This window comes from Pseudopipra pipra, chromosome 1 (assembly GCF_036250125.1).
Source record: "Pseudopipra pipra isolate bDixPip1 chromosome 1, bDixPip1.hap1, whole genome shotgun sequence".
NCBI classification, from domain to species: domain Eukaryota; kingdom Metazoa; phylum Chordata; class Aves; order Passeriformes; family Pipridae; genus Pseudopipra; species Pseudopipra pipra.
Window position 1 is genome coordinate 129,574,665 of NC_087549.1, and position 144,179 is coordinate 129,718,843.

Here is a 144,179-nt window from a genome sequence, read left to right on the forward strand (position 1 = left end):
GGACATGGAATATAGATAGAATTAAAATAGTTGGTGTTTCACAAGCTGTATTCTACTATATTAGCTACTGCCTTCCAATCTAATCAATCAAAAGTGTCACACAATTAACTATATCCCTTGTACTCTTTTTGATTATATAAGAAACACTCATAATGGTCTTGCACACTTCAGGTTACTACACTTACTCTATAATTCCAAAACTGTCCACAGTTATCCTTATCCCTTGGTAGCACAGGAACCAGTCGATAGTCCCAGTGAGAAACTGTATTCTCGGAAAATGCTTCTATTCATGGGCTGTTAGCGAGACTTTGTTTGCACTAGCACCATGTGACGCAGTCGCCGCGGTTATGTTACAGAAAGGGTTGGAATAATACACCCCACATCCACATGAACATGTGCTCAGTCAACAAAGCCACTCGTATAAATTAATTTTAAGAAAAATCAGCAGCCGTGTATTTTTCCATTAGTCCGGTCTTTTTGTTTTCTGTTAGCACGAGACGATTTTTTTTTTATAACTGGGCTGTAGAGACTTTTTCCCTCAAGTATTTTACACTGTGCTTAATCACAGCTATGAAGTGCATCTAGTTTTTCTGCTTCAATGCACTGGGATCAAAATGGCTGGAAAGCATTCACCTGTAGTAGCCATCTGCCCACACTGACATCAGTGGTGTTTTAAACAGTAAGCACATTTTCCTCTGTCTGTAACTTTGTCAGCTAACATTGCTGAGACAGTAATGTCTTATAGACCAAAAATCGTTCGGTGTCAGCTGAGAGAGAAGGTGCATCTTTGACTAAGACAATAGCTGATATGTTCCAGCTATTGCCGGTGCTTAGGGTCACATCAGAATAAAATAAAGATAAACTAGTATAACTCTTGAATTTATCTGTTTAGAAACTGTTTTACAATGCCTAAATTTTGCAGTTTCCATCATGTTCTTGCCCATCAAACAAGCAAGGTATTTGAGCATGAAGAACAGATGCATAAAGACAAGGTAAATGTCTGACACAAAGAAAAGCCCCAAAACAAGAACACATATACACCCCACCACACCACAGCCTTACAGTTCAAACTGAACCAACATTTTGCCTGCCTTCAAAGCAACTGGAGAAGAAAAGATCAACTGAGACTGCTTCCAGTCAAATGGTTACCAGGCACATCAACAGCTGTACAGGGGAGACTTTGCTCCCCAAAAGTTATTTCCGTCCTCATTCCTTCTTAACTAGAGTTAGCATACATAGTGTAACAGCACAGTGCCATGTGCCCAGGAAACAGTGCTTTCAGAAAAGACGAAGAAAGTATTCTTACTTGTTTTAAAGTGGAATACCAACTGCTGAATTTTTCAGTATGTTTTTCATCTAGGTTTCAGAGTACTTCCCTTAGGGAATACCATTGCTCTGTAATATTCAGAAGATATTACAGGGAAAGCGAAGCAAAAACTGAGCTCCCATCAGAGTCTTCATATCTTTCAGAAACCCATGTTTATTTTAAATACCCTGAGACAACTTTTCAAAAGCCATATAAAAGGCATCTCTTGCTTTTCTTTTCCATTTTAAGAAACTACCTTGTCATCTGGTATGTGCTTCAGGGAGTTTATACTGGAGGTAACGGGTATTTCTGAATCTTAAATCCTTCTGGGAGACACAGAAATCGTTAACAAAGCTTCTGGGAGAGGCATCCTGAGAACAGTGGAAATTATACATCACAGCAAGAGCATGAGAGCCAGGGAGTGAACTTAGGGAGTGGGGCAGTGACAGGCAAGTGTGAATCAAAGCTACACACATCTCTTCTACTATTATCAATTGATAATAAGCTCACCTCCCAAGGTCAGAAACAGGTTTATTTGAGTGCCATGAGCCATGGAAACCGAGAAGTTTCAAGCAGTCACTAGACACTGCGCAATCCTAATCCTTATTTTATTCCTACTTCAAGGTTTTAGAGAGGAAAAACTCTTAAAATCTGGACATAGCTTTTGTTTTTAGGCATTTACCAGGTCATAAGGCCATCAGTGCTCTGCTCCCAGTGTATCTACTTGCTTATTTCATTATTTTTATTCCTCTCTTATCTCCCTCTATGTTTTCTTTGCTGCCCTTTACCTACTCCACTTAGAATCAAGTCCTTTGTGACCATCTCTGAAGTATTCACACAGCACCTGAACAAAAATAGTAATGAGAAAGACTGCATTGATCTTCACATATGTTCAAATCTATTCCCTGTGTTTCACTTATTTGCAATAAATATTCAATTGGGAATATTATATTTGGGAAGAGAGAAATAACAAGAAGTACTTACATCACTGTAATATTCTGAAGGAGATGATGACCAGAAAGCATTATCTGTAGCCAAAGACTAGAATAACCCCAAATGACCCAAGGTGCAACTCTTAAATGATAAAACTGAGGCTAAAACAGGCTTGCCTCTGTGGACTTGCAGCATCCCTAGGCAGGAATGGGAACATCACCTGTAGTAAGGGCCCCTGTGAGAAATGCTCCTGCTATCTGGAGCTGAATAACTCTGCTGAAGCAAGAGTGACATGTTTTCCTAGAAAATACCTGTCTCAAGCTGTGGAGGTGTTGGTTTAGTTTTTGTCCTCTTTTGCCTTTAAACAAAGTTCTAGCTAGAATAACCCAGGAATGGGAAATATATATATATATATGGATGGAATTATTTTTACTACAAGGTTTCACTGCCTTCATTATCCCCACTCCATCTCGTCACAGCTCCCAAATGATGCATGGCACAGATATGACCTACTGAGATCAGCCGACCACTCTCTATCCCCAGGCCTCTTGGGATTTGCCTTGTAGTTGGGCCCTCAAATTCTCCAGGGCTGCTGATACAATGTCATTATCTCCACTGCTGGCTTTGTTGACACTCGCCAGGGAAGAGACTTCCAACTCATGATGACTTACAAGTCTCTACATGCTCAAGTTATCATCCAACAATAAAAGGAAACCCACTACTGAGGACTTACCTTAACATTGCTGGTCATCCAATTTAGGGCCAAACATGTGGTCAAGTGTTAGATTTCCTTTCCTTGTGTCTTTGTTTTCCTGGATATGGGGAAAAGGGATTAAGTAAAGGGCTGTTAAACCTATGGTCCATCAGTATTTATACTAGGTCAAATTTAGTATTTAGGAATACTCACAAACTGGAAAATTTCAGAATTAAATTTAGCATCGAATTTCAGTCAGAAGGTATTATAGTACTGTCTTTTTAGTCAAATGCTATTGTTACTGTATTTCATTCAGTGCATAGGATTGTCACTGTGAGTAAGGACTGCATAATGAACAATCCAGGAAACTACAGAATAAAATCCGTAAGATTGAATACCTTTTTGGATAATTATCTTTTATTTCCTATCTGTCAGAAGCCCTTTTGTGATATTGAATAACTCACTTAAAGCAGAATCTGCCCATTAACATTACCTTTGTTATAACAAAGTCTTATCTCATCTGGAATCAGACCTACTGCTACATCCTCTTCTTCAGGAAAATAGGCCAACCACTTGGGACTTTTGAAGTATGTATTCCTTAGGCATCTGCTCTAACATAAAGGCAAACATTCAACTCACAGCTAAAATCACCAAACCTTTCCAGGCTCTGCATTCAGTCTCGAGTTTTTCTTTCTATTCATTGGTACAGGTGATTCCATTCAACACTTCCCTTTAGCTAGCAAGTTAACCATGTCAGACTGTACCCTGTGACAAGCTGAGTTTTCTCCAGCTAGCAGCACTGCCCTACATTACTACTTTGAGTTTGGCTACTTGACTTAATCACCATCTCCACCTCCCTTCCCCAGTTCATCATCTGGAAAAATTCAAATTGGTACAGCTGGGACTAAGCCCAACTTCTTTCACAGGAGAAGCTGAGGGGTTTTGCAGGTTTGTTTTCCCTTTTTTCCATTTTTAGGCAATTGGTACAAGAACACTTGTGGACAAGTATGTGTGGTTGCTATACACCAAAGTGAAGCTGACTGAAAGAGTGTAAAATGGTCAATATTCCAATAACCTGCCATGTCAAGCGTAATGGACACTTTTAGCATTTCTTTACCTTAATTTCTGTTGCCAGTCTCTTACCTGTAAAATATCAATAATAATAGCAAAATAATGCAACACGTCATGTTGCACAGACATAATAAAAATAATTCTTCCTAAAACCGCTCTCAAGCTATATCATAGAACCATCTGTGAGGAAACAAATTATGTTTTCAAAGTATCTTAGGTACTTTATATTATGTACAGCAATAATACCTTGAATGGAAAAAGTAGAAACAGGAAGCAAATACCGGTAGCAATTTGAATATATTTATATTGTTATATCTATTACCAATCATACCAATATAATGAAAGAAAGGAAAAGCACCATTTCATGCAAGCAGTTACCTTGCTAAGGATGTTAGGAAAGAACAAATGTACTGTATAGTACTTTGATTTATATGATATTTAACTTTTTAAATGAGCAGCATCCCCTTAACAAGATAGATTTGAAGGCATTATGATCCATTAAAACAGTTATAAGTGTCTGATAGTACAGTCCCTGACATCTTTCTACTAAGATTTCTTGATTTGGTCTGTATCTGGTTTTGTGTTGTTCTTTTTGAACTGCGTTAGGCATGAATGCCCCTGCCACACCAGTGCCCTAGCTGTCAGGTTTGTGCTGGTGTTAATAAGGGTACATTTCACCAATTCTGATTTGAAAAGCAAATCTGAGGGTTCGGGAACTTCAACCTTCATTTTAGAGAGTCCTTTTCTGGGTTGCTTCTACCTCTCTTTTTATCCTACGTCACTATTTCTCACAAATAAAGCCTTGTTCACTACAACCTTTCCTTCTAGGCACAACAAACAGCACTATACTTTATTTGGAGCTTATCATCACTGTTCCTTTACCAGCCAAATGGGATGCTGTTGAGTGATGTGGTAGACTCCACAGCTACTACTGGAAGATAAACATGCTGTCTCTGAATCTTCAAAGCAGGAGAATATTCTCTTGTTAAATAGATATTGCAGCCTGGTAAGAAGAATAAGAATCAAATGCATTAGAGACCTACATTACTTTAAGAATTTTAGGGTATGCTACTCTGTAAGCAATGTTCTATTCTGTACATACAACAGGTCCAGAGCAGAGTCACAGCACTGAGTCAAAAGGCTGGAAATAATTATTATTTCCAGGTAGGTAATATATTTGCCTGGAGAACAAATATTTATTTGTAAATGTGTTTTGTTGGTGTGACAGCTATAAAACAGGCTTTAAGAGTTTGACTAATGCTAATTTACATACAATAAAAGTGCATTTACTTAACTGTAAGGAACAAACCTGTAAAAACAAGGAAGCGTGCAGTTAGATTAAAAGTGTACCATTGAGGTGGCACAGTATTTAAGTGAAATATATGATGCATTTCTGTTCTAACTGCATGTTTCCTTGGATTTGTGAGTCCATGGCACAGCTTTAATTGTATTTAAAAGCAAGTTTGGGGATGTGAATTTCCTTTGTTGCTTTTACATCCCAAACTAAAATAGAATGCAAAACTTAGGCATCATTAAAAAAAAAGAGAAAGGAAAGGGAACTGCTAGTACGTCTCAGAAGCTGGGATAATCTCCCATGGGGAGAGGTGGAAACCTTATTCCATGAGTCATGTAATACCAAATAAACAAAGCACTGGAGAATAAATTGTAAGACATTATTTTTTTTGTTGTTCATTGATAGAGGGAGGGCTACTTGACTTAATGGAGCTTTTCCTTTTTTTACGTTCTATAGTAGTAGAAAGCATGTACAGTGTTATGGATATAGTTTATTTATCATTGTCATTTTGATTCTTGCTGTAATTGTAGTAGAGTTAAGGCATGAGTAACTTTAGCCCCTGGACTGTGAAGTAAAACTTTATTTGCAAGATCAAGCCCTCAAGAGTTGCTGAAATTCAGGATCCTCTTAGGTAGTAACTACACTGATGTAGTTACATAATGGCTTAATTACAGTTCCATAAAGGGTTTTGCACACCCGACTATCACAGGTCCTGCTATTAAATCCAATACTTTAGTGACAAAACCCTGAGGAAGGCAGCTGAGTAAGCTGTGTATGCTGGCATGGCATGCTCTTGGTCTCCAGTGGAATCCAGGAGACTGATAGAAGGCAACAAATAACTCCCTTGCATTGGCACAGGTCCTGTCTGTAATCAAACATAATTATGGAATCACTACCAGTCAGAGCTGTTATAGTCTTGCCTGTAATCAAGAACAGCATTATTGCAACAGTCTCAAAAGTAATCTGAGATTTATGGATCCTTGGAAAGAAAAGCATTGTTTGGCATCTATAAGTGTTACTTGCCCATAAAGAAAGTTCTTTCTCTGAGAGATCAGAGCAGTTCCAATGAACCATATCTTTTGGATAATTTCTTCATAGTCTTAAATGACAAAAAGCACACATATTACTTGAAGAAATTAAAACTTGGATTTGCCAGCCAGGTAGATGTAGTCACACATTATTTCCATGAGAAATAATGTAACCACTACTGGTGGAGATAGAACTACTACAAATACACAGTGGGAATCAGTGTGATCATACAGAAACTGAACTCTGATGTAATTGTTCAATTATTATAAGCCCAGGATGAAAAGTTTCAAGGGGAACACCTTCTCCTATAGTACTGAGTTATGGCTTTGACTCTATGTACCTGTCTTATTTGAGAGGTAATGTTAACCAGAAAAATGTATTTGGAAAAATGATGATATGTGAAATAACTCATTATAAGACATCAAGAGAAAGGGAATAAGAAGTGCAGTTGATCATGCAATGGTAGAAGAAGCTGTATCTCTTAATTTTGGAAAGAAAAGGGGAAAAGAAGAATTTTTTTGTGACTACTTAGCTCACAAAGAGACAGAAGAGAGCTGGATGTAGGAGGGAAAGCAATGGGTGAAGAAAAAGCTTGTTACATTAAAAATGTTACCTCAAAAGGTTTGGAAATCCATTAATAAAACCACCTCAAAGCTCCCCAAGGAAATTGGGTGTTTTCTTCTACTACTTACATAGGTGATCTGTAGAGTTGATCTGGAGGGCACAGGAGCTGATGCAGACTACTCCTCATACCAAGCCTCTGAGGTTAGGAGTGTCAGCTCCTGTTTGTGTATATGGCGACAGTTCTGCCAAATACTTTTCAGATATAACAACTTTATCAGTGAGAAAGATCTGGGCTGCCATGCAAACATAATCCTCCCAGTGGTGTGTCAGGCTCAAAGAAGGGAAGAAGGGTGTGATTATCATTCCAGAGGAGCGTAATATGAACCTATGCCTCCCATTCAGTCAGGTGATGGTTAGATCAAGGAGGCTTCTGCTCTTTACTCACTTCCTTTCTTTCTTTCTTTTCTTCTCTTTCTTTCCTTTTTTATTTTTCTTCCAGCAAACAACTTATCTTCATATTAACTTCTTTTATTATATACATTTAAGATGTCCAAAGCATGAACCAATGTCTCAAGGCACAGTGGTCCTTGGAAATGGATCTCCAACTAGACCATCAGCAGAGTATTAGGTGGATGGGAGTTTCTTGTCTTGGGATGTTGGATATTTTCTGTCTCTGATTAGCATTTTACCAAGATAAATTTCACTGAAAACAGTCTAATGGAGTCTGTCACCGTACTTTCAGCTCTGCTAAGCCTAGTGCCTCAAGATTTCACTAGCAGCTATGGTCTGGGACACACAAGCCTCCAGTCCCCATATAAGGGTGACCCACACGTTTGATTGAACAAGTCTTAAAGGCGAATGTTGTCTGTTCTGTCACTTTAAGGAAGCAGGCCCTCACCTAGTGAAATCAGATGTGTGATCTCCCAGGTCTCCTCAACTCCTGTATATCCATTTGTTGTTTGGGTTTTTTTTTTCTCACAGGAAGGACAAACCCATCAAAGAGCAGATGGGAGAATGGCCATCCTCTAACCACATTGGGTAGTGCTTATTCATGGGTCATAATCCAGAAACAAATTGTCTCTGTGTGTTTGGGGTTTTGTTCTGGTCTTGTAGGTCCAGTAGTAATGATGGAAGCCTGGAATTTAATACACAAAAAAATACAGAAAAGTAAGGCTGGCAAAACTCAAGATTAAACAAGTAACTACGGCATGACAACAGCAAGATCTTGATCTTTAAAACCAGACAAATTTCTGGGCCAAAGTGCTTTTCCTCATTGTAGGCTGCATAAAGGAAGGAGTGAAGGCAGCTGCAACCACCTCAGTTTCAGAGATGGGGTTCCCAGTAGTCAGTCCTGCAAGAAAACACCTGGCTGGCCTTAACGAATGTTATTTTCTAGAATGTTCCCTGAGCTCTGCTGGCAGGGAAATATACCTGCCTTGTAAGGAAGAACATAAAGAGACAGTTCTCAAACAGCACAAGGTTTGACTTATAAAAGCTTTCCTTAAGGGCAGAATTAATTTTATATCATAAAGATCTATTATATATTCTGTTTATACAAGTATAAAGCATTATGGTTAATTAGTTGTGGTACAGACTCCTGAAGCAGAATCTGGTTAGAGAATAAACAAAACACTCAGTCAGCTGCGACTGTGGTTAACAACTTGCACTTTCATATCACCTTTCAGACTTAACTCCCTTGAAGTGATTTATATGTTATGCAATCCAGTGGGCTTGAGCTTTGTGTTTTTGCTGGTTATTAGGTCTATATAAAATTATAATATGCTGATCAGAAATGGTCGAAGATTCTCACACCTTTAAGAGATTAAATTAAAAATATTCTCTAACCAACTTTAATTCAACTGTTTTCTCACTTATTGGTTAATCATGATCCTATTATGTCTGGCACTGTATATACACAGAACATAAGTACTTCTCCATCCCCTTTTCCTGTCCTGATATTGACAGTTCTAACTGGAAGCAGTGGGAATCTCTATCTACGTCATTATCCTAAAAATAGGGGTGAAATCCTGAGTGTGAAAAGATGTTGGTAGAAGTGTGCAATACTATATAGGTTTTGTTTTCAAACTATATTCTTATAATATGTAAATCCTATGAAATGAGCTAACATGCCACAATATTAATGTCTCAAATCATCTGACGTCTTTGAACTTGATTACTTTTTTTTGCCATCACATCACTTAGCACTGAGTCTTATTGTCATGTATATGCTGCAACAGGTGTCTGGGCAGAGTAAGTGTTTTTGGAAATCTCATCAGTGTCATGTGAGTAGAGCTAAAGAAAAAATGAAATTAGTATTATTTGTTGTGTCATGGGATACTGTACTGGTTATTGTGCATGCCCAAAAAGGCACTTCTTAAAGCAAAAATAGCTTGCAGTATTTATAAGAGAAACTGAAGGGAAAAAAAGCAAGAAGAAGGAAGCAAGAATATGTATTTAGTATAAACTAGATATCCATACTGTAAAATGTAGCACACAGTAGATTTAAAAATCTACAAATACATTAAAATGAGCACTCCCCGCTGAAAATGTTACAGCCAGATATTATTTCTGTTTCCTGAATGCATCGTAAAAGTAGTGAGATTTAAGATAACTTTGAAGGAAGGCTTTGTAGTTTTTTTTAACTGTTTATTTTGTGGTTAGTTGTCTAGAAGAAAACCTGAAAGGCTTATATGAAAGAACTTCTGAGAGACAGAGATGTATGGGCAACTGAAAATATCATTGTCAGCTTGGAACAACAAAATGCACTTTAAGATACGAGACAAAATTATTGATGAGTGCCCAGTGGATGCTCCTAACTTATATTCAAAATGGCACTGAAGGGGAATGCCAGAAAAGGATACAGAGACAGGCTGATAAAATCATAGAGAGAAATCAGGAAGGTTATCTTGACTTCAGTGTTTTAGGCTCAAGTGGAAACCAAGTATGGGTAATGAAAAGTTGAGAACTTGCATTGTAGAGATGACAGTTGCATTGATGCAATCATAAGAAATCACCTAAGACAACACAAGAGTAGAATAATAAGAGGTAAAAAAAAAGAGCCTGATGAGATATCTCTTGAAAGTTAGGATGGAGATCTGTCCCAGCTGAAAGTAAAATTAAGGAATTGACAGTCATTTGAAAAAGCAAACAAGAAAAGATGGAGACTCAAGATAGGACAGGATTTCAGAGTCACAGTATGATCAATAACATCACAGGCCATGGAAATGGAAGGAGTCCTGAGATTTGGTCACACCACTAATAATGACCTCAAAAGATCTGAGTGGAGTGTACACAGCTGAAATTAAAGACGACTTGGGAAAAGGTGAAATTGGCAAAAAGCCATCTGAGGTCACAGTTTCAGGCTATGTATCATTTTATTTCAAAAATTATAGACAGGGGGAAAACTCAGCAGAAATATGAGGGCAAATTAGGTCAAAAGTAGAATTTTAAAAAACATGGATGAGATAGATATCATTCTATGTGTGTTGGCATGTCTGTGAAGAGTTAAGACAAACAAAGAACAAGGGAAAAAAACAAAACAAATAGAAAATTAAAAGATTACTGGTAAAGGAGGAGGGCTAAAATGAAAATCTTACAGGAATTGTCAGAAAAAGGGATTGGGAGTGAGAGAAAACAGTGTGAGAGTGAATGAAAGGCAAAAGAACATGGATTTGTTGATTAGATCTTCTCTTGAAAATGAAAGAACTGATAACATGGATAAGAAGAGGCAGAGGTGTGTGAAGATGATTTCAGGAGAGCATTATTTAAATTAAGTGTTTGTATTTACAGATTAAATATCTTTTTGGCTTATAAACATGGAGAACCCATTACATAATTTGAATCAATGTCACAGATTGTAAAAATTTAAAAACTTCTTCCAGTCTCATGCCTGAAGGGTAAATAATACCAAGATCCTTGGACAGTGACAAAAAAATTAAATATTATCTTGAATTTGTGTGGGAACTGATTATTTTTCAAGCAAGTATCAGAGAGTCAATTTTTGTCTTCTGCCACTCAGGAAACAGGTGTAGATGTGTAGATGAAAACAAGAAGACATTTTCAAAATTGTTACTCCCCAGTAGTCTCTTTCAAGCGACAAACTTTCCAAAGAAGAGTTCTCATTTACAAACTCTGCTCAAACATTTCATTACATTTAAATTTCTGTATTTTGTTGCTATTTAGCATATATAGCTATAGCATATATTTAGCGTATATAGCATAGCATATATTTCACTATGCTAAATAACACTAAAAATATCCCACTTTAATATATGCAAATAAAGAATTTTAATTGGCATTAGTTTCATAGAAACATTCAACAACTTGAATAGGTGAACAGGAGGGATGAGCCATCATGTAAAGTATAACTGTAAAGTTATTCACACCAGTGTGATCACTTTGATCCTTTGATCCACACATTGGATTTGATGCATGGAATGGACATAGCTGTGACATCTGAGCACCATGTTAATGCACTCCTCTCACTTTCAAACATTTATAGTAGGCAGGTAGGCTCTTGGTATTGGTGTATTGGCTTTAAGTGTGCCCATCGTCCAACACCATTTTTATGAGGATGTCTTAGTGTTTGGAAAATCCCCAATTTTCCCAGAGCTAGCACAGCCCTTGGCAGCCCAGCTGTGTCCCCCAGCTTGCGTGGGCTCTTGGAGCCGCTGGCATGCAGCTCCACAGCCACAGAAATAAAATATAACTTTGCTTCCCTCCCACTGCCTTTCTACTTTGGTGCAGGGGGAAGGGAAGATATTTATTATTGAAACTAGAGGGAGTTCAGGTAATAATAGCATTTTAGGAATAAATTATGAAGATACACATATTTCAGGCAGTTCCAACCTGCTCCTAAATTACAGCCTGTAGTGCATCACTCCCCTACACACTTAGTAGAAAAGTACTGGGCTGAGCCTATGTATAAACTAAAATGTAACATGTTCAAAGAGTAGCATAAATTAAAAGTACAGAACAAGCTGTTAAAGCCATTTAAGTTTAACTTGAAACCACCATTTTCTTTCACGATGTGCAGCATACTCACAAGCATGAAGCAGCAGCTCCAAAAAACATCATTCTCCAACATTCCAGCGTTTATGGGTGTGCCTTAATAAAAAAGATTCTGCAGAAAAAGGAAACCTGAATCTTTAGGAGAAAAGCATTGATTATATAAGGACACTATTCCAAATTCATACAGATTCAGAAAGAAAGGGAGTTGCTTATTGTAATTACATGACAGACTTTGAAGAAAATCAAGGAAGTTATTTGATATGCCAAATTCTGTTATATATCAGCAGTTTGGAAAGAGAAACCTTGATTTCAATCAACTGTTATCCTATCTCTAAATATTAATGATACATCAAAAGTCTGATATAGTCCATGGTTTATTTGAGGAACAAACTTCTACAAGAAATGAATTAGATGATGAGAGTCAGAATTTTGAGTTAAGTTTTATATTCACATTTCTTATTTTCATCCTGAGTTACTTGAGCATATGACATACACAGAGAAAATGTGTAACTATTTGCACCAATAAAACATGCCAATGGATTTCTACAAGATGTTTTTTCATGCTTTCCCAAATCAATCCTAAATGGCTCAAATACTATATGATTTCTTAGAACATGTCTTTCATACTGGTTACAGCACATTTACTCTGGAAAGGCAAACAAGCCCTATCTAAGGCAGTTCTGCCCTTTGAAGTGTTTATTTGTGAGTATCCTTTTTGCTAATAGTACATACATCAATCCTTTTGCCAGTTTTTCTTCTGAACAGATATTTCCTGTCACTCCTATACCACTTGTCCTGGAATAGTGTTTCAGTCTTGAAATAAAACACTTTGCGCAAAATTATTTGCTTACAACACACATGACATATGGGGGTTGACACACTTGGAGCCACAGCTGCAGGATGAGATTAGACCTCATTGCATGGAAACTATCAAGGTTGATTTCAAAGGAGTGTTGCTAGAGGCAAAAGTTTGCTTTTCTGGTATAGGAAAATAGAACAAAATTCATCTTTACAGTGGGGCTTACTCCATAAACACTTGTTAAAATTGAGATGGCCTTTTTCTAAGGAATTTCTTGATGAAGTTGCATCTCCTCTTCACAATTAAGTGTCTCTCAAATAAGTTGGTAAGATCATAAATACAGAATCCATACATTGTAAGAGACAAAATAATCTATGACACTACCTGAATAACAGTGAAGCTGAAGGATTAACCTGCTCCTTGGTTTTGGTAAATGCATCATGGGTGTGAAATTCAAGCACAGCATGAGCCCTTTGCACAGCACATAACACACAGTGGTCCAGCTCACTGCTCGATCGTCAGGATGGATTCCTGGAGGACAGGCATAGGAATCAAGTGCTTGTGCTTCTCCCTCTCCCTACTGGAGAATTTGGTTCCCCCTCACCAACTAAAGAACTGTCTGGGCTGGCACATAAGGGCAGACTGCAATGGAAAGGACTGTTTCTGGAAAGAGGAGGAAGCCAGAAAGGATTCCTCCGAGCAGTACAGCTCACCCAGCCAATGCAGTGCCAATCTGCCACCTTTTGCAATGGGATTCAACCCAAAAATTCTTTCCTACCTCTCTGGCAGTACCTTTTACCTGAGAAGAGCAGCTGCATATCACCTGTTATCAAGAGAGTTGTTGCTGGCCAGGAGATGTGTTACTCCTTTCTGGTTTTCAGTTTTAATTTTCACCTGCTGTAGAGAGATAAAATGAATTCCAGTTTAGCTTGACAATCCTGCCTGCACAGGTGTGCCGTAAGAATACCACTGTGGTGTTCAGCTGGGTGAATGTTTTAGATGACTACAGTAATTATCAAAAGTACCGGGTTTAGTTTCCCCCCACTTTAATCTGCATCAGATTTGCCAAATAGTTTCAGCTGGTTTTTTTCCCCCCTAGATAACTAAAGCTGGAGGAGGAACCAAAAAGGCTCATTTGATGCAATACCTGGTACTTGAATGATGCAGAACATGGGAGCTGTACAGCCAAGACCTTCCTTTTCATGAGATTATTTGAACTGAAATTTTTAATTTCCTATCTAAACTAGTCCTCTAACTACCATGTTATATTCCTTTTCTACATGAGGTCCTCAGTACTTGCTCCTGATACTGATGTATTTTGTGTATGTAAGTAAATATCCAGTGTGGAGCAGGGCAGGGTGAAGGCCATCACCTCGAAGGTGTCCATCTGCACACTTCTCTGTCCTCCTCACCAGGGAAGGGAGGCAAGAGCCAGTGCCTCTCCTTCTCTGTCATCCTTCTTTCCATCCCTTTGTTCCTTTGGCAGAGAAAAAAAAACACGTGAGGACCAGAAGTACGGAGTTTGTGTCTTACAAGGTTGGGCTCTGACTGACTCACTCATGCATTTTATGTAGAGGGAGGATGGAAGAGTTGCAGCAAGGGAGACTGAGAGAGATTCAGCTCTAAATATCCCGTCTTCTGAGACTGGAGGATCCCTCCAAATTTAACCCAGGTTCTCGCATCTCAGTGGGTGAAGTAGCATGACCATGCAGCTGTTTAGCAGGGGGAACACCCAGCTCCAGATTTCTGTGAGCTGAGTCCTTTGATTCCTCTTGTTCTAGCTACTTCTAAATAAAATAAGCAATTTCTTGTCAAAAGGAACAACTTATTCAAATTGAGATTTCTCCAGTTTTTCTTTTCATCACAAAAAAAGAGAAAAGGAAATATTTTGGGTCAGTCTAAACAAATTTAATTTACTTTTTCTGTTTGGCAACTGATAAAAAAAATTGCACAGTTCTAGTTCCACTGATATCACTCAACAAGTTTTATAAATATAGCATTTAATTTGAACTCTAGAAAGCATTAGCACAGAAAAAAAATCCCTAAGATACAAAAGTATGCCTAGATGTTTTCTCTCTGTTAGTACCAGCTGTGTCAGTCAAATTAGGCCTTCTGTAATGTCCTTGTAACCTACAATTTCTAAATTCCCATCCAGCTACACCTACGCCACTCCTTTGTTTCCAGTAGCATTAGATAGGATTAGATGAAGAAGGAATCAAGTCTTCAAAGTTAATTAAAATATTGTTGATGATGACTAGGAAGGCATACTTTGAAACTATAGGTAAAGAGATTTAGGTGCTCAGTGTGGGCCAGTGGTGCTCTGGCTTTTAAGCTCCTGACCTATGGAAGAAAAATGCCTTGGGTTTCTCATGGCAGTGAACCTGTGAGCTAAACACAGAGTGAAGTATGGCTGCTTCAGCTTCCCCTGGAGGCTCTCAGCCTCTTTTTTCTCTGGAGGCCCCATCTTCTCAGTCTGGTGCTGTTACATCTTTAATAAGATCAATAATCTTTCTCAGCTTTAGCAGCTTCATGAATTCTGATTAAGCCCTGGGACAGTGGCTGTGTATTAAGAATAATAGGCAAGAAGAAGACACTAGTGTCTCAGTCCATGAGACATGATAGTTTCTTCTTTAGGCAAACTGTTATTGATGTGATCTTGGGTTTTCTCAGCATGGCCTCTGTAAATAAAGTGCTAGCACACAGTACACTTACTGTTTGGCTCCTTTTCCCTGCAGACCAATTTTTTCTGTGGAAGATTTACTCTAATTGTTCCATGACTACTAATGTGTTTAATTAAGGCTCACGTGGTTAAGTCTTCAATGAGAAAATTAGACGTGCTTACAAGAATTAATATAGTAAGAAATCACAAAGCTACAGTCAGGAACAAAAAATTGGAATGGTCTCTAGCACTGCTTTTCAACCATAAAACCAGTGTGTGAGCTTCTGCATGTAATTAAAATTCAATTAAGTATTTTGGGGAAAAAAGCCTGGCACTGACAGGATACGTCATCTGACCACAGGAAGCTGTGCTGACAAAAATTCATAAAGTGGAAATTGGAAACCCATACTCTGAAGCTTTCCTATATTAACAGTTTAGTGTCCAACTATATAATATATAATTTATGAGAATTCTCTATTGTGATCTAGACTTCCATATTTTGCAATTTATTATTCTTATTTCAGAAGAAGTGAAGACCAAACTATTCTCTGATTTCTGAAGCCATTTTTTATAATTTTTAATATATACATCTCGTGGTAATTTTCCAAAAACCCCACTTTGCAAAACCCAATTTTCAGTTCTCACTAGTGGGTTCACTTGGGCTCAATTCTTGGCCACAGTTTTCCTTTTGAAGATAGAGAAATTTTCAGGGAATTAGGCATTTGGGGTGGGGAATGATGCAATTGTGCAGAAAAGTAGATAGAATTATATTGTTGCTTCACTGTTTTTTGAGAAACCGTCATCTAACTGCAGTTCTGGAATGATTCCTATTGTCAACTTTTGAGATTTTATGTAGTCAAAAACATCCACAAATCTTGTTTCCATATGCCGAATGTTTTGTTTTCTACAGCATTGTATATACTTTGTGTCCTTCTGTGACTACAGTAGTACCTAAGCATCTTGGTTTAACAACTTTATGGGGTTTGTGTATTTAAACGCTTTAATTTCTGCTACTTTTTCTGAAATGGGCTAAGTGGAAGAATATTCTTTGTAAATCCCGCTTTTGTTTTCTAATATCTACAACTAGCTGTAAGTATCCTCTCCACTAGGAGCCTTGAGAGATATAATACATGCCCAAAATACTATATTTGGGAGTAAACCTATGATGGAACAAGAATAAAAAAAAAAAAAATCTTTATTTGGGTAGGAATCTGTGCCTTTTAAGAAATAGAAAGGGAGGAGAGTGGCCAGAGAGTATTAAAACATTGACTAGGCTAACAGGCAGTACCTTACTGTTTGAAAATATGCAGGAATGCAAGGAGAAGGGGCAGCCAGTGAGCCCTCTGGTAGCTGCCATGGAGAAGGTGACCGTGTCCTTCAAAGCAGTTACTTCTACAGTTAGATTGGAAAGCAGATATCCACAGCCTTGGGGAATAGCTTGCAGCAGGATAAATATTCCACAGAGATGAAGCTAGGGGAAATTGAATTCAGAATCAGGGAAACTAAAAGTAGATGGAAAAGAGTCTGATAAGGAAAGGTGAAAGAATAATCAGTGTGTAGTGACTAATAGAGATATTTGTTTTCAAGTTATTTCAATCAAGATGCAAAACCTTCCTCCATTAATTTCTGTTTGCATTTTAAAGTAGTTAGGCAGCTTGGACTCCAGGTATCTGGAAGAGGACTAACCTGCTTCTGGTCAGTTCAAGGGTGACATAGAAGGGTATTCAAAACACGTTTGTTAAAAAAGTAAACTCCACGGAAACTTACTTTAAACTTTCCTACACTGTTTTTCCAAGAACTGTCTGAGTTTTCTGTAACTGAAAAATAGAGGTGATGGTGTGGGAAAGCTGAATTTTTTTATGTAAGTGTTTTTATGTTGCCTTTTTTTTTCTTTTAATAATAACAATAACACTCCTATTGATTGTCTGGGTCTTTCATACAGCAAGAAGAAAAAAAAATGTTTAAAAACTTCACTGTACAAGCCTGAGTACTTACCACTACTTTAAAGTCACATTAGAAGAGAATGACTCTTGAGCTGGTGGTATTCTTACAGATCCCAGTATGACAGCAGGGGAGAAGTGCCAGAAAGGTCTATAACAACACCAAGGACAAAGATGAGGACCTAAATCTGACCAGCACACCGTTAACTTCAGTGGACTCTTACCTCTCACTTGCAAGAATTCAGTTTATGGTGTTTGAGCACAACTGCTTTTTTCTCACCAGTTCCACACACAGAGACAAAAAAGCTTTGCCAATGGTGGAAAATAAAGGAAATTTCCCTCTTTGTCCTTTGTAAAGATTCCTGTTTCCAGCTTAATTTAGCTTATGCTGCTTTACATGTGCAACAAGGTTTAATTACATAGAAGCCAAGATGAAACAAGGAGCCTGGTAACCATGGAGATTAGAGATCAATAATATAATACAATACTATTTGTTTATAAATTATCCATAGCCTGCATATGCTTTTGTAAAAGGGGAATAGGGAAGTGAGATCCAGGCAGCATACTCAATTTATTATTTTTTTCTAAAATGAAATGTGATTATGCTTTCAGGGGTTGACCACCTTCCCATTAATAATGTTATTTTCAAATTGTTCGATACAGTATGGATTAGGGGAGATGACTGTTTAGAGGAGAAATATAAAGCTCCTCAATGTAGAAGCCATATAAATATATGAGTCATACAAAGCTACATATATCAACACAGGACTCTTATAAGGCTACATCTGAAGGCTGTATAGTGAAAAGTGCTTCTTCTTTGGACCTTGGTACGCACTATCAGGCTGTGTTATGTCTCATGGTGTGATTAGGGAAAAGTTATGAAAGCATGTGTACAAGATACAAAACACAACTCACAGTCCTAATTCTTTTCTCATCTTGAAGCTCACAAATGGTGGCAGTCATAATTTAAAGGCTATCTCAGATAGTGATGGTGAAGAACCTGGAGGAGATTTCAAAACTTTATAGTAACTTTTCCATTTGGATAGCTAAGACATTTTTTGACTAAATATTGTTTATCTTCCTCCTTGCTTTAAATGAAGCAACTAATCAGTTTTACTGAGAATAGTTGTCAAAATTTAAACTCTTCACATGCTTTACTATTCTGGTAACTTTCAACTTGTAGGGAAAAAATTGTTTGTCATTAAAATAGCTTTCAGTGTTTTGTTGTAGTTTGTTTTCAAAATTACTTTGCCAAAAATGAATATTAAAAGTGGAAAAGACATTTTACATTATTTTACAGTTTTAAGTAATGCAAGCCCAGAAGTGTTTCACTCCATGTTGAGTTTGTTTTCTTTCAATTTGGAATAGTAATTGTAAAAAATCTTCCAAAAATGCAACATCTCTCTCCACAACATTTATATGTATAAAAGGCAAAGTCTGGAGAAATAAGAGCAATTTCAGAATAATTTATTTTAGTGTTTCAGTATACCCAGAGAGCAAATGAATGTAGGAAACTAGATAATTCTTGAATAGAAGTATTGTTATCTGATCTGCATCAAGAAGCTAAGAGGATAACTGATTTTATGACAAATCCCACTTTTGTAGCAATTATATAATTATTATGTAATTGCTATAACAAATCCCTGGTTTATGATTTCACAAGATCATTCAGTATCTCCTCATCTCGAGTCTGTGCTTGCTGTGCTCTTGCAGTGAAGTCCTATTTAGACACAAGGGGAACATGTTAGCATTTCAGCTCAGGACTCTGCCTCTAGAAGATTCCAACTTACCGTGTTTCCATTGGAATCACAAAGCCATCTCAGAGCATGCAAGCTGGTTTCCCGTTGAAGGAAACTAAACCAGAGTACGTGCTGTGGAATTCAAGGGACACTCAGCCTGTAGGGTTAGAGCAACAGCAGTCTTAAGTAGAAATGCATGTAAGAGCAAGTGTTAAGCCTTCAGCCTTGCTATTTTTTCACTCTACAGATCCACTTCACTTGGCAGCATTACTTGCTGTAGTGTGGACATGGCTAATTAGAAGCATTACTACTCTTACGTATGAACAAAGCATAGTGTTATATGACCCTGAGCGTCATCTTAAACTGATGTCCATTTAAGAGGGTGGATAACGCTCAGGATTTTCTGAAAACCTCCCACCCTCCAAAGATGCAACCATCCTATGTGAATTTCAAACCCAGCTATTCCATTGCTCGCTGCTCCCTCTGCATGCTTGCTCACCACGTTAAGAAACTGCCATTACACTATGTCCACCCTGAGACAGCTTACATGCTCCCTTAGTAAGCAGCAGATTGATTTTAAGTTGGCTCTACTGGATATCAAAGTGCCTAAAGGCACTGGTCCTGGTGGGATGTGAATGTTTGCCGAAGGACCTCCAGCCAAGGAAAGGTACTTCCACCACGTACAGGGATTGCACTGCTCTGCCTGAGGCGTGGAGGGAACTGCAGTGTTGCTGTGGTGAACCCAAGCGTGTAGAACTTGTTTGCCCATGCCATCAGGCTTATTTCATCCTTCACTCTGAGCCAACACCTGGAAACTTGTTTTCCGATGGTATTTGATGATGAACAGACTGTACTCGAATGATCTTTCTCAGTGTTTTTTTTCTTAAAACCTTCAGTTCATTATAACCAGCCTCTAAAGGTAGAATACGTACTCTTCTGCTTCAAACAGAGGAGGAAGGCAAGGATTTAAGCCTGAGTATGAAGATCTTTCATTGAAAGCCATCAGACTTCTGCTGAATGTGAACTTTGGGAAGAGATGCTCTGGGATGCAGAAAGCTGTATCCTGAAGGCATGGACCTCTGATGGTCCAGGTGGGGATTTACTGAAATGCAGCACAGCTCCTCCTCTACCTGGCCAAATTCTTTTCAATTGAAGGCGAAATGGGGTAAAAAACAGCAGATGCCTTATCTTGATGTGCACTCAGGATACAATTTGAGTGTGTATTGGAGGCAGGAAGTAAGTCTTTCTGACCCCTGAATTAGCTGTATAATTTCTAGCAACTGCAAGGTAGGAGTCTGTGTCCATGAGAAGCAGAGTTCAGATCCGGCAGGAGCTTGGAAATGGGAGCAACAACCAGTCATGGGAGCAAAGTTTTGCCTTCATAATCAAAAAAAGTTCCTGCCTCCCTGTTGATCTCCTTGCTTCTACTGAGATCAGTGATCACTCTGTCTCCAGGATCAGCAGGGGAACCCAGTGAGGGGTTGCAGGCTCCTGTGGCAGTGAAGCAGGCAGCTGGTGAAACATGCTGGCCTACAAAGCACAGCTCTTACATTGGCTGCCTTTTAGGAACAGCCACTTTGCTGAGCTTCTGGAAATACTCCAGGTGTAGACTATTCCCCCTCAAAGCAGCAGAACTCCCATGCTATGCTTAGCATTGCGATCTTAATCCTCTTTTAGATTAGAATGAAATGGCTTTAATTGTCTAGATTTAAAAAAGACAACATGAATCCGGCTCTTGCCCCAAAATGCATTATGTCAGGTTGAACTGCAGCCCCACCTGGGCTATCAACAGCACAGGGGTTCAGCTGCCCCAGCATTCTGATAGTTGAAACCATTGTGAAAAAGGTGTAGATGATTGTACCAGCATAATTCTCAGATATTTGCTAAGAGCAGAGAAAAGGTGAGACAGAGTTGCCCAAAAGTGGAGATGAGATACAGTTGCAGGGCGTGCACTGTTGACTGGAACACACAAGATGCAGACGGACTCTTTGGCAGGCATTGCACACATAAACAGCACATTTTTAAGAAGCATGGAAGGCAGCCACATTTTAATAGACTTTCTCCCTGTCCTTTTTTAAATCCCACTTCAAAGAAGAGGTCAGCACAATTCCTTTTGCCTGAGCCTTGTTCTTGGAAATATCTAAGTCATTTAGACTAAAAAAAAAAGTAGGAAAATGTAGACTACAAAGAAAGACCTGGACGTGATCCCCTACTAAGAGAGATCACTGTTTTTGACTAGATTTTGCCAGCAATTTCATTATGAGAATTTTCTCCTCATTTGACACTTGAAGTCAGTCACAGGCAGAGGGATAGAGAAGGGGAGTGAAGAAAAGACAGTGATCAAAATAATAAAAAATTTGGTGCCACCAGTGCCTCTCTTAAATGACAAGAAAAAGATAGTAATGTGTTTTCACACTAAGTCAGTACTGACATTTTAAAAAAGCTTTAAAACATACAATCAGGTTTTGTAGTTAAGATGGGAAAACATTTTAAATTGGAAATGTGAATTTAATCCCCTCAATTAAATATAAAATATTTAAATACTTAACCTGATTGCTGCCAACTGCAATTTCCTATAAGAAATTATGAGGATAAAGAACAGTTCTTAAAGGCACATGCTTCACCTGAAACCAGCAAAGATTCAGGTCTGGAAACTGCAGCTTTGTTAGTGTATATAGCCTCTTCCTCCCTTCACACAAATTACAACTGGGAAAAGTTCAAGTACTATTTTTTTTACATGGCATTAAAAAACAAAACCAAAACCAACCTCCTTTTTTTTTTAAATTCATGTGGACTGTCTGGTAGCTATATTATTAACAGCAGATATGGCAAAATGACAGAGATTTTCAGCCAGTAGTCATATGAAGCATCTGACATTTGAATTAAAGTACATGAGAAAATTCTTCTGCTGAAGACCAATCTCACTCAATGTAGAATTCACTCTTTGTGAATAATTACCTTATATATCTATCTATATCTACACATATACACACATATATAATATACATCCATATTCCCTGTCTATGTACCTTTTACATTAATTTTGGTATAATATTTAGGACAAATCCTGTTCTTAGTTGTGGTGGTGTAAAATATAACTTTGCTGAAATACGAGTTCATGCAAACATCTCTTTTTCCTTTCACAACTGCTTTTCTTGTCTGTGCATAAAATATCTCTGTGCTGCGGACAAGATGTAGGCACCAACTGGCAACTGAGCAGTTATGTGAACTCAGAAGTCTGTTTTCTCACACATTTGGAGAAAGCAGCAGATTGAAAGGCTCTGGTTGCTGGCCTACAACTAAGCACTATATTCTGAATTCCACCTCAATCCATTTGAGGATATCTGGTCGTTATAAATTACCTTCCTCTACATCTCTCTTCTGTGAACTGCAGTTCAATTCATGAGTAAAACTGTATTGACAGAATTAAGTTTTATTTTTATCTGACTTTTTCCTTAAATGCTGCATATTCTAATTTCCTCCTCCTCCCTCCTCCATGGCTGGCAACAGACCAGCTCTTTCATTATATTTGGAGCAAAGAAACAGCCCACTGAATCTTCCCCAGATCACATCATCAGGTCTTAAACACTTTAAACAAATCAAAATACTTATTGAAAAATAAATGAATTCCCATTTGTAATACAGCTTTCCACTGCTAATGACAGGTCTGATCTCTGCAGACTGAATTCATCGGGAGAGAAGAAGGACAATAAAGCTGAGATAGATAACTTTGGCCTGTTCCAGACATTGCTGGAGCTGTCTCTGGCAGCAGCTGGCTCCCTGCATAGACAGCCAAAGAAAGAGAGGACAAACCAGAGGGTTATTCTCATCTTAATATTGGACAAAGAGCTCCTCTTTCCCTTCTCTCCTCCCAGCAGATGGAAACTAGGATGACTGGGATTGTAATTAAGCACATCAGCATGGAGGAAACAGAGAAGAGAGATTTGTGTCTGAGAAATTCCCCACTCAGACTTTCTGGCTTGAGCCAGCATACCATCAGGCACTTAGGAAAGGCACCTATGAGGCCAGATTGGATGTATCTGGGACAAAAGGCCCAAGGTAGGAAATCCTCAGATAAGAATCATCCCTCTTCTCCGTTTACCTCAAATTTCATCATCTTAATAATGTAATAAACACTGTGGAAGAGGCTTTCTCTAGGTCAGAGGAGTTTAAGATCAATAGATATATATAAGGGGAAAAGGTAAACAGGGCAAGCCAAGTGTTGCTGAATTACTGTGCTCTCAAAAACATTTCTCTCAGCTATTGCAAAGTAGACCCTCAGTATTTTTAAAAATAAGAGCAGAGTGCCAAACTGCCACCTTTTTTTTTCCTGATGAAAAGCATAGGACATTTCCAAAAGCATAAACATTTTCAATGTCACCAGTGCTCTATATTAAATCTCACTGTGGGCATGCCTTCTCTCATTTTCTATTGCTCTGGCAATGCCAACACTGATCTAGTTTGCTGAGATAGTTTTGCACAGATCACCTGTTCTGATACCAGATTCGGAGTAAGTTCTACAAGAGAGTGCACTGTTCTCTTGGAGACTGACAAATTACTGGGTCATGATCTCCAGACTAGAGTGATATATCAGAAATGGATGGTGTTTCAAAGGATAACTTTTTCAGTGTTATCTTCATAGTTTGTTTCTTTGGGGAAGCAAATATTAGTTTGTGTATGAGCCAAAATAACTCTTTGAAGCAAGATGAGGCAGTAGGTGCCAGAAAAGCCTTGTTCACTTAATTGCAATTTATCTAAAAACAAAATAACCTATTTGCAAATTTCCAAGTAAGATTTTATCCTTTGCTTGAATTAGCTCATCTGTTTAAGAAGGGTGGCTTTTATTCTTCCTAACAATTATTTTTATATTGGAGAAAATAATCTTTGTACAGCTAAATTGCTGTTGCCAAGGACACAGTGGGAACACTTTTCCTGCTCTGTGCCATGAAGACAAGACTATATAAACCAAACTAATACCAAAAAGAGACACTGTGCATGTATTCTTATAAATAGCCAGAGACTTCCATTGCTACAAGAGATCCTTGCAGAGCAAGTCTTATCTGATCTCATTTCTTTTTGATGTCTGTGGTGAACAAATCAGTCTTGGGATGACTTCTTCTTCTACAAAGTAACCTTTAGCATCATGTCTGAAATCTCCCCTTTTGGTTTAGCAGGGTGAAATGGCACAGGCAACCTCCTAATACTGGCAGATCACCAGAAGATGAATTTGCTCAGATTAAAAAAAGGCAAGTTTTTTCCCAAGAAGACAGAGCAGGACTTCAGCACCACCTTGCATGCTTAGAGGAGCTGTGTCAGGTATTTGTCATCATGTGGCTGGTCATGTAGAGATAGGAGTGGAAGTCGGTCAAGTCTGCATTGTTTTTACCCACAGGGTATCTATTTACAACATCCTTTTTTTTAAGGACTACCACCCTGGAGATGCTCGTCTACCAGGATATGCCCCATGCCAGAAACCATCTGTCCAGTCCCAGCTGGATGGAGCAGAGTATCTCCCAGGAGGCAATGAACTGATGTTTCTAAAATAGGACCCAGCTTTCATCTGAAGAAGAGGCAGCCATTGGAGGTGGCGGTGAAGAGGGCTAGTTTGAAGAATCAGAAGTCTTAAATATGAAGGTGAACAGTTTTGGACAAACATGGTATCACGGAAAATGGCTTTTTCTTAGAATTTCTCTCAGATTTGTACAAATCAATAGCTAGAACAACAGTCTGCTACACAAAATTTCTTATGGAATTAACTGTAATATGCAATAACTTATCTAGCTGCCCTCTAAGTAAACAAAACTACATCAACCATCTTTGTTCATTCGCTCACTCTATTTTTTAGAGCTGTCCTAAGATTTAAAATTTGCCTTCAATTTAATTTATGGCATTAAGATTCAAGATGAATTGAATCTTGAAGATTTAAGATGAAAATACTGATGAATCTTAATACTGATTTCTACCTTAAAGTATTTGAGAGATCTACAGCAAAACACTACATTTCCATTTCTCAATCAACAGCCTCTTATTTGATGCCATTTAAAAACCTGACGGCAACTTCTAGCTTTGGAGCAGTTACTTTAACTTGATCACTGTGTGGATGCATATATTGCAAACTACATGTGGTAAAAAGGAAGTGTATATAAAAAGGAAGTAATTTTGAATCCCTCTATTAATTAAATATCAGTTGCCAATAGGACAACTTCCTACTTTGTCTACCCCCAAAACACAAGTTAAATTACAACATGAGTTGAACTACATAAAAAATAGAGAACATTAACCCTGTGTGTCCAATTTTAGCCATAATTATACCATGACTGATATGTAATATCTGGAAGTACTGTAATGCTACTTGAAATAAAATTTGACAGTCCTTTCTGGCAAAAATTTAATTCACATTCTGTTCCACCCTATCAAGTAGAGGGAGAAGTGTAAATGTTTTTCATTTGAGAAACAACTGAAGGAGAACTAGCCAAACTACAGAAGACATAAAAGTCAAATAATAACAAGATGATACTTTGAATCAATTGGTAAGATAAATATTAAGTCTTTGACACAATCCCTATTTAAAGATAACATAGACAAAATTGGAGTTGCAGTAATCTAAAAATATCTTTAAGAGCAGAATAAGCCAAGCAGATGCACCAGTAGTTTCTAAAAACAGCTGAGAAAGGAAATTACGCTACAGTTCTCAAAACATCATGCGTTACTTCATTTCTTAAGGAAAATTAGTTAATAGCAGAATGCTTCATAAAAAGGCTGACACATCGATCAGATTGAAGTTCTAACAAGTATCAGTTGCTTTAAATAAGTAATTCCCTTCACACTGTGATGGGCTATTTCACCTGAGGCTTTGTTTTCTGAGTCCATTTGCTTCTTCTTCAGTGAGATTTAGATGGATGCCCAAAGCTGACCTCCCAGAACAGTTACATGAACATTCGGATGCACGTGGCTACTCTAACCATAATGCTGATAGCCACAAAGAGTTGGATGAAGGATGTATATAATCAAGGCTCTTTTTTTTTTTGTTTGCTTGTGAGCAGTTTCTTTCATGTTCTGTTATTGAAGTACATGTGTCAACTGACAAGAGGATAGCCTTGTAAATTAGATCTTTGATCTCAAGAGTTTATTTTATCTTTGCAGCAAGGAAAAGTGAATTGAATTGGCTGACAGAACTAAGCCCTCTCTTCTCTCTGGTCTACAGCTGCTGCATCCTTCTGGGGTCATCATAACTTCCACTTCCATCACTAGATATTCTCTTTTGCTACAGAATTAAAAAAAGGCTTCTTCAATATCTCATCATAACCTGCTGAAAGCTTTACAACTTCTGGTTTATTTTATGAACCATGCAGCTGGCTCAGACTTTTGCTTCTGCAGAAGGGATGCATTTGACAAAACACCGAGCAGTGATACAGCAAAGCTCTTCAAGCTACTCTGTCAGAAAATAAACTTTAATGAAATATTCACTGACTGGTTTTTGGAGTAGAACACTGTTTAGAAAGGCTACTACATGGAAAGCTGCAGACTAAAAAGTAGTATTTTCTCTGAAATGTTGAAAAGAGTATGTGATCTATCATTACTCTCCCATTACTTTTGTTAATGAACAGAGGCTTTAAGCATTAGGGACCACTGTGCTGTCTACTACATGTACACAAAACAGACTAAGGGGCATAATACTGATTTACGTCCAGGATTAGTCAAGGTCTATTGCAATCCCCAAAAATGTAGAAAAACTCTCCATTAATATGCTTCAAAAAACAAAGTTTAAAGCATTTGTTTTTTAGGAGTTCTTAATGCTTAAAAATATTTATACATGGAGGAAAAAAATTCTCCGCACAGAGGTCAAAGTAGTGCTTTGGATCTTACTCCTTCTTAGATCATTCAGCCAGCCCAGCAGCACATGCTGGAGAATTGGACCAGTCTTACTCATTAGCATCAGGTAGTGTCAAGAAAAACTTCATGTACCTGTATGTAGAATCTCAAATGTGTGCTCCAGAACTAAACAGACAGCGAGATGTCATGCCTAGAAGATCAAGTTTACTTCTTACACTCTTGGCATCTGAAATTACTGAAATTATGAATTGACTGAAATCTCAGTTTCTTTCTATGGGCAGTACTGCTTCCAAGTTAACTGACTGTCAACACAACAGGAACAAGGGAGTGATTTTTCTCTCCTTCCAGTAAGCATGAATACTTACACTTCTTCTTCTGGATAGCTGTGATTCAGACAGAAGGAGAGGTAAGAAACTGTCTGTGGAAACTCATCTCAGAAGAAGGATGCTGAAAAGAAAGAGGTAGTTCTCTAGGAGACTCAAAGAACATAAATATCTATCTCTGGTAGAGAAAGAACATGGTCTCAGTGGAGCATACAGGCAAATCAATAATTTTGCTTAGTTTAAGGAATTTGCCATATTGATGGGAAGAAATCAGGCCTAACATACTTGCTTTCTAACTTTGCAAGCTTGTTACAGAACACCAAGCTTAATGCTGGATGAAGAGTTGCAGCATAGCAGGTGGCCTGAATGAACTTGGCTACTAAACCTTTGTCTTCTACAACACCAAACAGGAGTGTACCTTTGGAATTTTAGGAGGATACTCTGCCTCTTTCTTGCTGTACAGAAAGTCTCTGGCTTTGAAAATGAATCTGGTTAATCTGGAATTGCCCTGTCATCCGCAGAAGAGTTGCAGTTATTTACCCCTAGGAGTTGCATTTCTGGTTCCTCTCCATACTCACTAGGCTGAGCAGAGAAAACACAAAGCAAGATGAATTATTGTGTCATAAGAAAAGGGTGGTTGTGGGGATGAGGACAGTTTCTCAAGCTCAAGTTTTATGCTATTGTTCAGAACAACTTGCTCATCTTGCCCAAGAGGCTGCTATAGTGCTTTTGTGAACATAACAGGTTCTCCAGCTAAATATGCAAAAACCTGTGTGTTATTTTGAGATACTGTAATTGCTGTGGTGAATGTGCTCTTTGCCTTTTTCCTTTAGTTGCTTTAGGTCAAAACCTTTCCTCTGTGACCGCACAAGTGTATATTTGCTGACTGTCATATCAGGGTTTGGATCATACTTTAGAGAAAAGAGCAGAAACTGGATATGTAATCACTGCCTGACCTGCCAGACACGGCATTGTCTGGTTCCATGGCTCCATTTGTCACTGGGGAGTTCTCTGTAGGGACCAGCTCCCACTAAGCCTTCTGTCAGGCTGTTCTGGATGCAATTATTCTTTGATTTACCTTTGAACATGTGAGCTTCACTCCCCTTTTTCTACATTTCAAATTACACTTTTCCAGAGCCTGTATTTACAACTTTTCCAGAGAAAATAATAAGAATCTTTTTAGGTTTGACTTATTAAAAAGTTCAGTAAGAAAACTATCACACAACACAGAGTACACCTTTTGCAAGGAAAATGTAGAGAATGGCTAATGAAGCTCAAATTCTCCCATGAACTAAAGTAACTCTAAATATTTAACAAAGGAGGCACAGGAACACACCTCAATCTTTCATTATTAGTCCTAGAGTTGGCAGTCTGTTGTAATTCTGATGTTAATGACATTAGCTATTAAATTTCTTTCTGTTCTGTCAAAAAAATTTACATATATATGCATAACACAAAGCAAACAGTTCTATTCATGTTCTGATTATTATATACAGAACATACAGAAAGGAGAGCCAAGGTGGTTTACTGTTTTGATACTGATTTTATTAATAGTTTTAAATTATTTTTTTTAAATTAACTATATTCCTTCATCCGTAGTCAAAGGTTTGAATAACAATACATAGAACCATCCAGTATTTGTTGGTAGTGACAGACACACATACATTCACACATATGCTATGCAATAATCAGCGTATGATGTCAAACATATCCTACACAAGCAGTTCACATCTTTTGTGAACTGAGACTCTTCGAAATCTTTAATGTTTTGAAGATTTTGTGCCATCTTCATGTTATTAGTGGACAAATAGTAGTAGTCATAAATCTTACTAATTTATAACAGTTTAAATGTATTCTTTTTCTTCTCCCAGTGGGAAGAAATTCACCTTCACTGTCTGGATGCAATAAGACTTCAATTGACTTTTAGGGATGATCTCAGGCAAGAGAGGTGTTTGAGCCTTAGCTCTTGCTAAAGAGCAGTCAGAAGACACATTCCCAGTACCCTTGGCCATTACTAGTACCCTTGCTACTCTTATCCTTTATGGAAGATGATTAAGGGTGAAGGCCAAGTTTTAATCTACCACCCACATTTCTCCTCCTGCTGAATACAACCTCCTCCCTACTCTCCTTTGTCTCTCTTTTTCTTTTGAAGGGGTACTTGTGAGTGTAACAGAGCTCAAATCTGACAAGTTGTAATTATTTAGATAAATCATCTAACTTTAGGCAAAAAAATGAATGCAAAAAATTACATGCCAAGTCAGCTAGCAAAGAAAGAACAAGTATTGTGAGTTTGTTTGGTCTTCAACAGTGCTTTACAATTCTGCTTCTAGACTAGCTGAGCTGCATAAACATTTCAGATTCGAAATAGATAACTTGAATGGAAACATACTATTTGCAAATGAGCCATTTTTTAACTATTAGATATAAAATAATAATTAAAATTAAAATTAGTGCTTCAGGTATGCATTAACTAGAAAATTCAGCACACAAGACAGTTCTGAACAACTTTGTAAATTAATTGTTCCTTCTAAGAGGCCTTAGTACTTCCCAGCTCCCAGCCACACTATCCTCAAAGCAGTATCAGGGACGCCTCCTAAGCCATCACAAGTCACCAGCACAGCACACAGAATCCACCAGATGAAAGTGTGATATAATTTATTAGAAGGACCCCAATTTTTAAATGACACTGAAAAGATTTTCAAGAATTTTCAAGTTCAAGTTCCCATGAAAGCTGAACGGTCATGGCTGTAGTAAACAATACAGATGAAACCACATGGTAACTCTCACACATAAAAAATAACTCACTATTTTTTAGCATCTTTTTATTGTAGTGCAGCACAGACACGCTCCCTAAAACAATATCTTCAAAACATTTAAGAACATAGCTGTCAAAAATATTAAATACATACATTAAAAAAAATCTAAACCATGAATATTTAACAACCTAAGATATATTCACAATATAATTTCTACATCATTTACAGTACTTATCTCAAATACTGTAAGAGGATGCAAGTCTGAAAATATATGTATTTTAAGCTACCACAGAGCATAGAAAATATAAGAAAATATCCACTAACATTTGGCACAATATAAATATTGCACCCCAAGAGAGAAAACCAGTGTAGTCTTTTGTGTGCCACAGATCATTCTTCATCACAAACTGTGACGTTACATCAGAGAGCTGTTGCTCGTGAAACAGCAACTCTGGTGTTAGTCAGGAAAAACATGCTCAAAGCTTGCGAGCAGGGACACAGTGGTCTGTGAGAATGCATGTTTAGGTACTTAGCAGTTTAATTTAGTTGGATAAGAAACAATGTAATGTTTTCCTGTTGTTAAACATTGCCATCTGTATCTCTGGCACACAAATTAAAAAAAGAAGGGTGTGACCATTAAAAGTACGTGTCCTGAGATTTCCTTCTTCAGGGGGCAAAGAGGTTAAAATGGAAAAGCTGATCTGTATATAAATCAGGAACACATGTGGTAATGAGAACAAACAGCAGCCAACAGGCAGGCGGGGAGGACTTCTCCGGGCAGGCACAAAATGAGACGGACAAAATACCATCTACTGGAAAAGGGAAGGAAGCAACTGATTTTCATTTTAAAATTGGTAAGTTTAACCAATTTTAACTAATTTTTAAGTTTAATCTATTAAGTCTTCAAGATTATTTAAGGACTCGTAACTAACTCTGAGTTTTAAAACTCGGTTTCACAGAAAAGTTGTCTGTCCAGTACTGCAGAGCAGCATTGCTTTAGTGTTAATATTGGTTTCTATCTGTACAAAATCAGAGCTGATCTCAACACATGTAACAGGATCTATGTGTTTGGTAACTGAGTGAAGTAACAAAACAGTGCTAGCCTTCCTCTAAAGTTATGAAATGTTTGTGCCTGCAGCCTACATATTGGAAGTAGATACCAATAGCCAGTCTCCTACTCAGGCTGAAACAGTTGCTTGATTTCTTTGAGGATAAATAGAATATTTAACATATTAAGTTACAGATCATTTAAAGCTAAGAAATATATCACAGTTGTGAATAACAATCCATTTGACACACCAGTGGCAGGCCCTCAAAATATAAAGTCGATCCAAATAAGTCTTCATCTTCCCTTTAAGACTTATTCCTCGACAGAGGCAGAGAAAATAAAGAAAACATTATGGATCACAAAGCACTGAATTTTCAAGGGTAAAGTCATACCAAAATCTTGATAAATTATCATTGATGTCGTAGGTGAGCAATCGGTCAGGAACGTCACTCTGGGTGCCCTGCACTGCTAACACGTGTGGTGCTAGGGCAAAGGGTACGTCGCTCAGCAGGTCTGACATGAAAGGGCTGCTTTCCAAATTTTGACTCCTTTGATTTCCCACCTCTGCACTTGGTACAGTCAACTGCGATCTCTGAAGGGAACAGAAGAACAGACATTTAGACACCACCAATCAGGCAACTACGGCTTTGTACTTAGAACCACAATGACCTACAATAAAGGGAAACAAAACAAACAAAAAATAAATAAAAGCACATTCAGAGTTCAGTTCAGGTAGATCTAAAATAGCAGTTCTCAATACACATTGATATAATTCTTTGGCTCAGGTTGGCCTGAATTAAGGCTAAACCAACAATAGATCTTTTGGACTGATTACTGAGGTATCTCCACCTAATGTTACTCTGCATTTATGAAACCCATATGGCCGGTGGACTTTTTGTCATTATGTTCAGTCTGGTTTAGGGGAAATTACTTCATATAATTCATTTCATAACTGATGAAGCTCCATCTTTTGTTCCCCCTGTGCCTTTTCAGAAGTTGTCCAACAAAGGCATGACTTTCATGATAAAAACACTCCTATCTCGGTTATTTCAAAATATTAATGACGTTGCTTTCCGATTTGAAATAGAATTGCACAATTGGCTGTCCATTGTATGGCAATGCATTGCCAAGTATGTTCTTTACAGAAAAACACAGCTGAAACTTCAAAAAAAGCCAACAGCAACCCCTGAACCAAAAAACAACAATGAAATAAAGAAACTCTGCCATACAGAAGAAGTCAACACAATTTAGAGAAAATTGGAGCTGATCAGATGCTGGACCCAATAGACTTGTAAGCTTTGATACTGACCTGCCAATAGGACCATATTATGTGTTTATCCTAAAACTTTTACCATTTTAAAAACACAGAAAAGACTGTTTACTCTGCCTGTGGAAATCAAATCCAACTTGTTTTACTATTTATAGCAATAAAATGCTAAACAAAGTCATAGCTCTCACATCAGGTACCTATAATGACATTCCTGACCAATAACAAGCTCTGAGCAACCTGATCTAGTGAAAGGAGTCCCTGCCCACAGCAGGGGGGCTGGAACTAGATGATCTTTAAGATGCCTTCCAACCCAAACCATTCTATGATTCTTTGATCTCTAGGAGTAAGATGTTTGTTATAAGAATTTATACTTTATATCAGCAAACATACAGAAATATTTAGTAATTTGTTCAAAAGTGCTTAACAAGTCATGTCAGAGGCACAAACATAGAAATTAATTTCTGATTGCAGTCCCGTTTTCTTCCTTTCAACCCACCACACTAAACACACAGAAAAATCCAAAGCTTATACTGTTATTAGGGAAGGAAGAGCACCGAAAGCTTTAAACACTAATGTGGTGTTCAGCAGATCATAAGAGTTAAACGGATCTAGTTGTATGGAGATGGATTTAATCCTAAATTATTCCATGATTTTTAGGGGAGTTGTGCTGCTCAACATCTGATCTATGCTGGAGTTGAACATCACAGATCGTGGCTGTTGCAGAGAACAGGTTGTTGCTGTTTGACAGAAGGACAGTTTGGGTGGTGGGATGGCAGTGGGTACTTTGTTTTCTAGCCTGGAGTATGTAACACAGCTAAGCATTTAGCCAGGGAAAAGACACTCCATCTCCTTCCCAAAGGAAGAACTGGATTTGACTTGAACATAACCTGAGTACTAGTAATTCCTTACACAACCCAAGATTTCATCTAGTAGGACAGATAAACCAGTGCTAAACCTTCTATTAACGTGCCAACAGTGAAACAGATACTCTTGCCAATCTAAGCCTGTTCAGAGCCAGTACTTATCTTGGGTGTTGGAGGAAGCACACTCCTCCACAAGCTGGTGGGACAGAAGGGGTTAGTGGTGCTGCACACTCTGAACTCATTTGGAAGCTTTTGTTCATACTTGCAATGATTTGAAACCTAAAGCATATGATAAACTTCCCAAGATCTGTCACTATCATATCACAGGATAATAATGTAAATTTTCTGAAGGTTAAGAAGTTTATTAAAAGGAATGACTGCTACATGACTGCTACTAACCTTACTGGTTATGATCCAAGACAAAAGAGGAGCGATATTCTCTAAAGCTACTTTAATTCCAGCATGTCTGTACTACATAATTCCTACAGCTATAGTTTACAGATGTTTCTTCATGTTCTTTATTTCCCCTTGCTTTCCTTTTCTCAGTTCTCTGTTCTTAGGAGTAGCTAACAGCTCTTCATAAAGCTACATGCAACAGCAGAGGCAAGAGTTGATAAAGTTGAAAAGTTTTGGCTTTCCTTACTGATTTTGGGCAGGGAAAATAGGAAAGCTAGCAGGGAAGTCAGGAAGATGGCCTGCGTAGTTCTACTACCACAGCTTTCAAAGCTTGGAGCGAAAAAACCATGGGCAATAGCACCATAAGTCTGTAAGTTCAGGAAAAACCCTAAAATCTCTTGAACTTTTCTAATGAGCCAAGTTATCTCCAAGATGAAGATGAGCAGCTCTTGAATTAAAAGAGATACTAGCTTCTCTAGCTGCTCACTGATAACACTTACAGGGAAGTCTTCCTTCTTGTCAGGGCCAAATAGGCTCAAGGTATGCAACATAACAAAATTCACAAACATCTTCCACTGTAGACATATTCTATTGCAAAAAGCACTGCCAAACACACAGAACGTTTATTGATGTTAATGATATTTATCTGAAAGAACACCCCACGACACTTCAAAGAAGTACTTAAATTTGTAGCTACTGTAAACTTAAATACTTCCCTTAATTTCTACTGTGCATGAATTAATCTGAGGGGCAGCCAGAAAGCCCCAAAGGAAAAACAGGGTTACATCGAGGAATCAATTAAACAAGATCTTCAAAGACCCTTCAGCCTCCCTCCGTTCCTGCATTCCAGGCAAACATGATCCCTCACTCACTGTCCTCTCTATTCCCACCGCTCAGATGATAATCAGAAATCCCTAGAATCTAATGTTTATTTTGATTGGCAAATTATACTTTTATGAACACCTGTTTATATCTTAATTGTCTCACAAGCCAGATGAACGTGATTTACAATAAGAATTAAGACTATCATGGGTTAAAACTAACTTGAAAAAGAGAAAAAAAAAATCAGAGAGAGAGCAAAGCATCTTGGATCTTCTTTTTTTTTCCAGAAACCTTACTTTTGTTAGAATAGTGCTAAAGGGGCAGCCCTAGAAATTAAAATCCTTTCTGTACACAGCAGATACATGTACTGACAGTGACAGAGCAAGAACTAGCTTTTCTTGTTCCCAAGTCCCACTCCATATTTGAAAGCAAGACTGCAGTAAGGAAGGATGAATTATGTTAGAATTATTTTACTGTTCAAGTATCATTTTACCATACTCCATCTCTGCTTACTATCAGTGAGGTTCTTAATAGTCTACTATTTGAATACTATCATAAACAAAGCCTGAAATGGCTGAGAGCAACATTGTACAGATAAGTCAAGAACAAAGAAAAGTGTCAGGTCAGTATAACAAATGCCACAATCTGATCTTAGATCCAATGGTCTTTGGGTCTCACTTTACCCAACTCCTCATGAGAAGGTTTTGGACCCAATATGACAAGATCAGTTTACTGCATAAATAGAAAAGGTGTCAAGATTTCCTATTTTAGTCTCACACATAAACCACTACTGTCTCTCCCATGAAAAATGCTATTTTTCATTACCTAAAAAAGTTCAAATTCACTTTTTAATTTTTAACAAGTCACATTTTATATTACTTTCATTGGACTGATATCCCAACAAGTTATGCAATGGGAAAAATACAAAACCTAGGGAAGATGATCTGTTAGTCCAGTATGAAAAACTCAAACCTGGGTTAACCAAAGTTAACCTGGAAAGTTAACTGAAAATAGGCTGCTGCAGACTTGTTGCATTTACAATTTAATTCCTTGTATATTGTGGAGCCCATCCCTTTATCTAGTACACAGTGTGTCATATGTGTTATGGCATATATTATATTATCTATTAGGTATCTATATACAAAGAAAAGAGTTTCATTCCTGAAGAATTCAGGTTTCAAGAAGTAATTTTTCAGTTCTGCCTAGTGTAGTCATTACAGGCAGTAATGACTCTTTAGCCCTTGGCTATGCAGGGCTATTTGTGAGCACTCCTGCACTGATATCTAGATATTGGCTTCATGTGCAAGATTCTACCAAACAAGACATATTTTTGTGCTTCCAAACCATAAAGATATTCTTTAAATGAGCTAAGACATATTTCATTTATATGCTGGAGAAGCCACACGAGTGAAAAGACCTCGATGAAGCAGGCTTTCATAGCACCTGTGGTAATGTAACGAAGAACTGGACACTCCAAGAGAGAACATCAGTCACCCCTTGGTGCCGAGGTCACCCAAGCTGCTTCCAGTGCAAACACCAGCACAAAGCAATGTGATGCAACCAAAGTCAAGGTTATGAAATGGCTTATGCTTTCACACATGCATTCTTCAAGCATATATAGAACTGCAAGACCTAGAGAATTTGATATCCCACATTAGTCACACTGGTTTCTACTTAAATGTCTAACTTACTTATCCAGAATACAATCCATTCAGAGCATATTATCTGGACATTAGCTAAACTAAGCACTGCCAAATGGTATGACACACAATCCTGTTATGAGAAATATTAATTGAATGGACTGAGAAGATCCACCAGTTTACGTTTCACCAAACAGCAGGGAGTTAAAAGAATCAGTTAAAATTACATAAGGTATGGCAATAAAATTTAATTCAAATAAGCAAGGTGTCTTCTTCATTCCTGGTTTACAATCCAAATGAACAGGGATAAAAGAAACACAATGTAAATATATATGGTAGCTGGCCACCAGATACTAATTGCAGTCTGGCAGCAAGGGTGTTAGATGCTATTTTGAAATTAACAAAGTATAAAATTATCCTCTAAAGGAAGTTATTCCTTTTTGCTCTTTTTTTAAAAGATGTTTCTCAGCTTCCTTTAAAAAAACATCTAATCTGCTGCATGTCTTTGTATTAACCATAAAGTCTGCCAAGAGTCTCATAAAGATGAAAAAACGCATAGTTTACAATGTACTGAGAAGCTGGATTTATAGTGCTCTGAAGGAGAATCAAAGATCAGTGCTAGCATTATTATCATCCAAACCATTGAACAAGGTTTTCTATCAAAAAGTGATTAATTAAAAAAAAAATTGTACTTTCTGTAAGAAAGGGTGGTCTTTTTACCACAAACAGACCCATTTTTCTTTAAAAAAGAGCCTTGAGAAACAAACAGTACCTTCAGTCTTCCAGAATATTTAGTAAATATCCAGCAATATCATAATTATGACAGAGATCTGCCATGCCACTGGTGACATACAAGAATTATCCTTATTTCAGGCAATTTCATGGTATTACAGGAAATATTGTATCATAAGATATTTCAGAATTTATTTAGCATTCTGCAGTAATTTTTTGATGTATCTAGAAATGGAAATTGCCTTATAGGATTGTTCTTCCAATTGTGTTTCAGTTCATGCTTTTTAGGGTATTCAATGGACCTTCTTAGAAAATCTGTAGGAATTCCAGAGTTAGTATCTCCATTGATGACAATGATTCACTTTTCAAATAAGAACGGTAATGGCAAAGATGAAGAGAGGGGAAAAGAAAAATGACTCACAAGGTTTGTATCCAAAAATTTAAGCTGAGAGAAGAGAATCACAGAATCATTTAGGTTGTAAAAGACCTCCAAGATCATTGAGTCCAACCTTTGACTGTTCACCACATTGTCAACTAGACCATGGCACTAAGTGCCATGTCCAATCATTTCCTCAAAACTTCCAGGGACGGTGACTCCACTACCTCCCTGGGCCATCCATTCCAATGTCTAATCACCCCTTCCATGAAAAAATTCCTTCTGATGTCCAAGTAGGATCAATAAAACCTTGCTGGAGGTGGTGAAAGTGCATGACATGACATGTTTTATACGCCACAAAAAACCCCAGACCAAAACATTAGCAGTAAAACACCCCAAGACACCAATAAGTATGTGACCTACATCCTTACCAAACTGTAAGAAGGGAACAAAACCACCTTGACAAGCACAATACAGATGCCTCTGAGATGGTTCAGAAAACAACATGTGAATAACAAGAGCACCTCTTCCTTTGAGGCTCATTCAAAAGTTTAGTCAGCATCTCCTCCAGAGACTCAAGAAAAAAGTTACTCCTCGCTGGGAGAGCAAAATTAGATGTAAGAAGTGCTGGAGATCTTGCAGTAGATTGTTGCTATATCCAAACACCCTCTGGTCACTTGCCTTCTTAACAGAAATGCAATGGCTGGGATTGTTATACTGGCCAAAGACTGGTGTTGTCAGGGATTGCAATAGAGCACACCTACAGGCTGAAAGCTTCAGGCTAAGACTGAGACCTTCGAGAGGCTTTCAGAAGCAAAGAATGGTTATCAATGGCAATCAGCTTTCCCATTTGCTTTGGGCTCTTGTTTCCAAGCTTCTTATGCCTCTCATTCTGTAATACAGCAGTGATTTGTCTTTCTTAAAGAGCTCCTGCTACCTGTACAAATTTATTTTATTGCTGTTCAGAGCAAAACAGAATCAGATTTTTAAATAAGCATTTAAGAATATTTTTACTGATTTGGGACACATATTTTAGACATTTTTCTTTCTCCTCTAAAACATGCTTTTCAGCTCTTTGTTAGATTAGAATGGAATCCAGGTCAGGTTAATGTCACTAAAATCTTAAAGAAAAAATTCTAAAGAAATGATGAAAAGTATTTCTGACATTCTACAGTTTTTTGTTATTACAGCAAAGCTCCTGATGGAGTATCCTGGCCTGCAAAGAACAGTAAATCTTTGCTAAACCACACTTTAAGTATCAATAACGATGTATATTTGTACATCCTCACTGACATTAAAGCAATTAAAAAAGTGTAATTATAGGAACAATTCTATCATTTGAATGTAGAATAAACTTGCTGTAATTACTATGTGGTTCTTGCCCTCTCAATCAGCTATAAAACTGTTACTCTCTGCAGAGGGTAAGAACTGCAAGGTTGTCATTTGAACTCTGGATACTCTGAGTGTTCCACAGTTAAAGTGTGTTAGTTAAATTATCCTAGTAAATACTAGAGATGCTTGTGAGCTTTATTTATGAACTTACAGAATGTAATTCTACCCTGAAAAGTATTCTTAAGTACGACAAAAGACTTCATATCTAATGTCTAAACCAACTACCTCATTTGTTCATCCTAGAAGAAAAACACTGGGATTTTTTTGATAACAATTTTGTAATCTCAAGCCAGTACAAGATGAAGGTTCTATTTTTACTCAATCCCCTATAAGAACAATTTGGCATAGAAAATATTTGGGGGGGGGGGGGGGCTAGTGATAAATCTAGCAGATATATTGAACTTAATATAACCAAAACTGTATAATGATATTTTTATTTCAAATTCCTACTTTTACTCCTTTATTCCTAACTCCTATTATTTATTTCATTCAATAATTGTTTGAAGACAGAGAACCAGAACATCTCAAATGTGGGCATCTATAATGAGAAGCTATAAAATTGTAAACAAAAAGGGATAAGATGCAACATGAAAAGAAGACTGCAAACCTAAGAGAAAGCAGAAATAAGAAGAAAGCAGAAAAGGATTCTAAATCTTTATTAAAAATGCTAAATCTTAATTTCTCACCATTAACTAAAGTAATTATGCTCTTATCTTTCCTTCTATCCCAACCAATTTCAGCACTTTTGAGTATGATAATTGAAAAGCTGTATCAGCATTTATGCTCCCTTAGTAACAGGGTTCCTCTTCTTGCTGCCTCCCTGTCCCTCTCTGGAGGCCCCTGAGCTTTACAGGTGAATTTTGGACAACATTCCCCCCTGCAACATGAATATTGTGATAAGAATTATTTCAGAAGAAAGAAAGAGGTGTGGGTTCAGTAAGGAACAGTTTAGTTCCTCTGTTCCTTCAAAGTACTACGCAAGCTATTCATAGCAAAGATCTCATACATTATAATAAGTAACATGAACAATATTCAGCACATTGTGCTTCTGCCAGTGCCAGGAAATGGTACTAAGCTAGGCCAGATTTCTTTTTCTGTTTTTTTTTTTTTTTGTAGCATGTACGCTGGCAGATTAAAAAGTTCATGAAAATTACTATAGCAAGTGAACTGCAAGCCAGAAGAATTGTAATTGAAAATGCAGGCAGCTCTAGCTATCCAGAAGTGCATTCCACACCATCAAAAATGAGAAGCGAAGGACAAGTCAATATATTGCAAAATGAACAGACAAGTCTGATAAATGCTGAGAATGGATTTGTTTTGTAACATCACTGTCATCCAGAAACAAAAAGTACTTACATTTATTTTACTGCTGCCTTCATGATGTACTACAGAACTCAGATAACTGAGTTTCAATATAACCAGAGAATATACTAGGAAATTAATTTAATATAGAGCTTTAATTGCTTATTGAAATAAACAGTATTTAAATAATCTGTTTTAATTTAGCAGCTACATTTGGTTGATGTAGTTAGTGACAGCAAGATTTGAGATTGTCTCTACTGCTTCAAGCAAAAAATATCCTGAAGACTTTTTGGGAAGCTGATGTCCTGAATAGCAGGAGCTTAGACAAACTGGGTCTCAGCATCCATGTCTCTCTACCTCTTGTTCCCAACCCCTGCTACTCTAGAAGCTCCAACAGGGTAACCTGCTATGGCAGGACAAAGATGACAGCTTCTCTGAGATGGTAGATGCCCATGAAGCAGAAGCTCTAAAATGAGTGTTAATATTGCATTGTCTCGTTATTCTACTATGTGTATGAAAATCCAAGGATTTGAACGTGAAAGAAAGCTGTCTACCAAAAAAAAAGAACTTAGACAATTAAACATAAAATAGTAAGAAAATATTTAATAAACATGGTTTCACACGAAAAGAGAATCAATAAATTTTTCAGCAAATTAGAACAATTAGCAAAAATATAAACTAGAATTGTTTTTTTAGAAGAAAAGGAAATCTGGAAATCTCTCCTTGAGTAACTGAGGGAGTCAGCAACATCCGTGAAATGTCTCCCTAGAATGTCAATATCAATGACAGGAAAAAGACAGAGGAATAACAATTTCCATCAGAGGAAAGGAAAAGGAAAGTATCTTGGATTTGGTTTTCAGAAAAGAAGACAAGCAGAGTGAACAAAAAAGAATTACTAGTCTGAACCCAGGTGAAGCTGCCTAGAGCAATACCTGGGAACAACATCCTCAGCCATTTCAGGAGCTTTGTTAAGTAATTAAACCCTTGGATCTTCCTAACAGTCTCTCTCCTCAGTCTCGAAGAATATAAATGGACTAACACAGACATGTGAATAAAAATTGCTGTACTAAATGAAATGTTCTGAGATTTTTACTGTGTTGCTTAAATGGCAACCATGTGGCAAGACTAGCAGTATGTTCAGTTTACAAATTTAAAATATTCTAATCCCAGAAAAGTGAATTAGGCAAGTATCTCCTAACACAACTTTCCACCTGCCCTCTCCATAGAGATTTGAGTCAGTAAGGAAAAGGAAGGATGGATATTTGACTTTCATTTATTCCATACACAGTCTGTAGCTGGAGCACTTGTCAACACCACCTTCAGTAAACAGGTTACCAGGAGCCAGAGTTTGTAAAGCTTCAGTCTGCAAACAGCAACAAGACTGAGTTGTCCTTAGCACTTACTGCTCAGGCTTTTGAGATTCAGGAATAAAAGTGTGAGGACTCTTAAAGCACTAAAGGGCAAAATAATTAATTAAATAAATAAAAGGAAACAAATATTGGTCATTTCTTTCAAATAAGGTGGCCTCTTTGACCCTCCTGGTTCTCTATGGCTGGAAAATAATTGGACCACAATGAAGAGGAAGAAGGGTGCTTTTTGTTTTTTTAACATAGATCTGTTTTTATCAAGCAGGACTACTAATCGCATTACAACACCAGAAACATATTCTTAACGTTTGTAACACTGTGGGAGCAAAGAAAAGAAAATTGCAAATAATAAACTTACATTTTATCTTGTCTTTTTAAAAAGTGCTTTAGAACAAAATTTGACAATGTGCTTCCCTATGCACAGTCTTTCACAGGGAGGACAAGAATTGTGAAGTTCTGGTTTGGTATTTTTAAGGCAAAAATTACATCACTAGTCCATTGTGGTGACAGGATCAAACCACACTGATGGAAAGTACAGAGAAACATATTCCTGTCTTATCAATACTAGCATTCTGGCCTGAAATGGGGCAGTTTTCATGTCATGCTTCCTTTCCATTAAAATGGACTGCCCACTGCTGTTTGTGGTGAGTTTTGTGTTTGGTTATTCTTTTTCCCCTGGAAGTGGCAGTGCAACTAACCTAAAGACCTTGTTATTTTCCTTACTTGGTTTTTAGAGTAATTATTAATAAGCTATCCTATACTACAGTCTTTCACCCACCGTTTTATGCTAATGCATCACATTGTAAATATCACTGTACCATCAGGCTATATTCGCACACAATCTCATCAAGTGATGCATGATCTACACTGCATTGTAGATCAATTTTAATATTTGGAAAGCCCAGAAGGGTTGCTCTGAGAGGCAGGATCAATTTGTTGACAGCAGCAAAGTGAACCAGCATTACTGGCTTTTAGTCTAACCACATGTATTTGGGCAAGAGACACACGATAATCAGTTCTTTTATCTGGGGATTAAGCTATTCAGAAGATCCCGAAATTAGAGAAAGGCTAAAAAACGTGATGGGAACATCTGGGCACCCAGTTTGAGCATCTCCTGCTACAAATAACCAACCAGTGTAACTGAATAAGCACATAATTAACTCAGGCATATAGTGAGTGCCTGCCCAAGCTAAACAGGGAGGTATGCAAACTGTGCTTCTGGATGCATATGCCTTCATCACCATTTGGTGTGTAAGTTACTTTACTAAAGCCTAGCTCTCAGTGTAAAAAGGCTGCAAATCAGCCCAATTATACTACTTTATGAATTTATTACCTGTGGGTATATACATTGCTATTTATAGACACTAAGTTATGAAAATATACCACACTTGTGTGTCTGTCATTCTTTCCCCAGAGGATGTGATTTTTGTCTTCTGTTGCTCAAACCTCACAAATTGTACAAACTGGCCTCAGCGCTGACTCCAGACTCCACAGGCAGGGCTGTGGGAGGAATGGATGCTCCAATCCCTTTATTGTGTTTACATGTATTTGGTGGCCAGACAGAACATTCATATTCCACTTTAAAAGACTCTAAGGCTTCAGCAATTCTTATAATGATCTCTCAACTGAAGTTAAACAAAGGGTTAAGAGTATTTCGCACTTGCAAAGTGCTATAGAAAAGTGCTTTGTAAGACAGCACTGCACTACTTTTTTGAAAATGAATTAAGTTCAGAGAGGAAGTTGGTGACAACCAGGTCAATTCACCTCTCCCAATTCTCACTCAAGTTCCCTATATCTAAAAATATAGTTTTCCTTTAAGAGAAAGACAATGGACATTGCATCTTGATGGTATTGTCATTGCTAAGTATCTGAAATAATCCCAGCTGTGTGTCATGTTACACAGATAACAAGCCTAACTATTCACTTCAGAATTGAGAAAAACCCTACAAGATTATAGTCTTACAAGACGCCCCCAGGTGTTGATCCTGGGTCAATAGATAGTACAAATCAGAGTTTATAAAATGCTGTTTGTGAGGCCGCTGCAACTAATCCTTTGTGACATGAGAAGGAGACTTTCTCATGGATGATCATATTGCTTAAATTTTACATATGTATGTACATATACCTAATATTTTTATACATAGTATATACATAAACCCTGCCCTTCCCCCTGCCTTGCCCAACTGCTGAGGGCAGACAGAAGTCCACCGGTCCGTATGTTCTGGAGATCTTCCTATTATGAAAAAGCCTCTTAAATATTTCGGTCAATTATCAAACAGATAGCAATATGAACATTACAGTATAATGAAGCTTCACAAACTAAACATGCTATTGCATAGTGATAGTTGTAATATGTAATAGTTGTTCTTTTTTTTAGCTGAATGGGCTATTTACCTTCATTCTCAATAAGATCACAACCATATACTGTGCCCTTCTTGTCATATGGCAGCTCTACTTCATACATAATTTCCATCTGTGGTTGCACATGGATCCTCTCAAAAAACTGCCAGCTATTTACTATACGTGCAAAGGATGAAGGAAGCTAAGAAAGATCATGTCCACTGCAGCTGCCTACACTAAACACAAGTCATCCTTCTTCGAAGTAATGTTAAAACTTCACTTCTTATAGCTTATGATCATGCATGTTAGTTGAGTAAAACACAATATCTTTCTTCTGATGGTACCAGCATTCAGACAAAAGTACATGCTTGATGACTTGCTGCAGACAGTCTTATTCCAGTCCCTTTTAAGAGTGCATTATTTCATTAAGTGATTACTGCTTTACATACGCAATTAAGAAGAGAGAAAATATGGACCAACATGCTTTAAGAACTTTATCTGTAAAAAAGAAGGTCTTAGAGTTAATATGACATATGACAAGCAATTAATCTAACCAGGCCATGACTAGAATTCTACATTATGAGACCGTTAAAAAAAAAAAGCTGAGCTAAGCAGCAACATTTTTGATAGACACTGGGTTTTGTCAAAAAAGAGCAAACTAATCACAAACGATGTGGTCACAATAATTTTGAAATACAAATACTTCCTCTGAAGTAAACGTAGGGAATTTAAATTGATGCAACAAATCTAGCCCAGAACACCCCTCTTGAGAGTTTAAATATGACACTCCCTGAACCACAACCTAAGAGTTGGGTGACTGAACAGAGACACGATCAGTAATATCTCCTTTTCCAGTAATTTGTAAAAATAATCCAGACACCCAAGGTTTAGTTAAAACCAGGTAATAATAGCTCAGGTAGAATCAACTAATTTTAATAATAATAATAATAATAATAATAATAATAATAATAATAATAATAATAATAATAATAATAATAATAATAATAAATTAAAAACAAGATAACATTAATATATTCATGCTCTGAATTATACCATCAGGTCTGCTCTAAAGGATATCTTAAAAGACTATCAAATTCAGCAACACTTGTTAATTTCACTAGAAAGGTAAAAAAAAATTAAATTATTTTTCCCCTATTCTGTACATTCACAACTCTCATTATCTCTTCCTTGGTATTTTATATCTCATAGTATTTCTGTCTTTTCAATTGACTCATATGTCCCCTGACCAGATGTCTAGGAAAATATTATTTACCTCCATTTAGAATCCTCACATAGCAGCTTTACAAAGGATGACTTTAATGAGGAGGATATCTGCCAGGTCAGACATAAAAATATTTTTTCTTATTTATTTAGATTCTTGCCCCAAATGGTGCACACCATTATTGATATGCAGAAAACCATAGATAATTTTAAACTTCATTCAGGAAACACGGGCTTTCTATCTGCTATGTTCTCAGCTTTCAGTAGCAAATTATGAAAAGAAAGGGCACAAGAACCGTAACGCAACTAATACAATTCATAAAGAAAACGAAGTCCTAAGATGATAAGTATCACAGCAAGGTATATAATTAAGAGTGGCTATAACAACAACATATAAATTAGATAATTATGGATTAAGCAATCCCTTGGGGGATTCTCTCTTGCCCTAGAAAACGTATAACAAGCTCCTTAGATAGAAGGCAATGGCTTTTAAGTATCTGAGGGAGAATTAGGACCACAAAGAAAAACAAAAAAAAAGAACATGCAGCAAGATAAAAATCTTAATTTACAATCTAAAGATGGCTCTTGTTTTTGGTAGTTTATTTTAATACATTTATTGGTACAGTTTTCACCCATTAAATCTGCTGACATCTGTTGGCTAAAGAGCACATGTCAGATTATCAAGAAGTGCAATATCAAATGAACATGAGCTGCTTCTTAAGGTGACAGTAGGGAGATACAAAACACTGCAGTGATTACCAGAAATGTAATTTTTTTTGTTGTTGTGTCTTACATCAATGTAATAATCCCAGGTGTCCTGGACACCAGACATACAATAATCTTCATAAATCCTAATTCACAGCCATACCATCTGTCAAAAATATTTTTTATGTCTCCTAATAGATATGCTACATAATTGTATTCACAGTAGGGCAAAAATACACGGTCGCACTAATTTGCTTTACCAGTGGAATAGCTCCTTCTCAAAAATGATTGGATAATCAAAAATGGGGTTTCTAGCACTCTTCATACATCAAAACTAACCCTTCCATTCTGTCATTTTCTATAACCTTTTCAGTGAAAGCAGATAAAGATTGAATTATCTGAAAATTGTATTAAAATAATGGAAAAATCACAAACATAAAAAATAAAAACAGAGTATCTCTTTCCATTATGATGGTGTTGCAGTTAAAATTAGAAGCTTTGTATTTCGCAGTCACAAAGAGACTAATTTAAGCTCTTGGCCCTGCAGAGCACTAACCCTTTTGGACCCAATCCAGAAAAGCACTTAAATATGTGTATGACTTTTAGTTCATGAGCCTGAAGCAACTTCAGTGGGATCAGACATGCTTGATTAGGCCCAGAGCACTCATTATCCTGCTGGACAACATGTCCCTCTAGGACTGACTCGGCATCGGGAGATGACCCTCCCAAACCTCTGTCCCTACTCGCAGAGATGGAGATGCCATGAGCTTCTGTTCCTACTGTCTGAAGCAGAAGATGAAATGTTCAGGCTAAAGTTGGCCTTTGAGAACACCCTTCCTCCAACAAGTTTCTAAATATCTGCAGTTCCTCTAACATGAATGCAATACTGAAACATCTAAAAATAACGCTGACTGCAGGTATGGCAATTGTTACAAGAGATTCTGTAACAAGTTCCTAGTTCCAGCAAGATGATTTTGGTGTGAATATTTATTTGTACATTAGTTTAAATTATCTGTACAAGATTATACATAAATATGTACCTGAAAATTCAGTAATTGTACAGTGAACAAATACAATAGTACTTAAGTAAATGGGAAATTCCAAAGATGATGGCAGTTATCGAAAAATGCTCCAGAAAATACTTTCTTCAAAAAATCAAATTCAACCTTCATTTCCCCTTTGAATAAGGAAGTGATCCATGAACAAAGTATTATTTCATCCTTCTTTAAATCACACTTCCAAAAGCACTTTCCATGTTCCACAAAGTTTATATTTAATAAGTTGTTAAATAGTTTATATTTAAAAATAAAAGCAAATTTCCAGCAATTGAAACATGCAGTTGATGAACTAAACATGCTGTTGTTCAGTTCTGCACTACAAATATCTGATGCTACTTTGCAGTCTAACAAGTATCTTATAACATACTGTTCTATGTTTATCAAGTATTCGTGTTTTAATGCTAACAAAGTTATTATTTAAATTGATGTTCTATGTCTCAGTGATACATTGAATATGTAATACAATGTTTTTCCAGTTTCTCTAAATTGGTACAGTTCTCCCACAAATTTATAAAAATATACTCACCACTGAAAATAGGAATATTCCTTTCCTAAGGGCCAGAATTATCCATTTAATTGCTATGATCCTTAGTTACTCAATTTGAGAACTTGAGAATTCCTTTGACTAAATGTGAAGTCCAAAAACTATCTAGACTGGAATGAATAGCATAGATACTACCAAGTGCTGTATCTTAATTTAACTGATGCTGATGCAAGCCAGTTCATACAAGTAGTTTTGTGACATATAAGTCTTTTAATAGAAAGGTGAAAACAAATTTTTATTTTCACTGTAATATCTACTATTTTACTTTGAAGACTTTTCTTCTTCCCTTTAACCGATACAGCTCAGAATCTATACAAGTTCCTCTATTCCTAAAATTCTACAGAATTGAACAAACCACCAATGCTGCAATAACTGGCAGTTCACCATACCCAGCAAGAACATCACATCAAAGGAAACTATGTCTGTACAGTAGGTAACTACAACACCTATTTGTTATACTGCCCAAATTGACAGGACTTCAGCTGCAAAACACCCTGGCTCAGATGTGCATGGATCCAAAAGTCAGATTAAAAACTTTGTGATTAATTGGAACTTATTCATACTTCCACAAAACCACTCATTACTTACAATGAATTAAAGATTTTGGTATAGAACACAGGTTTTAATTTTAAATTAAAAAAGACTACAGATCTCACATACATATTGACCACTCTTGAAGGTGCAACATTGTCACACACATCTCTGATATACTTAGCAATAATAGATATTGAAATAGCACTGAAAAGAGACAGACTGACAAACACTGTTAGTTCAAAGGCTAGATACAGAAAAGACAGACAGCATAGGTTAAGCAAAAAAATGAACCACCACAAAAGCACAAAAACTCCAAGCCAAATGTCTCTCAGTTATTTTGAAAATATCTAAAACTATATGGCAATGGAAAACAGGCTCATACCTAGTGCAAAAATATTTTCAGAGGAGGAGGAGGAAAAAGTACGTGTACATCATATGCAGAAATATTCTGAAAAATATTTATTCAGTAAACATGTATCAAATATTTAATAAATGAAAGAAACAGAAGTCCAGATTTACAGCCACATATAGTGAAACAGAAAAGAAACATACAATAAGGACAGTCTAATTATACTCACACATTTACAACACCTTACTTATAATGGTAGTTGTGGAAATAAATGACTTACGTAAATGTGTGACATTTTCCATCACTACTCACCACACTAATGCTTCTATGCAATTCATTAACATTCTAGATACAGTTTCATGCTTGCACAACCCAAGTATAAAAATAAGATACTCAGCAATACCATACAGCCCAGCCTTCTACTATTTCTTTTTCAAATCGATAGTGGTGAGCTTGATATTTATTGCCGTCTAACCAGTAGCAGTGCTGCTTTTATGATAGATGACAAGGAAGGCTGAGTAGTCACTCAGCCTATGATGGAAGATGAGAATATGGTGACACCATCTCCTGCAGGACATTCACGCTTCTTAAATGAGCTGCTACGGAAGTTTTATCATGTATACGAAAGGAAATAGTCCCCTACCTGTGGAGGTTGGTTATATGTTGGTCTGGTCTCCGGAAATGAAGTTTTATCCTTTGACTCTCTACTTTGATCATCAACTGTGTCACCTAGAGAAGTAAAAAAAAAACCTATTAAATCACTGAAATCATTCATCTTTTACACAGAATAAGAAAAAATCATCAGTCTTCCTAAAATCAAATTATATGATTCCCTGAGAAACGGAGAACTCTGTTACCACATCTGTATTTTACAAATTTGAATGCAAGTAAAGAGAAAAAAATTGAGAAGTGGTCTGCAAAACCTGGGAACAAATCTGTGTCAATTATTTAAATTACTTAACTCCTTAAACAGACTGGCAACAACAATTCTAAATGAAAGGGTTCGAGTTACTGTAGTTTAACTTCTTTGTTGGTTTTGGCTGTCCTGTTCCATTTTGTCCAGAGGTTTAGTCAGAGCCAATGCACCTGGCAGAAGCCTTTGGCAAAAGCAGCCAGCTTCTGCCCATGCCCAGTTAGCCTGGAAAGCCAATGACACCCAAGGTCCATGCATGTTTGCTCCACACTGTCATCAGTCCCCCAGGTCTGACTGGTCACATCCCCCAAGTACAACGCGATATTTGGAAAAGCTTTTTATGAAAACAAGCCGTAATATCTGGTCATCGTGCCTGCTTTTTAATACCCCAGTATTATTCCTAAAGCACGCAGGATCACCCTTGAGGAGAAAAGGCAACGCAGAAAGAATCGTGCCTTGCAGAATTTACCACCTAAGGAGTCTTTCTGCTGTGCCTTTTGCAATCGGACATGCCTGTCTCATATTGGCCTTTTTAGCCACCAGTGTGCTTGTGACAAACGTGGGTAGAGACCCTTCCCAAATCTTCATTCGCGAAGCCCAGCCATGATTATTCCTAACAGTGTATGCTGAGAATCATCATCATCATCTTTGTCACAGGTCTTTAATGCCTATTAATTCCATTAATGTCTACACTTTCCAAGACCTTTTCTGGAGCTGAAAAATGCTTCTCAGGAAACTAGTAATTCTCTGCATAACATTCCAAAGCACTTGAACTCATAACAGCTCTTAAAAAAGGAAAGGGGGAGGAGAGGAACCAAAGGAGGTGGGGCATCAGTCATTCTTCAATTCCACCCTCACTATTCGAAAAAAACACAATTTTTAAGCACCTGTAGACAATAAGATAAATAACAACCATGAAAAGAAATAATGTCAAACCATTAGTTTATGTTTGCAATGAAGTAGAGTCCTACAAATAAAAATTATTACGGGCCTTGTAAATACACCCAGCCTCGGGCAGGTGTACAAATGGTTAACAGATGATATGAAGAGGACAGTAAGCCATATTTTTGATACATTTGCTGTGGATGAGAGTGCAAACAAGTTTATATTGTACCAGATTTAGGCTAGACCAGTTTCTCCAGGAGTAAGGCTACTTAAGCACTTTGAACAACCTAAGGAAGTAGTTTCTCTAAACAGTGGTCCATCTCCAAAGGATTTCAGAGGTAGGCTGAAGAAACATCTGTCATGAATGGTTTCAATCCTGGCAAGACAAAAAAGATGAATGACCTTTTTGTGTTCTGTTCTAGTCCTACATTCCATGAACGATGCAGGAGGAAAGACTCCACAGGATACCCTTCCCTGAAATCAAGATTTATCACGGGAACTTATGCTGGCTGCCTGGAGACTTGTGAGGATGTAAGTAGACTGCAGTGAGTTGGACAACAACCCCCCAAATGTGCAGGGGCAGAGCTGCGTAGCCAGTCAGTAGCAAAGGGACATACTGAGTAAAGCTGGGTGTATGTATAAACATACTAAAATAGTTACACCAGAGATTTAAGAAACAAAGGAACCAACACCATTCCTGAAAAAGCACTCAGAAGTTTTTATGTGAAAAAACCAGTAACAAAAAAATGTCATGTGTGTTAATGCTATCCAGAATATACCTTTTCCCTGTGACTAGTTTTCCTAAAGATGAAAAGACATCTTGGTTTGAAATCAGGACCAAAGGTCAAAAATGTTTACAGGAAAGGAAGAATAGGAACAGCTCAATCGGCGAGAAATGACTTTTTTTTACTTAGAACTTTGACATCCAATTCCCAGAGTTCATAAGCTCTTAAGAAGGCTAAAATATAGCGATACCTATAGTGCTTCACAATTCAAATTGCCTTTAAACACGCTGAGAAAAATAAACACAAACAAACACAAACAATTCCTCTTACACAATCTTGATGTAAATAGGTATATAATTACAGTTTTGCCAAACTAAGCAACTGAAATCTCACTCTGGAAAAAGATCACAAATACACGACCTTAGTAAGAAGTGCTACCAGATATCTGCCAACGCTCCCCCAAAATGTCTTTCATCAGAGCTGAACTGATTCATATATATTCAAATATATTCATAGATAAGGCCAGAGGGACCACCATAATCATCTAGCCTAACCTCCTGTAAAAATATAGGCCATAAGATTTCTTGAATTAATTTGTTTGAACTAGAGCAAGTTTAAAGCTGTATTTTAATCAAGAGATAAAACACAAAATTATTCATTTTACAAAACAATTAGATTCTGGCTCAGATATCCCTTAGTTTAAGCATTGTGCAAAGGTTTAGTCATAAAACTCCTACAGAAAATAAATCTATGTCATATATCAAGAAATGTCATATACTGTTTAAAGTCTGTAAGAATTAGAAATGAAGGGCACTTCATTCAGTGTAATTAGGTTTAAACATCAGAAGCATAATCTGTAACATGCAGAACATCACTGGGAAAATTTATCAGGAAGAAAATAATCATGTTTATTACTGTAAAATATTCCCTTACTTACCAGTGGAAAAATATTTTAAGTTTGAAAGGAAAGCAGTAGGTGTATTTACCCTACTGTTCAGATAAGATCATATTTCAAATCCTTAGTCTAGGGAGGCTGTTTTTAAGTTATTTTATGCCTTTTCCAGCCCCAAATAATCAGTGTTGCACTGAAAGGTCAGACATGCGTTTCTCCTTTCACTGAGCTGGTGCTGGATTTATACCAACATTCTCCAAGTTCCATTGGTATCTTCTTTTTCCAAGAACCGCAGCCAGGTGTTCCACAGGAAAGAAACACCCAGCTCAGTCTTTAGTATGTACTATGTACATCCTCCCTTAGAACGCAGAACTGTTGGTGTCTTCAGAAATCTGCATTCAGCTGCCTATCTGGACCTCAGCAAACTCTCATATAGAAAGGTTCAACCACAAGTTTGGCTTCTACTCAACAAGGAAGTGGTGCTTCTATTTATACTCTTTCCTCTTCCAGCATTTTGTAAACCTCAAGCTGTGTAGTCTCTTGATCAAAAGACAGCATTTAAAAGTCTAGCCCACCCTCAGTTTAATAAATTAAAACCAATTGTAAATATATTTTAGAGTCTTCTATAATGTAGATTGCCATGATTTATCCTGGTCTATGCAAGAATCCTGTGAGACAGTGAAGCACGTACAACACAGCAAGCAGTAACTAGCTACCAAATACATGGATTTTCAAATGTCACCTTCAGCTTCAAAAGGAAGACAGCTATTTTCTATTATACTTTAGTTAGTTGCTTAACTCTTTGTTGCCTGTTATTATCCTGCATAGACATGGCAAGAACAAAGAATATTCTGGCTTCTACTTGGCAGCAAAAAGACAAAAAGTTCTAAGAGAGGATTAGTAGGATCTGAAAATAGGAGAGAATGACTCTGTGGAAGCATCAAGGTTTTACTGCAGTTTCTTTTCCCTCTTTCTTACTCATAAATCTTCCCCTCTCTGAGATAAGGAAGAAAGGCTAGGCACACCAATTTTAAGTCACCCTGCTCCAGGATAAACTAATAGAACTTCAGGCTTTAGTCCATCAATAGTGGCAGTGCTTTCAATCTAGGGAGGTATTTCACAAGTGCTGTAATTCACTCTGCCCTCTGAACATCTGAGTCTCAGGAGTCCCTGTGATTGCCCTTCCATGTAAAGGGGTTTGATGGTACCACTTTTCTGAGTCCTGCCCTTCTCTCAGCCTCATTTAAGTAGTCTCCAGCTCCTTCAGCCGGGATGAAATATGTTTCTGTTCAGCCTCTTCCAGCCCTTCTTAGTTCTCCAGCACACACTGCCAGGGTCTCACAGCTTCAATTTACCAGCCAATTCCCACCCGAAGAGTGAGCTGGAGACTGCAGTAGGGAGCCTTGACAGAAGTACCCAGAACACAGAATTGTGATAGTTTTATGTGATCAAGACAACAGAAGACAGGACAGAGGGAAGACCTTTAGAAATTTTTGCTAATGAGCACAGAATCACAAAATGGTTTGGGCTGGAAAAGAACTTTAAAGATCATCTATTCCACCCGCCCTGAATGGATTGTACACAATAAACTGTAAGTAATTTAACCGTTTCCATTGGTGACCAACAGACCAGTCAATGATCCATCTGAATCAAATAAGGCACTGGCCAGTTGCTGTCTTTTACAATGGGCCAGATGGGACATTGATGAATAGTTAGTTCTTCTATTTTCTTAAAAGTGGGACTATCATTCTGTCTAGTATTAGTGCTACAAAACCTACATATTAATCCTCATTAACTTCCATATGCATATGGCCAAGGCATAATAGCCTTATAAGAATATATATAGTTGGCAAAACAATGAAGTCATCCTAGTTCCAGGTCACCTCATCCTGGTTTCATATTAAAGCTTTTCATATCAACAGCAGTTTCATTTCAACAAGCTAATAATATCCCCTAAAAAAACCCAGTATATCAGCAAAAAGATGCTCCACAGCTGCAGCTTCCAGCAAAACAAAAGTTTAAGAGCTTATGCAGCACAAGGGTGAATGAGAAGGAAGTCTGTGTAAGTCCATGCTAAGGCAGAGGTCTGGTAAGTATTTGGTAGCCTTATATTGAGTTTCAACAGTGTATTAAGGGGTCCTACAAATAAATCTTTGATTAGGAGTAGAACTTAACCAGTATCTTCTCTAATTCTCCTGACTAACCATGAGAAAAATCTATATAAACCCTGCAGTGAAAATCCTAAAACACTGATTTCTTCAAACTTGTAAAAGGCAGGGGGGAAACTCTTAACAAGGTAAATATTATCATGAATGTTTCTGCATTTACAGACATGAAGCAACAAGGTTCAGTCCTTTCCCAATTAAGAGGAATAGCAAATCCAACTACAACACATGCCATTGAAGATTATGGGAGTGGCATTCCAAATTGCCACCCAGTCTGATTTTGGTATCCCATCCTTCTGCAGGCAATCTTAATGTAGAGTCTTGATTTTCCCAAACAATTCTGTCAGGGTCTTCTCAACCCACATCCCACTATCAAGATCACAGTGAAACCAAAAACTCCCCTACGGAAATTTTTTCCTCAAACAAAAACTTTTAGGAAGATAGCAATAGAAAAACAATATGAGATGATTAGAGGCTCCTGTACAGTTTCCATATCCCAGATCTACATATTTTTCAGTTTGCAAAAAGTGTTTTATTTCTGTGCTTTTCTGTATTTCAAATTTATTAAAAGTTTGACTACTTTCAAAGCTTTACTGAATCCCAAAACAAAGACCCTTAGAGTTTAAATCCATTTCCAACCACTTTACTGAAGCTAAATCGTTCCAACTCCTCCACCCCCATATTTATATGGCTCTCTTTTAAGAGGTGCCCAACTCTTTCAGAAAGCTGATGAATCCAAAGCCAAAGTTTCATAGCAAAATTTTGGTTGGAAGGAATCCTGGAGATCACACTAGTTCAACCTCCAGTTCAGTGCAGGTATAACTTCAAAAGAAACTATGTTCCCTGGGTTGTCCAGCTGAATTTTGAAGCTCCAAAGATGGAGATTCCACAGCATCTCTCAGTTATATCTATCCCACTACTATTTGTTACTTCCATGTCCACAGTCACATTCAAAGCAAGCTGCAGAATTAATTCATCCATGAGCCAGGATCCCCCATGAGAAAATGTTATTTTACTTCGGTTTTAACTTGTGAGAATTTCATGTCAAACATAAAGAAATGCCTAGAATTAATCTCATTCTGATTTACTGGTGTGATGCATCCATGTAAGTTCTGCCTCCTCCATTATACGTGCATGCCAGTCTTTCTCAGTAGTCCACAAAAACACTGAGCCCACTCACCAGAGCATATCTTTCCACGGATCTCACTTTTCCATCTTGCTATTTGGAAATCCCATTCTGGAGTTCATTACTGTAGATGCTGCCACACCTTCCTTATCTAGTTGTGCTATCGGAATGAGCATGTGATGTCACTTACCAGCTACTCAATATATCCTTAGGACTGAAGCAATCAACAGTATAGATCCAAGTAAGAGCTTATAACATGTTCAATCATTTTATAAGGGAAAAAAAAGCTACACATGAGAAATGTATGTCCTCTAATTCTTCTGACCAAATAACTGTGCTTATCTGGGCGTGTGTACCAGTGCCTCAGGGAAAACCTCAAAACGATTCACTGCTGTTCCCATGTTCACCTGATACTGTTCTGCAGATAAATCCTCAGCATATCTATTGCATGTTAGCATTTATCACGAACGTTGGCCATAAAAACAAAAAAAAAGCAAAACTGCCTAGAAGGCATAGATTAGATGCCATAGGCCAGCCTCTGCATGCACTAAATCACAGTTCTTGACATTCCTAGAGAACCTTTAAATCTTCCTGTCATTCACTTCATCTGTCAGTTAAGCCACTCCTCTTCACAGCAAAACAAATCCAAGCTCAAGTGAATCACACTTTTCTGGAGAAACAAACCATTTAATCTACTTTTTAGAAAGGAAAAGTTTTAGAAGCTGATTAGCTCTCTCTTTTTTTTTTTAGACATAATCACTGAGTGATAGCTGATTGTCGTGGTCATCTAGACCAGGTTGTTATCTCACAGAATAAATACATTGTTTTAAGGTTAAAAATAAAGCATAATGTCTCTTAAATTTTTAGACTTAAGAGCAGTGTAATGTTAATTTATTCAATTTCTTTCTACTTCACTCTCAAATCTGCTTCCTGCGTAGTGGAAGATGTCTACACTTCACATAATCCAAGTTCATTGTATGGACAGGCTGGCATGCAACAAGTGCAAAAGAAGCATCAGTTTGCAAGCTAGATTTTCTTCTATGATTACATCTCCCACTAGGTCCTTTTTGCTTTTCCAAGGGAGGGGGACAAAGACAACTCATTTGCCTTTATTTGTTCTGTTTCTCTTACCTAACTTTCTCTTCTTTACCTTTGATGAGAATATGACCCTCATGATCTTCACAATACTACCTAAGTTTTCTTATTTTGCTTGTATGGATGATAAAAACTTTACTCCTAAAACAATAAGAGTCTTTACATCTTCAGTTCCTGATGAACAGTAAAAGGTCTTTGGAAAACATCAGTAATAACAACAAACTCAGACAAAGGCAAAGTACAGCTCACACAGAGTAGTGCTGGCAAGCAACATCCCCTTTAACACATCTTAGCAATATCATTTTCTTGTCACTAGTTATCCAACCTATAAAACCTGTCTCAGATTACAGGCTCGGTTGTGGTTCAAAAGGTAAATATTTATTGTAACATCCAACTTTTCACTATGAAATTCAGATTATTTCATTATCCTTACTTAACTATGACATTAGGACTCCCCTCCTCCTGTTTTATTCGTGAAGTGGTTCTAAAGGTAATCCTGTCTAGAAAACAAACAGCACACTGAAGCCCGTAGATGAGGACAAGGATTTTTCCTAGCACTTAAAAACTTGATGTGTGGTCTGCCTGTTCAGTCTTTTGGTTACACTGTGTAACTTGCATGTCAGTAGGTCCAGTATGCATTAAAATTATTTGCCAGTCAAAATCCGAGGTGCTGATAGCCTGATATTTGCATGTGAAGCTTGCTACGTAAATGTAAATTATGTCAGGAAACAAACAATGCAAATTTAAGCTGGTTTCCTAAGGAATTAGATTTACATGGCCAATCATCTTTCCTTGATAACGCAAGAAAACATTGTCCAATGTGGTTGAACCTGGCACAGAGGTAGAAGACTTGGAGATATTTACAGAATATAACCATCTGCAGCTGGGTAGTAAAAAGAGACCAAGAGTAATGCCCCAGCTGAAGAAAAAACTCATTGCTCTGTTATTCTTGGCCTGCTTGGTCAACTGGCAAATACTGCTGTGGTTGGTCACTAGGAATGAAGGCAAGGGAGGCCACTGCAATAATGCAGGGAAACTTCCAGGGCCGTTCTAGCAGGGTAGAAAGACTAGGAGATCCTCAAGATGATCATTGAGAAAATGTTCCAGGGAACACTGTGTGTTTTACTCCCTCTTGATAGCATTTCAGCTATGTTGAAACAAGAAATATTTCTTTTATAATGAAGAAGAGGGGAAAATCCCACTGCAAAATTTGTAAATCAGTCACTCAGTCTACCCATATTAGGGCCACTTGCATCTTTGTCCCACTATCTGCTGTGGGAATGCACTGTGATGAGCAGATGATCACATACAATCTCATCTCAATAACTAGACTTTAAGTCAGCAGCTGCCTACAACATTCATATTAGTTACTACAAACTCATTTATTGTCATATCTTCTAGAAACTTTGAAAGTATCAGAAAGCTGAGCTAATACTTTGTGGGAGAAGAATTAATGCATAGGACAGAAGACTCATTTAAGATAACTTTTATGCAGCACAGTTGTGAGAAATTTCCAAAGTAATACTCATTTCATACTTAAGAGTACTACGATGCTCTCAGAGGCATGGAAACCCTCACTAATTCTGAAACAAAGTTAAGGATAATTAATTTAAAACATAAAGACCACGCACACTGATACACACGTCTGCGAGACATACAGGCACAACACACCTGATGCAGAAAGTTAAATCACAATAATCACAATATCTAAGATTCCATCAGAAGGCTTACAAATACTGTGGTTCAAATAAGATTCCCTCTCCGCTTTTTTTTTTGGAAGTTATCTTCTAGACTGCGGCCTGGCAATATTGTGTCACTGTGACTGTATCATGTCAATTCTGAGCAGAAAACCTTATCCACTGCTGCTTTTGCATTTCTGACACATGCATGCCGAGTATTTCTGGATGCAACATGCTTTGCTTTCCTATAAAATAAGTATAAACTCTCCAGATTTTTGTAGTAACAAGCATGAGTTTATAAACATACCTAAAAATTGGTACACAGAGGTTCTGAATATTTTAAAACAGGAAAACCTATATCCAAAAGCAATCTCAACAAAGTATTCAATAAAACAAAGACAGTATCTCTGCTTTCATAACTCCTTGAAAAACTATTTTTGATTTACACAAAATAATTCCATTATATTAGTACCATCTTCTGATCTCAGATTTACAAAAGGTATCTAAAACCAACCAACCAAGTTAAGAAGTAGGCAGTTCCCTCAAAACTAAAACATAAATCCATTTAACCTGTCCCAGAAATGGCAAAAACCAGCACAGTAGCTGATCTTTGGATCAAAGCTCTCTCATGAATAACTAGCTCCACACAGATGGTTTAAGGACTACATAATTATATTATTTATTTATTTATTTATTTATTTAGAGCACATAGGTCAATAATGTGGATTAACTAGGATTAAAGTGTTATTTTTCCGTTACTTTTGTGCTTTAAGCTGGTTTAGTATTTCTAGGAACGTTAAAGCCAGCTTTGTAGAAGAAACTACACTATGGAACTTGTGGTTAACTTTTGACTTGTGTGTAAGCAACATGAAAATGTTCATTTCAACATATTATGCCTAGATTCCTTGATTTTAAAGGCAATTACATAAATAGTATTAAATATTCACAGATTTTTATATTTATGGCTTCAATACTTTAAAACCTTGCTACCCATTTAATTGCATTTTCATGTTACACAAACATAGTAGTGGAGATCTGTTAGGAAAAAAAGGTATCAGCACAAAAAAGCACTAGAATAACTCTTTAAAAGTATTCAAAAGGCAGGGCAGAACTTATTTTGGAGGGGGAAAAGGAGATGAATAAAAATTTCTGAACAGAGGAATTTGGTTTAAAAAGTCTAAAAAAGCCCCACCACGTCAAAATATCCATTTACAAAGGCACAAGACCAACAGATGTAAAAGTCCAGCTGACATATTTTTGGCTGTATCTTTCAATGAAATGCCCAAGTGTTTGCATGTACACCAAAAAGTGACATTAACGCTGCCCACAAAGTAAAGGGACAAATCACAGTAATTTAATACTTGAGTAATTTGTTTAAAATTTGTCTTAAAAAAATCTGCCAGGACTTTGTACCATATTCTTATTAGACATGGACAAAATGAAGAAAGGTCAGAGCAGCTGTAAATTTTATCATCAGCTGTTCCTGATGTGAAAACATCTGAGGGCTGTGAACGCTTACGTTAAGTTATACCTACACTTTACATCAGTCCCTTCCCTAAACTCTGCACAGAAATGGCATTTCTCAACTGAAAATAAAGCATTTCAGTTTGTTAAAACAACAACAAAACACCCCTGTAGGATCATGCCAGCTTGAAGAGCACAAAGGCAGATGGGCAGCTTTTGAAAAAGAGTATTTCCTGTCTCCCGAGATGGCAACTACCCACTTCCACACAGGCCCTGGGAAGCCAGCACGGTGGAATTCAAACTCTGCAGCTAAGTTTTCAAGGGAACTCCAGGCTTATGGGCACTCAAGATCCATGGTGATGTGTAAGGTGCATTAACAGGGGCTACCAGATCTTCCAATCAAAACTTCCTAATGTTTAAAGATGAAGGACCATGCTTTGGCTCAGACTTTCAAGTCTGCAACATTCAACAGACTTGAAGTACAAAGGTTTCTGAGTTTCCCCAAATTCAACAGGCGAGTCCCAGAAGCTAAAGTACAAATTTTTCCAGGTTCTGTGGCTCAACATAAAGTCCCACTTGCTCAACATAAAGTTCCCAGGCAGGTCTGCCCAGCGTATGTAATTTTTTTGCAGAATGTTTTCATGCAATAACACAATTAGAATAGAATAAGTATCTGTTTCAAAACACAACACACTGAAAACAGACAAGGCTACCCTACAAAAACAAACTACATACAGCTGGTAACTCCCTTCTGGCTACTATTTGAAGAACTGTCAGTCAACCTGTGGCATGAACATTATTACCTAAGGGTGAGCTTTCACAACGCCGCTGAGTCAGGCTAACAGCTTGGTACTGCCAAAAGGAGCAGTCCTGCCTCTCCTCCCAGCACCAGCGCTCCTCCCATTTCCTTTGTGGTGGCCCTCAAATTCTCCTGAGTGCTTGTGAGCCACCTGAGCTCACTAAACTGGCTAGAAAAATGATAAATACATACTCCCTTTCTCGGTGGGTTAGTTTTCTGCCAGTTTAGTGAGCTAAACCAGAGATGTCGAATGAGCTGGCAAGGCTGGCACAAGGGTAATGGAAAGAAACCCTGCTTCTAGGAGTAAGAAACAAGAAGCAAGATGACCCTTTCTTCAGACAGTTAAGTGGCTCAGCTGTTCTATGGAAACATACCCTGTCACAGAACCAGTCTTGCTTTCCACTGTGAAAAACCAGAAGGCAATATTTCGGATCTATATGTAGTCTCCACTCCAGATATTATACAAATCAATGTGGAAAGTTTTAAAAGTGTGTTTTTTCATCAAAAACATGATGAAGTCTTAAACATACCAAAAAAACCCCAAACAAATTATTACATTAGGAAATATTCATTTTTTTTATTACCGGTAGGCTGTAGAAAACTAGAGATTATTACCTATTCTTTGTTTTCTTCCTTTTATCCCTAAGCATTCAAAATTGCAAGTAGTTTTCTGTCTTTTGCTTTTTCCTCATGAGAAAATTGCCTTTGTTTTCATTTTGCCAACTCCAGGGAATCAGACAAGTGAACCCTCACTACACAATGCTAATTGCTGTGTTCAAGGAGCCCTCTCTGGATGCAAACAGTCTGGATGACAGCTCTTTCAGGACTTCCATAAAAAGGCTTTAAAAAATAACTATGGGCAAAGTAATTTTATGAAAAATCTGAAATCTTACTGGGTTAATGCAAAGAACCCATCCAAGTATTTTAGTTTCTTGTGGGTATGAAAAAAGTAGGTAAGGTCATGCAATTTTTGTAAATTCTGTTTAAGGTGCTTTGACCTGAACTATGAACATGAGGAATTTTGTGAAGAGGAGACCTGAGACAGTCTTGATTGGTATTCTTTCCCATTTCTAGCCATACTCCTTTCCCATTTCTAGCCATACTCCTTTATCACATCCATTTCGAACTTGGTACTCGGAGAAAAGTTCAGACCAACAACGTCACCCTGCTGCCTCCCTACAAAACAAGCCAATGAAGCAACCCATCCCACACACAAAGGGCTGTGTTACCAGATACCTATTCAACTGGCTGCAAACTGGCAGATGAAATTCTAGGTCACAAAGACCAGCACACCTGTATCTGATAGGCAGGCTCTACAGTAGATTAATGATTTTTCAGAAAACAAGAGAGAATTAAGTTTCCATTATGCAGTTACTGCTTTACCTGTGCTCTGCTCAGAAACATGTCCTATATTCAGATCACACTGCAATCTGCCCACAATCATTATAGAGCCTGATGTGTAGAAAAACTAGAAGGAAAAGAAAATACAGGGCGATGAACACAACATGACACCCTTTTCTTTGCCAAAGACACAGCCTCTGTCTAGAAGACAATTGATTTCATATTTCCTTTAAGAAGAGGTGAGGACAACAGATTTAGTGCCTAGAGTTTTACACACAAAAGCACTGCAACAGGATAGAAAATGTACACAGTTGACAAATGCTGCCAAAATTTGTACCTGTCTTTCCTCTTCACTCTGAGCTGTTTGCTCCTGCCATTCTCTTCATCCTTTCTGGCTCCTTAGGCTCCACTCAGCTCATTAATCCAAAAGAACTGTTTCTGCTGGTTGAATTTGCCCTCACCTTAGTCCTGGTTCAGACCTTGTTCCAGACCTGGGTCCCTATCAGGGAATCTGAGCAAGGATTTCCATTCATACCTCCCATTTCTGTTTTCCCTCTGTTCCATCACTCAACCCCTTCAAGCCAATTCACCTTACCAGAACAGCACAACACTAACTTAGATGAAAGTTCACAACATTGCAGAAAAATTAAATAACAGGAGAGCAGAATCTGAAGCAGAATGAAGGGACTGGCCTGTCTTCAGGGCAACAAAAGATCAGCCCAGCTATATACAGAGCTAGCCTGAGACAGAGTGATTTTCTCAACAGAGCAACTATTTCTGCATGCAATATGATCAGTCATGTTTAACTATTGCCTGAATAAAGGTGATGTTGTGTGAGACCACGAGAGCTCATCTAATCACTCACCACCACTACGGATGAGTGTCTCACTCAAAGGCCCTGCCCTTGCTCAGACTCTGACAAACAACAAACTTTGAGCTTATTAACCCATCTTCTTCTGGGAATTGAGCCAACTGGCAAAGTCCAGCAAACAGCAGAGCTGGAGCAAAGTAAGATTCACCTGAAGTGGAGGAAAGTAGCACCTTTGCTTTTGAGTGCCAGTGAGCTGACAAAATCAGATCTTCACTTGCAAAACCACTACTGACCAAACAACTCTTAAATGAGTAAGATCAGAAATAGGAGAAGACAGCATACAGGATTTTGCCTTTGAGATATCCCACAATATTTAACTTCAAAACTTCTGTGGTTAGAAAAAATTCCTTTGCATTACTGTCCTGCCCCAAAGGGATTAAATAGGAACAAAGGCCTCAAAACTAAACAGTCTCCAACTTTCTAATCAACTTGGAGGTTAGAAGACCATGCCTGTTGTTTGTCAAAATGCAGGTGTAGTGTACAAATGCACAGAATGTTTTGGGGCTAATTTATTGGCGAAGGGGAATAGCTGCAACATAGATCCCTAAATTAGGAGATCTGGTTCCCCACGCAGGTATTACTAACAGGCTTCCCCAAAAGGTGCCCAGGAAGCTCCTATGTTAAACACCTGCTCTAGATGCAGGGAAGCATCTTTCCATCCAGTGACTAAATTGGAAGAATTGCTCCTAAATGAAAACATCTGAAGTCAAATACTCCTATAAGCAACCTAATCCATGATTTCTACATCATCCTCCAACAAGGGTAGTCCAAACCTAGGCAGCTGTTCCGAAAAGGTTCCGATCAGAAGACAAGCTCTGTTACAGTAAAAAGTTTCAGATATGTGATGTGAGCATGCCTCTGAGATCATTCCAGCAACTGGAGAGATTTGAGAAGGAAGAAAAGGCTCTGGCAGTTTTGGGATGTAAGTGTAAGAGAAGGATTCTGAGCTTTCTTGCTGGAATTTTTTTCTAAATTGGTAAAAAACATTGTAAAAAGTAACCGGACTACAAGTGTGTCCTGAAGCATGATTTCCTTCTCCCCATCTGCATTTTTAATCAATTTACAGTTCTAGTTGCAATCAAAAGTAATGAAAATACAATACATCTTAGAATTAGTGTCTCTTTATTACTATCCCAGAATCCCAAATTAAAAGCTCAGGACAGACCACAGAAACATTACCACTGTATTAATACTCAATCAAACCTTTTCAAAACTTTGTCACAAGTGGTCTTGGATTTAAGAGAGGGGCTCTCAGTTGCACAGACATGCAAATAATTGCTTTCTTTCACCATCTCACTTTTAATGCATGGGTGTCAGGTGAGTATATCCAAAGCTCAAATCCCCAGCAGCACACTTAAGAATGGAGTTCAGAAAACAACCTGCCCACCTTTTGATCTATCACGTGTGAGCTTAAAATATCTGAGCCCTACCACCACTCTCAAGTGTTCTCAGGGGTCCAGCAAGAAAACAGGATTATTTTCTTATCTCAACCCACATGGCATGGATTTATTTACCTGTGTTAACCTGAGACAAGGCTGTTCTCATCTGAGGTCTGCATTACCTACCATCCTCACAGCTTGCTTCCCACAAAACTAAGTGTCATTTGTGCTAATCGGTGCTAAGTGAACCAGAAGGGAGAGAATGGCAGGGATCCAGCTGACTCATTAATACCAGTGTAACGGATTAACCCTTTTACATTGTCTTCCCACCCCCCCCAATTAGTCAGCATCAAAGAGGTTTAAGGCTGCAAACACTGGAAACATAAAATGGGACAGAGTGTTTGAAAACAAAGGAGAACATCTAGGAGCAACATCATATTCTGCCACAAGGACTGTTATCTTCCTATTATTTAGGAGTAGCATTTTTTTTAAAGTTAACCTAAACTTTATTTAAAAAGCAGCAAGGGAATGAAATAGCCTGTCTGGAGAAAGTGAAACATTCTGTTCTATATAATAAATCCATAGCAAAGTTGTCACATATATGAAAAATGCATAGTTCAGCAGGAGACATATAACTAGCCACTCCAAGTTCAAAATAGTTATTAACTGTGACTATAAAATTACTACAAAATGTTAAAAGTCAACCTTTTTTTTTTAACATATGGGCAGCACTTTTTGATTTGTGATGCGAAACAAGATATTTTTGACTTAGTCAAACTGCTATTTAGAAAAATCCCTTCTAAAACAAACTGTCAGTCTGAGGTTTTATTTTATACAAGATGGAGCAGTTATTTTCACAATACTTACCTGCTTGAACAAGTTTTTCTAAATGTGTAACTGCCATAGCTGCCACCAAAGATTAATGACTCCTCTCGGTGCCTCCAGTGGCCTCCTATTCCATTTGATAAAATACAAGTATCTTTATTCCTTAAAATAAGTACCTGTATGAATGTCTGATGTATATACCTCCAAAAATAACACATCCCAGACAATTTAAAAAAGATACTTCAACCATATTTGCAATAATGTTTTTGGAAAAGTGGGGCATTTCTCATTATGCAGTTATTATATACAGACTTTACAAAAACTTGGATTATTGTACTTGTATAACTTGAAGGCTAATGCTAAAGACTTAAACTCTGGTTTATGCAATATATGGAAGAACATCACTATACATAAAATGTTTTATTGTGCAGTAAATTCTTTGCTGTATAAAAGCTTCTCATCCTTTTAAAAATTCAGTTACAGTTTAGCGAATATTCTGCTTTTAAGACATCCATTCAGCATTTATATTTTCTTCACATAGTCTGTCTCAATTATACTACAGCTGTCTCACAGGGCAGAGCTGGCCATCTCCATCATGAGCAAACACCACAGAATCTGAAGTTCTTGATTAAAAAGCAAATGGTTTTGTGAGCCAAGCTAAAACTACTGCAGCTGCTCCATTTCACAAACCAAGCGCCATTCAGCTGGGAAGAATGGCACCGACTCTGAATTGTTCTTCCTGAGAGTTTTCACAATAAAAACAAACCACGCTACTTCCAAATTTTAAAAGACTTGGGGGGGGGGGGGCGTGGGGGGGAAAGTCTTCACTATTCTGGAAACAAGTGTTTTCTTTTTACTCTGAGCTTTTGATTTCTACATCAATGTTCCTCTATGAATAAAAAACCACAAAACTAAAGCCAACCCTTCCCCCAAGCATGCACACTCCACACGGGTTCCTGTAGATGCTTTTAATGGCCATCTACAGCAAGTTTGCAGATGTATTAAATAGGAACTGCAATGCTGAACTTTAAAAAAGACAAAACCAACAAACCAAGATACTGCTAATTAATTGATCACTCCTGAAGCTGTTAAATATCATACTCAGTGAGAGTATGATGGAAATAATAATAATTATTATTGATATACATTAACACAATGATAAAAAATTGTAATTTCTTTCATCAAGACAAAATATCAATCAACTTCTGATCACTTCCTCTCCAAGAATGTACATTTCTCCACAAAATATGAAATAAAACAATCTCATTACAGAGAAGGTACAGCAAATTAAGTTGCAATATTTTGAATAAAAATCATGTTTAGTACAACTTGCAATGCACAACTTCTATATGTCACCTCATTTTTTAAATAATCACAACAAAATGTGTCGATAACAATAAAAACAATAAGACACCCAAAACATACTTACAAAAATGCTGAAATGGAATTTTTTTCTACTTTATGGAAACTTCTTTAATGAACATATCAGAATCAAAACCACACATAAGTTTCCTACAATATCCTAATAATACTTTCTTTGTGGTCAGGCTAGGAAACACAACTCAGTTAAATTTTGTACTTCATAAATAGTGAATGGTTAGGCAGATTTTTGTTTTTTAGTTATTTGGCTACATTAAAGTTATTTAATGTCCTAGCTAGAAATAAATTTGATGTAGCTGAAAACACTTTCCATTTTTTTATTCAAACGAAAATAATCAGGAGTTTTCTCCAAGCTTATGTTGACTGATGCAAAAATAAGAACCAACTCCTTCAAAGTGTTTAAATTAATTAAATTCCCAGTAATGGGAAAAAAAAAAAAAGCTGAGTTGCATTAAGGATTTTTCTTTAAAATATTGTCTATAGCTTTCCTGCCACTATTTCATTTATTTTGCCTTTATCATCCCTATTGTACTTGAGCCAGATTAGAAACACCAGGTTAAGGATAGACCAGACATTACACAAGGCTTCAGGATAATACAATTTTTAGCATATAAACCAAAACTTAGTCTACCTTTTCATTCTACCTTTAGAAGTTGAAAAAGGTTTGATTTTCTGTTGCAAATTAATGAGGCCTTTAGGGTTAATGAGGGTTTTAGGCTACACATATCGCTGCAGCATTTTTAGAATGTTTACAAGGAAATTTAACGTATTCATTGAATTTTTTTTAATGCAGTCTGAAAGTAATAATTCAGGATAACAATCTGACAACACTGAATAACTCTCAAGTATTTACTTTATAAATATCTCAATATTTTAAGAACTACTTAGTAGATTTGACTTCATAAATCAACACACTTCATATGAAAAGGTTAACAGATTTGTAAATTGTTTTTACAGGATTTTTTTTAAATGGTTCTGTAAACAAAAAAACACGCTCTGAAAGATGAAAGTAAATGTTTATCTGCAAATTATAATTTCAGATGTCAATGGGAACACTACTTTCACTTTCAAAACCTTATATTTCATAGTACAGAACTGGTTTGGGGCTTTTTGCTTGTTTGTGGTTTTTTGTTTGTGGCTTTCATTGTTTTATTTGTTTTTGTTTTGTTTTTATATAGACAAGCTCTAGCTCCCATCACAAAGTTATTGAGCTGATTCCAAACTGTTTGTTTTTTGGGTTTGTTTTGTTTTCCTTTTTTTTTTTATGTCTTTGAGGCAGTTAAATTCAGCACAACTCTCGAAGCAAAACTACTCATTTCATTTTATAAATTACTCTATTAACTGACAAACTGTATGTTCACTTTGGTAAGATTGCATAAAAGATACTGTAAGCATTGAAAATTCATACTCCTAGGGGCAAAAGTTAACAACTGGAATCTACATTTGATTTTTAGTCTAGTATATGCATGTATCCAAAGGAAGAATCCTGCCCTACTTCCAGTTTTCAATTTTGTTACTGGAGAAAAGGGACTTTGCAGGCTGTCTGGAAGGCACTCAAAATGGCAAGGAAAAGTCTTCAATTTGTTATGGCATCCACCAAATCCAGGTCAATGGATCTGATGCACCAGTATTCCCCAGCTCTTTCTCTAATACAAATAATGTTTCTGGAATTCAGCTGTTTGGAGAGTTATTATGCACTTCTCTAAACATTAGCCTGGTTGAGAGACAGAGAATGTTCAAAATTTTCTCCAAAGTGCAGTTTCCTGCAATTTTCAGGCCAGACTAAGAATGAGAAAAGCAAACCAAACCACGTTCAACACAATGCACGCAACTGCCCCTCTTTCAGTCTGATCTTCTAAGAGGAACAAGCAACATATTTAAAGCAAATGACACAAGGATATAAGTATCAAAAATTATTATGTCTTCACAGATTTCATGAACAAGGCAGCTGTGCAGACAGAAATTAATGTTCCAACTGAAGAAAAGCCAGATTTTGTAGTAAATCATAAGAAAAATACCTACGAGTTGGGTATTTTCCAATATAATTCCAGTATAATTCCAACCCCACTAGAAACAGCAGTGTGGTTCTTATGCTCAATAATTTTTTTGTGTGTGCATGTTTTCAGGATAACTAGCCTACAAGGAGAGGGATTGGGTGTAGGGGGTGGGGAGGAGGGAATGTGGGAATATATTGAGTCTACATCCACTTCCTTTTCTTTAGTTTCTTCAAAAAGTAATTTGTCATTGTACTAGGTCTCCTAATAATGCCTACTTGAAAAGTTCTAGGATCCTTGTCTCCTCCAAGCTCTCCAGTGCTTTTTTAAAGAGGCAAAGTTACTTATTTGTTGGCCATTCCCCTATTTTGAATCCTTATTATGCTCTGGTTGAGCCTAGACCTTGAACAGGAAAAAGGCTCATTTGAATTCATTGGGGAGAAGGTGCAGGGGAGAAAACTATTACAAGTTTTTAATGAAAAATATATTTGATACATATTATGTGTGCATATCACATGTGAACATTTTCATATAGCAACTGAATATTTCTAGATGGAAAATAAGCAACTGAAAAGAAACTCTAACCTTTAATAATCTAATAAATGTTTCATCAAGAACATTATCTAGTTTAGAGGTTTTGAGTTAGAAGAAATGCAGAATCAGTTTTAGGGTGCAAATTAAAGGAAGTTGTTTCAACCATAACAGAGTGCTATGCCACTTCTTTTGTAGTTTTACTTTTGGTAATAGTTTCTAATTCCCTCAGATAGAAGACTTGCTACTCCAGCAATGTTAGCATGATAAATCAGGTGACATTCCTAAACAGCTCAAAAGAATGCTAGTAAGAAGCAGGTAAACTAAAGTCAAAAATCTAAGTGACACCTCAAAACCCTTTCGAAACAACATTTTCAAATATCTATCCTTCATAATAGTTGTAAGGTAAACACAGACATTTAGATATGTAAAATAAAAACGAATACACATGAATATACTTTCAGAAACATCAAAATGCATTCCGCATATACAGCAGTCATTGTGAGGCGTTCAGCAGGTCTGAAAAGTTGTCCTGGGTATCACAAGGCCATAAAATACTTGTTTTGAAATCCCAACTATTTAAGATTGACACGGATTTTGTGACAAAGTGCAAGGCACAACCTCCAAGGTCTAGATCAAAAATAAGATCGGAATGAAAAATAAGCAGGTCTAACAGTATTTCAGGAGGAAAGGAGTGTTTGGGTTAAATTCTCACTTTGATAAAAATATCCTGGTATTAATGGAATCAATTGGATACTATCATGACCTTTGTTAAGAAGTAAATCTTGATAAATGCTTTAAACAAGTTAAATCATTTACTATGAAAAGCAGTAAAATCCCAAGCATTTCCCTCCCACTTAGTATTACTATATTTTAAGGTTGAGTTCTGGCTGAAATAATCCAGGATTAAAACCATTTAAATCACATGAGCCCTTTGTTCTCAATCATTTGCACTTCCATTAATTTAAAAGTGGCAGTGCTGATACTGATATTAGAAAGAGTATAATACCACAACATTCAAAGGCTACAACATGGTTCTCCATTATAAAACTCTTAGTAAAAAAGGCCTTTTTAGTGTGGACAACTGAAAGAAAGAGATAATTTCAAGAGGCAATAGATAAGCTTCAGTAGTACCACACTAATATTATCAATAAATGGATATATACAGCAAAGGATCACCAATTTCTTCTTAGTGAGGTGGAACATTTTCCATATTGCACAATGGTAAGGTGATAGAGTTGTGGGATTCTTCTAGGCAGTATTTACACATTAGTTCTGAAAAGGTAATTAACTCTAGAAATAGGCCCTGTGAGTGGGAGCTAAAGAGCTGAAGACCAGACTGAGAGGCTGAACTCTCTCACATACTGGGGAAGTGGAGGAAAGCAAAAGCACAGTGCCTTTGCAATCCAGCTTGCATGTGAAGACTTTGGTTGGTGTATGTCATGTGAGTCATCACTCTGGACAGGCCTTCACTTCCAAACTTCACAAAGACACTCATCACCCAGTTTGCACAGTGACCTCCTTTCTCCAGCATCAGATTAGTGGCCAAGTTGCTTCTGCACTTTGGTTTATATTTCTCACTAAATCTGCAGCATTTCAGAGAACTGGCAAGGGCTGTTTTTACCACATGCATATCTTAAAAATTAGAGAAGTTAAAGTAACTAGTACATAGAAACAGCAATATACTGCCTGCAAGGTCCCATATAACTAATAAAAAATGTTCAGTGATCAATTTATGCTTCAAGTCTCCTCAGTCATTAATGAAGCAATGCAAACATGAAGCTACTAGATTTGAAAGGGCTAAATGTTTTTTTAAATGTTTCTATATTTATCATGCAGCAGAAAAATGTACAGCATTGCTGCTTAGTCCCATGCAAAAGTTAAGGCAAAGAACATGTTCCTTTGGACTGTGAGACACAGCTTAAATCGGCTTCTCTTGATGGTAACATTTGCTTTTGATGGCTGTTGTTAGTGGGACAAAAAAGCCACCCTCTCATTCAATACCTTCTGTCTTATTTTGCTCTTCATTGATCCCTCCTGTGTGTTTTTATCTCCCAGTTATGCCACTTCCTTTTTACACTCTCGTTAGTACTTTCCACCTTTGCTCAAATATTTGCTCAACAGCAGTAGAAAGTCTGTGTTTTTACTGCAACTCAACACACATGACCTCTGAGTGGTATCTCCACTGGTTTTACAGAATATTTACCTGAAGTAACATGATTCTGTTTCTTATAAATTATGTACCATGCAGTCATCCCTAGCCTGTAGTTTTAAGACAGCTACACCACGGTAAGACTTCACTAAGGGAGCTGGTCCTTCAAACTGTCTCTGCTGTTCATCTGATACTTCAGTGAGACAGTTCAGGTTATTAAGCAGGCAGGAAATCCCAAAGCACATGTGTGTGTGCGTGGATGGGTGACTTGTTTTTCACAAGCTTAGTGAAATGAATCAAATCATCAAGAAATCAGACAAATGGCTAGACTGACTCAGGTGCAGAGGAGAAGCAGCCAGCCCCTTGCAGTCACAGAGATCTGTTAAATGAACTCATCAGTCCTATCTGAACCTTAAATGGAAGCCTCTTGGGCAAAGCCCCATGAGATTACTCTCCCATTAATCATAAATTATCTCTCCTCTTTTTTTTTTAACAGAAGGGTGTTATAAGAATGGCCTTTGAAGCTAGTACTAGACTGTGCCTCAGAACATGGGTGTGTGAACACCGATTGACATTTATTGCAGATCAACTAAAAATCAGCAATTCGCTGAGCTCTAAAATTTCATCACTTATCACACAGAATGCAATACTGTTTATAGCAGAAAGTTTTAATATCCAAATATACCAATCAAGAAGCATCATGTCTTTGGCAGTGGAAGTCAGCTATTTTATATGAAATATTTGTGATGGGTATTTCCAGGGGCATATATGAAGGGTTGTTTTCAAATTCTCCAAATTCATCCGCAAGTACAATGTTTCTTTAAAATTGTCTGCAGCAGAAGCTGCTGGCATTTTAAAACTGCCATGGCACAGTAGTATCCCCACAGAGAAAAAAACCCCACTATTAGAGCTCTGCTGAAAATGAAGTAGGGGGAAAAAAAAACCATTTTATGCAGGTCCAATAGAATCCAAATTACTTTTTAAAATTGCAGTCTGGGATTTAGTACAAAATGTCACATTGCGTATACCCTAAATTTCATTTGCCTTTGACTCCACAGTGTCTCGAGATACTAGTACTTTTTCAGCCTCTATGCTGAATCAAGTGTTTTGGGGCATTCTCTGCTTCAAAGATGTTGCCATTGCTTATCACTATTACACCTAAAGTACTTCTACAGTGGACAAATGTTTTAAACACTGCAGAAGAAAAAAAAATGGAGACATGCAAACCAAAGACAAACCAGTGAAGTTAAACATTAACTTCATCAGACAACATCTGTATGCACGGATCGGACTGCAGCCCCACCACATTAAGCATATTACACTCCATATATGACTGTTGGACTGGATTGCCTGTCTAATGAATATGGTGTTGCTGCATTGGCCCAGAAGCAGATATAAAAAACCTTGAAAAAACCACCAACTCAGACATTCATTTTGCTTTTTTTTGTGCTCTGCGTAGGATCACTTTATTTAATTTCCAACAAGTCCATATTCTTATTGGCAACATTGCTCTGTGGGTAAAAGAGGCAAAGCAGAGTCAAGTTGTTCTCCTCCTTCCCTCCTTATCCACTGTTTCTGGAATTGATTTTCATTAGCCTTCTTCTCTCTATTTTAAATGAGGGTAAATAGTTTCCTTCCTTTTTTTCTCTTTTTTCTCTTTTTACTTTTTGTGTGAGGAAAGAGGGAAGGATTTGAGGGTTTTTTTCCAAATAACCAGGGGTGTAACATCAAGTTTGTAATAGGGCATTCAAAATACTAAGTAAACAAGAGTAAAAGCAGCACCATCAAAACTCACAGTATCACTAGTCAACACAGCACAGCTATTAGAAGTCTACTGAATGTCTATTTGGCATCAGCCTCTCTCAAAATAACCCCAATTCAAAAAATGGCTAAGCAGATCCCTACATACTCTTGGGAACTAAATGGAAAGTTGTACCTTTCCCAACTGCCCTGACATGTGATGCTTGGAAAAGCTGCAGAGAAGTGAGCCAGAAGTTCCAGATAACAGAACATTTCCAGATAATGTTATTTCTTCCCTTCATTGTGTTACCCTTAAAATATCCTTGTATCCTCTCATGGGGTTTGATCCTGATCCTATGAAAAGTAACTACCTTTAGTGATGCAAGATCAAGGCTACTATAGGAGGAGAAAGCTTCTACTGTCTATATACTGAAATTTGGCTTATTACTGACATCCACATGATCCAACACAAAAAATTCAATGAAAGTACCTGAATTGGAGCCTAGTGAGTTTACATGGTTACCAAAGCTTTCTGGGGGCACTTCAAGGTATTTAAGTAGAAGTGCTAAATGTTTTGGCACAAGATACGACTTTATTATAAGAGCTTGAGCTCTCAATTTGGTTAGAACTACTTTCTCTTTGCATCTAACACAATGCTGCTGCGCCCCTCTGTTTATCCAACTTAGATCACTTCCATTATTCTGATACTGAGGAAAAGGAAGGGAAGAAACATTAATCATATCCTTACTAGCTAACTTTTGAACTGGTAATTTGAGTTTTGTACAGTTAGTTTGAATAATGATGGCTATGCCTTGGTTATCAAGCCTACAATTACATTGCACGTGTTATTTGTGTGTTGCATGTGCTTGTTTTATATAAAAGAACATATCTTGTTTAAAAAATTAAATCCATCAATTATTAAAATGTACAGAGATAGATTTCTTTGCAAAGAAATATAAAGTCAGTCCCTTCTATTTTTTTTCATTCATGACTTATGAACTATTAATTGCCTCAGTTTTGTGATTCTTTGTATAGACTTTATGCCGGAAAAGCAGATGATGTTTCTTAGTTAAATGCTTTGCTGTTTCCCGTTGTGAGAAATTAATTGACTGTTACTATTCAAGTCCTAACAAAACAGCATTTCTACTGTCCTTTGCTAATTATGCCATGCCTGCATTTTACATAGCATTTCACACTACATTTGGTTTTCTACTTTATATTTTAGGGCAGCTTATTTGTAAGAATGTGCATTTATGTTCATATTATCTTGACCTAACAGACCAGATCTGATTGCTTTTTAAATGTATGCGAATAATTGGCTTGGAAACAACACAAAAACAAGTGCTGCATTTAGTGTGAGTGCAAGAAAAGTTAAATTGGGCTGGCACTTTAAATAAGCTCAACTTGCCAGTGTAAGGACATGCTTTGCTTTGGGCCCAGTAACAATACAATGGACTCGTAGTTGGGATAATAACAATTATGTCTATTTATCTCACCAAAAAAAAGGAGCCTAACCTGCTGGAGAACCCAAGTAGTAGATTGTGTTAAATGTAAAATGGTGGTCAAGAAGGAGCGAAGGGGGAAAATAGCCAACATGCCCTCTTAATATTCCCATATACAGTTTCATACAACTACCAGAATAAATAGTCTATGTTTTGTCTAACAATACTCATGGTTAGTAGGAGATATTACCTCTGGTACAAAAGTTGTTCCACCTAAAGGCATTTTACCAAACAAGCATACTAAGTATTTAAAATAAAACATAAATGAATCAAAAAATAATTCTGAAAGACAAACTACACCAGTTACTGAGATCAAGTTATCTCAGAGTAACAACTGTTCAACATTTCCTTTGAGAGGCAGAGGAGAAATACAGAAGCTTTCAATATAATATGCAATGTTCCCAAACACGGCTGTTTAGGGAGAGAAAATCTGAACTAAAAATTCAAAGACTAGTCTGCTTTTGAAACATGAGGCAAATTCAATTAAATTTCTGCAATTTTAAGTTCAAAGACATTAGAGCAAAGAATCCAGAGCATAAGGCAAAGATAATTTTTAAAATAGGCTGTTGTCATTAATTAGAGCCGTTAATATGTGTATGGATAAACAGTTAACACAGTGTAACCAAGCCTTAACTTCTGTATTTCCTGACTTTGCTTCTTGGTTCCATAACTGACACCACCTGGTCAAAACCTCAAATAGAGTCTTGCATGTTATCGCAGTAAGGATATGTGATACCAGTTGGGGCAGCTCAAGCAGCCCCTTCCCCACAGCTGCTTCACCAACTCTGAGCAGGAGCCACCAGAAGAGACCATACTGATGTTCTTCATCTCTTTTCAAAGCAAAATGCTTGGGCTATTTGCACTAGGAAATACTGTGACTGTGACTTGCCAAAAAATTAACAACAATCCTTGCAACTAAATAAGTTTCCTGTGCTTTAAAAAGTAATGAATCGAGTTTGCTGTACTTTAAAAGGTAGTAATGGCCTGAATACAATGGATGACTAGAAAAAACATTATTCAAAATTCAAGCATATGCTCACCTGGGGCATGATAATATAAAGCCAGTGCAATGGACAGGTCTCAAACCTTTTGCTGAGATGACAGTCAGGTTGATGAAACTGGTCTTAAACCCGTGATGGCTGGGAACTCACTGCATCAGTTAATAGAGTAATGCTATAATTAAGACGTCTCTCTGTAATGCACAAAAATTTGTAGCTACTGCTAGTCTCTAAAAGTTGTCCCTGTGTGTGGAGTGGGCATCGTTTTAGCTACAATCACAAAGATTTGCTCCAGATAACTATACTGCCAAATTACTGCTGAAAAATCATTCTGAGCTCTTTTTAACTCTACACCTCACTACAAGTTTTTCCACATTAGCTCCTTCACCATTTATGTTGCTGCTGTTTTTCTTTTCCAGTGTACCCATAAAGATAACATCAGCTGGTTTCTCTGATGAACTCCCAGATGCCATTAGTCATTCATGTGTGGGAAAAATTACAAAACAATTTGTAAGAGTTTTCAAGACAATCCCCAAAATTCTGCTCCCTGGAACATGTGCACCAGTTGCACCATTTTGCAACAACCACCCAAATTTTATTTTCAGAAAAGAAAAAAAACTTTCAAAATCTTCCATATTTTTTTGATTTGTGCAACTCTTATCTATCTGTCAGATGACAAATTTTTGGTACAGGGACATTTTCCATAATACTGCATCATAAAGTTGGCTACTAAACAAAACAAAGTTATTACCAAACAGGAATTATGCACTTCACTACTATGATATTAAATCAGAGGTGAAATGTAGCTTTTATTACAAAGACTAAAGGGACAGGATGAAAAAGAATAAGTAACTGCAGCTGCAATTTTCTGAAAGCAATGTATAACTTTTTTTATTTCATCCCTAAAGTGAAAAATGTCTCGCTTTGGCCTTTAACATGGTTTTGTCCAAAGGAGAAATTAAGCCAGTTTTTACCTTGTATTTCCCTTTAATGGAATGTTTCTTTTAGAGCTATAGTCCCTGTACTAACACAATAAAACCCTCGTTCCCCTTCCACCCAAAAAACCCCCATGTTGCTTCAGCAGGGACTTCAGAACTAGATGCTTAGGAAATAATCCAATGTCCCTTCCTCTAATGACTAGCCAGGAGTGATCCGGCATAGTGTAATCACTCCTCCACCATACCCAGCACTATTGCATTAAACTGTAATTTAGTTGATCTACTTCTGGGAGTCACTTATTACATTCCAGGTTCTGTGGATAGTGATAGGGCCATAAATGGAGCTATAAAAACAAACTCTTATCAGCTGGACATCTATTTCTATTACATGGAAGTTTGGTAAATATGAAGACTTATTACTTGAGCAATGCTCTATGAGAAAATTGTTTATTCAGTAAAGTGGAGTCGATTTTTCTTTCATTCTGCAGTTTCCTTCATTTTAAAGTGTTCACTGTTTGAAAGTGGAACTGGTTACAGACTTCTAATGTACATGTATTTCTCAAAGTGAGATTTAATTCTTGACATACTAATATAGTCTTGTAAAGCATGTCTGAGCCAGATTAAAGCTACAGTGTCAGTATCTGCATGATTTTTTTAGGTTAGTGAGCAGTGACAACACATGAAAAATGCTATTTGCCATGCACCTAGTCCCATGCTCTGTGATGGCATGCTTTGTGAATGCTGATATCTCATATGTAAGGCTAGATCAAAGCCCAAATCTTTATATCATTCAGGTAAAACTGTACATTCTCTATCTGTCAAACAGATAGAAAAAAAATCTGATTTTCAAGTTTTAAGAAATAAATTATTTTTGCTGTGTTTAAAAGAACTTTTTGGTAAAAACAGATTTGTAAACTATCTATCTTTTAGCAGGAAGTTACAATCAACTAACTAGACAACCGAGACAATATTTTGTCTCTTGAAAAAAATCCCAAAATACTTATTTAACATTCTTCAAAACATGCCAACTATCACTGCAAACAGAGGTATAATACCAGGCATATAAAAAGTGCGTTAACACATACATCTTCATTGATGTTTAAGAATCTGCTCCATTTGCATGATTTTAAACAAAGTTGCGAAATACAGAATTTTTCACCCACAGAAAATTCTGACCAAAAATCTGGACTCAAAAAATCCCTCAGAAATGTGCATATAGATGTATCATGGTCTCTACCTCCTCACTGATACAACCTGATACATCTAGCTGGGTAATACCGAAACAAAGAAATTCACTATGAGCAGCAGGCCAGATCATTAAGAGAGCTAACTACTGAATAACTATGTTAGTGGAATCAATATAGTCATTATACACTAACTTAAACTGATTTTTCATTTATGTTAAGTATATTGTCCACTTAATTCTAATATATCTCTAGTTGCTTTTTTTTTAAATGCTTTTTTAGAAGTGACTCGTTTTCAGAAAAAGGACTACTACTGAAAATAAGTCTCCCTTGCACTGCCTACACACATTTTCTGATTCATACTTGTGAAAAAGAGCAACTTTGACTATGGAAATTCACAGAACTGTAATAATTATAAGAAGCACTAGATTTTCTTCATTGCATGTTTGTTTATAAAAATGTAGTAAGTATGGTCTATAGGTTTACCTTGAGGGCAGGTTTCACAATCAATCTCACCAACATTAAGTGCAAGTTGCAGCTGAAATCCCCTCTCTCTCTCCACCCGCATCCCTATCCCAGCCAGACCACATCATCACCCTCAGGCCAGACACTCAATGTGTGCCTGACTTAGCTGATCTGATCAGTTCCCTGATCCAACTTGTGTGCAGCCACACCAGCAATGCTGGCAAATGGAATATATGTGGCTGCCACTTTTCAGGGGATACACACAGAGGCATCCATGGAACCATGGACTAACAAAAACTATCTGCCAACTTATCCCAAAATAGCATGCAAGACAGCAAATGTCATGGAGAATAGTAAATGCTATATAGAAATTTATATCAATTGTCATATATGTTATTTGGCAAATGATGTACTGATTTTCTCTATATAACCCCTCTATCAGCCCTACAATCCTTTTACAGAAATTTTATTACTGCACGCAGAAAAATCTTTTTTAAAAAAACCCACAGGTCTTATAGCAGGTCTCTCATTTGCTTCATTTGAAATTAATTAGCTGAAGTCTAGATTCTAGATGCCCAATTCTCATAAAGTACCAAAAGTGTCCCTAATTGTCATACAACAATGACAATTCCTGTTTAGTCTACTACAAAGTCTGTATGGGGTCACTGAAACCATCCACGTTGTTGCTGATATGAATGTTGAGCTTTTACTGTGATAAGAATGCACTGTAGCTGAGCCCTGATATATTGAGACAACAGACAGCTACTAAGTTTAATATTTTACAGAGATTTGGACTTCAGTAAATTGATATGACAGAAATCAGTATTTTCAACATTCAATTACTTGTTTTCAAGAGTACACCAAATGGATGCATGATTAAAAGCCAAAATAGATCTTAAACATATAGCAACACACTACAATGAACTCACTGAATACAAATGTCAACGAACTACTTCGGTAAATTTAATTTATTTTTAGTATGCTATTCAGGGGCAGCTGAACACAAAAGTGAAAGAAAAAGATCAAGGATGAAGATCTTCACTAGCTAAACACGCTTATCACAGGATGTAGTGGAAAACTAATGTGGCTTACCATATAAATTAACAATAAAAATCCCCCAAAACATCAAACTCACTAATCAGCATACAAGTGTAAGAGGGAAATAATCATTGGCAAGAGCCTGGATTCCTCCATACCTTCCAAACTGATAATGTGGTCCTTGATATCAAATAAACAGCAAAGAATCAGACAAGATATTTAGCAAACACACATTTAACTATTACAGATAAACTGGAGCAGATCTGTGCTATTTGCCAAAGAACATATCTCTTAAGCAAATAAAGAAAACAAAAATTCAAACCCCAAAGAAGTCTTTCAAAATATTCCACATCTGCAATTTTACAGGCTTTCCTAAAGTCAGCAGCTGACCAGAAATGCTATGGCAAAAATCAAATGTAAATACACCTGACAACTATTTACGACATGTTTTATACAACTTTAATTATTTTACCTTTAAAGTTGACATCTACAAGACTTTCCAGTTAATGGAAAACTTCTCGTAAGTTTTCTACATCAAGCCCTGACAACCTGGCTAATTTTGCTGTGCTATGTTAAACACTATGTAGTGGTGGGGGAAACATTGTCCTCCCTCAAACCCGAATTTTCTTTTTTTGTTGTCAGTTACTAATATGAAACACTTTTAGATCAATATAAAATGGAAATTACTTAGTCTTAATGTTAACACTGTTAAAAATATGCTTTAAAGAACATGACAGCATCTATGGTGAAATATTCCTAGGTACCCCACAATCAGCTTGTATTTTGAACACCATAGACACATCTGTAAAAATCAAATATAGTTGTACCCTGGTATCAGAATCACACAGCAGGAGAAACACAGTCTTTTCAAGGAAGTTTCCATACCCAGTACATTCAGCCATAAAATATAAATGTGACTTTTTTTTTTAAGGAAGTGCTGAACATATCCTTGAAGAAAAATCAAGGCAAGTCTGTACATCATCAGATGTTAATTTCTATTCTATTCTATTCTGGACAACCTATTTATCTGGAGACGTTGACATCGTTAAAATAAAACAAGCGGATTCCAGGTAAGCAAATAAGAAGGGGAAGAGACACAGAGATACACTGCTCTGCAACACACTATAGTGTGCCTTGATAATGTGCAGGATCTACCATTAAAAATAGAGATCTATAATGAGTTAGAATCTACATCTAAATTTTTTGCCCATTTCTTCAGTTTACTAATGCACAGGAAAAGAAATGGTACATGATAAAAATCAAACTATGTCTTCTAATAATTTGATTAATGATAAGATGCAATAAAAAACCCACTTGAAAAGCACAACTTGCTTTCAGTTTCTAAAGATGGAACACATAACTAAAGGAAAAAAGTTTATCATGACATATGCCATTTAAGAATGACAAACTCTTAAAATCGTTTGAATTAGATATTAAACTTTAAGGAAAATTCCCAATTTCAATTCAAATTCTTGACTAAAAACAGTCATTCCTGGGAAAATGATACCAGTTGACAAGAGATTTAAGAAGCTAACATGTTTGGAACAAGACTGATGCCCAAAAAAGCCATTTAATAGGACTTACATGCTCAAAAGACTGTAAAACATATGACCTTAGTTCAATTATAGCCTCTCTGTGTTACATTTTACTGGACTGACACTGTAAAGAAAGTTATAGTATAATTTCTGTAGCAGCCACTAGTCAAAAATTAAGTATTTTTCAGTTCTATTTGGCTCTTGAACCTAAAGAGCCACCTCATCTCAAGAACCTTTTATATCAATCAGTTTCCAGGCAGGAATGAGTAACACACCTGCCCTTGAGACTTAAGATGTGCCTATACAGCTATATGCTGACAGACAAACTCCTTTGCCAACCCTTGGAACACAGGCAGGAGTTGAGGCAGCTCCAGCCCAGACCATGGAGCTCCATTACCGAGTCACTTGCATCAGGGTAATCAAACCTTTCCCCTCAGCGGGTCAGCAGCTCAGGCACAGATCAACACTGTGGCATATTAAAAATTACAAAAGTCCCATGTCCAGATAACCTACCAAATTCAGGCAAAATAACTAGGAAACTGTCTGGACTCATCCATACAGATCAGACATACCGAAGACATAACTTAAAGTTAAATCAATCACAAAATCCAAAGGCCATCCAGGCAGAAAGTTTAAGAAAACCCATAAGAGTATCACTTCCATTCTCCTTCCTACACGGTTTTACTGAGGCAACGGTATGGTAGCAAGAAGTTAAAAATACCGTGATGGCCTTGGTTCAAGAGTACAAGAAACAACCCACCACTCCAGTCTTGATTCTGACACACAAGGGTGTCAACACAGTTTTGTACTCTCAGGTGCAAAAGGCTGGCCTAGCCAAAACTCTGTTGGCATGCCCCACTCCTCTTCCTGCAAATTTTGGTGTTCATCTCCCTCTGGTGGACTGTGTACAGAGAGGGGAAACTGCTCCACCTAGAAATTCACCATCTAGAATATTAACATGACTCCATTCATCTTCCAGTTATTAGGAACCCCTCACTGCAGATGCACCAGCAGGAAAAACCAGCATGACCACCCAAAGTAAGTGGTTTCTGAGACATCACTGTGACCAGCATGTGGCCAAATTGGTAGGTGTAACTTGCTCTGGTACTCATTAACACTTACACCCCCCAATTTTAACACATATGCACAGATTTCTCTGCACTTACCTGCTGTGCAATGGAAAACAGAATGAGACTTCCTTTTGTACTTGGCCAGGATGAAATAGAACAAGGTATGAAAGACTATCTGTAATTATTAGAGACCTATGATGTGCAATCTGGATCAATAACGCATGAGAGCACACAGACCCAGCATGCCTCACAGACTTTCTCACATTCTCTAAAAGATGCCAAAACACCATCCTATTGCCATAGTTACTATCAACTGAAATGCATAACGACAGTGAAAGACAACTCAGTCAACCTTTCCTGGTTGACACCAAAATAAAGCTTCAGTCAGCAGAGCCAAGAGAAGATCTCAATGCCAGACCTACACTCAATCTTCTAGACCTACTCAACACAAGCCATCTCATGGATTACTGCAGCTCCCTCACTTTTATACTGGGCATTTCCTTGAATTGCTTTGCCTCCAAATTCTGTACAAAGATTTCAGGACACGGACAATTGTTTGGCATTTGCTCTGCACTTACTCAGCTATTTCCAAAAATCTGCTTTCAAAGTGTGGGTGGCACACTTGATATTAAGTCTCAACTACAGGCACATATCACAGGAAAAATATCTACGTGCTTCTATTCTATATTTTCTAGGTCTCTCAAATTTAGCATTGTTTACACAGTAAAAAGGAATATAGCAATAAAGACAAAGTACATGGATGAACTATTTCAGTGTCAAACCAGTTCTACCAACTGCTCTGTTTCATTCTCACAAGTCACCATTGTGAACAGAAACTAAAAGGTATGTCTGCTCCCCAGTCTGAGTTAGTGCAAGCTAAAACTTGCCACTGAAAACTTTCAGGGTGACAACTGCTTTGTTCAGCACTTGGGAATTCTTAAGTACTTACATTTTACTAAAATTAACTTTGAAGGTACTATCTATAGGAAACATTAAACACTTTACCTCAACATGTTGAATATACAAAATTGTTTCACATTCTAAAACCACTTAATCATATCAAGAGTGTGTAATTCTTAGTGAAAGCTACCTTGGTCAACACAGAGGAAGGAGAAAAAAGATGAGTCTGCCCATGAAGCAGAAGTACAGATGATGACTACTTTTTTTTGGAGACTGACAGATTTTTTTTGCAGCCTTATACAATGTTCTAACTTCATCTGAGTCTGCTAATAATCAGACATCTTTTGTACTGGCACTGGAGTAAGTTTCTCAACCTTCACCAATCTGAATTCACTGTGGGACACAGCACATGTACTAAATTAATTGTGGAAAAATGCATTTGTACACTTAAAGGCATTATGTCAGTATTTTCTCCAACAATGCCCATCAATTTAGGGATCTACTTTCTTTGGATGATGCTTGGCTTTAATAGTTAGGTGCCCCTGAAGATATCAAAAAATACCTCTGCAGACTTGACTTCTTTCTTCTACTATGTATCATACTTTATTAATCTATTCTCAGTCACCTTCACTACAATTCCAAGTAGTAACATTTGTTCTCAGGAACAATGCAGTAGCATCCTTCTCATAATTTATGGGATTCCTAAAAACCCATATTTTTTGGTTTGGTTTTTAAAATTTATTTATTTAATGTTTCTCTTATATACTTGCCTTTCCTCCTATTTAAAGGATCGTCATTTGAGATATCCAACCATCCAGGTATGTAGTTAGCATAGATATTTGCAAAGTTAAGCAACTTAGCAACTTTTTTTTATGGCAAGATACATTTGTGAAACATCATTGGCTTATCAGACCCTTAGGTCAGTTTGTGGCATATGGTTGTTCTCAGACAGGTTGCCTATATGTTTCTACTCAAACGAATAAACTCACCAGTGACAGGCTTTGAACTCACCTAATAAGATGTTTTTAGGGACAGCAAAGTTCATGTCCCTATTTATTAGCTTTATTTCAGCAGAGAGTCACCCTGATCAATATACATTCCAGCACATTTATTTCAGTGCCTACCCTCTTGTTCCATTGTTCTCGATGCCTTGCACACATTCTCATCTACTTTGAATTTGGGGATTGCGGCAAGTTTCATAACAGGAAGGCACATCCCTTAACACCCAGCTTTTATATGGCTAGATGGCTTGTCATCTTTCCCTGGCACAGGCACAAATGATGAAAAACCTACTTGCCATGTAGAACCGGGAAAATCAAGTCCCTGGGAACAATTAGTGCTAATTTTTTCCACAAAATCAGAGCTAATGTTTTCCACAAGAGTAACCTTTTTGCAACTCTCCTGAAAGTTACTTTCTTAGTAACAAGGCAAGTATAGACTTGACTACCCCTTATTTAGCAAAACCAACAAAATCACACAGAACAAAACAACAAACTAAGTTTGGAGTAAAACTCAGCAGAGTTTAGACAGTAATGTGAAATAATTCCAAATAAAGGATAAAAATAGTATAAATCAAAAAACCCAAAATAATTAGTATCAATCCAGTATCACAATATTTTTGTTGTGTTTGTGAAACAAACTAAGCTACAGCTACTTGAGATTTTGTAAATGTAAAACCAATCTACCAAGTCTTGTATACATACATGCTACTGTTATACCAATAAAAGAATTCCTTGCCGAACTACCCAATTTTGAAAGCAAAGATAGCAGCAAGTTGGCATGAAATTCTGAGACTTTTCCAACTTTTAATAAAGTTTTATATAATAGTTACAACAGAGGAAAAGATTTTTGAAAGGTTGAAAAATGTTTCTAAAAGAAAAAGTTAGTTTATAATAACAATGCCTACCTTTTCACAGCTAAAGGGCAGAAAAAAAATCATTTTTAAATCTTCAAGCAGTACACTGCTAAGACTTCTAAAAAAAAAGGCTTCTGCAGTTGGATGGCATGTGGGTTTCCCTTTGTTATTCATTAATAATTTTCATGATCATTGACCTGTGTCAATTGAGCTTCCACCAAGTCCTTAAAACAGAGCTGCTAAACCAGATCAGCTCAACCAAGGGCTTCAGGGCTGTGAGCAGCCTCTCAAGTCAGCTGTCACCCACCAGCAGCCCAGAGCCAAGTGCTCCATGAGGCTGATCTGAGGGTGGCCACCATCCTGTGTCCTGGCTACATGGCTTTGGGCCAGCACACCAGCGAGTCTCAGAAGTGCCATTCCTTGCCAAACCCCATGAAATGAGAGATCCATTGGGAGCAGGGATGGGACTGAAGGAGGGTAAGGGAGAGGGGCTAAGGCTAGTGAACAGTAGTAAAGCCATAGGAGAGCAGGTGGTATGGGGTTTGCTCCTAATGGAATGAGTTCTTTTGAAAGGTGCTTTTCCTTTCAGATACCTTATGCACTGTGTGTTATTGCAGCCTGCACTTATCTGATTAATAAAATATATAATTTTCATGCCTAGTTAGAAGTGGGCAAGCCATACTAGTTTAGCAGATGATGATGGTCATAGAAAGCATAATTAGCCTATTTAAAATTTCAACTTTTTCATCTAGAAATGAATATTTACTAATATTGTAAAATAATTTTAATCTAATTAGTTTCTACTAGAAGGACAAAAATGAGGACTGAAATCTATAATTTTTCCTCTTAACTCAGAAATGTATCGCTTGGTTGTCAACATAACTTTTAATGGGTTTAGCACAAAACCATATTGCATTCTTGCTTTCATCACTATTACCTGCAATAATTAAATTTTTTACCTCCAAAAAAATGAGAAAAACATGCCCAAAACATTTTTATAAGATGGGCTCTATTTTATTGTTATGTTTCTCATATATGAACACTGCTCAGTGTTTTAACTCTGCATTTTTAAAACAGAAATACAACACCCAACTTTTGGTTACATCATGCCTTACAGTCAGTAAGGCATATGACAAAAATAAATATGCAGAGAAAATGAAGGTATCTTCTAGAACTATTCATAGTAATTCAGCTATGCTGAACTGATTGTATTTCCTCCTATATTGCAAATGCACAGACAGCTACATCCAAAATACGTCATCAACTTTCAGCTTTTTTTTTAATTAAAAGAAGCTCTAAAGCATAATTATAACCTATGGTTTCCCCCAAGTGTCTGAAAACTGGCCAAGAACTATTGGTTTCTGTAAGATATTAGTCTTACGAACAACAGAAGCTGGATTTTGAACAGGGAGAGCCAATACTTTGTATCATGTCTTTGGTGAGTTATGCTTTTTCTATCTGTCTACCTCTTCATTTTAAAATTTGTTAGCTTTGGGGTCAAAAGGGCACTCTAATTTACATGGACAAACAAACCTACTAGACAGGCCACCTGAAATCAGTTAGTTCAAAGGTAAATCAAAGACATATTTGGTGCCTCTCCCATTTCCTCTCATGTTCTAAGCCATTAACAGAGGATTTAGTTGCAGCGGTTCCATCATGTGCAATGTTTAACATCCTGAAATTCCTCTTTGTCAAGAGGGCACGATCATGGGAGATACTAACACACCTGACTCTATCTTGGTATTTTCTCAGTGAAGAAGAATAGCAGGATATAAGAATTAAATGGTGTTATGAGATCAAGCCAGTTATTCAGTCTTTTTTCAGCCTTTTTTTACTCTGCATACCTGTTATTGGACTGCTTGAAGATCCCCCCTGGAAGATATCACAGGAAAAATTCAGGAACTGTGGAGCTCTGCTTTACTTATTAACTCCACATTTAGCTTTGAATCTTTTCAACTTTAATACTACACCGAATTTATCTCCACTGCACACACTTACTTGAATTGAGGCTATTCTTTCAATCCACTGTTCAGAAGTAATTCATTGTCAGTAGAAAAGCATATACATATGGATTGCTAGAAACATTTTGTTCAAAAGCAGCTGGTGCACATGCAGTGAGGTTTCAGTAGTATTCCATAAGCATCAATTCCACAGTGCAGTATTTCTGCTACTTTGTGTAAGCCAGGGAAAAAAAGGCAAGAGTTAACCCTCCCATGCTAAAAGAGGGACAGAACTTAAAGGGAAAAAAAAGGTAACCAGACATTCAGTTTACAATAAACTAAAACCCTATAACTAAGCCCCCTCGCCATCTGCAATGCTGTTTCTTCAAACTGTATTTATTTGATCTATTTACAAAGTTTACATCAAGATCTAAAACCTCCAAACACTTCCACCATGACTATAGCATGGATTATGCTCACTGGCAAGAACCTTAGTTTTATCAACAAAAATAAGTACACATAAATCCACCTTGGGAAAGTAGGAAGGCCGCAGACACGACCCCAAACAAAAGGTTTCAAGGGAATCTACAAACTCTACAAACTGTTCCTGAGCTGCTTCACCACATCTTTAGAAAGACTTCCCCACAGTTAGCTTTTGGGTTTATAGTAATATGTACAAATAAGATTTTTTCATTTAAGAAGAAAAATAACTTTGTACTAGAATATGGGGAGTGTAAGAATATAGAAAGCTCTTCCTTTTGACATCTTTTTGCCCATCAAATCTATAATCCGAGAGTCTTCTATCTGTCTTTTGATCATAAATATATCAGAGGTGAGAAATATCTAAAACCAGACAGGATTTTAACAACTGGCAAAAGTAAATGGACTTCAGGATATTTCTGCCTCTGCTTGACTAGCATTTCAGCATGTTTCCAAAGCAGTGAGGGTCACATTACTTATCCTGATTAGCTGCACACTACTTCACAACTAGGTTTCATACACATAATTGAATTTATAATTCAGAACATGAGTTTGCAGTTAGAAGCTGTTGTTTTGGAGGGAAGAAAAAAGGACAAAGGACCATGCAACATTATGTTCTGACTTTCAGATAATTTCTGAGGGCAGTTTATATAGTATTTATCTATTTAGTTATCTTAAAAAGTAGACCTAAAATCCTGAGCTCTCAAAAACTGCCTGCTTTTTTCAACACTGGTTCTGTTCTTCTGGGTGGTTTCACGGTAATAAAAAGCGTACCAGTCAAAAAGTAAAGCTAAATGGAAAAGTCAAACAATACCCCCACAGTACACCAGCTATCATCTTCTGCTTGCAGCATGTCAGCATAGCACATGGTTCAATCCCATCAAAAGGGCAGAACAGACTGGACTCCTAAAACACTACATCAATCAACTGCTCCTTAACACTGCAGGTATCACATCAGAGCACTTATGCTCCTTCAAGTCACACAGACAGACAACAAAATTAAGTGTTGGTTGCTCTCCAGTGGGCAAAGTTAACAGAGGGTCTACATGAGGAAAGTCATCAGTAGTAGAATGAAAATAGAGGGTTTAAAACAAGAGCCTCTCAGAGAGCTTTCATTTGCACCCCATGTTAAGCCTGATCTCCAGAGTCAAGATCAAAAGTGCCTAGACATGTTCTCACCAGAAATGTCTTAACTTCATAATTCATTCCCCGTACAAGAAGTTCATTGACTTTAGCTACAGAATGTAAGCAAACAGATGGCTTATGCTGCCAGGAATGTGCTGAAGACTTAAAGAAATATAAACCCAGAGGATTCAGAAGTTTCACTGACCCAAGGGAGAGGGTAGAAAAAAAGAGAGAAAGGAAGTAGTAGACAAGACCACTTACACACATCACATCTTCTGAAATAAGAACACAAAAAATAACATAGACATCCTTAGCTTTACATCTGATTCATCAAACAGAAGTTAGAAAGGAAAGCATTTCTTGCTCAAGAGTATCTGTTACGAAGGTCAGTGTGTAAGATGTGCAGCTGAAAGATACCTGCTGACATTAAGCAGGTATGAGCCTGTATTGCTTAACCTGTAAAAGATATAATGAGAAATTGGAGGGGAGGGGAGTCTCTAAAAAATAAAAAAAAATAGCTTTGCCTTTTTGTTTTAAAACAGAAGACTGTAAAAAACCCCAAACACTGCAAGACGAATTAGCTCAGGAGTATAAGGATGAAGAGAAGAAAAACACTATTGCACTATGGCCCTGAACAAACCTAAACCAACTTCCTTGGCACTACTGAGGGCTTCAGGTTTTAAAAAAAGCAATATGCAGGCAAATAATATTTACAGAACATTTTCTAATCTAAATTTCTCAATAACTTTTTATAGTCAAATCTAAAATCAGGATGTGCTAGACAGCTTTTACTAAAGTTTTGCTTTTTTACTATAAGGTTTTACTTTATCTAGTTCATCAAGGGAAGCCATTTGATGTAATCTTTTTGGATTTCAGTAAAGCTTTCAATCCAGTCTCTCCCAGTATCCATCTGGACAAAATGTCCAGCACACAGATGGATAAACACATCATGTGGTGGGTGAGCAATTGGCTCATGGATCAAGCACAGAGGGTAATAGTGAATGGGGTGGCATCAGACTGGGAACCTGTCACTAGTGGGGTTCCACAGGGTTCCATGCTCTTCAACATCTTCATAAATTACTTGGAAGCAGGACTGGAAAGGATACTAAGCAAGTTTGCAGATGATACAAAACTGGGAGGAGCTGTTGACTTCCTCGAAGGCAGGGAGACCCTGCAGAGGGATCTCAACAAATTAGAGGGCTGGGCAGTCACCAATCATATGAAATTCAACTGCACTGGTGCAGCTTCACCTTGAATATTGTGTGCAGTTTTGGTCACCACAATATAAGAAAGACATTAAGCTGTTAGAGAGTGTCCAAAGGAGGGCAATGAAGATGGTGAAAGGCCTTGAGGGGAAGACATATGAGGAGCAGCTGAGGTCACTTGGTCTGTTCATCCCAGAGGAGACTGAGGGGAGACCTCACTGCAGTCTACAACTTCCTCGTGAGGGGAAGAGGAGGGACAGGCACTGATCTCTTCTCTGTGGTGACCAGTGACAGGACCCAAGGGAATGGCCTGAAGCTGTGGGAGGGGAAGTTTAGGTTGGATATTAGAAAAAGGTTCTTCACCCAGAGGGTGGTTGGGCACTGGAACAGGCTCCCCAGGGAAGTTGTCACAGCACCAAGCCTGACAGAGTTCAAGGAACATTTGGATGATACTCTCAGGCACATGGTGTGACTCTTGGGGATGATTCTGTGCAGGACGAAGATTTGGGCTTGATGAACTTTGTTGGGATCCTTCCCACTCAACATATTCTGTGATTCTGTGATCCTAATATTTCACATAGAAGAAGATCACATTTGTTTTACCAGCCAGCACTGCCAGCCTCCTGGGGGGCTGGGGGTCCATGCCCACTGGATCACTAAGCTGGCAGAAGGAACACGCACAAACAAAATGCACCCTCTTGCACCAAACAGCTGTTCCCGCAACACAACACCTAGCAACAAAGTAGCGCTTTTTTAACTCAAATTTTGATGGACAGTGAATGCATTCACAGCTGTGACAAGTTGAATATCACTCAAAAGTATGATGCCCAATTATTTTGCTTGAGTTTCCTCCCTTCTTTCTTTTAACGGTTTCTTAATCCTCCGAAAAAGGTAATTTACTCTAATAGCAAAGACTTGCAAGTACAGAATTTGACTGCTGCTTATGCTATTTAAAATGAAAAGCATATTATAACAAAGCACGACTCATCATCTTCACACAGCATGCATAGTTTGCTACCAACAAGATTAGAATGGGTAGGAGGCCTGGAAAGGCATACTCGAAGCGATAATCTAAGAAAGCAGCTGTCTTAGAAGCCACAAAATGCATTAGGGATCTAAATTCATTAGCTGTCACTTCTGCAGCAGAGTTCTGGATCTGACTGGGAAGCAGTTTAATTCCTGTTTACCCTCGTGTCTCCCACTGCATGTTCCAGGCACAATGGGCACATTCCCCTTGTCTTAATGTCCAGGGAAAAGGAGAGCAGATCTTGCTTTTGACCTCACCCTTTAACTGGCCCACTCGAGAAACAATGGATCTGAGATCTGGTCCCTGTAGTCTGATGGTATTTAGGCTCCTGGCTCCCACAGAGAGCTCTTCCAGTCAACTACACATTATTTGCTTGGGGCACCTTTCTCCCCCTCCTTTTGAAGCTGGACCTGGTTCACCCGAAAAGGAAAGGTTGCCTGGGACTGAGGTAAAACAAATCAGAACGAGTCAGAGCCTGATGCCTGAAAGTTGGCAACACACTCTGTCTCTTCATGCTTCTTTGTTTTTTAAACCTTCAGTCATTTCATTTTAGGAAAAAAAAAAGCACAAACCCACAACACATACAGGCTAGGGAGTAGAGATCAGTATTCCCATTTTCTTACTCTCAGGCCACCGAAGTTCAGTGATTAATGCAGTGTCTGAGAAGCTCCTACATCTTGCATTATTAAAGTAGCACCGCTGTGCAGCCAATATAAACACTGGAAGTCCTCTCACTGGACTTTTAGATTTCCATGCTGGAAGAGGTGCATCTGACAGCACTAAGCCTATGCAGAACTAAATTTGAGGTCTCCTGCTTTTCGGATGAATGCTTTAATAAGCACAAGTACACACCAAACATATTTCAAGAAGAACATGTTGTAACTTCAGCTGTTGGTTTTGAATCAAGTGGACAGAGTGCTTGAAGTATTGTGCTTTGATTCAGACACTTCAGCTCCAGAGCATACCAAGAATTCAAGCTTATTGCTGGTCTCTGCTTTTGCAGTGGGTCATTTTAGGCAAATATGATTTTGTAACCTGAATTTCAGAGATGCTTAATTCTACTTCTTGGTTCACTCTTTGCTATTTTTAAAAAACACAATGCATGAGTTGGAAGATACTACTTGTTCTTTCCTGAGTCTCATCTCTGGTTCACTCAGTGGCAAAGTAGAAGTAAATTTTCAGAAGAGCTGGTATACCCAACTGAAGTTTATGTTCAACTGGACGAATCTAATAAAAGCTCTTTGTGCATCTCTTTATAACAGTATTGACATAACTTGCGCGGTAGTAAAAGAAAACAGTTTCAGCAAAAAAAAAAAATCCTCCCCACAATTTTGCCTCTTAATGAAGGGTGCATTGGTATGTGTATTTAATATCCATGTTTTAAAGATAATATTGGCTGCTTTCTGCTACAATAGCTTTTCTAATGCTTTTGTAGTCATAGCCCTGCCCTTCTGCAAGACCTAAGGATGAAATAATTCTTAAGAAATTATGTAGGCCAGTTCCCATTGAAAAATAAAATAGCCATATAGCCAAATAGTCAATAAAATAGCCTCTTAAAAAACCTGAAGTTTCATACAAGCTGGAAGAAGGGCAAAAATTAATCTTGTGGGTTTTAAATTGTTGCTCTCCCTCATTCACCCTAGAACAGGAAAACTATGAGCTAAACTCCTGAACAACTGCAGTACACTGCTGGTCCAGACAGCTCTCAGTGGAAAGAGATTTAGAATTATATGGTCTAACGGCAAAAATAATTTTGTTTTGTTTTGTTCCAGGAAAGGTCTGGGACTTCGGATCACTTTAAAAAAGCTTGCTCAATTTAACTAAAAAAATTAGTATATTGCACATGTTTAATAGCAGTTACATGCTCCAACCTTGTCTTTAATCTGGAAGTAATTGAAAGAGAAAAACAAACAAACAAACAAAAACCCACAAAAAAACCAAACAAACAAACCACCAAAACAAATGAGCCTCACCACTGATAACTTAATATTTCCAATTATGAGAGCTCTCTCTACAGTTTGTACTTGTATTCTTACAGACAAAATACCAAATCCATATTTACCTAATTCATATTCCCCTAATTTCACCTAGATGCCCTGACAAAAACAAGAAGGAAATGAAGAGACTGTATACACCTGCTGAACGAATTTGAAGTCTCATATTTATCTCCACTTCTGGGAAGAGGAAGGACAGAGAAACATGCACACTATACCAATATTCCTCAGTTAAACCAACTTAAGGTTTTGAGTGACTTTCCATCCATTATAATTTTTGCCCTATACACAGTTTTTGTAACAAACAACCGTGTGTAAATTGAAGAAACAATAAATGGAATTAAGGCTGGGATTACAATCTGTGATGTATACGGGTAACTGTACTAACAGCAAGGTGTGTGTGCTAACAGATAAACAAACTGCATAAATGAAACAGCCCGCTACTTCTAGGAGGTCTTTGCATTCTTCTTTATTCTCTACTATCACGTAGAAGGACATCCCCAAGAAAACGGAAATAGTGCTATAATCACTTACTAAAAGATATAAAAAGCACAAAGTGAAGCGATCATGGTCACAAATAATGATTACTGTATAATATCCCTAGCAAGATATGGTCAATGCTGTGAACAAATGCTTCTTTTGGACTGAAGGAAGAGAGTTAATTTCAGAACTGAGTCCACATAACCCTCATTTGTGGGGGAAAAGCACCATGTAAAAGCTGAAGATCATTCAGCTGTGTGAGCAGAGATCAGAAAGCACGTTACATTTTTGGCAAGCTCCAAAGATGTGTTATGGCAGAAACAGATGAAATAACACTGAAGTGCAAAACAAGTGCACTTGTTTTGGATAAATCCCCTATATCCTTTAATTTCTTTGTCCTGACTGAAAGGTACTTAACTAGTATACCAAGAAGGAGCAGCTAAAGAAAACACATCTTTATGCACAAGGTGACAAGCTATCCTTCATTTTATAAGGAAAAGCCTTACACTTACGTTACTATTTCACATTGAGGCCTATGACATGACTGACTTAAAGCACTTGTGAAACATAAAACATAATCTCCTTGAGTTTCTTTATAATATCTAATTAAAAATAAATAAGACAATGTATCTTTGCTAATTTTTCTTCTTCCACTGAAAAAAATGTACAAAAACATTTATTTGCTGGAGATAGGGAGGGGTGTGTGCAAAATCAGTTCAACATAACATTGCCCTCAGAGAAAATTAACACTGAGTAACATCTGTAGAAGCCTGAATGACTCCAACTAGAGAGGCAGTGATTGCATGAACTAGTGACTAGGGCTCTCTTTGCAAGGAATGATCATCTAAGTATGCTGTAAATTGCTGAAAGAGAGACTTCAGCCTGAATCTATCACTTGCTAGAATAGCAACTTGCACTCCTGCAACACATTTTTCACCTCTTCTTTTTCAGTTGGCTCTAGCTGTAAGTCCACCATATATAGATAAATCAGACTTGGGTTAAAAATATGTTGTTACATTTCGAACTACTTTCTTTGCATCAAAAAGCAAAAGAAACTTTCAATTCTAAAAGAGACTTAATGACCAGCATATTCTGGGAAACAAAGTTTACAACCAGCACTTGAAAATCCATATTTTTATACCACATTTTGGTATTTTTCCTCTGTTTTACAATAAGCAATAGGTATTTTCCTTTCTTATATTTCAACTTCAAATTGTTTAAAGAATGCTCTATAGACCAATAGACTATGGCACTGCTACTAGAGAGTGAACTTCTATGTACGGGAGCAAAAGTGTCAGAACCCAGGTGCCAAAAGTGATCATCCTACCATAAGAAAGGTTAAAGAATGCCATATCAACTATGTAAATCTATCATTGCAGAATAGTCACATCCAAGAAATGTGTTCATCTTTTCTGAGAATAAATTTCTAGCAAAAAAAGGATTTTCTTACTTGAGCACATTCTACTTCCGTCAGTATTTGCAAGACTTAAAATCAGTGGGACCAAACGTCTCAGGAGCACTTTGGGGACTTTGATACGTAGAAAGTGACCATTATACATCAAGTCAGAAAGCAGTTAATATGAAAAACAGGAGAGTAACTCCAACCAATATTTTCTTAGAGGGCTGGCAGCAAACTGCCAGATGCATGTGTGACCTCAAAACAACCCTTTGCCAGATGCCTCTTTAACCTCTTACAATTGCATCAACTTCTAAGAAGACCAGTACATTTTAACATTTTCTTCCTTTGGTTATGAAAATTAAGAAGATGTTCTTAATTGAGAGATTTAAAGTGTTTGGTTCTATGCATTTTTGTCTCTTAAAGCCCCAAGCTCTCTAATACAGCAGCACATACTTCTTTTTTTCTTGCCAGGATTAAAACTGCTGTACAAGTTAAACAAGAAGTCTTCATCTTCTTTCTTCTCTCCTCCCTTGAGTCCGTGTTCAAAACCAGGTAACTTTTTGAGAAAGTTGTGAGCTAAGGGCAAGATAATATTCAGCCAAAGCAAACAATAAATCACTTTTAATACTATACACCATTTTTAAGTAAATAACCTTTTCTTTCATAAAAAGTATAGTATACATCTTATGTTGCGATCAACACAAGCCAACACAACCACTCATATTATTCAGATTCAAAAATGGCCTGTATGCTAACATTTTGAGAAGGGTATTTCTGCAAATTTAAAAATAATCAAATTCATAGCATGGAAGCATCATGAATATATTCCAGGGGCCCAAGCCCTAGAAAGGGAAAAAAAAAAAAAAAGAGAGACAAATTATGTGGAATGAAAACTAAGTAGGTCATGTATATTAAAGTGTTAAATATACTAACATCTGATTTGTGGATGAAAGGACTGTTTTTAAAATCTAGAGTAAAAGTAAATGAAGAAATACACAGTTGTTTGTCAACAAAAACATACTTTGATGAGGCATTAAAAAGCAAGATTCTCTGTGCTGTACAGAATCCAAGGGAAATAAAAGTATTTCCTTTAAGAAATATACCTCTTTATACAGCAAAACAATGAATTTCAGTTGTTCTGTAACCCAGATCCTTTAATCTGCATAAGAGATGCTGAGTTCACTCAACCAAATCACTACTGGCTTTCAGAATACAATCAACACATGCTTTTCAACAGTATTAATATAGCATGAAGCTTGTGCTCCTAATTATTCATGTTTCTGCATTCTGTTTTTTCCCCCTGCTGTAAAATATGCAAATTTACTTCTTTGTGTTATTTAGGTCCCACATGGGCCTCAACAGATCTGTTTGGAAGGAATTACAAGCCAACATCTAGATACATGCTGTCAACATTTCAAGCTTCATTGTTTTTATTAGGTTGGAATGTCATTATAGATTTGATATTAGGCTTTAAAAAGCTTTTTATAAATCCGTTGAAAACCTACAGTCTAATCAAATGGTGTACTGATAATTACTACTGCACTTTTGTGTGTGAAAGGGGGAGAGCAAAGCCCTTCAGGCCCTGAATCCGAGGGAAATCCCCATCTAGTGGCACCACTGAAAACCGCAGGTTGTTTTTGTGCGAAATTAGTCCCCAAGAGGATTAGTTTGACTTCATCACTGAATGAAGGGAAGACATTACCTCCTTATGCAACTAAGGATCGGTAACAGGAGGGGACTGTTTCTTCTGAATTCCTCCTCCTCCCTTTTCAATCAACTCTGGCTGTAAAATTCAATGCCCAAATGAGCTACTAACAATTTTTAAGTATAAAACCCATAAAGCAGCACTTCGGGAAACAGGTCACTTTAACTACAGTACCTTCTCAGTGTGCATCAAAAAGTGTTCACTTACAGTGGCACATGCTGATCCATATAAAGTATTCTTTACACAAAAATATTAAAAGATATCCCCAAATCTCAGATTATTATAAAGTTAGTATTAAATATTTTAACCTCAAACCATATAATGAAATAGTAGCTTGGTTATTTGAAAACTGCAAGGTTGGAAATAACTACACAAGTTCTTACTGTTATATAAAAAAATACATACTATTCCATTGACGCAGAAAGTGAGAGGACATTGAGACACTGCTTTTTTTCCAACTGGCCTTGTGCATTTCTTTAATGTAATAGTATATTTTAAAACACTGCAGCAGCCCAACCTTCCATACTAGCACCACTAAACACTCCTTAGATATTAAAGAAAAACCAATGTAGAGATTCACGGGGATCTACTACACATTACTACTGACTCCTAGAAAACAAACAGCAGCAGTAATGCTACGATTTTACATATCTGTTAATGCATTTAATCTTCGAGGTGTGTATGCAGAGGGGAGAAACCAGAAAACCATTTGATTTGCTGTGATAAACTAGAACGGGGGTAGTCCTTTGATTTGGGAGTCTCAGTATATTAAATTTCCTTTTCATAACAGACTCACTCTGGAAAATTTATAAAATTGCACATTTCTCTCAGAAGCAAATATTTAAGAAGTTTTAAAAATATACGGAGAGATCTATAGTACTAAGATCAATATGGAAACAGTAAGGATCTTCTTGCCTTTTTACATGTTGGGTGACAGTAGGGGTGTCCCTTAATTCAAATATACAATTTATCCAGTTCTTTCTTCCACAATACAAAGTACCCCAAAAACTATGTGCATACAGAATAAATTCATGGTAAAACAGAAACGGCAAGTTGGAGAGGAATGTATGTAAAATGTATGTAAAACATGTAAAATTGGTCTTTGGAAAAACAGTCCAGATTTCCAGAAGTAAAGGCTGACTTGGGTTGATCATTTTACTTTTTTGTATCCTCGGTATAAAAGACTTCCCATTTGTTAAGGATGTTCTTCTGCAATATAACTGCAGTTAACAAAGGGAAACATTGAGTTGGATGTAAAGCATACTTTTCACAGCCTCATAGATGAGTGAGGATGCTCCTGCCTAGAGATGAGGATGATCCCATAAGAAGGAATTATAATACTGAATTAACTAAGTAATACAGATACTGAATACATCAGAGGAAGGTTCGAGTACCTCATTTAAAATAAAGCCAAAGTTCAAATGGCTTACATCTAAAAAAATGAAACAGAAAGCTGTCCTAAACCTAAGGAAGAAAGAGAAGTTAAATATGTCTCAAAATCAGATTTGTCAGCATCTGCAACTGAGCTTTTCTCCAAATAATTTACTCCATTCCAATATACAACATAAAAAGATCCCTGAGAGAAAACGAAACAAAACAAAACCAAAACCCAAGAAGTCTTAAATCCATGACAGTGAACTCAGGCATGGTCAAAGGATCAGACCAAGAGCTCCTCATAGAACTGTGCTGTCTTCAGACTCGTGAGAGACAATCCAACCATCCTGGCTGCTGGGCCCTGAGTGCACTGGGGGGCTCAGCAGCCCCTTCCCCAGCCCAGGCCTTTGGCTGTCTGTGCCCACAGCCAGCACAGAACACAGCACAGCCTGAGCACCTCCAACAGGGCAAAGAGCTGCAGGAGAAACCTCAATTTTTGGTCCTTGGCAAAGGCACCCTGCAGGGATGCCTGTGGACTTTGATGACTGCAAGCCTCTGACCAGACTTCCCAGCCTGGCCTCAGATCTGCCTAATCCCTGGGGACTTGTTTGGCAATCACTGGACTCTAGGCTGACCCTGGTCACTGTCACCAGACGTGCTCTGTTGTCCTTGCTCAGGTAGTGTGGGACTGCAGTGCTCGTCAGTGCTCGACAGCTTCTGCCCTCTTGGCACCCTCACTTGGCTGCAGACTCACCTGCCTGGTGGAGCCATCAGCACTTACTGCTCCCTCATACTGGCTTACTTCAAATTTTCCTGGAAAAGTAAACAAGACCCTGCACATCAGCATCTTAAATTAAACCTAAAAGCAAAATTAACTTCTATCAGTGTTTTTTAAAGAGGACATACAGAACAGTTCTAAGTAATTTTAGTTATTTATCTAACTTTTTTATGATGAGGGTGATGAGACACTGGAACAGGCTGCCCAGAAATGTTGTGTTCAAAGTCAGGCTGCACAGGGCTTTGAACAACATGGAGGCAGGTTGGACTAGATGATCTTTAAAGATCCCTTCCAACGCAAATCATTCTATGATTCTATGATCTTTCAGCTGCTTCAAGCAAAAACCACTCACTACCCACCCCAGAGGAACCATTGGCACCATGGGGATGTTTGCAGAGTTTCTGACCATCTTGCCAAACACACATGGGAAGCAGCACTGCTGTCTCAGTTTTTCAGTTCCTGAACTTAGACTGCAATTTTGACTACCAGTCGCATAGATCTTTGAGATCAATGGGAGATTTTTAGCTGTGTGCCAAACCCAAAAGCTAGCATTAAACTCATATTTTTCTCTGTGGCTAGCAACAGTAGGAATGAATGGTAGGTTGGAATTTATTTTACATTACAAAAGCCACAAAACATGAGAAATTCCTTGAGAAATACTACTCTCCAAGATGCCCAAGCTAACTGAAAACTTACTTGTTTTCTTAATCCTGGCATTCAGAACGTTAACATAAAGACAATTTGTGAAGATCAGGAAAAGCTTTGAAACATTTTTTCATATTTCTCCACTTGATCAAAAACAACTGCATGTGTTTTGCCTATTTCATTAGCCTCTTTTCCCTTTCAGAATAATAGTTCTGCTTGTTACAGAATAAGCACCACTTTTACAGCTTCATGAAGAGATCGGATGGCCAATAACCGAAAAATAATTGAATTGGTAGTTAGACGTAAAAATGCTTTAATCCCTGGTAAAAAATTATATTTTATATTTATTTTGTAGAAAGAGAATTATGACTTATTTTTTCTTGACTTCCCCACATGCAATATTTGCCCCAAAAGCTAATATAGAGAATTTCTTTCAGCTACTACACTGTAAAGTTGGTTTTTTTGCTTCTGCTGTTTTTATGACTCATCTTTCTAGTCAGATATTGAATTTCCAATTGCATTGATACTTTACAAGGAAAGGTAGATTTAAAATATAGCAATATATAACAAGACTTGGAGAAGTTATGAAAAAAAAAGAAAAAAACCCAGATCTTCAGGATGTGACAGGGCGATGGCTCTGGTGGATCTTTCTCAGTAAAGCATTGAACTTGCTTCCTTCTTTTTCAAATATCAAATGATGCAGAAAGATTAAAATAATTAAATATTGTTAGGTAAATCACACTTAATCATCTACATCTAATTTTGATGATCAGTAGTCTCACTACATTCATTACTGAATAGACTTCATTCATACTTTAATGAAAAAGGCATTTTATTCTTTCTTGATTACTTCCATTCAAACTTGCAGTAAGAGTCCTGGATGCCCTTACTAGTAGTGCATGATGTGAAGAATCTTGCAAGGGATTTGTGATAGACAAGCTCTCCTGACTACAACCGTGGGAATCGGGAGCAGGTGTCCCCTCAGGATGTATTTTTCCTCTTCTTTCTCCAGGAAAAAAGGCAAAGCACTTCCTCCCACGTCCACAGAATACCATTGAACTAGGCTTTTTGTTCCTATATGTTCTGAAAGTTCATATAAGTTCTTATCTGTAATGAAAGACTGGATTCAGGAACTGACTTAAAATGTAAGACATTAAATTCTCAGTCCCTTCAAGACTGCTCACTGCCTACAGTAGTGTTCACAGTATTGGTTCTATAAATATCCTGCTGTCTTAAAGATATTTAGTGTTGGTATTCTAGAATATTTGACACCAAAGTTTAAAAAAGCTTTAGAACATTCCCTCTGAGTAATAAAGTAGTGACTAACAGAATAACTAAGTGATGTGGTTTGGGTTTTTTTTTTCTACTGACACTATTCCTAGACAAAAACACCCCTTCTACATAAGTATCTACTTAAGTGCTGACCCACAATTCTGCAGCTACATCCGTCCTCCAAGACAGTGATATGTTCCACTGATAAGGTTGATGGCAGCTCTTTTGCCCAGTAAAAGTTAGTTAAGATGAAACTTACAGTCCATTTGATTGCAGATTGCTAAATTAACTTCTGTCTGAGCAAAAAAATAACAATAAATAGAAAAAAAAAAGAGAAGACTCTAGCAAAGTTGATCATTCTTAAGTTTATATTTAACAGATTAATTTAATGTGAATTTTGTGAACAAAGTTCAAATAGTCACTGACAGCATTTCAGGAAAAATGAATGAAGCTAAACTGAATGCAGAATCAGAACCAGCAATTGTGGGACTTAGAAACATTAGAGTGCAGAACTCTGCCTATCACAGAAACTGAAATGCTAAATAGTCTCTGGACTTTTGGGGGATGACAATGCGACTCCTTTGACCTTTACACGATGCAAGTGTTGGAGTGACTTGATGTAGCCAATGCAGGTGAACAAAATCTAGTAGAAGCCATTAAGCATGACAACACAGTCACAGATATGAAAACAGATTTGTTTTAACAGAGAACTATCACAAAAAAAATCTAAGTTCTCCTCAGAAAGAGTTCCAATAGCCTCTTGTATTGTTAGACTTCGATAATCTAGAGGGTTTTGTGACTTGAAAATGCTCAAGAAGTAACACTTTAATGGAGAAACACTGTAAGATTCCTGATAAGAACAAGTCAGTAAATCAGAGCAGCAGAAGCTGAATATTGATGATGACAGATTCCCAAGAAGGAAAACAAATTTTCAAAAGAGGAAAAAGAAAAGGATCAGTTTCAGTATGACAGCAATAATTTTTTTATCTTCTACACACTTGAGCCATCCTGCAAAACTGTGAAAGAGCTTGATCAAAGCTGCAAATTTAGCCAATTCTCAGGTGACTACACTCCAAATTAGTTTTTGAATAACAAGAAGACTTTGAAAACTCTAAACTGCTTAATTTTTATCAAACGAGTCAGATTCTGAGACAGAACATCTACATTTGCCATGACCAGAAATTCCCAGATGATTCTTGGCTTCTAATATAGAAAGTCTGAGGGTAAAATGAAATGGAAGGAACCTGAAAAAAGCCAGTCCTTTAACAACTGCAGTAAGATACTCTCTTCCCACAACTCTAATCATAAAGCTGGAAGCCTAAACTTTACCCTTTCTTGTTTTGTAAGGACGTAAATTCTCCTTGCTCAGAGTATGAGAAGAAAACAAGAAACAACATTTTCAATGCTCTTGAATGTAGTTCAGATCTATGTAAATAAAACTTCAGCTATTTAGTCCAAATGAGGAGACCACAAAAATTAACTTCTTCAGGAAAAATAAGAATACTGAACAATTTTTATCATAGCTTCTCTTAACATTGCATTTGGTCTCAGAGAAACTTCGACATTTTAAAGATGAAATAATTATTTTAGACAGAAGCACCACTTACCCACAATAACAAATCCATCTGCTTCTCTCTCTGGCACTGTAACCTTCTTTGAATCTTGACTTTTTCGGAAGAAGCTGAACATAGTCTCTTGGGGGGTTTTTTGTCTTCTAAGATGCTACCTAAATGAAGATAAAATATGTTAAATAAATATAACAGAATTAATCATAAAATGTTCATACCATTCCAAAGGCCACATACCTGATATTATAGCTTAATCTTTATTATTGGATTTGAAATATCAGGCATTTGCATGTCAGACAGATCGCCTTGTTGATGCTGCAATTTACTTCAGTAGGCAAGAAGAGAGTGAAGTACAAAAGGCTTTTCTACAAAGTTAGGAGTGGAGTGGAATCATTAAAAACCCCACAACTTCGACCTTACTAAAGGAAAATGGAAGAAGGAAACCCCCTTCAGCATTCATCCAGCATGTTTCCATATTTTTCTTCCATTTCTAATTGTTGTTACACAAACTTTCTCATCAGAGATAGTTCTAAAGCATCCAAAATTGTAAGCCCAAAACATGATATTATAGAAAATGCAAGTTTATAACGCAGGAATAATTGAATGACACAAATTGCACTAGATATTTTCAGTTGTAACTGTCTGTGCATCAATTAAAAAGAGCAACCACCCACCCCTACAATATTAGCATAGTAACTGTTTTCATTTTCCCCAACTGCAATCTTAAAGACAGCCTAACAGTTGTGTATATTTGATTAACAGTTACCACTGATTCTCTAAAAAGAAACTACAACAAAATAATTTTTTGCTAATTTTTTGCAACAATAATTCACTAAAAGAATACTCCAAAGCAACTAAGAACTCCATTGCTAGAACAAAACAAGGAACACATTGGGAAAAAACGTGGACTGCAAAAGAAAATTCTCAGTATATCCTCTCTCTCAAGACTGGAAGACTACACAGAAGTAATTCTGAGTAGCTTAAAAGGTACAAATTAATATTAAAAACCAATGAAGGGACCTGTGGAAGTGCTCTCATCTCCAGCCCCCGAGGGCTGAACTGGAACGCCTGGACAATGCCAACTATGGAGCAGTCTGTGGTCTGGCTGAAACACATTATGTGCTGGATACAAAGAGGAAGGTTTAAATAAAGGCATGTGAAGATCTTCTCTACTAATATACCCATATAAAATTCGGAAAAGTGGAATAATGTCGTTTCAGCTTTGAAGTAGAATCTGAGGAGCAGAATCCTGATTTATTTTGCAGACATCAACATGCTAAGGAGAAGGTACTGACAAACCAATAGCAACATCTAATATACACCTCCAACAGTGGGAAGGAGTCAAAGGTAAAGAATTAAAGAGGCATACAGTGTACAGTTTCAGTAACATAATTTCACACTAAATGTAACAAAGAAGAATCTTTAGAAGGTAGAAAAGAGAGAAGAGTGCTACTATGAAGTGTGTGGATTAAAAAAAAAATAAAAGAAAGAGTGATAAAAATTCTGGATTAATTATTTGCTTGAATTCTTCACTCTCCATCTAAATATTCATGGTACCATAAAATAAGACTTTTTTTGCCCTAGCCAGCGACCTGCAGCAATTAACTGCACAATCAGCACTGACTATTCATATAAACTACCTCAAACTCTGCTGTTACAATCAATAGCAAATAGTTCTATACTCCATAAAGTCCTATGTGAAGTGTAAGCACTGGCTTTCAGGAGCAGTGTATAAATAGATCATGGTAAAAGCAGCAACGATTCAAACTGTGGTCTGATACCTGAAACTTGCAGGCTGAATACCCCGCAGCCTGGCCAGCTACTGCTTGCTTGTGCTGACACAGTGCAGTTTCTAGCAACCAAATGAACTACACTGATGTACACAAGAACAGAACAAACCATTCTGTGATCCAATCCCAGGTATATAGTAACTAAAAAAAAAATGTTACTTATCTGCACTTCATTCCCTTTTGCTTGTTTTCCTACCTCAGCAAGTGAAATACTGATATTTCCAGTTCCATGGAGATTACAGAGTAGAAACTCCTAATTATCTCATTTATTCCTTACCTCCCCCCACACCCAGGCTCAACACATGGCGCCAGCAGCATATTCCTTTTTCAGCCCTCAGGGAATAAGTCTTCTCCTGCTACCAATTAGGGTTGTCAGTCCCATAGCTCAAGTGGTAAAAACCTGTGCTGTAATGCTCAAGAGTCAGGTTTCTGCTCCAATGATGTATGAAGGAGAGGCAGTTGTGGAACAGTTTAAAATGCAATTTTACCTTCATTCTAAGTGTTCAACAACAAGAAGCAAAATCAACTAGATGAGTAAAATCTTACAGATAGCTTTGGTAATGGCTCAGATTCCAATCAGCCACTTCAGGTGTCAGAGCTGTTGTTGCTCCAATCACCTTTTTTTTCTCTTTTGAGATCTGGATTATTGTACAGTGTTCAGCTCTGTCACATAACGTTCCCCCTTCCCTTCTTTCTTGCACAAAGAAAAGCATCTTAATCAGTATATACATGGCACAAAAGACTTGTATAGGGAACCGTGCACTTGTAGTCTTTTAAATCCTGCATACTTAACATACGTAAACTTCACTGCTTAAAAGACAATACCCATTTAAATTCTGAGTAAATTAGCAATCAGGACAATTTGATCTAACCAAATTAATGTTACAAACACTCTCACATACTAGATTTTATCCTTTCATTTACAGGAGACAGCCTGAGTATCCCAACTTTTCCTGAACCCCACAAAATTCACCTTCTACATGAGTGTTGATCTTTACTTTGTAATTTTCAGTTTCTGAAGTAGCTTTAGCTTAATTCCACTGCCATCAATATTTCTCTAACAGAAAAACAAAACAAAACAAAAACCTAAAACCATACCAAAACCCACACATACTTTTGCTTGAAGCAGAAAACCAAACAAAGCTAACAAAAGTACTCCCTAAGCTCAGGCCTCAAGTGTTAAAACCACTGGCCCAGCACTAAGAAAACGGTACATGTTGTATTTTGTGATTGTGAATTTGGGGAGGAGGTACGGAATCCACATATTAAAAAGACTAATGTGAAGCTGTTTCTTTCTCGAGGTGTTCACCTCTTAGAAACAAAAGTTGTGCTTGTAGATCTCAGGTCTGTGTAACGTATGTGAAGGAACTACCACTTCCAGCATTTCAGCAGCTTTGCTGAACACAATATTAAGTGTTATAAATAAACTAAATAATAAAGAATTACTAATAAAATAGAAGGAGGGCCCAGAAACAAAAATCAGAGCTGCATATGGTACAGCGTAGGTAAAGGAAAAGCTGTGGACAGGCAATGCTGGGGCATTTGCGATATTTGCTCTTTTAAGAATTTTATCAACTGTGGTACTTCAGAAGTAAACATAAATCTCTCCAGCAATGGGAAATGCAACCACTAAATTTCTTGAATTACATGTTAAAACAGAACAAAGCCCCTGTCCAACGAAGAAACACAGAGCTGAATGGAAACACTCGTGCTCTTTAAGATAAGAACACAGTTTAAGCACTTGCAGAGTGAGGCTGGAGTTTTACTACTTGTAGATAAGATGAGGTTTCAGGTAATGAAAGCTCAAAACAACCAGTTTCCATACAAGTTTCATTTCAGAGTAAAAATTAAATTTGAAGTCTGGGGACTTGGATGCATGGTCACACAGACTTGACGAAAAAAAAGCACTTAGTTGTGGGGTGTTTTTAAAAGCTGTCAGCACAAAATCACAGAAAATACACCCACCATTCAGAGATAGTACTACATTCCTGCAGTCATTTCTCCTATATAGCATAGCACTTTTCCCTTCCAGATGGGATTAATTTTATTTCTATAGGAGACCTGAAATTGAATTCACTGCCTAAAGATAAAAATCTCCCTTGGTAGGAATATATTATTCTCTTCTACTCATGTTTCCCCCTCCTCCCCAAAAAAAAGTGAACACAATCACTGATAGTTAAGAATAATGCTTTCGGCACCACTTCAGTCATTAGCAAGTAATAAGCTGTGAACTACAGCAATTCTGTGAGGCTGCAAAAAATATTTTGTCTTTTTGTGAGTCTCTGAGAACATATGTGGCACTGGACAAAGATGAGTTACAGAGCTGCACAAAGGGGTTAATTTATTCCCCCTGCATTTTGTCAGCCTCCTTTGACAAGAACTATGTGTGACCTTTGAGCCAAACCAATACATTAAATCCAATAAAATTTTTCAATGCAATGAAGATCCTAGTATATTTAGCATTACTTTTCAGCCTTTCCTGAATGTTCACAATACTGGAGGAGAATCGTAATTTAATATTAAAAATACCAAAGATGCAGACTAAGATAAAGAGAGGATGCCCAGGACTACAGCACAGCAGAACTGCAGTGGCACTGTCAGTAATTACATAAATGATGAAATGAGGACAGAACGAGATACAAAACTGACCCTAAAGAAAGAACCAGAATAATTTCACATCTAGCAGCTTAAGCTATGTAATCTATGGAAAAAGGAAACAGAGCATCAGAGCAATTCTCACTTCCATATTACCATCTGCTGTGATTCACCAATAAAGCAGCAATCAGAAAAAGAGCAAGATGTTTACAGCCCTGTACAGTCCTGCTTATCATGAAAACAACCAATTTAAGAGTCAAGAACATGCATGTTGAAAAGATTTCTCTGTGACACCAAAAGAACAGTTTAAAAGCTTTTGGTCTAATGTAAATTACTATGTGAAGAATAAGAAAAAAAAGACATATAATTTCTTTTCTCTGGCATCAACATTAGTCATAGTCCTTTAATTTGTATTTCTTGAAAACAGAAGAATGGAAACACAAATACAAAAGAAATAGATATACATATAACGAAACATTAACAATTTTTTTTGTACTACATAAAATGTTAATATTTATTTTTAAAGTTTTTATAAAATATAAGAAAAGTAGAAATACTAAGAACTATGCAACCCAAATTACCATAGTATAAAAACACTTGAAGAGGCTGAATCCTAAAAAATCAGCCACAATCAAGTCAGACAATAAAAGCATAGGTGACAAAGGCAAAGCCAGGACTATTTGGTATTAAGTACATCAGTATTAAGACTGATGCAAACATTCAAACCCCTGATAGAAAATGCTAAAAGAGAAAGCTAGGTGTTTATTAAACACAATACTCAGTAGGTTGAAACATACTTCTTTCCCTGCTAACAGTTCTCTTTTGACTGCAGACCTTCAGCACCTGCTAAATATGATACAGACACAAATTAGTAAGATCTTGTACAGCATTTTTCTAGCAGCTGACCCTTCAAATCTTTCAGCCCTAGAAGAGCCACTGTGCACCAGCCTGCTGCATCTTGCTCCAATAGCTACATTTATGAGACCTTTCAAGACTCTGAAGATATGCTAAGGAGATGAGGATATTCTCTTGCAAGTAAAATACTGAAAAGGTGAATGGCATAGTGACACTGAGAAGATAACAACCAACTAAATGTCCTCAAAGATATAACTCTGAGCACTCCCCAGTCACATGCTGGGTCTGCACAGCTTCTGGCAGTAACTTGTTTCCTTGGCAAGCTGACCCAAGCTACTGCCATATAACAACACTAACCCAGCCAACTAACAAAACCCACTTTGCACCGGTTAGCAATATGAACTGACCTGTGGGCGGTTAGAAGAGACAGTCGGCACGAGTGGTGTTGTGACTGCCCTTTTAAGCCAGAGCAGAGTTAGAGTTTCCCAAGTATTTCCTGAAACACCAGTCCTGGAAATGGAAAGAAAATCACAGAACCACAGAATGGCTGCAGTTGGAAGGGACCTCCAGGGGCCACCTTGTCCAACCCTCTGCTAAAGCCCTTCTTAGGGCTGATTGTCCAGGATCATGTCCAGATGGCTTTTGACTATCTGCAAGGATGGAAAGCCCACAACCTCTCGGGGCAACCTGTACCAGTGCTTAGTCACTCTGACAGTGACAAAAGTGTTCCCTGATGTTCCAGGGGAACCTCTTGTGTTTCAATTTGTGCCCATTGCCTCAGGTCCTGTTACTGGGCATGACTGAAAAGCGATTGTCTCCATCCTCTTTGCACCCTCCTTTCAGGTATTTACATTCATTAATAAGAGCCCCCTGAGCACTCTCTTCTCTAGGCTAAGCAGTCCTAGCTCTCTCAGCCTTTCCTCATACGTAAGGTGCTCCAGTCCCTTAATCACTGCTGTGACCCTTCTTTGGCCTCACTCCAGTAAGTCCACGTGCCCTCTTGTACCCAGCACTCCAGGTATGGCCCCACCAGTGCTGAGTAGAGGGAAAGTAGCAGCTCCCTCTACCTCCTGACAACACTATGTCAAATGCAGACCAGGATATCATAGTCACCTTTGCCCCAAGACCAATTGGAAGGAACCTCTCCACACAAGGGACAGACAGGGAGAACGCATGGAAAAAGGCAAGATGTGTGGCAAGTGCCACATCCAGATGCCAGCTCTGTCTTACATCAGTTGCTCTAACCCTGGGGATTGAGCATAAACTCTTTAATGGTGAAACAAAATGAAATTAACAGAACAGAATAGCTCAGTTGGAAGGGACCTGCAATGATCATCTGGTCCAACTGCCTGACCAGATCAGGGAGGATCAAAAGCTAATGCATGTTATTAAGGGTATTGTCCAAATGCCTCTTAAGCAGTGACAGGCTCAGGGCATTGACCACCTCTCCAGGAAGCATGTTCCAGTGTTCCCTCTTAGTAGAGAAATGCATCCTAATGTCCTGTCTAAACCTGTCCTGGTGCAGCTTTGAATCATTCCCATATATCCATAGCTCTGAGCAACCTGGTCTAGTGGAAGGTGTCCCTCCCCACAGCAGGGCGATTTTTAAGGTCCCTTCCAATCCAAACCATTCTGCGATCCAGAGACAGCTACTGACAGCTACTGAGATAACTACTGGACATCAGGGAGATGAGATCAGCATCCCCCTCTCCACATCCCCTCCGGAGGAAGCTGCAGACAGCAATGAGAGCAATCAGCCTTCTTTTCTCCAAACTAGAGAAACTCTAACTCTTTAGCTGTTCTTACAGGACATTCCTTTCCCCAGCTTTGACTCCCTCCTCTGGATGCAGATGCAGTGCCCATAACTACACAACACTCCAACTGAGGCCACACCAGCGATGAATATAGCGGGATAATCACCTCTGCTTGTGCCTGATGCACCCGAGGATGCCTTTCGTCCTCTTGGCTACGAGTCCACGGTGCTGACTTACACCAGAGGGGAGCCAGCATCTAAAGCGAGAGGGAAAACGGCGGGGAGGGGAAATATGGGCTGTTTTACAAGGATTAAGTGCCAGGATACGGGTAGAAGCGGACGGCCGCGTTCCCCGGCTCCCCGGGGCTCGGCCCCGCCGCCCTCCCCGCGGCAGCACCGACACCACCGACACCCTCCCGGCCACCCCCCGCCCGCCGCCGCCGCTCACCAACCTCCGCCTCCGCTTCCGGGTCGCCTCGGGGAAGGGAAGTCCCGCCCCGCCCGTCCCGCTCCCGGTGCCTCGGTCCCTCCCTCCGCGGAAGGCGGGAAGCGGCGCCGGCGATGGGCGACATCCACGAGGTGCCGCGGCCGCGCATCGCCACCGGGCAGCTGGCGCAGCACATCGGGCAGCCCGTCTGCTTCGTGGGCCGCGTCGAGAAGGTTCGCGACGCCCCCGGCGGGGTGTCGGGGCGGGGATGTGGCTGCCCCGTCGCCCTGGGCAGGGCTGGGGCTCTGTCCGGAGAGTCCGGCGCCTTCCTTGGGGCAGCCCGGCGGCTCCAGCCGGGCCGGGAGCAGGGCGGGGGGCCGACGGATCCTCGGGGGAAGGTCCCGCTGCGCCCTTCGGGATGAGGCGGCCAAACCTGCGGCGCTTCCAGCTGCCTTGAGAGCGCACGGGCCTAATGCCTTATGTAGATTTTAATGTTCTTTTGTAGATTCATCCTACTGGAAAGCTTTTCGTGCTTTCGGATGGCGTAGGGAAACATACGACTGTGGAGCTGAGCGAACCTGTAAGTTAGGGAATGCTTTCGAAGTACTTAATGAGCCTCTTGTGGATACCGGAGGGTTTGTCTCTTCTGAAACCTCTGCATGCCTTCCGTGTGTTGAGTTTTCAGTCGGGAAAAAAAATACTCTGTTTCCATTTTCCACCTGTATTTCATTGCCTCTGCTTCTTGCATCTTTCAGCTAGCTTGCAGTCTTACCCATGAACTGCCTCGGTCTTCATTAATTTTCAACTAGTGTTAAGAGACAGAACTCATTCCTTGTCAGACACATCCCTGCCTGGCTTTTTTCTCTTACCCTATTAGTTGTTTACAGTGTAATATATATTCCACTGCATGTGTTTGCTTTATTGTAATTTCACTTTTTCCTCCCATTTTCATATTGTTTTTATAATCAAAAAGACCCAAGAATATAGTATTCCTAAGAATTTTTTGAGTTGACATTGCTACATCCTCTTAGAACACTTGTCATAGCATTCCAGTAAACTTCAGAGTTAGCTTGAAGCATTCTTTCTTAGCAAAAAAAAAAACCCCAAAAAACCTCACCAAGCAATTAATGCAATGGGTATAAGATATAATGAGAACTACTGAACAAAAATACTGCTTCCTTTGTTTTCCCGTATCACTGAAGGAATAACACCCTGACACTCTCTTCTGTCTCTAAGTATTTTTTTTCTCTAGCAAATGTTGTAATTAAAGGATTATTTTCGTTGTGATGGCAAATGCTCTAGCTTGTCTGAGAGCATGTGTATATTTACATCTTTTTCTCTGAATGAGTTGTTAAATGCTGAGAAATCTTGCCATTTTCCTGTGAAATAGTTGCATATGGTCCTCTTAGACTTTCAAGACAGGATTCTCTCCTTGTTGATGAAAAATGCATTTTGATCTGGCACATTTTTGTCTTATAAATGTGAAGCTTGCTGACTTTAACTTCCAGCTGCAAGAAAATAGCCTTTTTTTCCCCTGTTCAACCAAAGGCTTGCTAGTGTCTTTGTGTTCTGAACACTTACTGACAGATTACTTTAGAAATAATTTCCAAATATATCTCCTGAATCTGGAACACTGGAACTGCTCTCTGGCATGTGTGATACCTCCTTAGTTCTTACAGAGTTCTATAATTGACTAAGGATTTAATGCAGTGCATTCAAATCTGGATTCTTCTGCTCTCTGTGTCCTAGATTACTCTCTGTTCAGTATTTAATTGATACAGTTTTATATACTTATAAACTGTTATCTTCCTTCTGATGCCTCTTCGTATGTTTTTTTTTGTGTTGGTACTGAATTGGCTATTACAAAACCTGTAAATCTGTAAGTGGGTCAAGGCTTTTGTGGTTTTTTGGGGGGAGGGCAACAGGGCCATCCAATAGTACTCTATTGTTTGACATTAAACAGAATCTGTCACGAACAAACCATCAGCTGTGGAGAGTTCCTAGCTTAAGTGCTGTGCTCTTAAGTAGAGATAGCAGCTAATTTAGTGTTACTAATTTCATCTTTGGTATGTTTTCTAGCTAGATGAGGAGATCTCAGGAATTATTGAAGTAGTGGGAAGAGTAACAAATCAGGCAACCATCATGTGTGTGTCATACGTCCAGTTCAGAGAAGATAAAAGTCCATTTGGTAAGTAAGAATATACATTATAACAAATTAATTTTGAGATCTGAACTCTTCTTCAGTAAATATGGAGGGAGAGCCTGATTACCTTTTCTTACAGACAAGGTCTCTCTTCAAGCTGCCAGATATGGAGCCGGGTGTAGAAAAGGAGTGTCATGAGAAAAGTTCTGTACCAAATGTAGTGGTTTATGGTTAAACTGTAGGGAGTTACTCAAAGCCAAAGCCAGTCTTGATCATTGCCATGCTCTGATTTTTCTCCCACTCCTGTTGGAGTGCAGTTCTCACCTTGGCCTAAACTTAGTGTGATTGTGCAGCCACCAGGCCTAAAAATAACCCTCCAGAAAACAAGGAATAAGTGTTGCTGTCTTGGGGAAAATGGGAATTTGAGGGAGACTGGGATCACTCAGCTATACTGCTTTAAAATAAGCAGTGCTTTAATGTTGTCATTGACTTCTGAGGAATTTAGTTTATGCATCATAACCATTTTCTTTGCCCTCTTTCAGATCTGGAACTCTACAATGAAGCACTAAAAATTATTCATGAATTCCCTGAATACTTCCCATTTGGTACTGGCAGGAACACTTGATTTTTCTTAGCATATATTTATTGCTTCAGGGGTGACAACAGTACCTGACAGCATGGTAACAGTTGCATTTATTTTCAACAAATATACCGAAAAGATGCTGTTACATGTGCTAAGTATTGCCAATGAAGAGCATTTTCTTTGCAAATGTATTTATTCAGCAAGGAGAATACTTCTGTAGATGTCTCGCTCACTGTATATATCTAACCCTTTTGCATCCATGAAGAGTGTTCTCTTACAGGATTAGATGTGGCAGAAACAGAAGTTTTTTAAGAATCCTTTTGTTATTAGGAGAGGTTCTAGGATATTTTACTGAAGTAATTTGGTGGGGTTTTACTATAAAGATTTTTAATTTCAGTTGCTTTGATACAAATTTATTGAACAGGGGGCAGTATTTTGGATCTTGAAAATGGTCTCAACCAATAAAAAAGATCTCACACTTAACTATTTGTGTCAGTATTGCTTGCTAGAGTGCTGTTTTCAGTGATATATGGTGACTCCTGTTCTACTTTACCTGAAACTGTTAAATATAACAAAGTAGAGTACAAGGTACTTGCCTTTTGCACTGGTGTTAAACACTTGGAATATGTCTAGTTAGTCTTGGGGATTTCAAGCATAGTTGACTGCCCATCACAACCTTACTTCTTGGTGGGAATCTAAGCAGCAGTACCAGTATTCAGCCAGCGTGTCATGATGACTTTTAACAATAGGAACTTCTGTACAGTTCCCAATTTTGTTACTATCCAAGTTACTTACACAACTCATAGCAGAATTTTTAAGGTCTCTTAAGGTAGCACAATCAAAGTAAAATCAAGCTTTGGATATACGTTCTGTGAATTACTAAAATATTTCAAAGTATTTTAAATAAACCTTAGCCATGTTCATTAAACTTTCATACAAACAGGTTTCGGGTTTAGTAGCTAGATTTAGTGCCTTAATAGGATTGCTAGCTTTGTACTTATTTATAGACGTCTTTTTTCAGTCAAGGAATTTGTTTCAAAGACTTATTAATCAAAATTACTACAAATTGGGGAGATGATCAATTTAACAGGGGATCTATTTTTTAATCCCTCTCTACCTAGAGGACAGACAGTGACTCAGTCACTGTCACTAGGAAGGAGGAGGCTTTCTAAGTAGGAGTCAATCTCATATAGCAAACAAGAACACAAGGTCCATGTGGCACTGTACCACACTATCGTGTAGTGCTATCACCACCACTATTTTAGTGCTCAGCAGAATACAATGTCATTCTTAATAACTGTGTGCATGTTTTCCTAGCATTTACAACTATTTTGTTCTATTCTGCTTTAGAAAATTGCTATTTTGTGCATGTACACAGTCTGTAAATAAAGCAGCCTACCACTAGATGGCTTTAGTATTTTAGAGGGACCATCCTTGGGTATGAGGTCTTGTGAGTAAATGTTTGAACGTGGCTACATTGAGTGTGAAATGCCAGTTTCCCTTTGTCAGTCAAGACTCTTCTTGTTCATGTAGTCCCACAGCAGTGAAGGGTGGCTGGGCAAGCAGGACATAACTAAAAGTTTCCCCTACTTTTCATTTATCTGCTTCTCTACAGACTATCAGGCTGTGGGAATAAATGGCCTACCCTGGCTATGTGGCTGTACTAACCAGACAGCAATGCAAGGAATTGTAAAATATTCTTGCTATTAGAGTAATGCTCAGGTCATATATGCATTTACCAGCATAATTTTCCACTGCCAGCTATTCCAAATACCAAGGGAAAGGCATAACCATGGGGCCTGCTAGGACTGATGGTTAGCAGGGCCCCAGGCATCACACACACAAGGAAGGTGAGAGAAACTGCCACAGTCATAGATAATAAAATGGGAAGTAGTGGCAGCAGGGGTCGCTGAGCAAAGGGGAGTCACCAGGGCAACTGTATCATAAACATCAGAGAGGGATATCACCAAAGCCAGGGCCAGCAGCAGGACCAGTAACAGAAGGTGTGAATAGCTGGTGGCTTCTTTGGGAGGACATGAAGCTGCTAAAAGGCAGGAATCTGGGAGAGGAGAGAGGGGTATGAAATGAATTATGTAATCAGAGCCGACTGAGAAGATCATGTCATTTGGGACAGGACTGCTCCCACCACATTCCTGACTGACTTCTGAGATCTGACACCTTTTTTCAGGGCTCTTGGCTGACCCTGCTCACCTGCTCTGCTGTCCCTGCTCGGGACATGGGCACAACTCGTGTGGTGCTCATGTGTAATCAGCCTGTGCATACGATGATAAAGTGTTTTTACTCAATCAAGGAAGGGAGGGCAGGCTGGAGCATCTAAGGAAATGGAAACAATGAAATATAATCAGCCTGAACCACAGGGACAAAACATGCTAGTATGCAAGGCCACCTTCAGCAGATACCAGGGAACAGTAAATATAAAACTGCAGCTAATAAAATGAGTGTAGCTATAGTTTTTGTTACAAATCACCCCCAAAAGCACAGCTTTATTAATTTAAAAGCAAAACAAGGAAAAAAAATCGGATCATTAAAAAACATACAGCTCTTGCTCTGTAAATTTTGCAAATAGTGTAATTACTGGCCTAAAAGCCTGATTACTATTTAACAGCCAAAACTGATAGCAATGCTGTGCCAGAATATGCAACCTCCATAATCCAAAACATTTCAAAGACATGATGAGTATCGAAGTGAGCATTTAATTTAATCTAATGCAATGACAGAATTTGACACAAACAGGTATAGTCAAGTTGAAGACGTTATAGATGAATTTTCTTTCCATAAGAAAGCGAGACATTGTATGGTGTTATATGCATTATAGATGCATTCGACTGGAATGGAAATTATCAGGAAAATTTACTAAATGTTACTGCAGAAGAATAAAAACACACGTGACACTTAAAAATCTTCATTTCCATAAAACAAAAGCTTTATTGCCTATATTTATATAAATAGGGTACCATACAGTAAGCCCCAGTTTACATTTATAAATGGAGAACATTTTGAAGAGCTCTTCAACAGCAAAATGAAGTGTGCAAAAATACTGGAAAAAGAAATAAATATTCTAACAAGAAAAAAAAGGAACTGCTCTCCTATGCCTAAAAGTATCAAGTACCTCTTAGATTTTTAACTTAAAAAAGATTGTTTTCAATTAGGCAAGAATTTTAGATCAGAAAAAATGCAGCAGATTTATTACAACATTAATGCTAAATCAGAAAATGTAGCCCAAAGTCCTGAATGGAATCTCGTATATCCACAAAAAACACTTCCACATTCTATCTTCTTGAAACTACATTGAGCATGTAAAACTAGTGGTATATTACAATATATTCTCTTAAAACACCAATTTTCACAGTCCTGGCAATATAGTACCAGTTTATTGCTAGCATTCCATTTAGTATTTTATAGCACACAAGTGTTAAGTAACTCATATACTATAAATAAACACACACCAAGTAAACTGATGTTATTATCATATACCTTAAAACAGGTTTGGTTTTTTTCCCTAATTTGTGTGAGTTTTGTTGCCTACAAAATCAAGGACAACAATACCAATTAGCTCCTAGCACAAAATACCATTGATGCTCTCTCAAGAATAAATAATCTTAATTCCAGCTGGTTACTCATCTAGAACTAGTCTGATAAATTACTTAAAATTGTGCAGCCTTTTGGGAGCAGACTAGTGTCTGCTGGTGACAAGAAGCAGGATTTATATAAGTTGATTCCACACTTCTCAGTATATTTCAGAAGTACGGTGAAATCCTGATTATCCCAGAGTCTACAAATATTTTTGTAGTCAAAACTCAGCATGTAGTTTAAAATAAATATTTACAAGTCTCCAGTCCTTGAGATTTCAGGTCTCCACAGTACTAAATTTATCACTCAATTAAAAACCTCCTATAGTTTATCTGCACTCTGCACTGAAACAGACACATGACTTCTCACTCAGGGAACTCCTCTCTACAGACTTCACTAGGAGAGCAAACCCCCAAATTCTTTAGCTTTATAATTCACATCAGCTAGGTAGGTAGGCAAATTAAATAAGAGCTTGAATGCAAAGACATTGCTTTACTATGAATAAAACTTGGGGACAGGAAGAAATGGATTTTTCTTTAAAATAAAAACCTTTAGAATACAGTTAACAGTAGCATTTTAAAGAAGTTATGAGGAAACCATCATTTGTATACAAGAAAGTGTGATCAAACAATGAACAGAGGAATCCACAGCATCACTCTGCCATCTTCTGAAGGACACTTTCCAAGTGTTTATTTTGAGGGTCCACTTTCACAGCATATAAACACAGCTTTGGGGCCGATCAGCATTATCCTGAAAACTTTACTGAAAAAGGTCTTTGGATTTCAGTAAATCCAAAGAGTCCACAAATCCAGGAGTGCTTTTCTTCAGTCCTCTGAATAAGGACCACACACTACAGAGGCTCACTTCAGGAATACCTGTTTCTACCAAGCACACTCATACACACATAATTTTACTAATTTGATAGCGTTTTATTTTTTTTTTTCCAGTCAGTAAGTCACAAATTACCTTTGTCTAAAATATATGCTTGGACTATGATGGACATCCATTGGAGAGCCACATATTTTCAAACAATATTTATGCCTGGACAGTCTCTGCTGGAATGAGATTCCCTGTTGTATCCAGCTGCATACACTTACAAGAGCAGGCAGAAACCGGGCACTCAGTATGGTCTCTAAGTAGCAATAACAGAAAAAAGAAAAAACAGGTAAAATAATTTGGCAATCTACACATTTAACTATGTGCAGGGGTGTAGTATCTCAGAAAAACTCAGCATCATAGTTCAGTTTTATTATTTAAACATTATAATGATAGATACAGCAAAGGAGGCATGTCCTACTCAGTGCAGCACACACATGTGAAATAACTAAGATTTTAACATCAACTTACCTGAACCAGCTCAGCATATGCCCAGCATGTCCACCATGCCTACAGTTGTGACACCAAGTAAACCAGTTGCTGAACTGGGCTAACTTCTTGTCTTTGCTAAGATCCACTTTTTCATCTGACTTGGATCCTCCTGTGCAGAAGCAAACCCACCCCCACAAATACAGCTGTAAATCATTAGACTTCATTTATATTTCAGCCCCAGCAACACTATTAAAATAAATTTGAAATTAGGAACATTATGTGAAGAAGCAGCCTGATTTTAAAAGGGAAGTCACTAAAATTATTAAGAACTGGTGGAATGCCAAAACAAGAATTATATTACTGAGCTGTTGTTTCACATCATACGGACATGCTAAACTTGCCTATTAAGCAAATATTACAGACAAAATGTCTTTCAGTGGTGATTTATGTTTCAGTCATTGATTTATGTTCCAGTGAATTATGGGCCTGTTCTGCTGCACATGAAATGTTCTGCTTTAGAAAAAAAATCAACAAAATCTAAGTTAGGAATTAGAACAAGTACAATATAGAAGTCCTAACACAGATCAGTGAAAGAATGAGAAGAGATATAAACAGATAACAATTGCACAGCTGTTTGTGGCTCTCTAACAAGACTGTCTTAAAAATATGGATAAAATCAGTTTCATTTAGATCTTACATAATGCTGAGCCCAAGACATTTAGAACCAAAAGAATTCTAGTTGTAATATTTCTTAGCTGTGACAGCATGACCTATACTGTCTTTCATACTTAGTGACAGAAAGTACACATCAAATTTATTCTCTCTTCCTCTTGCAGCTAAAAATTAATTCATTTACCTTGTGAGATTTATGTAGCATCCCTACAATTCATCTCAAGAAAACACACTCTCCATTTCTTTCAGTTCTAAAGCTCACAATACTGACCTCCAGAATACTTGAATCTTTACATCAGTCTAACTATGGAATTTCACTGACAATCTCATTGGGAAAACTGTCAGAACCAAGTAACTGTGCATATTGTCTGACTCCAAAGAACAGAAAGAAAGGTTTCATCACAATATAAACAAGTTCTTAATTATGGTCTTTCTCCCTTCAAAATGATGAATATGAATACTTACAGTATGAGCAAAACTAGAAAGAAAAAAGTGCAACAGAAGATCTTCCAATAGGAACTGCTAATGAGGCCTCTAACTACTACTGCAGCTGAGTAGCTAAAACCCACTGTGTCATACCTGGACAGCTGGAAACTGGTGTTCCCATATTTATCAAGCAAAGTGCACAGCGAGGAAGGGGCTTACGGCAACCAGGACAGCTTGTAACTTTTGACTTAGTTGGAGAACCACTGACTCCATATTGGCTAAAACCTCGCCCCTGATGAGGAATAGCTGAACAGCTGTAAGAGATTGATTTTCCACAGAAATTGCAACTCACAAACACCTAAAGAGAACAAAAGCCCATTAATTTTTTTGTTTGGTTCCACTTTTGCTACACCTATGAGTGAACCCATCCAAACTAGTAAACATTTATTTACCAGATATTCTAGCCAAGGAAAGCCAAGGCTACTTGTGAAGGAGTTCTTAACATCTTGGCTTATAGATGTGGCACACAGCTCTGAGGAGTATGCCTTAACAATGCTCTTATGTACTTCAAAAGCACATAAAAACATGCACAACTCCTAAAACTTCGAAAGGTATTATTTAAGATAATAAAAAGCTACATCTGCAGTAATGGAAGAAATTAAGTTTACTTACTATATAATTGTCTGGTCTCCCGCCTTATAGTAGGGTGACTCACCCTAGAGTCCCCATCTTAAGGATTATCCTAACATTATTTATCTGCACCCCTCAGACCACAAGTTGTGACTTGATACCAAGGAGCACATATTTTAAACTCTTTAGGGGTTATTTGTGTTAACCACATAAGGAAGATACAATAAACTCAACTCCCTTCCACTTGGAGCAGCACAGATGAAGCTCTCCTTAAACAGCTGTGATGGATACATGAATTAAAAAAACAGCCTTCCTCAGAAATCCTCGGGCCCTAGAACTTGTAATGAACATACTTAGAAGACATGAGAGAGTAAAAGGTGCTGTGAGTAAAACCATTTTGGCTAAAAATGCCACCAGATGTTAAGAAGATAGCATTTGGGCAGGACGTTAGTTTTTGGGTCAGCTTATGTTCAGAACTGATAATGAAAGTTGTTGCTGTTCACTTTTAGTTCCAGGTTCAAGGGCTTCAAAATAGCTTTGAGGTTTGTTTCAATTAAAACAGAGCAATTTGAGCTAGTTCCCTGGTTTCAGCATCATTTTCAGTGACACTGAATTCAGCTTGATGATACGTCTCTGATTTTGTTTTTCAACATGTAAGGAAAAAACCGAAGAGTTTCCAGTTTCCCCTGAAAGAGTTTCCAGTTTCCCAGAAAAAAAGGTGTTGATAAGTCATAGGTGCTGAAAGACCTGTTACTTAAAAGACAAAGTGACAGGTTCTTGTTTTAGGGCAGCCTTAGCTGAAATCCTTCTTTTGCACACAAACTGTCCTGAAAGCCAAGGTGCAGCCAGCAACTTTTTTTTTACGGAAGTGTCATGCCATGTTTCTTTCTGGACTGGTCATACTTCATACAAGAATTACATTTACCTGGGCTAAAGGCTTTGAACTGGGATCCAGCTTACTCCTGTGGATATCAAATTCTGCACGTTTATGCCAAAATCTCCAAGCATCTAAGAGATTCCTGTAGTTCTCAATCCAGTACTGAACTCTTTCATCCTTAAGTACATCTGACGGAGAACCCTAAAGCAGGCAGGAAAAAATGTCAGACACACAATACCTATTATCCACTTTTTCAAAAGGCTTTACAAAATGCACAAGATATGCGAAACAATACAGTGTAATTTGTCTTAAAGAAGATGAATTTTCTGTGAGTTTGATAAAGGTTTTCTTCGGTCTGCCTCTCTGGTTGAAAATACTTGTGCTGCCACATCCTCCTAAGAACTCATATCAGTGAGATGAAGGATTTGAAAGTTCTGTCATATATCACAATCCATATCACTGTTAAGATTCCATATGCATTTAAATACTGTGCTGGCAATAGCTGCTACTGTGTAAGGGCCAAGATAAGTCCATCATTAAAAAAACCAAATCCAATGCTTACAGACAAACAAAAAACCTCACCTTTGTTCTCCACCAAAATCCTGGAAGGAAAAAAAATAATGAACCTGTGAGGAAACACACCAGCAATAAGGAGAGAAATGAGTATTCCCAGTTTAACTAGTGAAAAGGACAATGATTTCCTTTTGTCTCTTTACCATCTCAACCAGAGGGTGTAAAGACACGTGCTTGTCATTAACACAGTGTTTCGGATGACTCCACATAACAGGCACAATATATATTGTCCCAATTTAACACAGAAAATACTTTTTAGTTCACCAGATTAGGTACTACACTGATAAAGAAACTATGGTTTTTTTCTCCTCTGTAAAGCTTTATTTCAAGTGAAACACTAACCTGTAGCATGCAATAGCTTGCTGTCTGGACATCTCCAGTTCTGTCAACATAACTTTCCATCAAGTCAACCCCATCTTTTGTCAGCCCTGTTAACAGTATTCCCTCCAAATTCCCAGCCTCCTTCATTTCATTCGTCAGCTTTTCAATAAACCTGTTAAGCTATAAAAAAAATACATAAGTAAATACATAAATTTATATAAAAAGAGTGTCTTCTGCTAACAGAATATGCTGCTTGCTGGATCTTACACAGAAAATGTTAAATTATTATACTGTACTGCATTGCATGAAATCAAGTATTTATAACGAACTTTAAGCTTCCTGATAGGAAGTGCAAAGAGGGAAGTTATATAATCTTTAAATACTTTGGTGAATTTAAAATAAAATGTTCCTGCTGTAAAACCTTAACTTGAGAGAACATAAGCATCTGGAAATAACCACTGAATAAGTACAAACACTCTCCAGTAAAACAGGTCTACAGGTAATGCAATAGCACTTAAACTACCATGTAATGAATACTAATAGAAAAAACCCAAAACAACAAAACCAAACAAAAAATATCCCCCGAACCAACCTAGCAAAAACCAAACCAAAAACCAAGCTGAAGGTACAAACCAAAAACCAGCTTATACCATACCTTATATACTACTGTGGTGACAAAAACCAAATCACACATGACTCTACTTCCAGTGTTTGCCCCTCTAACCCAGAGTTTCTTCTCTGAATAAAGACCAGTTTAAAAGTTTGCTTAAAAGTGCAACCACAAACTCACCTGAGCATCATTGAGAAACTTGCAAGCAAATGCCACTCTGTCTCGTACAGCCACGTTATTTTCATACTTCAGAGAGAAAAATGGGAACATTAACATCACATGCAAGTTTCCACTTTTTCAATATACTGTAAAAATCAGAGCATTTCCACTACTGTGTAACTAATACAATGAAACCAATTGTGTAAAAAGCAAACATGGCATCTGAAGAAAGCTGACACTAAGTATAGCACCGTAATGGTTTATACTCAGAGGTATCAGAGGAAAACTGGGGCTACTGGAACAGTCTATACAAATGGCAGGAAGGCCTCCTACAACACATCCTTCATCGTTTATGAAACTCTACGAAAAGAAACTTTGCAAGTCATGCAGAGCTGGGCTTAGTGCTTCTAGCACAAATAGCCAAGTCTCACCAAGTCACAGGCAAAAGAAAAGCAAACTATTTTCATATTTACAAAATCTCCCACTAATTCCTCTCTTCCTTTTCACCCTACTCCTTTATCCAAAACCCACTGCTGTGTGCTTATATAGTTGATCAGGGACTAACATATCAATTTCCACACCAACTGTGTAATTTACTAATAAAAAACTTTCTGACTGTGAACCCTCTGACTTTTGTTGTTCCTTTCGACCAATAAGCATTTATGAATCTTAGGTGCTTCCTTCCCCTTAAGGGTGAGTAGTCACATTTATCATATTTGCAAAATAACTAGCCTAACCACTCAATTCCTTCCTAAAATTGCAAATAAAAGTTAACAAAGTAAACAAAACACCCCATGCAAACAAAAACTAACTCCAAACACCCAGAACATGAATTTCTCAGAAGTATATTGACACTCGAGGTGCAGTGATATTTACTTTCTGCTTTTTAAGCCTTTTACTAGATGACATACTGAAGAAAGAAAGTACTGGACTAGATTAATTCTGGTACTTAGCTATGCCCACACTTTTCCCTCTTGATATCCTCAGAATAGAAACTGTGATTGACATTGCCAAAACAAGATGTGTTTGACAAAAATCTCTTTCATGCAAACTTCAACAAGTCTTAGTGAAGGAAAAATTAAAATAAAAACAAATAACACCTTATGATCAGTGCGTTTCCAATTCATCAATAAAAACCTAGAAAATTACTACCAGAGAACAAGAATACTCTCTTTCAAAGAGAGAAAAAAAGACTGAGGTTTCTCTCCTCTGGGCTTCTAATCTTTTATTTATTTTATTACTGTAAAAGCATCATATTATGGCAACTTTGTTTTCAACAGCTTTGGGCCAATTACCCTGTTGCATTACAGGAGTCCTCCCTTGGGCTAAATAATTCCTACTGATTCAAGTATTTCTGTTGTTCGCTAACCAAGAAACAAGTATGTTACTCCTCCAAAGATTCAAAGTATCTCATGATTAAAGATTTAGTTTGCTCTTCACATGGCAATTCTGTATCAATTTCAGATGTGAAACTGCTCTGCTTACCATTCCTACACAGTGGAATTATTTTAACAAATAAACAAGGAAAAGTAAAATACAATTCAGTGCAAATATAGCTTGGTGAAAGTTCTGCAAACTCCCCTGCACTTATTCAGCTTTTTGCAGTTCCATTATTAACCTCTCTCCCCTTTTTACCCACTGTTTAAATTATTTTGATAATGTATTTTTAGTGATTTAATAACTCCATGCCAAAGATAAAATCCCTCTAAAAAATGTGTGAACTATAATGGATATTTTGGCTGTTTATGCATGATTTGTTCACTAACGCAACATTCGCTAATATGAGATGTCTGTTTAGAAGAAACAAATGCTATTTGCCAGCATCAGGATAAAAGAATATATTCTAATCTGATTAATTCATGGAGTATATAGCACTTCCCCTACATGTTTCTATAAGCTCCTATTACACAGAGGAATTTTAACCTAACAGAAATTTACTCACCAAAACACCGTCATATGAACCAGATTCACTTGTCAGGAAAGCAAACATTGCACACAAGTAGGGATTGTTCAACTGTAGTCTCAGAGTACTGCACATTTCTCTCCAAAGTGAGTTCTTCTCATCTGTGTAGCCTGACAGAGCCATTGCTACTACGTTAAGGTTCAGATCACCTGATTTATGAAAAGCAATCAGTGAAACAGTATTATTCAAGTTAAGGACTTAAAATAATCCAGTTAAAACTGTAATTGAAAGCATCCATTTAAAACGCAATGTTTTGTCAGGATGCAAGACAAAATGCAGTAGAATTAACACTAGCTAAAATAAATGTGCATACACTAGCATGTATGCACTTGTTTCTGCATTAAATGCCTCTGTTCAGGTAAGTTAACATCTCTAAAAGTCACAAGCCACAACAGCCTCATTACACTTCAAACAACATCACACTGGTTCTGGTATTTTGAAATAGCTATCAAAAAAGATTGTCATTATCATAATTCATATCCAGAAAAAGTGAAAAACGGGACTGTATATCCTCATCTCATCTCATCTCATGAGTATATCCAGCTATCGCTTAACAGATCTAGCTGGAGGATGACAATGTTATATAGCAGTTTCAAGTTAAGAAGTTTCCTAAAACAAGAAAATATTTCATCTAAATATTCATTCTGTCAGAAAGTTCAATTTTATTCTTGAATTTGAAGATAGCATGTCTTCAATCTGAACCCCTGCATGAAAAGCAGAGACAGACACTCATACCCCCACTAAAAGGGGAAATATTAAAAATAAAGGAATCTTTAGAGCTTGTCTCATCTTACCTACCCACTTTACTGGCAGTAAAGTACTTTACAGTCTTTCTAATTTAATAGAGAACACAGATGCAAAGCAGCGCTGTAGGAGGAATGCTGGCAAGAAAATAGAACAAAGCCACTTCCATCTCCTGGATCCAGTATCTTAACTTTTCCATCACACACTGCGACTCTTAACAGATATTACCCCAAAACAAATGTTTTCTGCAGATCCCAAACATTATGTTTTAATTATTCCACAGCCATTGCACTGGTAATACAGCCCAACAGAAGCAGATTTACATGACATCCAGCCAAGAAGCAAATCCATTAAAGTAAAAGAATCTCACTAGTTCCAAATGTATGTCTCTCTGGGGTTTGTATCAGTAAGAAATTCTGAAACATCTGATCTATTTTAATTAGACAGTATGACATATGGGAGTCTGAGGAGCGAAATACCAGGATTGTCAGATTCTCAAGCTCCAATACAACTGCTTCAAGTAACAACTTTATAAGACAACAGGCATCTCTTCCATACTATATTCCATAATTCTGTTAATAGAAAAAAAAATCTACTGATCTGATATAGTGCCAGAGTAGAAGACACTAAACACAATACGCACCTTTTCCTGAGATAGCCCCTTTATGTAGAATTTGTATTGCTCGCCGTATGTCCAAGTTGAAAAGTGCTACAGCAGCAGCTCGTTCCCAGTCTCCTTCCTGTTCCAATGAATTTAGAAAAGGTTCCACATCTAAGTCTGTTCCCTTCTTTATCCACCCACAGAGCTGCAAAGCCAAGTATCTCTCCTCACTCAGATATTGAATAATATCTGCCTGTCTATCAGATCCACTCCTGCTGTGCCTGAGGTTCTCTGTTGTTCCTAGAAATGAGAAATAAGTTAAATTATGCTTAAATCACAATTTACATCGCAATCACAACATGAGGCTTTCATTTCAATCATAATGCAGAGTGCAAAAGCTGAGTGTTATTTTTCAGTACTTTAAATTAACAGTGCTTACAACTCCACAGTAAGGAGCAGCATACACAAAATTATTTTGATCTGCTAAAAAAAAAAAATGCACCTAAACTTGACACACATTCCCCACTAAGTTTTTTTTTTGATTCCTCTACCTCTTATTACAGTTGACAGGGCTTTTCATTATGTTCAAAATGAAAATACATAATACACAGTCAAGCACCTGCTCTACCAGTTTTCTTCTTAGCCAGCATCAATGTGCTAGAAGCTTTCCCACCGCTGAAGACTTATTTTTTGACATATAATGAATAGAGAAGATTCAAATAATAGATTATACTAACAAAAAACTTCAGTGAGCATGAGAGGCAGAATGTGATACACCAGGGGCAATTACCACTTCAGAACAGGACAGCTTATCTAAACACAGTTGTGCAAACGTACTTAATACGTTAGCAGTAACTACAGTAAAGTCACATTCCTAGAATTATATCCAGATGTAGAGCTTTGGAAAATAAAATAGTCTTGTGGGGAGCAAGAATTCTCAGTGCCATAGTCAAAACTCACTATGTTTGAAATAGTTAAAAGATTTATCTCTGAGGATATTATGCTTTTATGATTACTGAACACTGAAAATTCTGGAAATTACTGTTAACTGACATTATTAATACACAAACAGAAATACTTTGTTTCAATATTTTTAAATAGCCTTTTTGGACAATTATTAAAGATAGATCAATGAGTGCATCATTCTGCAAACATACTACAACAGAACTTAGCAAAATTAGAACATTCTTACCCAAAGATGACTTCACAATTGATTTAATGCCAGCATAAACTAAGGGACCTTTGTTTCCTGTAAGTTTTTGATCCATATCTTCAGTATACTGCTTCATAAGTATTTTCATGTATAGGAAGCATAATTTCTCCCAGGTGTTTGAAAAACTGTTTTTAAAAATTTAAGGTCACATCCTGTTAACATGCAGAGCATTTACAGGATGTTACATTATATTTAAAGATTTTAATGCATTTCATACAAGTGGTTTACATACAAAGGTACATTACTTCTTTAGGACAGAAACTACAGTAAAATAAAGGATATAATGCAGAGTGTACCAAAGCGATTTCAGCTGAGGATCTTCATTTCCAGCTAGGAGGTGATTTCTCCAAACTTGTTCAGTATCAAGGCCATACCTTGACAGAGCTCTGAGCCGCATTTTGGTTGCTATGTCTTTTTCCAAGGAACTAGCCTTTCCTTCTTCTGTACACTCATACAAATGTCGTCCACAAGCCCACATTAAGGATGTCACTGGACTCCATGCAAGAGAAATTCTTTCAAAAACTGTGAAGTCAGACATAGTCCTGTTGGGGGTCACTACTACCATTCGATTTTGACTTGTGGGATGCCAGGCAAAGGAAGCAATGTAATTTTCACAAGGTTGGACACTTCTTTCAATTATCGTTGGCTCAGTTTCATCTCCAATAGGGGTGGGAGTATGCTGCATGTCATACAGCCTAATGATATTACTATCCCTTGTCAAAGTAGCTAACAGTCCAGTTCTTGTTGGACACCATGCAACTTTTGTTAAGGGTTTTGGTTGCTCTGTCAAGGTCAAAACAGGCTTTTCAAACTTTCTTAAATCCCATATGGCAACCTGACCTTCATAGAAGGAAGCTACACGATCATGGAAATACGGATCAACAGTCACTCCCTGGACAGCCTTAGTGTTTACAAATATTTTTTGGCTTGTGTTCCTTAGATCGAAGATAGCCAGATTTCGATGCATTCCAGCTAACAGCAGCTTCTGATCCCGTGGAAGCCAACAGAGAGAGAGACAAGCATCGTTCTGTCCTAATTCATACAGTGGCTTTGTTACTACCAGTCCTGATTCCGCATCGCCTGCCGAAAGTCTTACTTTCTCTGTAGCAACTGCAGTCTCTGGGGCATATTTGCTACTGATATCCCAGATCAGCACTGAAAAGTCAGCCCGATGTTTATCTAAGCCAGCAGCCAGCCAATTGCTATCCAGTGGATTCCACGCCAGGGTATTACACTGCCGTGCATGTTTGGGAACAAACTCTTTGCCTATCAGATCTTTAGATTTTGAGTTGTGATCTTGACCAAGGCTGGTGAGTACCACTCGGCCATTGGCCTGTCCAACAGCAAGGAGACATTCGGGATCGTACTTGGGATACCAGGCCACACATTTCATGTAGGGCGTATCCGAGTTTATGGACAGCAGCGTAGCCGTAGTTTCTTCTGACAGCCGCAAGGACCCTGCCTTGAGTTCTGAACTCATAGCAGAGTCGATGTGATACAGGCTCAGCTCCGAGTCACACACAACGAATCTGTCAACATGGTGCGGGGCCCACAGAATATCAGGTTTGGAGCCACTCATGGTTGGGGTAAGCTCATGCACAATCTAAGCTCTGGTAAGAATATTCAGGTGATATCCATGCATATGAAAACTGTTGAGAAAATAATTAGTAGGAACATTATCAAAACCCAAGTTCTTTTGCAATTTGAGTTCATCACTAAACAAACAAAAATATGAATGACTTTTAGCCCAGGGGTTTAAGACGTAACACATTTCAGGCAAAAACCTTAAGCATTCTCTGCATTACATCATTTTCCTCACAGCACACTTTGCTGGCATGTACCTACTAAGATAGAACCAACACAGCCACCTACAAACTGAAGACAACAGGATTTGCTGTGTTTACAAACTCCACACCAGTGTTAAGCAAGAAGACATTAACCAAGATGGAATGTGGCACAATTCGTGGGTGGGATGCAGGGAAGGAGCCACTCCCTCAAACATCTAGAAGATAATTTCTCTCCCTAATTGAAGGGCATTAGTTGACAAAAATTAGGGTCTGTCTGTTTTATCTGAAGCCTGCTCCACAGTCTAGAAAGGCTTGCTCTCTTTGAAGATTTCTATAGAAATACAACTTGTCATCTTATTGTATAGCTCCTGATGCCATCTCCTGCCCAATGTAACCTTGTCTTCCTTCGTATCTGGTCCAGCAACATTCAAAAAGGTTTAACATCACTGTTAAACTCCATCTACACTCTCAGTAGCTTCATGCCCAGAATCATTACGCATGCTCACCTACAAACAGATCCCACAAACGTGTTTTATAACTGGGGAAAAGGACATGCTGGATTGGGAAGTATGAAAAGATAGCGGTATTTACTTTCCCCAGGCCTATGTGTGCCTGCCCGTCCTCCACACTGCCCGGCTTCTACGAGCTCCGAGGGGCGCAGGGGGCCCTCAGCAGCCCCTTCCCGGCAGGAGCCAGGACGCTGCCACCCTCCTTCTCTCCCTCCTTCCCACCTTCCCGGGCGCAGCAGCTCCTCACACACCTCGCGGGACCCTCCAGCACCTCCACCGCCGCCGCCGCCGGCGAGAAGAGGCGGGGGACAAGACGGCGACCCGCCGGCCCCGCCGCCCGAAGGGAAAGCACGGGAAGCACACGCGGGTTTCCGGCGGCGGGGGCGGTGCGGAAGGAAAAGCGCGGCGGTTCCGGCGCGCGCGGCGGCGGGAAACGGGAAGGGGAAAGGGAAGCTCCGCCTGGCGCGGGGCGGGGCCGTGACGCACTTCCGTCCCCGGGCCGCGCTCTGCCATTGGCCGCAGGAGCCCCGCCCTCCCCGCGCCCCTCAGAGCCCAGGGCCTGGTCGCGCAGGGAGCCCGCGGAGTGTCCCGGACTCGGGCTGGTCCGGAACCGTCTGCATGCGATCCTGTGCCATGTGCTCTAGGATGACCCTGCTTGAGCAGGGAGGTTGGACCAGATGGCCCACTGTGGTCCCTTCTAACCTGACCCACCCTGTGATTCTGTGACCTTAAAGATATCCCATTCCAGCCACCCCCCGCCTCCCCATGGGCAGGGACACCTTCCCCTGGGCCCGGCTGCTCAGAGCCCCAACCAACCTGGCCGTAGACACTTCCAGGGATGTGGCGTCCGCAGCTTCTATGGGCAGCCTGTGCCAGTGTCTCACCACTCTCACAGTGACAAATTTCTTCCCGATATCCAATCCAACCCTACCCTCTGTTTCTGGGGCCCTACTCAAGTAGCCGAAGCATGGGGTTTTGGGACTCCATTTCATCTCCAGGAAACCTGTTCCAGTATTTGATGAAACTCAGAGTCATAAAGTTTTTTTACTTATGTGAGAAATAGAAACCCAATCGGGCAATTTCCAATCAGAATTTATTATATGATAAAAGCAAATTCAGCACTGGGTGATCAGGGAAGGGGTTCAACAACTCCCAACGCCTGTCACACCCAAAGAAGACATTTGTTCTACATTTATTTCCAGCTACTACATGAATATTCATTATACATAAGTATAAACATTACACATTGTTAAATCAGACTTTCAGCAGATGTTCGCTTGTTATCTATACAAAGTTATAAATTTTAAGAAAGGTGCTATTATCTATCTAACTAAACAAAATTCTCTCACTATAAATCCTACACAAGGTAAAAGGGAGGTAACTTGTTTTATCTCTTTATAGGGGCCAAATTGTTTTACAACTTGTTTTTCTTTTCTCTCCAGGTCATATTGACCTTACACTGTTTTATCTTAATTAGTTCGAATCATTTTCTCAGTTTATCACACTTATAAACTACCTGGAAGGAAAAAAATATATACATTTCCTTTCTCCTATATTATTAAAATTTCACAACCTGCTTTTCTTCAAACCACAGAGATGTGAATTTTAACCTTTTCTCCTTTTGTTTATAATGCTCTTCAAACTTGTCTGAAATAAAAATTACAAGCTGAAGTATTAATTGGACAATTTCAAGTTCTCTCTGAATAACTTTCTTCTTCATATAGAAACTAATATTTGGTCTGGAAATATTTAAATGTCACATTTGTATTTATTTATCACTGTTAGAGTCAGGATCTTTGTTCCTTATTTTAGCTGCTTCTCTTATTTCTTTCTTTTCTCAGAAAAGAAAGGGAATGCGTACTCTTTGGCTTCCTTATTAAATATTTTCCTATTTTTTCTTTTGAATTACAGTAAATAATTTGTAATGGTGTTACCAGTGTTTTTATAGCTTTTCAAAAATTTTTAAGGAAATTGTATGATAAAGTACTGTCTATCCATCTTTTCAATAACCTCCCTGTGTTCAGTGCCTTCAGTTTAAAAATGTGGATTGAGTGGCTTTTAATATCATTTGTGTTAATGTCTGTTTTCTGTTTTTTCTTGTCTCTAAACATACTGGAGAATTTGTGTCATCCAACAAAACTACATTTTGTATGTTAAATTTTCATGGCGTTTATTAATTTGAGCCACAAATGTGATATAACAGTACAACAACTAGTTGGCTTAGATTTCATTCTAATATTCCTTCAATTTTAAAAGCATTTTCCCTTATAAAACCAGCCTTTTTTTCCCCCTTAATAATGGTAATCTTTAGGTACTCAGCAGTTTTTTTGATAAATAAAAAAGGCCAAACATTGTAGAAAAAAATAAGAGTAGTTCAAATAGAGTAGCCTATCATATATCAAAGGCAAAATTTGCAGCCTGTATTTTCATGCTTATCTTTTTCATTTTTCATCATTCCATTTCCTCTGCTACTGTTGAAGTGGGACATAGTGACTTTTTCACATCTGTTTCAAATAATCACCTGCTGGTTCTTTTTATGACAAAGATGAAATTCAGTTTGTATGTTCCTAACATTTTACCATGGGAAAGTATGCGAGTTTAGTTTATGAGTTTAGCTAACATTTGCAATAAGCACATCATCTAACTTTGATTTTAAGAGTAAGTTCTTTAGGTACTAGTGAACCAGTAGCTGAAGTATCTGAGATCTCATTTCTTGAGTCCTAATGATGGTCCAAATACACTACTAACATATACACAAACTACAGAAAGGGTGTTTCCTGTGTCTTTGGCACAAGAGAGATTCAGAGAAATTTAAAAATGAAAAATTGTATTTTGAACCAGTAAATGCTGTTACTGCAATGACAGGTACAAAGCAAGTTAATAGAAACACAAGCTATTTAGTGTTTTAGAATGCATAATATTTTCTGTAGGCACGAAATGGCAACACAACAGATGCTACACTATCTGCACATGAAAACTTTGGTCATCTTTGCTTTAGGCTGTCAGTGAAGTAAAAAAATTGCAAAAATTATTCTAAATTGGAATTTTGGGTGGTTTTTTGAGGGGGTTTTATGTGTTTGGCTTTCTTTTAAGGACAACAAGGTGAGCCTGGTCCAAAAAGGAATTGTGGCATTTCAGGAACTGGACTTCCACGAAGTAATGTGAATCTATTTTAAACAATTACTATTTTAATCTTTGCTCACTTTTCTGACAAATATAAATAATAATTTACCTTAAAACTAATGCAAAACATTTCTGAGGTCAGTATTGCGTGTGTTCCTAAGTGACACAACAAGACCGTAATTTCAATTCTCTGACAACTCAGAACTGTACTTATTTCAGCAGATTACACTACCTTGCTGGCACACTCACTGATCACTTTTAACTTCCATTGATTTTGTAGTGCTCAAAAAATCTATGTGTCAGGTACTGGCGTTCCCAATCTGGGTATTCAAAAGAGAGGAATGTACGAAACAAGTATTTAGTTTCTCAGGATCAGGTAAGAACTAAGGAGTAAAAACAGTTTGTTCTTCCAGGAGATATCCTCCCTCCTTGAAGCCTTGTATTGTAGTCTTTTAATATCTTAGTCTCTAGCTTTCACCTTCTATTAGAAGGACACAAATGTTTTGCCCAGACAGTAGCCTCATTTACCGGGTGTGTGCAGCTTAAAAGCTGAATGAGTCACCCAGTGTGACTATCATTAAGTCATTGTGCATTATCACGTAGATACACCAGAGGGCAGAATTTAGATACCATTAATATCTTTATAGCTTACATATTCAGCAATTAAATGATCCTTTTGATACACTTATTGCAATCTGGTTTTAAAAAGGCATATAATCATGACTCTATTTACACAGTGTATGAATAACAATGACACTGAATTAAGATCTATCTAGTATTAGGAACGGGGATTTTTAAAAACCTTTTTAAATATTTACTTCAAATTGCATCTGTTGGTGATGTCTCCTAGCCAGAGGAAAAAATCTGCCATTCTTTGTAGTAATTATTGTCACTCTTATTGAGTGAAGAGCACACTGGGGGAAAAAATGTAAATTTAAGGCAGTGAGTTTTGTTTGATATCATCAACCGAACTGATCCACAGTGTAAGTCCTTTGACACTTTACATTTATGTACTCTAGAATAGTCACCTACTTTCATACTTTTACAGATCTGTATCACATGCACATTCAGTTGTGGCTTTTCAAGCAACAGAATCACAATTTACTTTGTCGTCATACACAAACTATCTTTTTTCTTTGTGAACTCTCTCTTTTTATTTCTTCTTTACTATTTTTGAGTTGCAGTAATGAGAATAGCAGGAAATATTCAAGAAGGGCAGGTATATACCAGGAAAGAAAGCCGATACATGACTTTTTCCAATAGAAGAAGTGACTTAACATGAATACAGGAACTAAAGGCTTTTAACCTGAAATTCACTAGCAACATAAAATGAGTTTTACATATAAAACTTCATACTGCAGACCAGAGCTTTAGTATGGTCATGTAATGGGTGCATTTAGACAGATTCAATAGTCGTGGGAGCTGTAGGTACTGAGCATCTGGTTCAGAGCATCTGGTTCAGGGCAACCATTGAAACACTGATGTACTAAAAAGCTTTGCATGAAGTATTACTGTTAAAAACAATGCTGTAAATTTGGAGTCGTAACTTCTGTCAGATTTGATTTCTAAGTGAGTACAAAGCTATGAAAATATATACAGACAAGACTAGTGAAAAAAGAAAGCTTTGAATTGTAAATCAACAATCCTGTAATGGAACTGTCAAGATTCTTACTGTACTTCCAAAGCACAGTAAGTAGTGAAGAAGAGCTTAGGCTGTGGCTGGAGACCAATTACACACAACATGCAACAGATTTAGAGATTTCCTAATCAGAGAAATAAAACCAAACTTGACCTCAGTGCTATCCAAATACTGGATGTTTGTCAGAAGTACCAGGTTATATGTGTATTTGACCAAACAAATTGTTATGTCTAAAAATCACAAATATTAACATTTTCTGATCTCTGCCAGATGAGAGTCATGTTTGCAGGTCCCCCCCAAAAAAAGATTTCCACATCTGGAAATCTATTCACTCGGTTCTGTTTTGCCACATATCAGCAGATAAACCTTGCTGACTGCTGGAAAAAGTATTCTTCCATAGTTGATGACCCAATAGGCTGTCTACAAGTCTTGATCTAAGCATGAAAGAGGGTAAGAATAAGTATGTAGAGAGTATGGGTGATCCATGTGACTAATTTGTTGCTAATGAAATGCTTAATCATCACCACTGTCTCTAATCCAATAGAGGCTGGATGCTGCCAGTAATTGTAACTTATAGCACTAACAGATATTTAGTTAAAAATATTGTATTCCATTGAAACTCTTTAGGCAACATTTACTTAATGGAGACAATTAACCTCAATGAAGATGACACATGTCTGACAGAAGATGATGTAGAGGTTTCTAGGAAGAAGGTCTTTCAGGAGCTGGCTGCAGCTGCTGGGCCAATGAACTGGGGAAAGAGTGTGAGCAGTGGTTGCAGCTATTATGTTTCTCTGTTAACAGCATGTTCCTTCAGTACATTTCATGTTAACAAACCATGCACAGACTGACAGTTCTGTGTAGGAATGGTACTGTGTACAGTCATATGGCAGAGGTACAGCTCTCACATGCTGCTGTCATGACTAAACCCCAGCCAGCAACTAAACACTGCACAGCCTCTTCTCATTGCCCACCCCCAACAGGATGAGAGCAAGAGAATTGGAAGGGTAAAAGTGAGAAAACACGTGTTGAGATAAGAACAGTTTAATAACTGAAAAAAAAAACCCCAATAATAATGTAATGAAAAGGAAAATAACAAAAAGAGAAATAAACCCCAACAAGTGATGCAAACCGAAAGAATTGCTCACCACCTGCTGGCACATGCCCTGCCAGTCTCTGAGCAGTGATCCTCCAAACAACTTTCCCCAGCTTTATATGCTGATCATGATACCATATGGTCTAGGATACCCCTTGGGTCAGTTGGGGGCAGCTGTCCTGGCTGTGTCCCTCCCAACTCCTTATGCACCCCCAGCCCACTCCCTGCTGGGGTGGGGTGAGGAGCAGAAAATGCCTTCATTCTGTGCAAATACTGAACTATCAGCACTCTTTCCTCCATGAATCCAGATCAGCCCCATACCAGCTATTGTGGAGAAAATTAACTCTACCCCGGCCAAAACCAGTACACAAACAGATTAGTGTTATCTCCATCTTTGCTAAGAGCTAAGACCTCTCCAAGTTCCTTTGTATGAGTTGTAACATGCTGTCATACTTAGGCTCACAGCACACATGAATAGATTATGGGTGTTTGCAATTGTTGATTTCTAGCTGAATGTCTCTTTAAAAAGGGATATATCCTTAGAGAAGCAGAAAGTGAGTAGTTAAGGAAGTGTGTAGTCTATCAGTAGAGGAGACCTTGCTCCCAGGCTAGATGAAGGATGTTTCTACTCACCTTGATGAAGACAGGTGCTTTTTTTTAGGTTCACTGTTTTATTCTTTTCCCCTCTATTTCCCCCCCCCCATTCTTTCCCCTTCACCAAAATTTTAATGAAATCAGCAGGAACTGTAGTCTGCTTACTTAAAGACTCCTAGTTAGCATATCCCAGCCAACCCTGAACTAGTGTTGGATTTGCTGCTCCAGCTGGATTCTGCTAAGTTTATGGTGCCTGATGGGATTCATCCCATGGTACTCAAAGAGCTGGCTAATGTCATCATGAGACCACTCTCAGTGACTTTTCAACAGTCTTTGGAATCAAAACTAACTCAAGTCATAGGTTTGCATGCTACCAAAAGTAGCAACCGTTCCACCACTGTATCATTGTTTTTGCCTTCCACTGCTGATTGAGCTGGAAATGGGATGGGACTGAGGGGGGTTATGACTCACTGTCACAGCTGATGCTTGGCCAAGTACCAAATGCCAGGGAGTAGAGAATAGTTTAACAATTCTGACTGAATCTGTAGGAGAGGATGGTTGATGGAGTGTGGCTATGTAGGTATCACTGCTAAATTCATCAAGGCTATTAGAAGTTTGGAATGTGACACATGCCTTGAAAAATGCAGCAGCCTACCAGTGCCTCTGTGTGGAGACGTTACTAATTAAAAGAAAAGTAAGAGAGAGAAAGAAAAGACCAGTTAGCTATTTGCTGAAAGCTGTTTCTGCTTTAGAAATAAATTATAACTTAGTATTGGCTTCAATTGAATTGAAATTCTGTAGAATATGCATTATGATGACTAAAGGAAAATACAGTGCAGCAGAAAGGTTTGTGAACAATCTACAGTGGTGGTGGCTGGTAAGAGCTCATTAAATGGAGAAATGACAGCTAATAGAAGAAAAAAGCATGGCATTTTACATTTTTTGGATGAATTTTTAATGTATTTTGTGAACTATTGTGTGATTCTGCAGTTTGAGTTAGTGAAACAAAGTTACCTGACATTATTCTGGTATAAACACAGCAGCATTTTTAGTAGGAATTCTGTATCTAATATGCTTCTAGGAATTGAATTTAAAGACCTGTTATTTAAATGAAATAACAACTTGTTAAGCAAGTAGCTAAGATGTTGAATAGCTATTCACAATGTTTGTTGTATATGAAAAATATTTTAACCCTAGAAAATGCTTGAACAGAGATATGAGTCATTACATGTACACTGCAGTTCTTGACACTTTATAGCATATAATTGCAACTTCCTTTTAATCCAAACTTATTTTTCCTCAGGGTTTGGAAGGTCCTTCAGGCCCTAGGGGACTTCAGGGACCTCAGGTAAAGAAACTAAAAGCTACAAAATAAAAAGAAACCCCATTATATTCTATAAGTTTTTTCTAAATGCAACCTGTCAACTCTGTGGAGAGCAAGAGAGCTATGGAGAGCTGTCAACTTTGTGGAGAGCTGCCAAGGCAGCAGAATCTGGCAAATAATCATCTTGCATTTTTTGCCAACCCCGGTTGTTGAATGTTAACAATATTTAATGTGTTTGGCATTTCACAGGATATGATGCAGAACACTCTTGTCCTTTAGAGCTTAGAATTGGGCTATATTATACCTGTACCCTCTTTCAGCCAAAATTAAAAAGAAACTTTATATAGGTCTTCAAAAGCAGCTCATTCTTTACTATGACTTTTGTGTAGGGTATCAGTGGACCTCCAGGTGAGGCAGGCCCTAAAGGCATTCAAGGAAGAAAGGTAAGATGTAGTTGTATATGAGTAGTTGCATATGCTATTTGTATAGGGAAAGAGGGTGCAGAAACTCTACTGTCAGTTTTTTTATTTGTGTTATTATTTGCACAGCAATAATGTGCCCCATCTGCTTGGTGCTACACAGTATCATCATGTGATGAATGATTGTTTTTGTTGGCACATACAGCCAGTTCTCCATCTGGATCTCCAAGAACATTTTGTAGGGTCATGATAGGATGTAATGAAGGACCTGCCTAGAGCCACAGCACTTAGGCTGGAATCTCACTCACCTCAATATGTGTCTTGTCTTCTACCATCAATTGGGAAGGTATTTTCTAGAATATTTTTGCCTGTAATGCCTTGTGTTTAAAGACATAAAGTAATTGTAGATGATGGTTAAAAACTTCAGATTGAGTATTTATAGTAATTTTTCATTGCTTGAGTACTGTAAAAATCCTGTAAAAACTCAAGACAACTTTGAAATTGGTAGAGGTGAAAGATTTTATGACAATTAATACCTTACATATATTTAAAATAGATAATGACTACAGCTTGTCAAGCAAAATCAGTTGGATAAAGTATCTGAATAATTTAGGCAGTCTTCTGATTTGCAAACCTTTGGGAAATTGCTTTATGTGAATACACTTGTCTTGCCTATGGGACCACTGTTAACATCACTGTTCGGTACAGAAAGATCTTTCATTTATTAATTTGATACAAAGACTTTCTACCACAGGATTATTGATAGTCTGGTTAACACAATCTAGGTTATACAAGGCAACTGAATTCATGCAAAGCTGTTTGTCAAAGATGCAATATATAAATACTTATGTTTTGTTTCTTAGGCAACAGTTTCATTTGAAGATTCATAGAAAAAAATTTAGTTATGGGAAATGTTTATTTTAAAAAGTTTGGAATACTGCCATCCATCATGATTTTCCTCTTCCTGACAGATGCTTTTTCATACTTCTCATTTCTTCATCTTCTCAACAAAATTCTTGATTAGCAAAGCTGCCACAGAATATTTCAGAAGTGGAAAAAGAAAGAGGATGATGAGTCTGAAAGAAGCTATTCATACATGTGGTGGAAAAGTCATGTCTTGCTTTAACTTCAGCACAGCAAATTACAGTTATTTTTTATCTGTCATTTCACAATAATAGTACTACTAGATACTTTTATTATGTACTAAACTGTATTTGTTGAATGTTGTTTGTCCTCCTATCAGTCTCTTCATACACTTTCACGTCACATACAGCTCTCTCTAGAATCCGTCTACCTGGATACCGTATTTATGGTCTCTTTTTAGGCCTTAGCTGCAGATTTTCAGTAAGAATAAGAAGATTCCTTTTTTTTTCAGCTTTCAACTCCACAACACATTGTTTAAAGTCTGCAGTCAAGGTTTTTCCATGCCCAAACATCTATCATAATAAAAATATTGCCAGAGAAGTTTAATTAATACCCTTAGATGATTATACTTAGATAATTATACCTAAAGAGTATAGCAGAAATATATGTATGTTTAAATGTTATGTCTTGTCCATACCTACTGCCAAAACTAACCTTTGGTATTTTGGAGCTTATTTGAGATGAGTGAAAAATTTTTTAATTATCAGTACAGATAATCAGTGGTTGTTTTGGCTGACCATTCCTTAAGTCCTAGATGTTTGACTTGGCAAGTAAATTATGTTCATATAATATTGTTCTTGTGCACAGAATAATAAACAGCATTCAATGATATTTTTACTCACTGAATAAATATAAAATTATTTAATACAAACACAAGATTTAAGAAGTAGGTGGGGAATTTTGAAAGAAATTTAAAATACTTATTTTATGAGTAAAAAATTTGATGTCTCTATAGAACAATTAGCCTACTAGGAATAATAACCTTTATTTGAACAAAAATATTGTTTATTCTTAATATTTTCACAAACTCTTCGGTCCATTTTACAGAATAAAGAATTTATTGAAGTATGCAGATATAACGATTTATTCTTCTTTAATGGTCTGATACTGGTCTGCCAGGACCCAAAGGAGAGACAGGAATGAAGGGAGATCCTGGGCAGTCAGGGAAAAAGGTAAGGAAATATATTTTAGCACATGTGAAAGGTGTACGAAAATGGTGATGAAAGAACTAACGATCATTTGCAGCTATGGAATGGTAAGGAGTTCATCCTGAAGGAAGGCACGTGCCAATACTTTTGCCAGGGATAAGAGACTGGGTGGGAAGTTTCCAACAAACTAACAGTGGTTACTATCTGAATCAGCAACTGATTTAGCTGCCCTGCCTTTTGTGGGCTATTGCTTAGTGTTAAATTTCTTCTTGAACAAAAGAGAGCTCATGTCTTTAGCCTATTCCTTATGGCCTGTTCAGATTTTTCCTGACACCAAGAAGTCATGCTCAATTTGATGTGACTTATAGCATCTAGCAGGGTGGTGAGCTGTGGCTGAAACTTGTCAGCCTGGTACAGGAACCAGCAGAAACAGCTGAAACCAGAGCTGCTTGATTTTTTTTCAAGGGAAATTCTGACGTTTTAGGAGAAACTCTGCACTGGGAAAAAGGAACATAGATTCGAAATGGTAGACAGTAATTTAGAGGGGTGCAAAACAGAGTGCCCAAAATAGTAAATTTAGAGTAAGTTAAATGGAGGCTTTTAATTTTACTCTTTCCAAAAAGAATGAGCTGCTGAGTGAGCAAAAGTCAGTGCTTTGGCTGATTTCAAACTGCTGCTGAGCATCCAGGTGTCTCCAAACTCTGCTACTATGCAGCTCTTATGTGAGGGTAGCAGCTGGCCGACATGTAGAATTGATGAACTAAACATAAGTTGGAGTAAGCAAATCAGCATTTTTGACTGTGTTCTTTTAATCAGAAAATATCTGAAAAGCTGTAATAAATGTATTTTAAGAATGCAGCTTTGCTTTTTTTTTTCATCTAAAAGTGCAAACACCAGTTTGACAAGCTACAGGCTTGGAAGGCAGTAAGCCTTCCACTGTGAGAAAATATGTAGCATTCTGTTGCTCCTTAATAATTTTTTAAAAGTTTGCTCGAGAATTTAGGTTCCAGTGTATCAGAAGTGAAACATCAGAATTAAGAGTAAATGTTAGGTTAAAGTTACAAGTGGTTTTTGTATTTGGGAATGCTGGGTGGTTTTTTCTCTTGCATATTGCCTTCATTCTGGTGATTAACTTTGTGCTGTCACCTTCACTGTTGTATTCCATTAAAAGTAAAAATAGTAGGACTGAGCTGCTACCCTGGGTATTCGGGACTGTGCACAGAACAGCTTGATGCCTGAAGTGAGTAGCATGGGGAAATTATGGCAGTTATTTGCAGGTGTGAAGGTGTCTCATTGAAGTGGGATCCAGACTGATGCCTATCAACAACAGGCATCATTTTCATCAACAGCTCATATCAGAAATGGATTTTAACCTTGTTTTAATCTACTTTTCACTCTCTGAATTACCTACAGGCATCCTGATATTCTAATCTGATTTACATTGTTCAAAATATTTTGTAGGTCAAGTTCCTTAATAGAATGCTCTATGCGGGTTATTTGTGAATTATTTGAAATAATGTTCCTGGCAAATATTTGCAGCCTGGTTTGGCCATTGGTACAGGCTTGTCTAAAACTACTGCTTTTTAAAAGTTGTTTTCCTTAGAATTGGTCAAGCAAGACCTTTTCTTATTGATGCAATTGCAAATGGTTCTGTTACAAATGTCAGTGAAAAAAAGAAATATGGATGCAGGAGAGCAGAAGGGGCCTAAAGGACAAAATACTTTATTTTTTACAGGGAAAAAAAATTAACCAGTTATTTACTGACATTTTTGAGGAAAGTGTTTATGCAAGCATTGTTTCTTGTAAGTCTGTTGATTCAATAAAATTAGCTACATGAACAGTAATTAACCACTTAATATCTCTTGGGGGAAAAGGGAGATCAAGGTCCTAGAGGCCCAGAAGGACCCTCTGGCAAAGGAGATGTAGGTCAAAAGTTATGGCTTGACATGCACACTGGAAAAATATTGCAAACTTTAGAAGGACCTATTTTACAAGAATTTGGATTCTGACCTACTTTTTCATTCATTACATCTTAAGTAGCTACTCCATTTTAACTGATGATTTAAAAGGATTTAAGACAGACCAATGTGTTCCATAGCTTGAACAAGTGCAGCAAAATCAGACTAAAAACATAGAACCTAAAGTTAATAGGGCAGGAAAGATTTCCTAAAAATTCAGTGCAGGGTTTTCAGTAAAGTTAGGAGGTGACAAATTAGTTCAGTATGTTGATAGGGAAAGAGAAGTGAAGAGAAACTAGGAGACTAGTTATATACCTGAATATGAAATTAAAAGCCTGGGAAGATGTATTAGTAGACAGGCAGGTTTTATCTTCCACCTGGTTAAATTTATGACATTTGAGGCAAATTCTAGAACTGAGTGGGATTTCAGTTGGAGTGGAGCATCTAATTACCTTTCTAACTATGGGTGTCATTATCATTGTGGTTTTGGTTGTGTATCCACAGGTGTGAATGAATCTTTGCTGTGATTGAAAAAAAAATGTTTTTTTTCATTAGGGTGACCCTGGAGAAAAAGGATCCCAAGGACTGATTGGTCATAAAGGACTACAAGGCCCAATTGGACCAAAAGTAAGCTTGTTCTTCCATGGTAACCCTTCTCTCTGTATTTTATAAAAGAATCTTTGGAATTTATGTAATGTACGAATTTCTCAAGCATCTAATGCTTAGAGACTTAACAGAACAAAGGAAAAGCAGAAATATTTCCATCGTCTGTCTAAAAGACACAGAAGTCTCAAGGAGAAAAAGAATATAATTACATACCTTATAGTTATGTAATAACTATAGGGGAGATTGAGGTTGGATATTAGTAAAAGGTTCTTCACCCAGAGGGTGGTTGAAAACTGGAACAGGCTCCCCAAGGAAGTGGTCACCACACCAAGCCTGACAGAGTTCAAGAAGCGTTTGGATGATACGTGGTGTGACTCATGGGGGTGGTCCTGTGCAGGGTCAGGAGTTGGACTTCATGATCCTTGTGGGTCCCTTCCAGCTTGGCCTGATCTGTGATTCTGTGATTGGAAGTTTATTTATTTTAAGCTACACCCACATTTGGGGGCTGGAGTTTTATTTCCCTTGACAACCATTATGCTGTTACTAATATGGAGACAGTAACATTAGAAAGCTCTTTTTTCTGATAATACTTTGTCATGGTTACAGATACTCAGTGATTTTGATAGAATATTTGATCTGCATTCCCTAGTGAATGTTTCCTGAAATACTGCCAGTCCTTCTCACTAGTGTGAAAAATTGCAAATGTTTCATTGAGAACTGAAATTTTCTTTGTAAGATCCTTAATGTAAAGTGAAACATCTGTTGCCATAGATTAAACACTAGAAGGAGACAAATTTTGCTCTGTGAAGGGATAACGTAAGGAACATGAATTCTAAGCCAGATTGCTTTCCAGGAAAGCCACTGACAGAGCTAAGATTACCAAACAGTTGAATTGGATAATATTTGAGGAAAACTCAAGTGTCTCCCTGAGTCTTCAGACTGTGGAGCTTACAATTTTGAAGTGCTGCACCATTGCATTTATAGGCTTTCTAAACATACTCTGTGTCAGCACTTGTCTTTGAATTTCCTTGCTGTTCTCTATGTGCTTTGGCAGAAATGAAGTCATGCAGCCTTGCTGATGTGAGCAAAAGCAGGCAGAAGCCACAGGTGCATCTGGCCCCTGAAACTGAATTATAATATTCAACCTTCAGTTGAAAACTAAACCCGTCAAGTTATTCATCAAGGCAGAACAAAATCTTTGACATAGTTGCAGAGAAACCAAAGTATAAGACAAGTCAGAATCAAGGTAGTAAAATATTCCTCTAGAAATACTGATTTCATATTATCTAATTCAAGAATTGTCACTGTCAGAAACAATTGAATACTTGTTCTTTTCTGTAAAACTTTGGAAATTAAAGCAGAATATAATGAATATAATTTTGAATTTGTTTCTTTTTGGATAGGGGGATCCTGGACCCAAGGAGTCATGGGGAGAGGATGGGCTTCCTGGAAATTCAGTAATGGGATCAACAGTAGGAATTTTTAGACAAAAGATGGAAAGTAAATAAACATGAGACAAATGCAAAACTCTTGTGAAAATATACACACCACTTGAATGACTTTTTTTAGACAGGAACTCACCAATTCTTCAACTTTTCCATCACTCCAGATTAAGTCTGTTTTTAAAATAAACTTATTATCTTTTCAAAGAAGAAACACAAAATAGTTTAAATGACTAGTCCAGTATACCTCACCCTGGAAGCTTCCCACAGGAAGTCTTCATTAGGAAGGTAGTTCTTCAAATTCATCTCCATCTGTCATTATCTCATGTGGTCTTTTATAGATCTCTGTGGGCAATATGCTCTTTACTGAGTATAAACTAAGAGATAATAGTTATTTTAATGGTATTTCAGTATAACAGCATTTCAGTATTATCAACCTTGCATATTCAAAAGCATAAGTAAGACCTAATGTAAAGAATTTTAAAAACAGATCTTTTGGAAGTACTGCTTTGTATGTATATTACAGAGTAGGATTTACTTGGTTATCTCCTTACAACTTTAACATCAACACCAAGAATGAAGCACAGTAGACTGTGGCAGGATTGCTGTGCTCACTGTTCTAGCCTTTAGTGGTTAAATGACAAGATCAACACACAAGTGAAAGACTAGAGATGAAATTGAGGATCCAGTATTAACACAGAGACTGCATGCTTTACAAAAGTAGGAGAATGAAAAGTTCTCTTCTGTAGTACATATGAGTTTGTACAAAGGCTGCTTGAAGAATAAGGTAAGACCAATGACCATCCTCTTGCCATTGAGAAAAAAACTTAGAATTTAGATTAATTTACAAAAGAATGACATTTATGGTGTTTTATCACTGTTGAACAGTAAATTGAAATTTTCAAGGAATGGTTCTCTCTCTCCTGTTTCTTAAGTGGTAACAGTAGTTCAGGGTGATTGTTAGGTACATAAAGTTATGACAGCTTTTTCTCCTTGAATAATGCATTACAGTTAGCATGGAATTTGGCTGATATTTTAACATCAAGTTACCAAAACCCTTAAGTAGGATTTTGCCTTGACTCCTTGGAATTGCCTTTCATTTAACTAATCAGAATAATAAGGCAGCATTAGACAACCATGCCACTCACCTTTCTACATTATTTAAGAGCAAACTGAAAAGAGCAGTCCCTAGAACTGATCCTAAGTCCTCTACTGCAAAACCTGAATATATTTCCTTTTACTTTGCAGCTTTCACCTCCTCCCCTTTAACACAGTTTATATCATATTGTATTTCTATGAGTTGTGATCTGGGTTGGAACTTTCTATAAGCCTTCTGCCACTTGTCATAAGGGAATAGTTCGGGGAAAGGTATCATTCTTGTGATCTCCTTTCCAGACTGAAACCAGGAACTTTCTCTGTAAACCTAATTTTTTTTTCTTTCCTTTTCTTTCCACATTTATCATGTCTGCATATAAAATATTCTGCTCAATTCCACTGTTTCACTTTGTGGAAATATAGATGATAGACCCAAATTCAGAAACCAATTAGTTTATGTGTACTGAACACAATGTAATTCAAAATAAAGCACTTAATGCAATAACTTTTTTGTGATAACATCTTAGGAATAGCAATAGTGCTTTATGCCTGGTTTGCCAAATTTCTATCAGTACACCTACACCTACCAGAGAATGCTGCATAGCACACTGAATCACACACAGTAGCATTCTTTTTTGATTTTAAAAAACACTAGATTTATTTACTTTGTCTATGATCTAGAATATTAAAGTGTTTTTCTTATACAAAGAAGTGATGAACATGACTTAATTGCCCAGTCATATATTTAATCAATTAGGTTTTGTTATGGCAGCTGATTTTTTCTTAGTAATGACCATGGACGCAAGATTTATGTTTCTATACTTTTTTTTCCTTTGAAAGAGTGTAGAAGCAACTATCTCTATATTAGTGCTTTAGAAAATTACTTTAAAACCTCCCTGGAAAGGCTGAAAAATAGATGAATTCATTCAGCAGGCCATCTGCAACATCAGTGGCACTTGTATTTTTGCCAGTGCACCAACTTTGACTGAGTCACTGTGACTGTCTGTTCCAGACATCACAAAATTCTGTGAAGAAGTAATCACAGAATTGCTCCTAGGCCCTCTCTTGTGTATTTTCAGTGTAACTATTAAAAAAAAAAAAACCCTAACAAAATAATCTGGACTAGAGAACTGTTTCTTACATAATATTTGGGTGTAGATTTGACTTAAGTAGATTCTTAGCATTTATAGCTATAAATGGCAAAAACAGACACTTGACAAAATCCCAATTCTTACAGAAGGGAATCTGTTAACATGTGTTTGGTATTTACAGTGGTCTCTTAAGATTAAATGAAAACATCTGTTCGGCCGTTTCTTACTGTAGTGAGATTAGAAGTAAAAGCAGATATGAACCCATGGGCAGACATGAGCCCATGATCCAGGTTTTCCTTTATTATTAAATAAATTTTTATTAAACATTTCTAAAACATTTCACATTTTATCCAGAGTTTAAGAACTGTGGATATTAAGAATCACGAAGAGGTAAAATTGACTTTCCATTATAAAGTTAGACCTAGAAGCACGCTCATTGTTTAAATTTTCACAGAGCTGGACCAGAATTTCATCATTTGAAAATTAGAAAACATGAAGGAACATCTTCAAGGGCTGACACAGTTTGAATCTCGTGGTCAGGGTCTGTTTAAAGTCTTCCAGTTAAACGATCCTGTTGGATTTGAGAATAGAAATTATTCATACAGGAGTGACTTATTATGTAAAATTTTCTTAAGCATAAGGCATGCTTGCATCCCTATTCCAAATTTCGTCTTAAGGTAATTTCAAGGTTTCATCTTAACCAGAACATTGGGTCTACCTTGTGTTTCTTCATTTACCTACCTCCTGACCCAAACCTGTAATATATATCTTTAGAAGACCCAAAGCAGCTCTTCCATTCTTCTGACAGAAGAATGGACCAACTAAATTGGTTAATAAGATCTGATTATTTGTATCTATGGTAGAGACATTCATGGGACAGGAAATTTGGACCCAAAGTCTGTTTTTGTTGGATATCTAACTAGAGTATGAGTTGATTTATTCTCCAGCTATGGACACTGTATTCAGACAGACCAGCTGCTAAGATCTGAGCTTCTAATAGGACTCCATTCTTGGTTTCTTGAAGTATTATGTTGTTGCAGAAATTCACAGATGCATTGCAAGGATGAAGCAGCAGTTTTCAGTCATTCATAGTTTCAATTTCTAGTTATTTACTTCTACTGGAACAGACAGGGAAATATTTGCTATTGGTATGTAATTATTCTTGAGGGTATATTATGTGTATGTATATTGAAAATAGGAGTTGTTTACAACACTCTACAACACGCTTTTGTAGAGTCTATTAACAGT

At 37.6% G+C, this 144,179-nt stretch overlaps 3 protein-coding genes across 7 annotated transcripts; 1 reads left to right on the forward strand and 2 right to left on the reverse strand.

The window, feature by feature from the left end:
• Window positions 1-28,717: 28,717 nt before the first annotated feature.
• UMAD1 (UBAP1-MVB12-associated (UMA) domain containing 1) lies at window positions 28,718-107,849 on the reverse strand. 5 transcript variants are annotated; one of them, XM_064676595.1, is made up of 7 exons: window positions 107,788-107,849; window positions 107,503-107,592; window positions 105,990-106,092; window positions 100,382-100,500; window positions 61,036-61,120; window positions 48,553-48,638; window positions 28,718-31,590 (listed from the first exon to the last, which is right to left on the reverse strand). In XM_064676595.1, the coding sequence occupies exons 4-7, from the start codon at window positions 100,397-100,399 to the stop codon at window positions 31,348-31,350; spliced, it is 432 nt and encodes a 143-aa protein (XP_064532665.1). In that variant the 5' UTR covers window positions 100,400-100,500; window positions 105,990-106,092; window positions 107,503-107,592; window positions 107,788-107,849; the 3' UTR covers window positions 28,718-31,347. The 5 variants fall into 5 exon arrangements, with proteins under 5 accessions (XP_064532665.1, XP_064532669.1, XP_064532678.1 ...); XM_064676599.1 differs by lacking the exon at window positions 105,990-106,092; XM_064676608.1 differs by lacking the exons at window positions 61,036-61,120; window positions 107,788-107,849 and having other exon boundaries at window positions 107,503-107,720.
• On the forward strand, window positions 107,812-110,971 carry RPA3 (replication protein A3). Its single transcript, XM_064676643.1, has 4 exons — window positions 107,812-107,995; window positions 108,268-108,342; window positions 109,842-109,950; window positions 110,448-110,971. Exons 1-4 carry the CDS (start codon window positions 107,897-107,899, stop codon window positions 110,528-110,530), a joined length of 366 nt encoding a protein of 121 aa, XP_064532713.1. The 5' UTR covers window positions 107,812-107,896; the 3' UTR covers window positions 110,531-110,971.
• A 2,439-nt stretch (window positions 110,972-113,410) lies between these two features.
• Window positions 113,411-126,897, reverse strand: MIOS (meiosis regulator for oocyte development). Its single transcript, XM_064676794.1, has 11 exons — window positions 126,724-126,897; window positions 124,459-125,825; window positions 124,156-124,254; window positions 123,006-123,263; window positions 121,598-121,767; window positions 119,677-119,742; window positions 118,908-119,066; window positions 118,041-118,193; window positions 116,639-116,843; window positions 115,427-115,556; window positions 113,411-115,211 (listed from the first exon to the last, which is right to left on the reverse strand). Exons 2-11 carry the CDS (start codon window positions 125,753-125,755, stop codon window positions 115,115-115,117), a joined length of 2,634 nt encoding a protein of 877 aa, XP_064532864.1. The 5' UTR covers window positions 125,756-125,825; window positions 126,724-126,897; the 3' UTR covers window positions 113,411-115,114.
• Window positions 126,898-144,179: the final 17,282 nt, after the last annotated feature.

What these genes read in the sequence shown, in the direction of transcription:
- UMAD1 (XM_064676599.1), bottom strand. An exon ending in TGTTTCTGAGCAGAGCACAG is followed by an intron (nt 48,639 to 61,035) that starts GTAAAGCAGTAA and finishes TTACTTCTCTAG; the next exon opens with GTGACACAGTTGATGATCAA. An exon ending in CATATAACCAACCTCCACAG is followed by an intron (nt 31,591 to 48,552) that starts GTAGGGGACTAT and finishes TGTTCCCTTCAG; the next exon opens with AGATCGCAGTTGACTGTACC.
- MIOS (XM_064676794.1), bottom strand. Translation starts at nt 125,755, where the DNA reads ATGAGTGGCTCCAAACCTGATATTCTGTGGGCCCCGCACCATGTTGAC. An exon ending in AGGGGCTATCTCAGGAAAAG is followed by an intron (nt 121,768 to 123,005) that starts GTGCGTATTGTG and finishes TTCATAAATCAG; the next exon opens with GTGATCTGAACCTTAACGTA. An exon ending in CAAGCTATTGCATGCTACAG is followed by an intron (nt 118,194 to 118,907) that starts GTTAGTGTTTCA and finishes TGCCTGCTTTAG; the next exon opens with GGTTCTCCGTCAGATGTACT.
- RPA3 (XM_064676643.1), top strand. Translation starts at nt 107,897, where the DNA reads ATGGGCGACATCCACGAGGTGCCGCGGCCGCGCATCGCCACCGGGCAG. An exon ending in TCGTGGGCCGCGTCGAGAAG is followed by an intron (nt 107,996 to 108,267) that starts GTTCGCGACGCC and finishes GTTCTTTTGTAG; the next exon opens with ATTCATCCTACTGGAAAGCT. An exon ending in AGAAGATAAAAGTCCATTTG is followed by an intron (nt 109,951 to 110,447) that starts GTAAGTAAGAAT and finishes GCCCTCTTTCAG; the next exon opens with ATCTGGAACTCTACAATGAA.